General features: G+C 40.4%; 1 protein-coding gene across 3 annotated transcripts; it reads left to right on the top strand.

Moving 5' to 3' along the window:
- Positions 1-60,370: 60,370 nt before the first annotated feature.
- Positions 60,371-120,064, top strand: LOC137274455 (leucine-rich repeat-containing protein 74A-like). Of its 3 annotated transcripts, none has more exons than XM_067807645.1 (14): positions 60,371-60,630; positions 74,913-74,972; positions 81,553-81,826; positions 83,631-83,845; positions 92,036-92,143; positions 92,584-92,677; positions 93,809-93,858; positions 103,537-103,618; positions 108,809-108,894; positions 110,812-111,006; positions 112,886-112,981; positions 113,422-113,685; positions 113,955-114,040; positions 115,670-116,376. In XM_067807645.1, the coding sequence occupies exons 3-14, from the start codon at positions 81,625-81,627 to the stop codon at positions 115,836-115,838; spliced, it is 1,647 nt and encodes a 548-aa protein (XP_067663746.1). In that variant the 5' UTR covers positions 60,371-60,630; positions 74,913-74,972; positions 81,553-81,624; the 3' UTR covers positions 115,839-116,376. The 3 variants fall into 3 exon arrangements, with proteins under 3 accessions (XP_067663746.1, XP_067663744.1, XP_067663745.1); XM_067807644.1 differs by lacking the exon at positions 74,913-74,972 and adding an exon at positions 64,148-64,206 and having other exon boundaries at positions 60,491-60,630; positions 115,670-120,064; XM_067807643.1 differs by lacking the exon at positions 74,913-74,972 and having other exon boundaries at positions 60,402-60,630; positions 115,670-120,064.
- The last annotated feature ends 13,494 nt before the right edge of the window (positions 120,065-133,558 follow it).

Consider the following 133,558-nt stretch of genomic DNA (forward strand, 5'->3'; position numbering starts at 1 on the left):
ACAGACAGAGAGAGAGAGAGAGAGAGAGAGAGAGAGAGAGATAGCTTTGTAAAAAATAATATTAGTTCAATGAAGACAGAGACTGAATTTCTAATCGAAATACATAATATCAACGAGAGCCGCTATTTCTGTTGCTCGTGATTGGGTAGCTCAGAAGGTAAAGCACCAGAAATTGCCTTCACACATTGTACCCATATGGGGACTCGAACGCGGTTCTCGGCGTGACGAGCGAACACTTTAATCACTAGGCTTATCCACTCGTTCGGACTGATTTCTGGGTAATTTGTTAGTTTCAGCTTGTGAATCAACACGTAATACTACCCAAATACTGTTAATTCACACCTGAAATAAGATAAATAACACAAATATTTGTGACCTTAGAGTCACTGACAAGTGAAAAGTGTAATTTCTTTCGCCCCAAATAAGCAGGTTTAAGATATAGAATTCAAAGTGGCATGTTCGTTTCCAACGAAAGATACTCTCCAGGAGGATATTACTCCATTGTAATGTATGATGAAACACATTCAGTGAAAGAATAGACTGGTTTACCTTAGAAGTCTTAATTCAAAGCCTTTTTCGATCTTTATGATTCTATTTATAATGTTATATAAAACCTCACAGTGATATTTTCTACTGACGAGAAACGGGATAACACTGTAGGATAGGCTAAAGATGTTTCGTTTTGTTTTCAGTAAATTACGTTTTCCCTGATGTATTTGTTTTGAACTTGACAAGGGGATTTGAACTTTAACAAATTACATTTCTATTATCGTCGACGTTTCTGTTGGATAGTGGACAGTGCACACACACACACACACACACACACACACACACACACACACACACACACACACACACACACACACACACACACACACACACACACACACACACACACACACACCCTCGCACTCATGTGCATACACACACATACACGCACACACGTGCACACACATACACAGAGCCATGCGTACATATGTATACATGCGTGTCGCCTACAACAGAACTAATCTTGGCGTTAAAACTCATTTGATCGTACATCACCATTGAATTGGTGCTTATAGTGGCGTAAGATCAAATCAGTTTATCACTTAACCTATATACGTATCTATTAGTAAAATATAGTTGCATCCAGGGTGGAGCTACGACGGTCTTAGCTCTACAGACCCTGCAGATTCTATTTTGTAGATGTGTCCAGGACCTAGATTATCGAAGTTGTCTTAGTTGTCGAAGATAGTCGTAAGTGCCATACATTAACATTAAGTTAAGAATTTCGAAAATCTAGACCCTGTACCACACAGCGATTGTAGTTTTAGGACAGCCGTAAGACTATTTTATAGCGTGGGAGTTGCGACCATCATAACACTGCGATCGGTCTGTGGGAATGGGGCCGTGAAGTCAGGTGCGGTTAAGCATTGTTTTCACTGATACTTTGACTTGTCGAATTGGTCACACAACTAAGTTGAAATGAACTCATTCAAGGTATGGAGTAATTGATATTCTGGGTAGATGGTTTTGACATATTTGTTCAGTCGGTATCTGGAACAGAATCCCCAAACTCCTAAGATTCTGGAATGTTCGGCCCATATTGATATTGCGTAGGCAAACTAAACACCGGAAGCGTGGACAACATGTCACGTTTGAAAGCGTCTTCCCAAATATTAACCAAGATCGAACTGTGAAATACGGATATCGATTCATGTGATCAAAGACACTCGTGCTTGACAAACTTTAAAAAAACCTATGTGAACACCGCGACTTCAGACAGTAGGCGTACCACGTGCAGAACAATCCATTTCCAGAATTACACGCGGTGCTCGTGGACTTCATGCTCAACGTGTACGTGTCAATCGTTTCAAGTCCCGAGTAAATCCTGTTCCAAGAGGCCGTACGGATTAGGGAGCTGTTCGACTGACAAATTTCGTATTTAGTAAGTTATTAAACAGGGGTCCGTGGTAAAGGTCAGCTGATCATGGGTGCGAGTCCAACCTTGACCTCAGTTATGATCCTCGATTTACCAGAAGCCTGCATGTGCAAGGTTGTGTATTCTACCTTCCCCAACCCGTAAAGATCCGACTAGAATTGGTCTTCAGCAACCCATTCGTGTTGTAAAAGGCGACTGTCTTGGTTCCCACATGTCATCGTATCCCTGTTGCCCTGCTCGATGCTTATGCTGTAGATCGATGATCACTGGATTGTCTGACCCAGAGTCGAGTATTGACAAACTGAGGTCTTGTAGCTGGATTATTGCCGGGTGATTACAACCATTCAGCCATGCTGCTTTCCTCTGATGTTTTAGGATCTTTGAAGACCTTGGCCTTGATTGTCGAAGCTGTCTTAGCGCCATGACAGTCGCGAGTTAATGTAAATGTATGACATTTACGACTGTCTTAGCCATGACAATCGTAACTTAATGTTAATGTATGACATTTAAGACTGTCTTAGCCATGACAATCGTAAGTTAATGTAAGTGTGTGACATTTACGACTGTCTTGGCCCTGACAATCGTAAGTTAATGTTAATGTATGACATTTACGACTGTCTTAGCCATGACAATCTTAAGTTAACGCTAATGTATGACATTTACGACTGTCTTAGCGCTAGGACAGCTTCGACAATCTAGGCCCTGGGTATTCAGCAACCTAAGCTTCTCTTTAAAGGGTCGTGGCAGTGGCGTCTCCCAATGGTTAGAGTGTTCGCTCATCAAGCCCATGACTCTGGTTGGCTTCAGATTGCTGAATATTGTTGAAATATTATAAAGCAAATACAAAAAGCGTCGTAAAACAATACTTTTTCAATCACACACCCACTTGATAGGGTCGGGATCAGGTGGATAGGCTCGCTGATTTGGTCGATGAACATGATATTCCAATATTCCAGGTGCGTAGTTAAATGCTTATGATGTCAATCACTGAATTGTCTGAACCAGATTTGAATATAAACAGACCTCCGTCAAATAGCTGGAATATTTGCACCATGTGCCATTTAACACATAAAATGCCCCCAAAACCCGCGTGACAATATTGTTATTTAGACCTAAACCGCCTTCGTTCGTGTCATCCTTGCCGTCTTGCCATTCCCGTGGGTCGTATGTGCATGTACAACTAAAACACATCCTGAAGACCGATGTTGTCATATCGATCTATTTGCAAAGTGAAAATACAACAACCAGGATCTATTTTCACGGTGGATCCCATGCTGTTGTTTCATCTACCTGCTGAAAAAGGAACACGTTTATAGTTTTATTAAAAGTAAATAGTTATAACCAAATAACCGCGCATACCGTTCACACGCCCTTCTCAACCATTGTGTTCAAATTCCTGACAAGAGAATGTCACTGTTCCACTCCACTCCGCCGTAGTATGATAGACAACCTGTTCAATTTGGGGTCAATAAAGTCTTTGACAACAAAGAAAACATTTTCATATTTATTTTGTCTAGTATTCGATGAAATATGGAATTAATCACGTTTCGTATTATGTTGTGTCAATATTATGTCAAACATTTATGCCCTACAGCGTAATGATTGTGCGTATATTGAAAAGTCACTACATTTCTTTAGCAAGGATACCGTTATTATTACATTCTTGTCCCGTTTATCTACAATAGAAAGCTTTGAAGCGATCTCTATCAGTTGTCCATATTATCAACATGAAAGAATCACTTAACACTGATGATTTGCAATATATAAAGGTATTTCTCTCCAAAAAAGAATTATTTGTGTTAAGTCGGACTTACATGCAAGTTTCTTGATGGAAATGATTGCGCTTGAATTTTGTTTAAAGCCGCACTGTTGTAGTCTTATCTAGCCCATTCATTTCACAGCCGGGTCGCGGGTTATCAGGATGGCAAGTATTAACCTTATAAAATATTCAATATACAGTTGACATTTCTGTTCATTAAACATGAGTCAGTCAAAAACGTGAACATAAACATCAGTTTTATGAACATGTACTGGGCAGATGATGATAACTATTAATTTATTTCTGTTAAATCACTGTATAGTAGCTCTGTGTGGGAAATAGTTTTCCCCCATAGTTTAGCCAGTCAGGGTTAAATATGTCACAGGTCTAAAATCTGAATGTGGAAACTAAGCGAAAGATTACAAAAATAGGTGAGAATAAGATATTGTCGGTGTGACACGGGTTTCATCATTAGGCTGCTTATATGATGAACATTTTCATCAGCCCATAATCTTGCATAATTTAATAGTGTTTTTTTATAACTGAATAAGTAGAAGATAGTGATATAGTCACAAAATAACCTCATGAGAATCATTAACCAATGACAGTGATTGTGGAGATTTACTTGTCCCACTGGATTTATACTAGCCACGTGCTAGCGCGCCAGAGGCCATTTCGCACCCTGTTGTAGCATCCATTGTTTTAGTTATCCTTGAGACTGTGAAGATACAGAAGTTGTTTTTGCAGCTGCGAGAGAATAATGAGAATTTTTCCTTTAGTGCTGGCCGTGAAAAACGGACTGTCGGGAGTAAGAGGACAGGCATTTTTTATCCTGACGTTACAGACACGTTCACAAAAATAACTTCTACCATGGTGCCGTAAATGGAATCAATCCATGGAGGCATACCAGAGTGGGTGATGCATTGTTTTGTGATTTTATTTATTTTTAAAACATGTATTCGTTTTCATCTTGAAATGTCTCATTATGTAAAGCATGCCAATGGGAAATTAGTTCATTACTTCGCTGATTACAGTTACTCCCCTTACCTGAGGTATGATCCACTGGCCGTGGGTTAGAAAAGAATAATCCTGAATGTTTATTGCCATCATAACAGTACCACCCCGAGGCTCACCAGCGTCGTGAGAGTCACGTCTTCATCTTACCCTTAACGGATGTAGGGGGCATGGCTGTCGTTGTCCACTATGCAATTTGCGAGGCAGAGTTGCTTCCCTTTTGGCACGCCACAAAACAATGACCGTAGGCCATCATAATCGTGCTGTCCCTGCAGTACTGCCATTGCAGTGCGAGTGACGTCTTCTTCATACATTAAACTGACACCCAGTGATGTAGGGGTCTTGGGTGGCTCAGTCCACCCATGTGAAGCAACAAGCTTGGCAGTTGTTTCCCTTAGGCATGTCACAAGACACTGATCGTAGGTTCGAACCCTGAATCTTCATTTTTACGTTTCTGGGTTTTCAGCGTCATACGATCTACAAAGTCACTAGGTATTTCCTCTCTTATTAAGCTGACACCACGCGAAATAACTCGAATAAGATAGTGGTCACTAACCCAACTCACTCACCCATTCACTCACAGTGGTATATATAACTTTATGATAACAGTTAGCTAATATTCAGTAACCAAGATGTTTAGGGTCACCTGACACATGTCACGTCGACCGCCTGTTACAAAAGTGCAGGCATATTTCCAGCCATATGAGGTCGCTTATCAATCTTATAAATTGTTCTATGTAAGTGAGACAAGGAAATTTGCCGAACATCAACAACACTTGCACCAGAGAGGCCGTAGATAATAGATTCTTACATCTGACACCGTCATCGAAATGCCGACAACACGTGAATTGTTTTGTAGACAAGTTAATTTTGTTATGAAATGTCAAAATCATGTTTCCAGTCTGGAATAATATTATCCCACACTGACGGTTTAAATGTTTGGTATCACGTTTCGTGGTGGCGCAGCTATGAAAGTAACGATTGAAGAATACACTTCCGATATGTTAGAAGGTCACATGACACTAGAAGACGATACAATGACATGTGCCATGGACACAGGAACACAAACTGTTATTATATATATATGCAAGTATGCAAGCACGTCCGTAAGCAACTACGCATGCACGCATGTATGTATGTATGTATGTATGTATGTATGTATGTATGTATGTATGTATGTATGTATGTATGTATGTATGTATGTATGTATGTATGTATGTATGTATGTATGTATGTATGTATGTATGTATGTATGTATGCACGCACGCACGTATGTATACAGTACGTTCCTTTGGACGTTGCATTCACGAAGTTAAGTTCGCCATTGCAGGTTTAGTCCATTCACAATGAACAGAATAGTATTTTTTCGTAACTCTGCATAAGAGCACTTAGAGAAATAAGAGGTTTGTCATCTGATCTTTTAGAAAACATGTGAAGCCGTTTCTCCCGCAGTCGATTACCATAGTTGTTTGGTCAAGAAGACATAATTTCACTGGAACTCAGGTGGAGCTTAAATGTAAAAGCTAACTTCTTCGACATGAAAGTGCAAAAAAATAAGAAGCGTCTAATTTGATTTATATGTTATCGTCCAGACAACCTTATGCGCGCCACACAAAAAGCGTTTCACGAAAACGGAAAGGTCTAAACTTTGTTTTCTACCAAGGACCAGGTTGTTGTATAAAAAAACAAGAACAAACAAACAAACAAACAACAACAACAACAACAACAGCAACAACAACACACGCACACACAAAAAATAAATAGAACTAAAAAATAAAAACAACCCCAAAACAAACTAAAACAGGTTAGAGTGCAAGTCAGTTGGGCAGTCCTAAAACGATGAAGTAACTCTGTGTTAACGCTGTGCACGACAGACACATAAGCATTAACCTACAATGTGTAGTGAAATCGGAAATTCTCTGAAACATTTTCAAAATTTTGAAACATATGAAGAACTGCCTTCCGATAAGGAGGGCCAAGAGAGTAATCATAAGCACTCTAAAACACGAGTTTCACCGTTTCTTAAACTACTCAAAATAAATTAGCATACGATTCTTTCACAAAGCAGTAAGTTAACATACGATTCTTTCATAATGCAATAGTCTGAACGCATTCAACACGGGTGGTCAAAGGTGGATAATTATCAAAATGAAACAATAGAAACTAAAAACTAAACTCACCGAAAAGGGTGGTCCTTCCAGTGAAGCCATGTTGTGCTGTGTGAGTTTCAGGAGGCGACCGACAAATCACATAACGGAGTCGAGAAATCTCCGAAGATGGTCGAGCGTGTTTCAAGTATTACCGACATTGCTTCCGATAGGGGCGTTATGTTATTACCGCTAAACCACCGATATCAACTATTTCGCGAATGGACTGCGCTTGTCTACATTTGAGATGCAATTCTTTCAAATTTGCTGTAATTCCTGATATTGAAGTGATATAAATCTTGCTATAGTGAATGAGTGAATGAGTGAATGAGTGTTGTTTAGGCCGCTTTAGCAATATTCAAGCAAGATCAGTGGGGGCACACCAGGAATGGATTTCACACATTGTACCAATGTGGGGAGTCGAACCAGGGCCATCGGCGTGATAACCATGAGGTTACCCACGCCGCCATATCTTGCTATAGATAAGACAGATTCGTACGAACACCTATGAGTATTATCGTCTCGACTTTAAGCTGCAAAATAGATTTGTATAACATAAGCGTTCACTTGTACAGAGAGAGGATTGTATTGCACATTGTCCTTGATTATCAGCTGTTCGAGAGTGTGTTAACAAGGTATTTTGGGTAGTGAGTGTCCCCCTTGGACAACATCTCACTTGTAACCTGAAAATTTAGTAGTACAACAGCCATGTGCAATATTAAATCCCGATGCAAAAGAATCAAGTCCCTGCATTTCAGTCCGTATCAATCACTGATTTGTGTACTCTTTATCTGGTTATAAATCACTGTTGTCTCTTCAAGATCAGTCTATCGATCAGTGGTGTTCACCTCAAACATGCTATCGATATTTGTTTTTCTACTCCAGATCATGATTAAGACCACTTGTATGTCTATTTTGCATCACAAAATTGATCATCTGTATGGCTATTCCTTATAATAATATCGATCACTTGTACGTGACACGCCGCTACATTCAGCATTAGGGTGGTAGGGTAACCCAGTGGTTAAAGGGTTCGCTCAACGTGCTGAACACCAGGGTCCCCACATGGGTACTATGCGTGAAGCCCATTTCTGGTGACCCTGGCCGTGATATCCCTAAAAGCGGCGTAAAATTATACTCACTCTCTTATTCACATTTACGTTTGGAACACCACACTCTGCTTCACATCACAAACACAGCAATTTCTAATGAGACAATTTTTATCTCAACATTCTGATTTGGGCCGGATTAGCATAAAACCATAAGTGCATCTTTTCTTTCTTTTCTACTCTTTGACATGCAATATGATCAGCTGGATAGAACCCCCAGAAACATGCAACTGATTCTGAGATCCATTTTTTGAGATTCTTAATGCCGCATTTCATCATCGTTAAATATGAAGTATTTTCGATAAGTAAGCCGATTGGAGTAAGTGATATATCGTGAGACGACGATCCCATTGGCGTGGAGAGAGGGATACTTATCAGCTCAACAGCTTGGGTTTGACTGCATTCCTGAACTGTGATCCCCACTCTCTCTCTAATCCGGTCGTATTTCCCTATAACGCCCCCTCCTGTCTTTATTAAGAGGGATGTTAGAAAATCTGGTCCTGTTTATTACTATTAGTCACGCATTCAAGGTTCGACCTTGACCTTGCCGCTGTCTCTACCCTGGGCCCCGTTCCAGCCCTAAGATGATCGTAGCTCCCATGCCTTAACATAGACTTACGACTGTCGTCACGCTAAGATCGCTTTGAGCAGCAGGGTCCGGGGCAGTACACAAAGGACACATTTAAATGCGAAAAGGAAACAAAAATATACTGTCACATTGTCGAAAGGTGTGTACCTAATGAAGGTTTCAGTTCAAAGGCACAGATCCTTCTAATAAATCACTCATGGCGCACTCATGGCCAGCAGGATCATCAACATCACTAACCTCCATCAATGTAGTTCCGATTTCTCGACTAAACGGTTTGAAACTCATCCTGTTTAAATTTATCATCAGGTTGTAACAGGAAACCCGACCTCTGAACCCTTTTCGCCTTTCAGAAGCATCGCGCAGACCTAAAATGTTTTAACTTACCTCTTGCTTATACGCTCCGATATTAATCTATACAGTAATACTATTTGTTCCGTTTCCTGGAATGTGTCAAACAGGTGGTGACTCGATTCCCTTGAAACGCTGAGCCGCACATTTCTTCATGAAAAGTCTTACTATTGTACTATGTTCGACAGATACAATTACACATCAGTATCTTTCAGCTTTTTCGCTATATCTATAATCCATTTAAAAAGATTCGGTAATGTTACTTCCATAGCATTGTGAAGGTTCCTCAAAAGGTTAAAACGTTTTACAGCGAGTTATAACTTTTACCAGTCTGACGTCAAAGAAACATACTGATAAAACAGTTACTGTAAAATGCATTTCGAAACATAATTATCCCCACTGCGCTCCTAAACTTCGGTTAACAATACCTCCCTCATAAACTTGTGGTTGCAAGTAAACATTGAAGAGCAAGTCTAGATCCTACCAGAACTGAAAAGCCATAAGAAATCTCGCGTGATTTGTAATGTCTTAAACATATCGCGTGGTGTGGATAACTTGATGTGTGGAATATTGAAAATATTTCCCTTGTCTAGGAATGATTATGTCCAGGCACCATTCACTGAAATATGTAATTATCGTGTAATTGATCTCACTGGGACGACTGCAATAATGGTTTGTACACCTGGTAGCGACCCCGGCTAATCCGCTCATCCGAAGTCTGACAATCATTCTCCCGCACACCGCGACACTGCATGTAGGAACTTCCGGTCAGTCGCTGCAGGCATTTTTCGTGATTCTTACTGGGCGTTCGCAGCTTCCTGGGTGTGATCAACAGCTGCGTTCAGTGCTGTCCTCCAACTGTAATTGTACTAATTACGAAATAATGGACTGTGGTTTATTTCAGTCTGTTCTGTCAAGGGCATGCTCTACAACGAGAAGATGGAGGGTCATTGCGGGCAGATATATTGGTGTTTTCTTTACGGGACCCGTGAAGGTCCGGGGTAGAATAGGCCTTCAGCAACCCATGCTTGCTATAAAAGGCGACTATGCTTGTCGTAAGAGGCGACTAATGGGATCGGGTGGTCAGACTCGCTGACTTGGTTGACTCAAGTCATCGGTTCCCAATTGCGCAGATCGATGCTCACGTTGTTGCTCACTGGATTGTCTGGTGCAGACTCGATTATTTACAGACCGCCACCATATAGCTGGAATATTGCTGAGTGCAGCGTAAAACTAAACTCACTGATTTTCTTTACGGCGCAATTAACTCTTGATTATGTTCGTATACATCACAAATAGAGTTATATCCAGTTTTATTGATTATGTTTTCATTCTTATAATTGTTTGCGTACATAACGCATATATCTGGGTTAGAATTAGTCGTTTAGATTATATGCTTGTCGAGAGAGGCAACTGAAGGGATTGGGCTTGTCTTAGTTGACTCATGACATCGTATCATAGTTGCCTTAAATTGCTCTTTGCGAATCCACCCTTTTTGTCAGATGCAACCGAAGGCATAGTTCACTTGGTATAGATATATTCGGATCAGAGTTACCTTGATCGATGCTTATTGTGGCAATCACTTGATAGTCATGTCCAGACTCGGTAATTTACGAACCATCATCATTTAGCAATAAAATGTTGCTGAGTGCTTAAACCATTATCATGATGTCATGCTTTACGTTGTTGCGCATAATTTCGAGCGAATGTTTCCCTGGCAGATCATTCTTATAAAACCGTATAGGCGATTATGCTCTGTGATACATAAATTCATTATACGTCCGACGTCTACAGGAAAAAACCTAGTGTGTCAATGACTATCTTTAGGAAACCTGTAACAGGAACAGTTTCTTTTTACAAAATGCATGTGTAGCGGAATATGTTTTACTCGCCTCGTTGAGAAACCGTTCTACCGCACCACCACAGTAATGTTAATACATAGTTACGTATTAATGTTCTATTGCCAGTCAGGGTGTTGATGCGGGGAACATAGCAGCTGGAACGTTAAATAAATGTGATATTCTCATCAATGAAATATAAGGTAGACTAAGTCAAGTGAAGACTGAACGTAGGTGATGAGCTGGCCTATAGTCTCACGTATAGTCCCACTGGCCTATGGTCTCACGTATAGTCCCACTGGCCCATGGTCTCACGTATAGTCCCACTGGCCTATGGTCTCACGTAGAGTCCCACTGGCCCATGGTCTCACGTATAGTCCCACTGGCCTATGGTCTCACGTATAGTCCCACTGGCGTATGGTCTCACGTATAGTCCCACTGGCCCACCGGTTTTTACTAAGTCTTAATAATTAATACACTCGATCAATACTTTATTATGTTTTTATAGTACACATCTTAATTCACTTTTGTATATATTATTACATATCATCCACTAAATGCACTTAATCTTTCCACTTTATCTATCACTCAGCCGGATCATGAAATGACAGGCGTTTGGGCAAAACACGTGTGAAACAGTATCGCGACACCTATGATTTTTATTCCATACATAGCCGTTTATATTCATTTCATAATAATGTTTGCATGATACATTGGTTTTAGGTATTCCTCTGACAGCTGCGCAAAGATGGTAAGTAACAGGTATACAGAATGTCACTGACTGCATGTCACTGACTGCTTCTGCAAGAGATGATGGCCAGAAACCCGACAAACTCTTGATTTTAAGGGCCACCGGTGTTCATATTATAAGTGTGAAGAACATGATGCGTCCACATTTGCATAGAACAAAATCGGCCGGTAACAGATCAAGGCTACCTTTCAGATATGTTTATCCCAAGATCACAAACTGCATGACTGGCTTGGAATTTAGCTTCATTGGGAAGGGAGCTCTTGTCCGACGAAAGTCATGACTTTTGGCTGAGGTCATGTTTGGTGTTGCAGAAACACAATTGTCGTTTGGCTGGTGTTCATTGATGGTGTTGAGTGCCTCTCGCATGACTGTAAACGTGCAGCTGACCTTGTGAAGATCGAACAAAACTTGTATGGACAACGGTGCATCATTGACATCCCAGACAGGGTTGTTGTGCCAAATTTTGATGACCTTCCTCTGGACCCAACGACAACGTTATGTCACACCTCGCACATGCCCTTTGTGATTACTTACGTCAAAAGGCGATAGCAGCTCTTCCTTGGCCAGCCAAGAGTCCGGATCCTCAGTCCAGATGAGCATGTCTGGCACATTATAGGTAGGACATTACGCCAGAGTGATCTTTCAGTACAAAATCGTGATGTATTAGAAGGAGCCCTCCTTCTAGAATGAAATGCAATACCGCAACGTCAATTCACTGAGTCAGTGAGGAGGTCATGAATGTTATTGCATTTGGCGGAGATTACACCAGCGATTGACATCGTGCTCTTTCATTTATTATTGTGTGATTCCTTACAGGATTAGTTGCCAGAATGTTGAAAATGACCACATACGTTAACGTCTTACGACCTTAGTTATCGGCACTTCAAAATGACGCAAACATTTTTTCCACTTTCCATGAACATCGTATTTTTTTATATTCGTTAGTTTTAGGAATTGACATTTTTTATTCCTTGATGTATCCCATAAGTTATGTTGGTATGTGGTACGTAATGATAGTAAACGATACTATACAGTTACACAAGTACATTTAATGGAAGAATTTGGTGAGCTTTATGGCGCTTAGAACACCTTTGATCAAGTTCAATATGGTGGTATGCGATTGTATAAGGATCACCCTTGCATGGCAAATTTCATCGCATGTGGGTTGCTGGCATGACATCATTGCATACCCGGGGTTTGGGTCTGTGACTTTGTCTGTGACTTATTCGCACATGTCCCGGGACCTTGGATCGTCTACTGTGTGGGGGTCGGTATACATATAACGCAGGGAGTATCAGCTCAGATTATTCGGTAAAACATAAAAGGCAAGGCGTGAAAGTAACAGACGATGAACATGTGTAAATGGATCACCGTAAATAAGTATTGACACCCGGTACTCGTGACACCCAAAGCCATTTTGAAAGACAGTAATCTAATGTACAGTGTGTGGGTATGACATATTCACAATCATGTACCTATCCACGGTTTTCCATTACCAAGGACGAGATTGCACACGGATACATGAAAATAGTCAATACCGTCAAACCGTATCTTGCGTTAGTGACTGCAAAATGGATATCTAAAGATGTCTCCAAATTCGCATCAAACATGAAGCAGAATGGCAGTATAGTAAGATTAGGAATACAACCATTCCTAGTTGGGAAATAACGACGATTACCAAGGCAATTACGTGAACGAAAACTGTATGCAATGATCGCCACTGGGGGAAGGACTGCTGTCACGAATAAATCTGTTGATTCCAATTATCTGTAATCATATTTGATGTTGTCTTGAATGAGGATAGAGTACAGTAAGTGTATCACGAGGCCGCAATGAAAGAACAGAGTATTCAATTTTATATTTGTAATATGTTTAGTGCTCATAGGTGAAAACCTGGCGAAATGTTTTGTTACATGATGGTTTTTTTTAACCGAAGTTCTTACAACACTTTATTTGGGTTAAGCTGTAACCCCAGGATCTTCATCTGGTTAAAGAGACGATTCATCGGTCGGATGGTAAGGTGGGATGATGACTTGGCCGGTTGTGCTCCAAAGTACTGCAAGCACTTTGGTAATGTTTCATGATATCAATCAATCACTGGTTGGTCTGGTCGAATTGCGTTCAGCAGCAAATAGCAAAAACTACCCATCGTATACACATGGAAAAACATTTTACACAGTATCAATATGTTACAATTTACCAAAACAAAGAAACCTATCAGAAGTCGCCATTTTTGATGTTCAACACCGGAGTGAAAACTGAGGATTAACACGGGTGTCATGAGGAATTGTGATTGATTCTAAAAAGCTCCATTCTCAATTGAAGATAATTGTTTGTGGCATGGGATTTCTCGCCAGTACAGATCCAATGGGGATAGTCGCTGGCTGACATAATGCTGATTCGCGTAATCTCTGAACTCACTAAAGGTGCTTTAGTCCAACATGTGATCCCTGATGTACTAGCAGTTAAATAAGGCGATCATTAAAAAGTGTATATTTCTGACAGGTAATGTCATGTTTTAACAAGTGATTTACATTTGCTGGGATTGGGGATCGGTGAACGTCAAATGTGCCGTCATTTCAGGAAGAAATAAGTACGAAACTATTTGTCGTTCTTCTTGCTTCATACCATGCCTCGCTAATTGCAGGAAGCAATAGGTAGGCTCCGTTTTTGTTAATGATGTTAGATTTGGAAGGAAGTGAGGGTTTTACGACTAATTTGGTGTCAGACGATGTTCTTTAGAGGGGATATAGTCTTGACAGCACACTTGGATCATGGTTGTGAGTCTATTGACCAGCGCTGTCTCAAAACACTGAGATGAAAGAATGTAGCGGGGCAATGTGACAGTTGATGGCGATATACTGCGTTAATGTTTAACAAAGTGTGTGCTATTTAAAACAACAGCCGAGCCAAGAATTAACATTGATGAGAGGGTGTTTGAAGAAACGTTTCCCCTTTGTATCTTAAGAAGCTAATTCAAGTGCGTCCGGCGAAACAAACATCTATCTCTCTGGTAGACAAAATCCAATTTCTTTACGAACACCTCGTAATGTAGTCTCACTGTACACCTTAAAGGATCAATGCCTCTTAGTCTGGCTATGTCGGCGACGAAATCCTGTCAGACACACTTTGTCTGTATATGTCGAGGACAAACACAAAATAGGCATTTGATGCCAAATTAAATATAAAAAATACATGCAAAAAAAAAAAAAAAAAAAAAAAAAAACCGGGTAAAGACAGAGAGTTATGTGAACAGTTATTGAGTAAGTATGGTTTTACACCGTTTCTAGCAATAATCCAGCAATATCACGGCGAGGGACACCAGAAATGGATTTTACACACTGTAACCGTGTGGGAGATCAAACCCGAGTCTTCAGATTATCCCCAGTGCTGACGAAGACCAACCTATCCACCCCTCAAACATAAACTTACTATTTTGTCCTTTATAATTTTACAGTCATGTTGCATATTACAGTACACGTTCTTTCTTTTCTGTAAGTTTTCGACGTAACAAACATTCCGCTGGCACATCCTTCAATTCAGTAATTCATCAATGACGTGACCTTGTTAGAGGGTTTTTCTAACAGTAAACGGAGAGCCTAAAAATACTGCAGCAAATAGGAACCCGCACGCTTGTTAATCAAGGGTCATCAATATTGCAGGTGCTGAATCGTTCAGTGCTTACGTATAAACTCCACTGTAAGCGGCCACGTATAGATGACACAACAGGTTTGGAAAGAGTCGCTGTTATGCCCTTGATTCCAAGGTCAAGGGTAAAGTCTCATGCTACTCTGAGAATTCTAATGATTGAACCACATTTGGCAAGGAACCCGTATCGGGGTTTGGATGATTTGCTTCTTGAAAACCTTTTCCGGACCGTTTGGTCAACAGTTTGGCATTAAAAATACATTACTGATATTTCGGCGTCTAGGGTATAGAAAGTGACAGGTTTCAATGTTTGGAGGATAGTAAATGACAGGCTTCAACGTCTTGATAGTAGGTGGTGGCTTCAGTGTCTGTAGGATAGTAAGGTGTCAGGCTTCGATATCTAGGGAAGAGGAAGTGACGCTTCAAGGTGTGGAGGATAGTAAGTGACAGGCTTCATGGTCTTGACGATTGTAAATGGTGGTTTCTATGTCTGGAGGATAGTGAATAGTGACTTCACTTTCTGGAGGATCGTAAGTGTTAGGCTTTATAATGTCGAGTGAACAGGAAGTGACAGGTTTCGATGTCAATCAATCTTTTTATTTAATACTTAATGGCCACAGGCCTATAGTGCTAATCAAAATTTACATTTACACCAATAATCTGTGGGTAGTAATATACTGTCAATGGAACAGGAAATGACAGGCTTCAATGTGTAGGCAACATGTAGTAACAGGTTTTAGCGTCTAGCGAACAGAAAGTGACAGACTTCAATGTTTAGGGAACAGGAAGTGACAGGCTTCAATGTCTAGGGAACAGGAAGGGACAGGCTTCAATGTCTAGGGAACAGGAAGTAACAGGCTTCAATGTCTAGAGAACAGGAAGGGACAAGCTTCAATGTCTAGGGAACAGGAAGGGACAGGCGTCAATGTTGAGGGAACAGGAAGTGACAGGCTTCAATGTCTAGGGAACAGGAAGTGACAGGCGTCAATGTTTAGGGAACAGGAAGTGACAGGCTTCAATGTCTAGGGAACAGGAAGTGCCAGGCTTCAATGTTTAGGGAATAAGAAGTGACAGGCTTCAATGTTTGAAGGATAGGAAGTGACATGCTTCGGCGTCTAGGGAATAGTCACTTCAGGTGGCAGCAACATATGTCATATTTGGGATTTCACTTTCTTAGTAAAGTACAAATTCTAGTACTTTTTTCGGTTGAGTCCCATCCGGGATTCGAACCCGCACCCTCAGAGTCAGGCACCTAATCGCCAGCACACAAAGTCAGCCGCCTAGCCCGCTCAGCCACCGCGACTTCCACAAAGTCACACAGCCACAGTGGAAGTCGCGGTGGCTGAGCGGGCTAGGCGGCTGACTTTGTGTGCTGGCGATTAGGTGCCTGACTCTGAGGGTGCGGGTTCGAATCCCGGATGGGACTCAACCGAAAAAAGTACTAGAATTTGTACTTTACTAAGAAAGTGAAATCCCAAATATGACATATGTTGCATTTGACCACTTTCTAAATGGCATCGTGTAATTCAGGTGGCAGGTTTTAATGTCTAGTGGCCAGTGTCTGAAGAGCAAACATTTTTGAATGCCAGGAGAAAGAATCCATGGCATGCGTCAGTTTTCAGTCACAGCCCTGTAAGCAATTTATGACACCTTCATTTCAGTCAGACAGTCAGTGTCAGATGACATTTAGGGACAAGGAGTACACTCTGTATGATCGTGAAGCTCCGAGGCGTTCCAGGACATGCTAGTCGTAGGATCGAATATCAATGTCCAGTCACATCAAGCGGACACGCTCCTTGCCTTGCTACTTTTAATCTCTACATACAATGTTTCATGCCTGCCTTGCAAGTTGCCAACATACCATTTTGAACATTTTCGATGTATTTATCATTAGAAATAGGAGCTCATTTTTTCAGTGTTTTACATAAGAGAAAACGATCACTTGCGATTGCTTTGCTTACGATCTGGTGGGCGGTTTAACAGTTCTGATCCTAACCACGAAGGTCGTATTGCACACACAGTTGTCTAAGGTGATGATGCTCTCTCGATAGCCGCCTCGAGCTCCTTCACCAGTTTGATAATAACGTGTGTTGCCGTTACCGTTGATGAAGGTGATACACGTCCCACCTGGTGTCTAATGTCGTTCTTTGTTGATGCAAGACCGCTCATGCGATAGTTGCATTATCTTGGCTCTGCGCTCAGTGACCTTAATATGCTCCTTATTCACCATATTTGATACCATCAGACGCCCAGCTCTTTCCAAACTGTGTGAATGCATTATGCTGTGTGGGGCGGTAGGGTGGTCCAGTGTTTAAAGCGTTCGTTTGTCACCCTGAAGACCCGGGTTCAGTGTATTTAACGTGTTCAACTCACACCATGTGTGAAGTGAAATTCTGGTGTCCCCCGCCGTGATATTGCTAGAATATTATTATTCACCAATTCACTTTCACAATGTTTTCTTCACCAGCTTGATACATGCAACTCCAGCTTTAGGTCGACCTTGGTGGAAAAGTAATATTATCATAATAATCTCAGTTCATCAGAGTTAGGCTTTAAACTTTCACCAACCATTTTGGTAGAGCTGTATCCCGTTCTGTTAAAAGACAAGTACCTAATCAGTCAATCTTGGTGAAAGTGTTGTCTCATATTTAGTTTGTAATATGACTGTGTAATCTCCAGATTAATCAGCAATCTACAAATATTGTGCCTCTAGCTATATGAAGGCGGTATTGAAATACTTATGTCTACACCAAAAAGTCCAGTCAATGTCATGAGCATCGATATATGTAAATGGGACACGATGACATGCATCAACCATGTCTGAACCGCAACTTTCACCAAGAACATCACTGAGCAAATTGTGGATACGATAACATGTGTCATCCAAGTCTTACCATACGATCCACTGATCTGTCACCTGCAAGCACCAGAAATAATTCGAGATCTGTTGTCCGTCTGTTTATCTGATAGACACTTACGTCTAGCTGGAAGCACTGATATCATAATATTTTGAAACATCTTTACTTTTTACATGAGAGGGCATTATGACACCTCAAATATGCGAGACTGTCAAAAGCTGTTACCTTGAACAATTCGTCTGAAGATATTTTCGACCAAAGGGCGTAAAGTAGGCTAATTGTTATACAATCCGTGGGTGGAGCTGTTAACACGAGGTTTGTGTGATGCAGTTTCTTTATCGTGATTGGATTTGGATTCAGTCTTGTCTGCCCAATGTCCAATGTACATGTAAATACATTTTTGCAGCTGATAATAACGTGTGTTGCCGTTACCGCTGATGAAGGTGATACACGTCCCACCTGGGGTCTAATCCAGTTCCATATTTCATTCTACACATTAATCTGTCATGTCAAAATACAGACACTCATGCAATCCAACAGAGGCGTCTGCGCAATGTACAGAAATAACCACCATTCTTACTGCAGTTCCTTCTAGGTCTTCAGTGTGATCATGACTCCATGTTGTATCAACTACAAACGCCTTCTGGACAGGAAACATACATGGAGGTCGAGTAAGGTCACAAATGAAAGCGAGCAGACGACTCTGACATGGTGGGGTTGATTTGTTATTAACTCATGAAAGAATTACCAGTCCAGGTGGCAGACGTATTGTCTCACATGACTGGGCTACAGGCGATACCTGATGCAATTACAACACACCGCCGAAGAAGACGTGTTTCCTGTCATCTGAATTTAGGCCGTGTTAATTATTGAAAACATGCAGTATGTGCTTCTGTGCACACAAGGCCTGAGACATGATGTTCTATAAGTTGGTCCTCTAGCTTTAGGAATACTTGTGTGAGACGCCATGAGGGTCTTATCTTTACAATTTTGGACTAACGCGGGCTGCATGGGTGAACCGATGGTTACATTTGCAACGGCGACACGTCTTTAAGGAGGATTTTGGTCACAATCACGATAGTTAAAGTATGACCACAGTGCGCTATATTTTGTAGCAATTCTCTCGATATCTATCGAAACAGATTCCACTGGGTTTGAAAATCAAACGATATGATAACTGTTTCTGAATGAACCATGGACGGTCAGTGATTAAACAGGTAATGTCCTGTTCTGGCAGGAGTATCCACCACACGTACGATCTGCATGGAAAACATGTGCCACAGAATCATGACCAGACAAATCATCACTGACAGAAAAGTGTCAAGGATGGAGCCGAGACATCGTGTCACTGGAATTACGAAATCAGTATCTGCTGGACTGACAAACACCAAACATTTTAAAATACAAGAAAATGACCATTAAAGTTTTCTTGAAGCAAACATGCTTAGACTGCAAAACCTAGGCCTGTGTCCTCTTGAACAGTGCTCAGATCGATTAGTAAAATGTGTCCAATTTTGTTTCATTTATATGATCCTGAACAATAACATTATGTTCTTGTCGAGGGCAAAAATAACACCCACGAGGTTATTTGTTATTTATTGATGAACTTCCATCATGTCCTTTGTTTTATGAGGGTAGTATCAAATTCCCATGAATATGTGGTATTTTTAACCCACTGTGTGAATTGCACACTGAATGTTGTTTCATGGCTTTGTTACTTATAATAAAGCGGTTCAGCGTAAAAATACCTGAAGTACCACATCACGTCACACTTTCAATCAGACGTCTGCCAGTTACCATTACCGTTGCTTGGAATATCTAAAGCAAAGTTAAAAGTATAGCAGTTTGAAATCCACCATTCCAAATTCAACTAAAGTTCAAGATATTCGAGATGCAAACCAAATACGCTTTTATAAGGTTTCTGTGATTACATTAGCTATGAGAGAGAGCGCGAGCGAGAGAGAGAGGGAGAGAGAGAGTGTATGTGTGTTTGTGTGTGTATGTGCGTGTGTGTGCGCGCGTGTGTTGTTTGTTTGTTCTGGGGTTTTTTTTCACGAAAATAGCATTTCTAAAGTCATTTTTCCCACTCTGTCTCTGCAGGAGATTTGGATGTCAAAGACCACAGGCACTTCAAACACAGTACCCACATCCTCAACAGACTATGTCATCCAAAACATTAACGTCTGATTATCAACTGGAACTCTTCACAACACAGTAAAATATTACCCTGTGGCTAAATGATCATAACAGCATCAGTTCCTCAATCGTAAATAATCGAAAATTAAAGCACTTTCCAATATCATGACCAAATCTTGTTGTAATATTGAGATGGTAGCATGTTTATGGGACAGTTTGAACTTAAAGTTGGACTTTAAAGGAACTGGAAAACTGGGCTCCGTATTTGGACCAATGACTCATTATTCACTGCACAACAGGCAAAGAATATATCGGCTGTGATCCGATTTATCTGAGCGTAATATACAGAGAGGAAACGTGAGATACCGATAACCCAGAACACGATACAGACTTACTTTTTTTTGTAAGATGCAGAGTGGCGATTAATGGGTTTCTGTCAGTCATAATATCTTATGATAATGAAAAAAGCGGTGTTTGATATTGTAAATGAAGCTCTTTGGTCGCCCTGCCATTAGAGTTTAAACTACACCAAACCAGAATCTGTAGGTTCCTGTTGGCAGATGTGACTGGCCGATTTGGTGTAATAGTTCTGTGTGTTTTAGATGCACATCAGTCTCGTGATCATAACTGACGATAGTTTTCAATATCCCGTGCTGTCTTTAATAACGGTATGCATGTGACAGAGATATCTTCAAGCGGGTGACATTTTGTGCGGGACTGGGATTGTTCTGTTTATCTTCCGTTACCGGGAACATTTGGGTCTTGTTTTGTTGTTTCAAAAGCGGTAAGACACAAGAAACTCGTTTGTAATGCCACCTTGCTGACTCTCAGGGATCTTATTTCATTGTCACCAAGACAGCAAGGTATCAGGTCGCGATAAAACAGGAAAATCGGAATGGCTTAGTTAGAAGAATCACTGTTTGTGATAAACATCCATAAGAAAGTTAGCATGATTCATCTGTGACAGGTAGAGTTTGGTGTTTCAAGTCCACTTCAGAATGTTGGAACAGAAAAGAACACAGTCCCAATGGGGCGAGATGTGTCGTAATGAGTCGTTAAGTGTGTTTGAGTGTGTTCTCCAATCATGGACAATCTCCATTAAGCCCCTGAAAGAGCTCTTCTGCTCTGCATGTAAACGTTACGTGTGTCACAACAATGTTTTGCTTCGAAACGATTTTCTTTGGCTATTTGAAACTGTGTCCTCAGGTTAAACGTCGTGTTCGCTTTGAGTTCAATTGTAGAACTGACGATTAAAGTACAAATGTGCTATGAAAATATGTGGGCATTGGAGAGGTGAAATGCAGTTGACGTTTGTTTGTGAGAGACAGGAACGGCCTTAAGATGAATATCGAGTCACATAATAAACTGTGTGTTAATATAAATTTACATGTAGTGCGATTAAAGTCAAACCCAAGCATTCACACAAACGCATTCATTACACCTTTTCTAACATCTTTGTCATAAATGTGTTTAAACCAGAAATTCCATTTTTATATTGCAGATGTGATGTTGTTGTATTATTGGCAGTCGTTGGGGTAGTATTATGATTAGTTGTAGTCGTAGCATTAATGGTAGATGGTAGTCGTAGTTGTAGCAGTAGTTGTGTGCAGTAGTGGTAGTGGTAGTGGTAGTGGTAGTGGTAGTGGTGGTGGTGGTGGTGGTAGTGGTAGTAGCAGCAGCAGTAGTAGCAGTAGTAGTGGTGGTGGTGGTGGTAATAGTAGTGGTAGTAATAGTAACCGTAGTAGTAGGTGTAGTTGTATTAATGGTAGTAGGTGTGGTAATGGTAATTGTAGTAGTAGTAGTAGTAGAAGAAGAAGATGTGGTGGTAGTTGTAGTAGTAGTAGTTGTTATTGTTATAGTTGTATTAATAGTAGTCGTCGTCGTCGTAGTCGTAGTAGTAGTAGCAGTAGTAGTAGTAGCAGCAGCAGCAGCAGCAGCAGCAACAGTAGTAGTAGTAGTAGTAGTAGTAGTAGTAGTAGTAGTAGTAGTAGTAGTAGTAGTAGTAGTAGTAGTAGTAGTAGTAGTAGTAGTAGTAGTAGTAGTAGTAGTAGTAGTAGTAGTAGTAGTAGTCCAGAGGCCCGGGTTCGATTCCCCACACGGGTACAATGTGTGAAGCCCATTTCTGGTGTCCCCGCCATCATATTGCTGGAATATTGCCAAAAGCGGCGAAAAACCATGCTCACTCACTCTTCAATAAGAACATGCCTCTAACAGCTGAAAGCAACCACGACTATAGATAAGTTATGTGATATATGTATGTCATGTTGCGCGGAACATATGTCATCACAAAACAGATATCAAGTCACGATACAACAATAGAATTTAAGCCTCAGTGCAGTTCGTTAGTACTGTTTGCCATAAATATTCCCAAGACTGGTAATATGATTCATTTATGACAGATACATAGAAAGTGCTTTTTCTGTTTTGCATGTGAAACGTGTGTCAAAACACACTTTGCTCTTTAAACCTGTATGTTTTGCTCAGAAACGATTTTTTGGAAGATTTGAAACTGTGTCCTAATGTTCGCTTTGAAAAGAATTTGTAGAATTGACGTTTCAAAGTAAAATGGCAATGGAAAGCTAAATTGCAATTGACGTTTGCGGAGATGGACTTTACCTAAGACGAATATCGAGTGACACTAATTCTATAAAACACACAATCCGATCCAAATGGAATTAATTTTATATACAAACGCCATCATTAAATATTTTCAGAGTAAACAAAAAACATCGAATATATTTGTATGAAATACAGTTTCCTTTATATATTCCGGACGTATTCATGTTGCAACACTTGCAGGAGCTGGGGTAGTGACAATGGTAGTGAGAATGAATTTCTAGTGGAACAGCAGAAATACAATGATAGTAGTCATGGTAGCGGTTCTTGTTGTAGTAGTAGTAGTAGTAGTAGTAGTAGTAGTAGTAGTAGCAGCAGCAGCAGCAGTAGTAGTGGTGGTGGAAGTGGCACTAGCAGTGGCAATGGCAGTACAATCATTGGGCACGGAAGTGTTAAATGGAGAGTATTAAGACTCATCAAGTGGAACATGAGAACGGTGCCTGGCTACAACGCAAAACGGACATCGTTTGCCTTCAGGAACCACCCGATCCATTTAACTGTCACTTACAGGCACCAAAGATAGCTGAGATATACTGTTCTCGGGCCTGACAAGCTAAATTGAAATCTATGGGAACTCTAGGATTAGGTGATTATAAGTAAAGTATTATTTTACCTAAAACCTTTCATGTTGAGACAAATACCAGTTCATCTTACATGGCCAGGCTCTGTGATTTCATTGAACAACTATATATAATTTCATGTGGCACTTGATACACTGTAACAGTCGAACGCCGTTGCCTTGAGCAATTTGTCTAAGGGTGTTGTCCTCTTCAGATTAGAATTAATGCTTCGTTTGTGTGTCTGTCAGACACATGGATTTCTCGTTGATATCATTATAATTTGACACGACTTTGCATTTATTAATGTGTGGATACAGTACTTCAGATATGTGAACCTATCAAAAGCTGTTGCCCTGAGCAACCAACTAACGATTATTTCACTGGATTCCCGTAAGGTAGAGGAACTGTGACACAATCCATGGACGGTGGTGCAAATATGCAAATATGAGATTTGTGTGGTATAGATACTGGATCTGCATTCATTCGTGTCCGCCCAATGAACACAGTACATGCATTGTTTAATACCGTACTAATAATAAAACCGTTTGGTGCACCACCCCTGATGAAGGTGATACGGTTGCCAGGTCCCACCTGGTGTCTAATCCAGTTCCATATTTCACTCTACACATTAATCTGTCATGTCAAAATACAGACACTCATGCAATCCGACAGAGGTGTCTGCGCAACACGCATAAATACTTAGATACTAATCTTACTGCAATTCCTTCCGTGTGATGATGGCTTCATGTTCGTACATCTACAAGCGCCTTGTGGGTCGAAAGCAAGGTCACAAATGAAAACGAGCAGACGACTCTGACATGGAGGGGTTGATTTGTTATTAACTCATGAAAGAATTACCAGTCCAGGTGGCAGACGTATTGTCTCACATGACTGGGCTACAGGCGATACCTGATGCAATTACAACACCCCGCCGAGGAAGACGTGTTTCCTGTCATCTGAATTTAGGCCGTGTTAATTATTGAAAGCATGCAGTATGTGTTTCTGTGCACACACGGAGTGAGACTGCATGAGTCCAGACACTTAAGAAGATGATTGTGCGAGGCGCCATGCGGCTCTTATCTGTATTGACATCAGTACATATTTGGGACTAACACTGGCTACATGTTAGAAGAAAACTTGATGTCTGTGCTTTCAACGACTCGGTTTTAATTTCGACTCACGATAGTTAAAGCAGGATTATACACTGGTTTCCTATATTTACTTTAATTTTAGGTCAACAAATTTATATTGTTCAAATAATTTCGATATCAGGTAGATGGTAGGTTTCCATGTCTAGGGTGCACACTGTGACAAATTAATCATATATTTCAATGTCCCTGGGGCATTTATGACATGCCTTCAAGTTCCAGTGGCGGATTACGATCGGAAGTAATCATCATATGTCAAGAGGACACAATTCTTCATGGTTTAATACCCGAGTGTCTGTTGACCGCAGTTGTTTACTGTCAAGGTATCCCTGAGATCTTGTAATGGTTCACTGAGTGCTTTTTCTATGGTCCCGAAGCTTTTTAGACATACATCTGAATCCCTATTCATAATATCAGAATTGTTATCAGTTTTCACTGACTTCAAATGAATTACCGTTCTTCAACTTAAAAACGAGTATATCATGTATGGCATATGGCGTAAACTCACAACTACTGTCAATAATCTCTGATCTCTTTAGAATTACTGCTCTTCATCTTCACAGAAAATATATCAAGCTTATCTCAACGTATCAAAGTTGCTACAATAAATGTTTGGAAACACGTTCGCAGTCATAGAGTTTCCGTCATCAATGAACAATAATTAGCTACCGGCTCATGCAACACAGTTAAACAGAAGTTGTCTCGAAACATGTCACCAACCTTCTTGTCACGACCGTATCCCTATTAAATGGAACGTAATAGTTGTCATATTGATTCATATACGAATCTTACTGACAGATTCATTTTGGATTTCATGCATTAACGTTGACAACGGTGAACATAAATGCAGTTCCACTGGTACGGGAACCGTCGCAGTGATTGGTTAAGCGTGGTTGAAGTGATCTCCAAACACGGAACATCTCCACTAAGACCCGGAAACAACTTCTTCTGCATTGCATATAAAAGTTACCTGTGTCAAAGTTTTTCAGGTTTTGCTGAGATAAATGTCTTTCAACACAAAACGTGAAATAAACTCAGGTTATGACAAGACGGCTGAACTGAAGTTGATGTGTTGCTACTTTGCCTTGAGATGATAATGAGGTGACCTGCTGATTTGAACTTTGTTATGTTACCGTCATTGCTGATATGAAGGTGATAACCGTTGCCAGGTCCCATCTGGTGTCTAATCCAGTTCCATAGTTTATGCTCCAGATTAATCTGCCATGTCAAAATACAGACACTTGCATAATCTTCACAGAGGTGTCTGGGCAATGTACATAAATAACCACCATTCTTATAGCAATTACTTCCAGGTCTTCAGTGTGATCATGACTCCATGTTGTAACAACTGGACAGAAAACATACACGGAGGTCGAGTAAGGTCACAAATGAAAGTCATGCGGGTCTTATCTTTACTGGCAACAGTACACATTTGGGACTAACGATGGCTGCAACAATGAATGAAACCTTAAAGTTTGATGTCTGTGTTGGCAACAACTTGTGTTTAAGTAAGACGTCTGTTACGATCACGAGAGTTAGATATTTACTATACTTCGATTTTTTGCTTTCATTTGACTGTTAGGTCAACAGATTGTATACTCATAAATGTCAAAGCTCAACACAAATTAGTCTCGATATCTGCTGAAACAGATTTCTTGGAGTGTGAAAGAGTAAAACAAGTAGTAAAATTCTGTGAATGGATCTCCGGAAATCAATCATATTCGCGAAAAGATTAACCAAGTCGTGCTTTGTCGATAGCACCCAACACAAGCATGATCTGAAAACGTCTGTTTTCTGTCTGATGCCGCACAGCAGTGCTCCTGTCAGACAATGACTTAATGATGTTTTGTATGAAAGTGAGTGCCACAGAAATTACACAGGCATTAATTGCTAAGGTTAAGCAGAGGTTTAACATGTCTTGAACAAAGGAATCCCTGCATCAAGCAGTTTGTTCAAAGAATTATTGATAAACGTGTTCCAACAAGGCTGTGAGGCTGGTATCGACCTCCCATGTATATATGGCATTTTTCAACCACTTTGTAAATTGCATAATGGATGTTGTTTCTGTCATTGTTACGTACAATATTGCGGTTCATCAATTCTTAAAGTAGGACTTCAGATCAGACTTTGAATGAGACGTTCGCCAGTTACCATTAACTGCACTGGAATATCAAAAGCAAACTCACAAAGTATAGCGGTTCCAAATCAATCATTATATATCTTCACCTGGCGTGCTACCAAGATGGATGCTCTGATGATGTTTCATTTGTTTCACCTGACTGTCTGAGAGACAGAGCAAGAGGGGTTGATGGAAGGAGATGGAGATGGACAAACGGAGACAGTCAAAGGGAGAGAAGAGGGGAAGGGGGAGACAGCAGACATTAGATAGGCGGCGAATTAGTGGGGAGGGGTGAAAAGGGATAATAGCAATCGGTGGGAAAAACAAGAATAGAGAGGGAAAAATCAATGTGCCCTTTAAAGTTGTTCACAGTTTCTTGAAAATATAATATACTTTTTTCTAAAGTTGGGTATCCGAGCCGTCATTCGGATAATACCAGCCATCAACATTTTTAAGAGAAGACAACAAGTGTCCCCCTCAACATTAGTGTTAGGTTATGAATTGGAACTCCTCACAATACAGTAAAACATTACCCTTAATCAGTCGTATATATTAGGAAGATTAAAGTACGTTCTAAACCATGCTATCATACGGAGATTTTAACGTATTTATAAGGACAGTTTAAAGCGGATCTGTAAAGACGAACGGACAGGAAACAGGGCTCCGCATTTGAAAAAAATAATTCTTTATCCAATGTGCGAAAACGACAGGTAAAGAATATCTTGAGGAGTCACAGACGTTGTAATACATGTGTCTGCGCACTGCATAGAACTGATGTTAGGAAATTATTCTTGTTTTTATATCCAGCACCAGTGATCTAAAACCTACTCCTCTGGGCAACGTTGTATAACATTTGTTATCAACGGAGCATAACTGATTACTTATCTGAGAGACGTACATTTTAACATATCAGCAGATGTTCGACTCTGACCAGTATCAACAACCCTTTATCCTCAGAGAGTTTTAATCTTCCGTTGAAAGTCGCAGTTTCATTTGAAGCGATATTATTTAGGTCTTCACCCATCATAAGTGTGTATCTTGGGGTCTTCTGTAGCCTATGGACTTGTACTTTACAGAAAGCTGTGAACGGCAACGAATGTGACAGCTTAGTTTCGCAAGGCGTGAAGTGTGGCCTAAAGACTTCGAAGAGAGATGAAGTTATTGAGTTTGTGCCATACGTGACGATTTGAATACTATATTTTGTAAATCACTGATAGATGCAGAGTGGTGATTTATATGTTAGTGTTCTATGATCATGACACTGTCACATATCATCCACATCAGTTTCAGTGCATATCAAAATCATCTGGCAGTTGTGGCTGGCTGTGCATTTAAATTCCTATATCCCTGTATTAGAAGAAAGTGTTTGTTATTTATTTATCCAGTGCTGTCTTTCTTACCATTATGACTTATGCTGCATGTGATAGAGATATATTCGAGCGAGTGACATTTTGTGCGGAACTGGGGTTGTTCTGTTTATCTTCCTGGACTAGGAACATTGGGTATTGTTTTTGTTGTTGTTTGAAAAGTGATAATACACATGAAACCACAGTCAAGCCTCGTTAATATGACATCGTCCTATGCACAGTAAACTGTCGGATTAACGAGGATGTCAGACTAAATAAATGAGACGTTTAATAAATGAGTTACATTTACTAGTATTCAATTTGTAACTAACAAGAGCGTCTGATAAAGGCATTTGTTGCATAAACAGAGGTCGGATTAACAAGACCTGAGCCAGCTCGCTGATTGTCGGGGATACTGTTTTTTGTTCCCAAGACAGCATCAAGTCGTGAAATTACAGTCTGTAAAATCGAAATGGCTTATTTAGAGGTATCACTGTTTAGGCTAAACATCCCTAAGAAAGGAAGCATGATTCTTGTATGACACATGCAGTTTGGAGTTCATGTATTAAAGTTACCCTTGTTTCACGTCCACTTCATAACGTTGGAACAAAAAGAACACAGTCCCACTGGGGCGAGATGCGTCGTAATGAGCCGTTAAGTGTGTTTGAATTGCTCTCCAATCATGGACAATCTCCATTAGGACCCGGAAAGAGCTTGTTCTGTTTTGCATGTAAAAGTTTCGTGTGTCAAAACACACTTTGCTGTTTTCAACTGTTTGTTTAGAAACGATTTTCTTTCGCTATTTGAAACTGTGTCCTCTGGTTAAACGTCTTGTTTGCTCTGAGTTGAATTTGTAGAATTGACGGTCGAAGTAAAACGTGCTATGAAAATATATTGGCAAAGCAGTTGACGTTTGTAAGAGGCGGAGACTGCCTTACAAAGAAAATGGAGTGACATAATAAATGTTTTATTCATATACATGTAATGCGAATAAAGTGGAATCCAATAGTGGTGGTAGTAGAGAGTAGTAGTAGCTGTAGTAGTCATTGCATCAATTCACTTGCTGCATTTGTATAACTTGTTGATGTATTTTTGTTGTTAATTTAAACACTCGCTGGTAACAGTTCCAAAAGCAACCTTTAATTGTTGCTGACGTTATGTCACACCACACGAAGCAGAAGGCAATTATTCCAATGAAAACATAACGCTACAGTTGGTTATCCAAGACTCGTCAAGTCGGACGCTGCCTGGCTACAATGCAAAATGTACACTGTTTGCCTTCAGGAACTGCGACTTCCACCTACAAGCATCAAAGGTAGCTAGAGATATACCTGACAAGCAGGCCTGACAGGTTTGCCTGAAATCTGTGGGAGCTCCATGCTTAGGGAAATTATAAATAAAGTATTATTCCAGCTTCAACGTTTCATGTCAGCTTGTTCATTAATGACGACAAATACCAGTTCGTCTCATATGACCAGACACTGGGATCCATCTGAACAACTATAATTTCATGTGAGAGAACATGAAACACTTGATACACCGTAAGCGTTAAATGCCATTGCTTTGAGCAGTTTGTCTGAGGGTGTTGTATTCTTAAGATGGGAATTAATGGTTCCTTTGTTTGTGTGCCGGACACTTAGATCTAACAGGATCTGTCTGTCTGTCTGTCTGTCCCTTGGACAATATTTTTTTTCTGTGCACACGGACTGCGGCATGGCTTTCTGGGTCCAGTCACTTAAGAAGATAGTTACGTGTCGTATCTTTACTGACATCAATAGACACTTGGGATTAATACTGGCTACACGGAAGAATAACTGTTCATGGGTAATCCCTTTGTTTGCAACGACTAGGTTTTAATTTAGACCTTTGTCACTATCACGATAGTTAAAGTACTACACACTGCTTTCCAATGTTCACTTTAAGTCTAGGTCAACAAATTTATATTGTTCAAATGCTTTTGACATCAGACAGAGTGAGTTTGGTTTCACACCGCTTTTAGCAATATTCCAGCGATATCACGGCGGGGGACATCAGAAACTGGGCCTCACACATTGTAGCCATGTGGGACATCAGACAGAGTGAGTTTGGTTTCACGCCGCTTTTAGCAATATTCCAGCGATATCACGGCGGGGGACATCAGAAACTGGGCCTCACACATTGAGGCCATGTGGGACATCAGACAGAGTGAGTTTGGTTTCACGCCGCTTTGAGCAATATTCCAGCGATATCACGGCGGGGGACACCAGAAACTGGGCCTCACACATTGTAGCCATGTGGGACATCAGACAGAGTGAGTTTGGTTTCACGCCGCTTTTAGCAATATTCCAGCGATATCACGGCGGGGGACCTCAGAAACTGGGCCTCACACATTGTAGCCATGTGGGACATCAGAAACTGGGCCTCACACATTGTAGCCACGTGGGACATCAGAAACTGGGCCTCACACATTGTAGCCATGTGGGACATCAGAAACTGGGCCTCACACATTGTAGCCATGTGGGACATCAGAAACTGGGCCTCACACATTGTAGCCATGTGGGACATCAGAAACTGGGCCTCACACATTGTGGCCATGTGGGACATCAGAAACTGGGCCTCACACATTGTGGCCATGTGGGACATCAGAAACTGGGCCTCACACATTGTGGCCATGTGGGACATCAGAAACTGGGCCTCAGACATTGTAGCCATGTGGGACATCAGAAAGTGGGCCTCACACATTGTAGCCATGTGGGACACCAGAAACTGGGCCTCACACATTGTAGCCATGTGGGACACCAGAAACTGGGCCTCACACATTGTAGCCATGTGGGACATCAGAAACTGGGCCTCACACATTGTAGCCATGTGGGACATCAGAAACTGGGCCTCACACATTGTAGCCATGTGGGACATCAGAAACTGGGCCTCACACATTGTAGCCATGTGGGACACCAGAAACTGGGCCTCACACATTGTAGGCATGTGGGACATCAGAAACTGGGCCTCACACATTGTAGCCATGTGGGACATCAGAAACTGGGCCTCACACATTGTAGGCATGTGGGACACCAGAAACTGGGCCTCACACATAGTGGCCATGTGGGACACCAGAAACTGGGCCTCACACATTGTAGCCATGTGGGACATCAGAAACTGGGCCTCACACATTGTAGCCATGTGGGACATCAGAAACTGGGCCTCACACATTGTAGCCATGTGGGACACCATAAACTGGGCCTCACACATTGTAGCCATGTGGGACATCACAAACTGGGCCTCACACATTGTGGCCATGTGGGACACCAGAAACTGGGCCTCACACATTGTACCCATGTGGGACATCAGAAAGTGGGCCTCACACATTGTAGCCATGTGGGACACCAGAAACTGGGCCTCACACATTGTAGCCATGTGGGACATCAGAAACTGGGCCTCACACATTGTAGCCATGTGGGACATCAGAAACTGGGCCTCACACATTGTAGCCATGTGGGACACCAGAAACTGGGCCTCACACATTGTAGGCATGTGGGACATCAGAAACTGGGCCTCACACATTGTAGCCATGTGGGACATCAGAAACTGGGCCTCACACATTGTAGGCATGTGGGACACCAGAAACTGGGCCTCACACATAGTGGCCATGTGGGACACCAGAAACTGGGCCTCACACATTGTAGCCATGTGGGACATCAGAAACTGGGCCTCACACATTGTAGCCATGTGGGACATCAGAAACTGGGCCTCACACATTGTAGCCATGTGGGACACCATAAACTGGGCCTCACACATTGTAGCCATGTGGGACATCACAAACTGGGCCTCACACATTGTGGCCATGTGGGACACCAGAAACTGGGCCTCACACATTGTACCCATGTGGGACATCAGAAACTGGGCCTCAGACATTGTAGCCATGTGGGACATCAGAAACTGGGCCTCACACATTGTAGCCATGTGGGACACCAGAAACTGGGCCTCACACATTGTAGCCATGTGGGACACCAGACAGAGGTTTCCATGTCTAGGTTGTAGATTGTGACAAGTTTCCAGGGAGCGGTTATTTGTACTCTTCAAAAATAGTAGGGGAACCTGAACTTTCAATTTTGATAGGAAGTGTAAACGTTAATAAACGTTTCAACTATAGACATCTTATGAAGGCTCCGCCATTTTAACTGTATTACCACCCCTAAACACAACGCATGCAGTGCAGATGCCCCATACACATGCATGGGGCATCATTCATGGTTTTGACGGTTTTTAAAAAAAGTAGAGATATCACTGAAAATATTCATTTTGACACTCATCTCGCATCACACATTTGTTAGTGGTTTGTTTTGTTTGTTGTTTTTTTTAAAATGAAAATGGAACACATGCAAATTACATGCCATACACCAATCATCTTTCAAAAGCGACTTCATTAATATTCCAAATAGGTATGGTTCTAAGGAAGTGCACATGGTGATGCACTCTCAAAACATTCAATTTTATATTAACACTGATTGACTCCGATAAATGTCCTAAATATTTTTAATCGTAAATGAAAAAATGAAGTTCCCCTACTTTTATAAAGAGTATCTATGTTTCATTGTCGCTGGGGCTAGTTATGACATGTTTCAAGTTCCCGTGGCAGATTACGATCGTAGTTAATGTCATGAGGACATACGTCTTCATGCTTAAATATGCGAGTGTCTGTTGACCGTAGGTGTTATCTGTCAGCATGACAAGTTATTACCCTAATCTTGCAACAGTTCACTGAGTATGGTTTCTGTGCTCAGAGACTTTCTATGACCCGCTAGACATAGGTTCCAATCTCAATTCCCAAACTCATAATGGTTATCGGTTTTCACGGACTTCAAATGAATTACCGTTCTTCAACTTACAGTGTAACATGTATGACACTGGGCGTAAACTCACAAGTACTGTCAATAATCTCTGATGTTCAAATAATTACTGTTTCTTCATCTTCACAGAAAGTACATGTATATCAAGCCATGCGACGTGTCACAGTTGCTACAATAAATACTTTGGGAACACTTTCGCGATCATAGAGTTCCCATCATCAATGGACAACAATTCGCTCTGTCAACACAGTCAGTCAGTCAGAGCGTATCTCGAAACCTTTCGCCAACCTTCTTGTCACAACCGTATCCCGTCCTATTAAATCCAAAGCCTTGACCAAGCAATTAATAAATTATATTATCTTATTAACGGAGTCATTTTGGATTTCATGAAGTTGACAGCGGTGAACAGAAAAGAACACTTCAAATCATGGACAATCCCCATTAAGCCCAAGAAAGAATTTGTTCTGTTTTGCAAATAACTCTTTTTTTAGTTGAATTTGTATAATTGGCGATGAGAGTTATTCGTTCGACTGTTCGTCTGCCAGACACTTAGATCTAACTAGATGCGTTGATATATTTACAATTTGAAACGACTTTTCTTTGTACATAACACTCTAAATATGTAAAACAGTCAAAAGCTGTTGCCTTGAGCAATTCGCCCAAAGATTAGTTTACTTCACTCTCGTAAAGTAGACTTATTCATACTGTCCATAGATGGAAATGTTTAGTGAAGTGGTTTGTTTTTATTGAATTTGGATTCACTCGCTTCTGCTCAGTGAACACTGTACATGTAGACCTACTTTCGGGTTGTCAGCGTGATCATTGTTCCAAAGTACAAGCGCCTTCTGGCCAAGAAACAGGCACAGAGGTTGTGCAAGGTTACAAATGAAAGCGAGCAGACAACTCTGACATGATTTGTTTTAACTCATGAAAGAATTACCAGTCCAGGTGGCAGACGTATTGTCTCACATGACTGGGCTGCAGGCATTATCTGATGTAATTACAACACATCACTGAGTTAGACGTGTTTCATGTTATCTAGTGTATATGTGTTAATTGTTGAAAGCATGCAGCATGTGTTTATATGCATACCGACTAGGTAGGTGTGGGTTCGGCGACTTGGGAAGACTAGCTAGCAAGATACTCCACAGGAGCGACTAGTTGAGCCCTGAGCTACGCTGGACTTAACTTTAATTTATTGACATAAATGCACATTTGGGACTAACACTGGCTGCAAGAATGAATGAAACTTTAACGACTGTGTTTACAGCAGCTTGTCTTTAAGACTTCTAACAGAAATTAGTCTCGATGTCTTCTGAAACAGATTTCATGGAGTGTGAAAGAGGAAATCAAGTAGTAAAATTGTCTGAATGGATCTCCGGAAAATAATAACATTCACGAAAAGATTAATCAAGTCGTGCTTTGTCGGTAGCACCCACCACACGTGTTATCTGTAAACGCTTGTTTTCTGTCTGACGTCGCACAGAAGTGCTCCTGTCAGAAAATCCAATGACTTAATGATGTTTTGTATAAAAGTAAGCGTCACTGGAATTACACAGGCACTAATTGCTAGGGTTAACTAGAGATTTAACATGTCTTGAACCAAATTTGCGTGGACTGCCAAAGCTAAGGCAATGCCCTCTCGAACAATGCGTCATGCGATTAGGAAACCATATTTGATTCGTTTATATGATCCTAAACAACGAATAATTTTATTATTGCCGTGGGCAAAAACAACAGGCACAAAGTAATCCCTGCATCAAGCAGTTTGTTCAAAGAATTATTGACTTCTTCCAACAAATCCTTTGTCGTGTGAGGCTGGTATCGACCTCCCATGTGTATATGGCATTTCTACAACCACTGTGTAAATTGCGTAATGGGTGTTGTTTCGTGGCATTGTTACGTACAATAACGCTGTTCATCAATTCTTAAAGTAGCACTGCAAGTGTTTGAATGAAGCGTCTGTCAGCTACCATTAACTGCACTGGAATATCAAAAGCAAACTGACAAGTTTAGCGGTTCCTAATCAATCGTTACGTATATTCAACTGGCGTGCTACCAAGATGGATGCTCTGATGATGTTTTATTTGTTTCACCTGACTGAGAGACAGAGCAAGAGGGGTTGATGGAAGGAGATGGAGATGGACAAACGGAGATACCGACACCGACAGACAGTCAAAGGGAGATGGGGAGGGAGAGGCAGACAGACAGACAGTCAAAGGGAGATGGGGAGGGAGAGGCAGACAGACAGGCAGTCAAAGGGAGATGGGGAGGGAGAGGCAGACAGACAGACAGTCAAAGGGAGATGGGGAAGGGAGAGGCAGACAGAAATTGGGGACGGGTCAAAAGGGATAATAGTAATCGGTGAGAAAAAGAATAGGGAGGATAGTAAATATAAGTTATTCACAGTTTCATGAAAATATAATAGTTTTGTTTCTAAAATCGGTTATCCTAACCATTTGTCTTTAAAGGCAGGAGTTTGGATTCTTAAAGATAATATGCAGAAAATATGTGTAAGAATATACCAGCCATCAACATCGCCAACAGAAGACATCAAGTGTCCCCTCGACGTTAGCGTTTGATTATGTATTGGAACTGTTCCCGGCACAGTAAAACATTACCCTTAGGCCAAATGATCGGTTTATCAGTCGTTAATTATGGAAGATTAAAGCACGTTCTAATATCGCGGCAAAACCATGCTGTAATTCAGAGATTTTAACATATTTATGAGGACAATTTAAACCGGAAGAGGGACAATAAACGACGAACGGACAAGAAAACTTGGCTCTGTATTTGAACAAATAATTCTCTATCCACTGTGCGATAATGTGGACAGGCAAAGGATATATTGACTGCATGAGGAGTCTTAGACGCTGTAATACATGTGCCTGCATACTTTGGCGTTGGACAGATCTGCCAGAGATCATTTTCCATCAGTCGTGTTCACAAGGGTGTCACAGAACTGCGTGAATTAGTATTGATATTTCGTGATGCTTCTTGTTTTGAAAACTAGCACTAGTGATCTGAAACCTTTACCTCTTCACAACGTTGTATAAAAATTATACTCAACGAAGCATAACTGATTATATATCTATAAGATTATATTTTTGTCAGGTTTCAGATGTTAAACTCTGATCACAGTCAACAACCCTTTACCCTTAGAGGGTATCAGTCCTCTCCCAGAACTCGTAGTTTCAGCTGAAATGATATTAAATTTAATAAGGATTGTCAGAGATGCTTGGAAAATGCATTTGGGCAATTATTGATAATGGTTGATATTTCAGATTCAAAACCCATCTGAAATTATTCATACCGCCTAGACCTAATATGGGATGTGAGTAATCACGGTGTACCATTGCCTAATCATAATGTTTACTCGTAAAATATCAAACACTTCCAAAACGGAAACTCTTCTAAGAAACAAACTATGCTGTGACACACCTGTCAGACAGACAGGGTGACAGCTTTTATAATAAACGGCGCACGGGCAGTGCACGTCAGACATCGTCTCAAAATATCAAGTGTCTGTTTCACAGCTGGTCGAGGACTCTAGTGGAATTACAACAGGTGCATCCCAGGTGCATCGTCGACGTTAACGCCATCCCGAGGATGGTACTCGTCCTCGATTTTTTGCCTTAGCCTTTTGCAACAAGTCTGACGTAATTTTCGCAAAAGAAGTATGAAAAGCTCTTTAACGTCTGAAAGCGCGAATGTGGCATTGCGAGTAATAAAATTCTTACAGTTACCCCAGATCAGCCCAATGGGATTGGGCTCATAGTGCCGTACTGGTGTACACAGAACTATGTGACCTTGTTTTGCCGCTAGTTCGCCAGTGATGTGTGTTACTGGGGTGACATACAAATGATAACACTTGATTCATCCAGCTCCTGTAAAAGCTGCTTATGTTCGAACCAATCCAAAAATAACTGCCTATTCATTTCGCTATGGTAATCACCATCGGATTTCTTGGCTTTAAAAGCAAAGTCACAACCCCCAATCTGTCCCTTGCTGCAGGTACCAGCATTTAAGATGATCAGGCGTCTACCTTTGCTTGACAGTAACACTGGCGCCCTAGAACAATCTGAAGGGATTTTTATCAAACCAGATTTCATCAAGGTATATAAGGTAAATTGCGGTATTCTTCATGTTCTGTGATAACATAGTTCTGCCGTCTCCCCTTGCAGAGTACCTGAACCCCATTTCTACCAGAGCTACAATATGTGAAGTTTTCGAGACATGTATTGTATCTGTGATCTCCTTTTGTATTTTAGCACACGTTGGTGGGATTTGGCGTTCATACAGTTTATAAACTGTAAGATAACCTTATCAAAACGCCATCCCGAGGTAACTGATTTGTTGTAACCTGACTACATGTCAAAATGACGACTTTACGCATTCTATAGTAAGCCTTGTCATAGCTGACGAGAGGTTTTCCCTTTGTGTCTCCAGCTTGAAATACATGAAATTAAATGATCTGCAGAGATATCAAGTCGCATGTTGCCAGTTCAGTGCCCATACACGAAGTGAAAACTCTGTGGGTGGACAAGATCATCTCTGTGGTTTGAATTAAGAAATGCGGTACTGTTGTACTCAGTATCTTTACGAATATTGTTAAAGCCTCACCGACGTCACCCCTCAAGTTCATTTCTTTCATCAGGACTTTAACATCCAGCTATATAGCTTGCACATGTGTCATATATGTACTTTTACCTTGTGTTAAATTCATAATATTGATATTGAAGCCAAAACGTGTTTTTCAAGCATTCCCAGAATTACTCTTTTTAAGCACTTGTCTTCGCCTACCATAAGTATCGGCTTGTAATATTCATGTGTTTTATGGAAAGTTGTGAACGGTAAGGAATTAACTGCTTTACTGTTTTACTAATTCCAAGGCGTGAATTACTACCCTAAGACAGCAAAGCTAGACGAGGTAATAGAGCATTTGCCATAGGTGATTATTCTAATCTTGTCCGAATGGAAATACTCGTGATGCAGAGTGGTGAGTAATGTGTTTGTGTTAGTCATGTTAGTTATAACCATGACTAAAACGCTGTTAGATAACATCAATGAGGTTCACCGGTAGCCCTGTCGCCTGATCCCATCCTACATAAAATCAGAACGGGTGACATTTTGTGCGGAATTGGAGTCGGCCTGTTCATCTTTATGTACTATCAACATTGTTTTTGCTTTTGGTTGTTCCAAAAACAGTAATCCACAAGATAATCGTTTGTAATCCCAGCTCACTCGTCGTCACTGATATTATTTCAAAGTAAAAAAGACCGACTTCTTTAATAAGGAGCTGTAACGGAAGGATGATGATGGCCGTAGAGCTATATTATCTATTTGCCATGTTGCCTGGAACATTTGTCATCACAACACAGATATCACTATGTAAAACATAGTAAAACATAAAACAGTAAAACTGAAATGGCTTGTCTGGAGTTTAAGCCTCAGTTTAACCCGTTAATAATGTCTGTGATAAACATCCCTAAGAAAGGTAGAACGATTCATCTATGACAGATAGAGTTTAGTAGTGATGTATTTACAGAAAATGAAAACGTGCTTTTTTGAAAGCTGGATTGCAGTTCAAGTTTGTGTTGAGCGGATATTGCCTTAAGATAAATATCGATTGACATAATATATTTGTTATTCATAACCCTGTAACCCGAAAAACGTGGAATCCGTTACCATTACACTTTTTCTAAGCTATTTGTCATGAATTTGGTTAAGCCCGAAATTCCGTTTTGGACTGTGTATGTAATCATGCTGTACCATTAGCGGTAGCTGGGGTAGTAGTAGTAGTTGCCATTAGCGGTAGCTGGGGTAGTAGTAGTAGTTGCCATTAGCGGTAGCTGGGGTAGTAGTAGTAGTTGCCATTAGCGGTAGCTGGGGTAGTAGTAGTAATTATTGTAGCAGTAATCGTAGGAGTCGAAGAAGTAATTGGTCTAGTAGTAGTAGTAGTAGTAGTAGTAGTAATAGTAGTGATAGTAGTAGTGATAGTAGTAGTAGTAGTAGTAGTAGTAGTAGTAGTAGTAGTAGTAGTAGTAGTAGTAGTAGTAGTAGTAGTAGTAGTAGTAGTAGTAGTATGCTCTAGCAACACTCCCAAAAGCAACCAGTAGTGGTTGTTGAAGTGATGCCACACCACACGAAACATTCCAAATGAAAACATAACGCCATAGTTGGATATTCAAGACACGTCCAGCAGAACTTGAGAACCCTGTCTGGCTACAGCGCTACTCCGCTTTGCTCATTTTATTGAAATCGTATCCAGTTCTAGCACCAGTCACCCAGATGTACTGTTAAAAGGGTGAAATATTATCAATTAACCTTCAGCATCTTGCAGTGAATATTATTGATTACAAGTTTTAACTAGATGATGATGATGACAGTGATGTAAATATTACTGCTTCATACAGGATCAAAGGGGGTTTGTGGTATTGCCACAATTCTCTTATTGTCCTAGCTACATATAGTCAAGAAATGCGACTTCCCACAGGTAGCGATGCCTGGTCGAACACAACTAGAACTTCCGGGAAAATGTTAAGACTCTCCATCAATGCGGCCTTCTTCAGTCTTTACCAGAATGTCAGAAGGACTGTGTTACTGGCAGAAAACCCAGGTACTCTTCAGTAAGACATTTCGTAAGCGAGTTCCTAATATTACCAGTTTTTTTCAACAATATTATCAATCACACTGGTGTCCAAACGAGACGCAGACTACAGGTTTCACAGATTTCACTTACAGATTTGTTGAATTGGAAACGTTTGAAATCGTATACAGTACTTTTCGTAAAGATTTTAGAATTACATTTACCCATGACGGCCTTTCCATATTCTGGGTGGAATCAAGTACTAATAAGTCAGAACCACAAGCATTTTGAAGACGGTAATGACGGTTAGATGCTTAAGGTGGGCATTACCTTTTTGATTAGTAGTAGTGGTGGTAGCTGGTGGACGTACATATACCTTCTATTAAAGCTATGTATAATGTCTACAATAAATTGTGCTTCAGATGGGGCATCATTATTGGGCTACTACTGCGTCTGGCAGTAGTAGTAGTGGTAGAAGCAACCGCAGCAGCTGTATTATTAGTAGCAGCAGCAGTAGTAGTGGCAGCAGCAGCTGTAGTAGTAGTAGTAGTAGTAGTAGTAGTAGTAGTAGTAGTAGTAGTAGTAGTAGTAGTAGTAGTAGTAGTAGTAGTAGTAGTAGTAGTAGTAGTAGTAGTACCACCACCAGCAGCAGCAGCAGCAGCAACAGCAGTAGTAGTAGTAGTAGCAGTAGCAGTACAGAAGCGACAATAAGGGTGGTGGGTGAGAACGGTAAAGCGCTGACAATATGAAAGTTTCATAAATTGTTATATAACTACGGTTAAGTATGTTGTGCCATCCATTAAAGTCAATGTACCCTAATTACAACGAGAGACTATTACATTCGACATTTAAGCATCATGAACCGATTACAATAGATTGGGGGTGTCCAGTTCTCCTTGCAGAGGAAGGTCACAGAAGAAAACACCTGCCATGACGTTAAAAAAAGCTAGAATAATTACACATCCTTAACGGCATATTAAGGGATATTTGAGCGCTGCAGATGTGTTTCCTCAAAAGAACCGCCGTTGATTTGCCAGTGGGGAATGGTCTTTGGTCATCTTGTAGACTTACGTAAATACCTCTATTCAACTTATTAACAACATGTACTTATTAATCCGAACTAACTATACCCAAATTTGTTGGTTCACGAAGGTGTTACTGAAATATGGCACCCTTTATCAATACGTGGTTGAAATTTACCAACTCCCACCTTCCAAGATGGAGCTATCCAATGATTCTTCCTTTCTGTAACTTGACAAAGGTTTCAGTGTCGGAGCATTGGTGCATGTGTATGCAAAGGTAAGAACCTTGTCTTCAGTAGCCCATGCTTGCTGTAACGGGATCTTGTAGTCAGACTTGTTGATGTCGCCGAATCTCAGTTGTAGGGATTGGTGATCATAATGTCAATCTCTGAACTGCCTGTGCCAAACTCAAACATTCACAGGCCGTCGTCGCGTGGCTATAGTATTGCTGAGTAGTAAGTTCAGCAACAACACAAACATCACCTAGAAAAGTGGGAGCAGATACTCCTTGTGCTTAAAAGCCAGGTAATAATACGTCCCACAATGTACCCTCCAAAATAGTATTTTAGTGACCACTGTAGATTCTTGAAACCGTTGTGTATCATGGTATTGTTTTTTTTCCTGCTGTGGTGACTTCCCTGGACTTATTCTCCACCTTTGGCTGTTTGAGGAAACAGAGTCACAAACTCCATTTCCATCACTGATACTTTGCCATTTAGATTTGTAATACTACTGTGGCGATATAATATTTAATACACCAATAATTCCATATCATATCAACCCCAGATATTGCTTTGAATAGGCTCCTAGTGGAAGTCTTACCCAGGCCGTCAAAGCATAATCCTCTCAAGATCAATAGAGGATATGAGACGATAACATTTTCGACAGAACTAACTTGGTCTCTATCCTTGGAACCAAAGCGGGTGTATCTTTAATTTGATTGTTGATATATTGTTGAAAGGTTAAGTGTTTTCGTCACAATGAGTGATCCTTTTCATGTGAAATGCGTTGCGTGGACTAATTATTTCCAGCTTTACACGTAGAGCATTTTATGGGAATCATTTCTGTATCGATCATCAAACAATAGTCCATTATCTTGCGTGAAAGGTAAATATGTTGGAATTCTTTGTATCTTAAAAACAGAGATAATCATTGATGAATTAGATCGGGACCTGGAAAATCATTTAATTCGCTGAACATTTTAATTGAAATTTACAAAAGGATACAATGGCTGACGCTTTTAATAAAAACGAATCATTTACACAGGGATATCAAATTGAGAGAAAAATTAATTTCATGTGAAGAACTCGAAGAGTGTCCCTGATGAAAGATGGGTTCAAAACCTCCACACACAAATCTCTCGCTAAATCTCTGAAACGAGACCCACTTCTTTCATGTTCTTTAAAGTCTTCTCAGGATTTATTGAGCAGCAACTCTGCTCTAATCTTCCCCTCGTAATAGCTAACCACACAGTCATCGATATCCCATCAATTCATCAACAAATGAGAGTGACGACTCAATCCACAACCCAGCTATGCTATTGTTACTTTTGACAAGCCTGGCGCAATCACGCGATTACGCCGCTTGGCGTAGGCCTACCTGGTTGACAGGGGCGTGAGAAGGCAGAAAAGATGTCAATGCGCAGGTGAAGCTAATGATGGGTGCAATATGTTTGCCTCCCCGTTCTAGTTGTTTGTATTGAGAGGCTTCAGCTGTGCAATATCCCGTCTGTAGGCTTGTACAATTGATTCTGTGTTTCTTTAGAAAGATACGGCCGACATTTTAGATTTCATGGACTGGTTTGATATTGTGTCAGTCTCGGTATGTGATCTACGCAATACTTTTGGACATGCGCAGTATCGTTGTTGAAGTTTGTCACATTAAAACAGTATCATTCACTTGGACCCTTGAAGTCATGACACACACACACACACACACACACACACACACACACACACACACACACACACACACCAAAACAAACAACAAAAACAAAAACAAAAACAAAAACAAAAAACAAAACAAAAAAACAAAAACAAAAAACAAAAAAACCAAAAAAAAACAGCGGAAGTCGCGGTGACTGAGCGGGTTAGGCAGCTGACTGTTTGCATACATTTAGGTGAATGACTCTGGACGTGCGGATTCGAATCCCGAATTAGACTGAATACAACGTTAATAATGTACTAAATTTTGTACTTTATTAAGGAATTGTAATTCCAGATTTAACATGTTACATCAACAGGAGCTTATGACTCTATACCACAGTGGTTACTTGTCTTAATTGCGGTGCACATACGTTGACGGAAACGATCGTTTTGCTATCGATAGTCACAGCAACTATCGATTTATTGACAATAATTCATACTCTAAATCGATTAATTGCTATTGATTCCTAAACAATTGTAATCCATCGATAGTTCGATCTATCGTTACACCCCATTTCTAATTGCTTTCACTGATGTTCTCTGGATTTGAAGACTTATTTGATTCATTCTATATTTTTCATAATTGAGTAACAGATTTTGATGCTGTGTTATAGATCTAAGCATTGAGTAAATAGGACCATCGTTTATGTGCCTGCCACAGAATACAGAGCATAGTTTCAAATCGTTCACTTAGTTCTGGTCAGGAAATAAAATCATCGATAGTATCCCTCCTGTCTTATTATTCTTGGTCCGAGACCACCGTGGCACTGATGGCAGACCATTGTGATGATAAGAATGCTCTGAGACAGAAGCACCCTTAAATCTGACACAAGGGTTAAGCAAGGAATCAGCTTTAAGCACTGGGAAAGTCAGGAAGACAGTGAAGTCCCTCAGCGTCTTTCCCAATTAAATATCCTAGAACCGTATTGTATTCTCTTAAAACAATACACCAGGAAGTTAAATTCCCATTCACCATCGACAACATGTTGTCTTGTACTAATGAATCTATTTCTAACTTTCCTCATTTTTTTCCTAAAGGGAACAACCTGATACCAATTGATTTTCTGTAATACTGGTATCCGATAACACACGCTTGCTTCCTTTTGTAAGTGGCAATTGTGGAACCACATTTTAGCGGGATGTTGTAATTTATGTATATTGGCGATACATCCTGACATGAAAGGAGAATCACATATTACGGTCCTCCGCGAACATCCGGAAACCAGTTTAGTCGTAAGAGTCTACATGAGGCCGTGGATCTATAGGCTCGTTGAACTAGCTGAGGTATATCACGGTATTTCATGTGCAAAGGATGTTCTTTGTGTGAATCATTGGATTGTCTTGTCCCGCCACATGTAATGAGAGACACCTCATCTCGCTACAACACTACCGAGTGCAACAACAAACAACAACAAGCAAAATATAAGCTTGGAATTGTCACAGCTAGAGCCGAAATATAGTGCCTATTATATGTTGTTCAGTTATACATATGCATATGTTGTTCAGTTATAAAGGCATCATTCATGCTAACAAGAGGTGAAGTCTAAATCACGTAACGAGTTCCTTGGTGAGAGATGGTGAATGTGGTAATCGGGAAGAGTTCATTTGTTAAGGGGTGGAGTGGTGACGACCCAGAAATATCAAGCCATATATGGAACACGGTGGTGTGGACCACGGTTGAAGTAGACTTTTCTAATACATGTATCAGTATTCATAGATCAATTGGCAGATTTTCAGGCAGTGTGTATTTGCTAACACATGTTGTCATCACTGAGTTTCAGTAATCTACCCAAAGTTTTCAAATAATTGTTATCGATATATTAGCGTTTACGCCCAACAACATATACTAGTAATCGTTTGTTCTCCCAATTTCTAGTAGCATGGCTGTGAATACACTAAAGTTTCCCGTTTCTTGAAATACTATTGAATGCAGCTGGATTCCATTCTGCGCATATTTCCTCAATATACTCCTGAATGGCGTATGCATGTGTTGTCAACTTAAACGGTGGAATCAGCTCGTATTCAAATGTGATGATTGAAGCGTTTGTTGTATTCCAACTGTCGCCGGTGAGGTGCACAGTATCCAAACCGTTTGGCGACGTCTTGTAAATAATCTTGTCATCACAAGAAAAACCAGTAATGGGTTTTATGATGAACGATTCGCTCCGCTAGGGTACCACGACGCGAAGTAACCTATGTTCCACAAAGTCCCAAGCTGATCCATTTAGTCTCACGCGACTTGTCAGTTTCTAGATTCCACAGACTTAATAATCTTTCACATCACGAAAGCGATGTCACAGGACATACCGGAAGCTGACCGGGAGGGATAGATGACAGGATAACCAGGTATCAGAAGGTGCCCAGGAGAAAATAATAGGATACCGAGGTACCAGAAGGTGGCCGAAAGGAGGATATGTCGGGATACCCAAATACCAGCAGGTGACAGAAAGGGGAAATGACAGGATATCCATGTACCAAAAGGTGACGAAAATGACCACAAAAGAGAAGGTGACCGGAAGGAGGATATGTCGGGATACCCAAATGCCAGAAGGTGACCGGAAGGGGTAAATAACGAGATGCCCAAGTACCAGAAGGTGATCAGAATGGGTAAATGACGAGGTATCCAAGTACCAGAAGGTGACTGAGAGGACAATATGTCATGATACTCAATTACCAGAAGGTGAACGGAAGGGGAAAATAACTAGATACCCTAGATACCGTGTTAGACGGTGACTAGACGAACCCAAAATACCTGAGGGTAATGGGGTCAAGAACATAGTAATCGGAAATACCATAACGTCATCGGAAGCACCTGAGCATAACACAATCTTACAAAGTTGGTTCGGCAGAAGGCCGCTAGTTTGTATATCCCAGTTAAGGTGGTTACATAAGTTACTTTTTTTTCTTATTTGGATACTCAGGGGGCTGTAGACCATTAAAATTGTCTAGAGACTAGCTAACACAGCTGACGAACATCGTTGTATCTGGGATGTTATTAACCTAGAAACTAATCAGAGAACATACTTACGTCATGCTTACGTGTAAGCAGCTTTGCAAATTGGGTCTCAGTGGCGTGTAGGACGGACAGACTATCTCCTTAACAACTGATTTGTTCCCCACAGAGTTACTTCAAGTTTCTCTGTAATCTTAGTACTTACGTACTTCAAATCCAACATCTTACACTGTATTGAATTTAAGTCAAGGTCGAATAAGGTTATCCATTATAAAAGCTGCTGACAGGCAAAACCTATCGACATGACAACTGTTATCCTTGCACCTACTAATATGTCATATTCCTTCATGACAGACCGTGTAGCCGTATGAAAGAAGGATACCTAGGGGCAGGGGATGGATAATTGCTTCTGGTATCCGCTCACATAGTGCAGCATATGACGTCTCCCTTCTCATCTGTTGATTTCAGCCTGTATAAGTAGTGGACAGGAAACCAGTACATTGCAACGTGGCATTTTCTAATGGCGAAAAAAGCTAGCGATTTCACACCGACAACCCGTATATGTTTTCCCCACAAAAGTATTTCTAGTTCATTTCTCAAATTTATTTCAGAAAGGCGCATGACAGCAAAGAGTATGTTGTCAAAATATAGCAAAGCAGGCGGTTTAGTTATGTTCATGTCTGCTTACTTAGGAGGGTTTTGCCCCGGAATACAGGCCGTTGTTAAACATCCATCACGTAACTTGTATTCTGGTAAATATTACAGCATTATTTCTAATGTCAACATTGAATTACTTTCAGTCAGGTTGTTTGTTGGTGTGGTTTATCCCGTGCATTCTGCTTGACTACTTCTTGAAGAAAATCTCCATTAAATTCATTTACATAAACATGAAAATATGTTTTATCACTGTTATGATATTAAAGCCTTAGTGCACTGCAATTACTGCAAACCAATGTTTACACAGATTCAGTATGATAAAATGCGGCAGATGGTCTGTCTGCCTTTTAAGAATTTCGGTGTACAATTCAACGAAAAACTGACATACAAACAAAGCAATCAAGAATCGCTAACATAGCTGCGTTTTAAAGGGAGACAACCGAAGTGAATACAATACCGCCTGTCACTAAGAAAGACTATTTAACTGCTGGATGATCGTTATTGGAAGGTAAGATTGTCACATCTCCGGAACATCCTGATTTTATGTCAATCTTCCGTGAGCGATTATGGTGGAGTTGCTTCATTAGATCTTCGACGTTTCCTTAGTATTAGCGACCTGTAGCGGTAGATGGCACCATTAAAGCGTCTATAAGGACGAACTGGAACGACGTGACTGTCGGGGACGCTTCAGCTGTAGACAGGATACAGTCTTACAAATATAACGACACATTTGCTTTAACATACACATTGACATTTCTGTAGTTGTTGTACAACTGACAGAGTTAGTGGGGAATCGACTCCAAAGAACTGGAGGCGGCGGGGTAGCCCATAGGTTAAAGCGTTCGCTCGTCACTTCCCAATATGAGTAAAATTTGTGAAGCCCATATCTGGTGTCCCCCGACGGAATACTGCTAAAAGCGGCGTAAAACTAAACTCATTCACTCACTCAAATAACTGACGGGGATATATCTAGCGGTTTATATGTTACACGTAATATATATAATTAAGACATGAGTATAATCGGGGAACACGTATAATCTGGATTGAACATAATAAGTGAAAATGTGTATTGTACCTGCAGGATATGCTGATGTAACAATACCGGGCTACCAAACTAGTTGTTATGGCTCAGAATGAATAATATTTTATTAAATATCGGTTTCGGAACCCTCGTGCTCCAAGTCATCAAAGACACCAGAAACCAACCTTGTTTGATCCACAACTACACCACCTGTATTTGTTTCAGACTTGAGTCATCCACTAAAACAACCGTCAAGCGTTGTCACTCTTTCTTGGTACATGTACATTCAGATCCTATAATCTGCACTCAATGTCCGTTCCTTGATTCTAATTACAAACCAGTTGAAAAGCCACGTCCCAGTCCCAATATATTACATACATTATATTCTTCCTTCCGAGGAAGATTACTGTATTGCCGATACTCGCGCCTTGATGAGAATGTTCGCGGTGTTAGCTCTCCGCAGTTAAATGTTCAAATGTCAACAGCAAGAATCAGGCAGCGTCTGGACCAGCTCGGAGGTTTCCACCGCGTGTGCTACAACGAATTTGCTCAGATTACATTCAAACTGCACGCTGCTATTTCTTCGGGCATAATGTCGGGGAGGTAACTCACGTCTATCATTTAATAAAATCACCGAATTGCGAGATACAAGGCCAGTTAATATCATCGTGTTTCCACTAGTTCGTCGCTAGAGGCGATCACACTGAGAACTTGCCGGTACATATCAGATGGCATCAGACATAGCCCCTGATGACTTATATTTGAATTCTATTTAACCCGAACGAAGCAAAAACACGATGCAATCAGAAGGATGGCAATCTATTCCTCTCTGTGGGCGATTCAACAAGACAGTATCCACACGGCTAATAGTCATGATCAGCGACGTGAAAACCAATCACTATCTCGCCTAATGCAGGAAATATTACTCTTTTCAAGGAAAGAAATGTTTGATAAGCAAGTAGTTGTGCCCTGTTTTAGTAAAATCAACGCAGTGTGTACGTAACGCTTTAATGCCTTTAACAACAGTCGACACTGGATTCCAATGGGTTGAATGCCAATGCTAAATCATCCAGTGAGGAACATGTTTGACGAAGATGCTCTCGGTGTTGAGTAGTAGATAAAGTGAAACTAGTCACGTATTTGACTGGAAGCAGTGGCGGAACAGTATTTACAGAGACCTGAGATATTTAAAGAGAAGGTCCTAAGGTATTCCTGGTCGTGTCTGTATACATGATGCGACGGAAGGGGGTCACAGCAGATAATCTAGTAGGAAATCGGATAAATACTAGATATTCGTCAGCCTGAATCACTTGGGGTTCCTATCATGGGAAGATGACACAGTCTGAAATAACCGAGGAGCGGTTGAATCAATAGTTAACCTGAACACACATTTACCCACCAACTCAACACAACTTGTATTTACGTCTCGGGAAGAAAGCATGTAGGACAATGGTGTTCGCCATTAGGGAAATACTAGTTTGCTGCATGGTGACTTACAACGATGTAAACCGAAAACCTGGATTCTTCACCGGAGAACATCTTTTTCCATCAAGTCCCGTGTCCCTTGCTGGTATTGAAACCACCTTGAAACGCCTTGTGTACATGAGCAGACAGGTTGCCAGGTCAGCAAGCTGGCATGGTAAAGATGGCATCTATGTGATAACTAAACTCCCTGCGTCATGTAGTTTATTGCACATTCCACTGACATTAGCTTCACGAACGCGGACCAATTCAAAGACGCAGAGAATGCGTGATTGTAGACGTTAGGGTTCGACATTGCCGGCCATGTACTAATGGTTCCGTTATCAAGCTGTTTGTTCATGGATGTTAATGTGTGGCAAAGGAAAGGGCGTCTGGTTACACCCATTCTGAAAAGGTTTTATTCTGATTGTTATAAATAGTATGTATCGTGTAATACTTTTCTTGTGTTTATGTTTCATTCTACAACAATCTGGAGCGTGTGATGCAGCGACTGTTTTACGGGTCATTTCGGGTAGATTTACATATAATTCATTCATATATCACCCAGTATCCATCTGACTAGTTGCTCACTGAACGCTGTTACAAGAATCTGAATATTATTACCCCGGATAACCCAAGCTTCCTTTAAGTCTCTAGTAGGTTATCGTCACATAACATTGACTCACCGGGTACCCATTTTCTGCTGGGTCAACAGAAGTAATTTTGGACAAATTAGTTAGTGGTATAGTGCTAGTCCTCAGAAATACCATGTCATTGGTTTGTCCCCTTTCCTTTTCCAGGGAAGCAATACATGCCATATCTTAACGTCCTTAGGCCAGGGACCGAACCGCTAACCTTCTCTCTACGGAAGACCATCCCACAAGAACATAGAGAACTTTGACACTTGATCGTGAAAGCTTGCCAGTGTCGCCCATCGTTATTTAATCTATAGCAAGAATAACAACAACTATACAATGACAATAACTTAAATGTTTACACTCTGCGTATCCTAACCCCCCCACCCGATCCAGCTAGTCGCCTCTTACAACCGCTCACTGATGAAGATCGGTTCTAACCCGGATGATTCCAAAACATACATCTTCGTGGCCATATTCATTTACATTCGGAAGTTCATACTTTGGTTTGTTTTCAAGATTCAGAAATGACACATACTTCTCTGAATGCTTCACTAAATCCGAGAATCAAAACGTCCAAACACTGAATGTGTGATTGATGATACACAGAAAACTAAATTATCTGATTTTGATGAGTCTAACACGTGCTCTGTATTGCTGACCTCCGATCTAAAATGCAGTCTGAATTCTGCGACTGTTTTCACCGCCAAAACCAAACAAAGATTTCCATTCAGAAAATAACATCCGTTTTGCTTCACTTATTTTTCTGTTTGAGAGTTGGCGTGAGTGTGAAAGCATTCTGATATATCAAAAGATGCAGTTATGCAGAACGAAACGAAGTAAACAGTCCATGACCGACTACTTGACCTTAATGAATCGTCACAAGTTGTTTGATCCATTGAAACGCATTATCTGAATGTATCATAGATGATCACTGAAATACACAGAAACCACACGCTCTGGTCTGATCGCCAAGTCAACGCATGGGTTAAAGCAAGGTTACTTTCTCCATGCGTTTAGATTTGACCTCAGTTTACTTGTAGTCCGACTGTCGCCAGAGCATTCATGTTGAGCTGAGATATCGTCATCTCCATTGTGTGTGTCCGCATATTGGACACGCTTTAGACTGTTAACTGTTGAACGTGATATCAAACCATTATGTTTTATTAGAAACAATGCTAAAACATAAAACAAGACAATAAACAGCATCCTTATCGGGAATATTGTTTTGTATACGATTTCTCAACCATTTCGAAACATCCGGTGAAAACAAAACATCAAACACACTTTCGTTATCGTTTCCCGAAATGTCCATTTACATTGTCTATTTACAAAATTAACATACTGTTTTACTTGCAACAAAATCAGTAAATTCGCTATGATCACTGGATGTTGTGACAAACAGACATATTTAACATTATTGAAACGTTATTTATAAACATTTTCAAGCAAACTGTATAAGTGCCGCTTGTTACCTGTAAGACAGGACACCGTTACCTAATATAGCTTTCACCGCTATATAACCTTTGGCTCCAAGTGGAATCTGTTCGGGGGACAATCGAGACTGGTTATTCCCTGGCATTGACGTTTGGTCATTATGCATACTCAAGGTTGTGCTAGGCCCTCTTCAGCGATTATGTTAGAGTCTTACGACTACCGACTTGGTTGCGGAAACAATTTAACGAAGATGCGGTATGGTTCAGTCAACAAACATTTGTATTAAAGGGTTTGCTCTATGGACAGCTGCACTATATTTGCATTCAATGGTTGCTGAATTGAAACTTCACTGTGTTTGCATTCAATGTTAACGGTTGCTGAATTTGTAAGCTGCTCTATGTTTGCATTCAATGGTTGATGAATGAACGTTGCACTATGCTTGCGTTACTCTGCTTGCTGAATTTAAGGATGTACTATGTTTGCGTTCATTGCTTGCTGAATTGAAGGCTGCACTATGTTTGCGTTCATTGCTTGCTGAATTGAAGGCTGTGCTATGTTTGCATTCATTGGTTGCTGAATTGAAGGCTGTGCTATGTTTGTATTCATTGGTTGCTGAATTGAAGGCTGTGCTATGTTTGTATTCATTGGTTGCTGAATTGAAGGCTGCACTATGTTTGCATTCATTGGTTGCTGAATTGGAAGATGCTCAGCTTACAAAGGCTGCTCGGACAAAACTAACTTAACACAACGGAGGTTACATGATTGAAAGATACACTACATCACCTAAGTGAGATTACTGAAGTATAAGATCCGCGTTATTTCGGTTATTACCTGGGCCAGCGGATTGATGCATAATAGTCTCCTGTCTACCTTGTAATTAGTGTCTAAAACCGAGTCATTGTCTATATGTGATTAATACAATCGCTGTACTCCAGACGGATATACATATGTAAGCTCAGAGCAATCAGTCAGGTAAATTGAAGTTTCAGGAATAACTTGTATTATGGCGGTGTGTGGTACTGTGCGTAGAGCTCAGGTCACAATAATTATATAAACTGAAGGTAAGCAACGTTGCGCGCGGAAAGTCCTTGGATGGGGAACCATGTTTGGCAGATTTTCTAGGACTTCAGTCTTGCCCCACAACGAAGCACATGTGACACACGTGGTCTCACCTTAGGCAAGTGAGTTTGTTCCAAACTGTTTGTCCACCCAGCAGTACATTGGGTGCCAAGTATGATACGATGGTAGTCGGAATTTAAACCTTGAGCGCCTGACAGGCGACCGGTTGTCTTCTCAAATTGGAGTGTTCTTTACTCGTTGACTCAAACTCAGTCTCTTTTATTGTCACAAAAACATTCTTGGTGGTACAAGAGAAACATTATATACTTTGGCAGATGGCAGAAAGTACAATAATAGTTTTAAGTACAATATAAATACAACATAGTCACAGTTTACATTATAATGACTTAGTCTTTTCACACTTTCATGAACTAGGTTTAGCTATTTTGCTAAATGTAACTATTTAATGGGAACTGGTTAATATACATAAGCAGGCAGGAGGAGATAACTTTCTGAAATCTGGAGATTTTTAATGCATTTGTAATAAAAACCATTAGGGCTATTTTCTATCTCAATTTAATACTATTGTTTACGGTAATGGGAACCTGAGCAGGAACGGGGTGTTGATTTTCGAAGCTTTCTTTCATGCTAAGATAAGTGCCATACATTAACACATCTTACGACTATCTTAGCACAGAGAGAGCTTCCAAAATCTAGGCCAAGGGCCCTGTTGTGGTTTATGCGTGCAAGAATTCGAAATGAATAATCTTGAAATTAATGCACCACAAATGAAATGAAAGCAAACGGTCAACACCAGAAATCTATCAACTGAACCAGTAGATAGTCTGCAATGTAGTTATTCTTTAGGCTTTTCTAATCTAGCCCTTTGCATCTTACGGAAGTGGGGATAATTCGGTTACTTTCATTCCCTTTCACTTCGCAACAGTTTCAGTTGTGATTTCATCTCTACGAGGAATACAAATGTCAGCTTGGGGTTGTTTCCCCACCTCCCTATTGTCATCAACAATGGCTTTCTGAGGATAAAACTATGCAGAACTCCCAACAGCGCCTTACAACGCACAGCTGATGTTGACAGAGTGAAACATAGGTAAATGAATAGCCAGACAGCCGTTTGTGGAGCTGACATGTCACATCCCGCAGTTTCTCGCAACGTCTCGTGGTAACTGACAAATAATATCCTGAAGGTACGACGTTCTGGATTGAAATAAACGTCTGAAGCAGGCAAGACGTTCTTGAATTTTACAAGTTGTTTTGTTCAACAGTGATTGCGTAGGATTTCTGTCCGAACGCAGGGTCAATCAAACGTTGATGCTGTTGACTGAAATAAATAACTTTTCAAAGCAGTTTGAAACAGTACCGGGGGATATAAACGTCCTACAGATTACCTCTGGTCAGGTGATCAAACAAATGCAGAATATTCATCCACTACAAACCTACTACTACTGCTGCTACTTCTGTGACCACTATTGCTGCAGCTGCTGCTGCTACTACTACTACTACTACTACTACTACTACTACTACTACTGGCGACGTCTGATAATGACTTTCATTAATCTACTTCCATTACCACTAACACTATTACGAACAAGGGTGGGGGTGAAAGGGCTCGATTGTCACGCCGAAGACCCTGGTTCGATTCACTCGAAGCCCATTTCTGGTGTCCCCCGCCATGATACTGATGGAATAAACTCACTCACTACTACCACCTACACCTTCTACTGCCGCTGCTGCTACTATTTTTGTTCCCATTGTTGTTCATTGGCTCTGATAGATGTTACTATTTTTCTTCTTTAAAGAGCTTCTGCAATTATCATAAAATGATACCTTAGTGATTGGCATACCATTGATCAAGTCTGCCACAGGAGTATTAATAATGAACCTCTATTTCCAAATACGCCAGAAACATACACAAATACACCAACCCGCCGAGAATAGTGCGCCAAAACACCAAAGTTAGGATTGTGAGCAAGCTGTAGTTAGTGCTCTGGTAATCAATCAATTCCGACCAACTGTTTTAGTTTTAATTAATTAATAAGGTTCTTCATGGCAAGAGGATTTAGAATAAAACCTTGCACTGGTTCACCGATGTAACGGTAACACCGTAACCATCTGTCGATGTCGAACATTATCTGATTTCAGTCGGTTCGAATTGATTGTTCAGCTGTCTGGTAGCCTTCAAAGCATCCAGCAACACTTCATTTTAGTTTGGGTTGATTGTTGGATTTCTGCAATACGTTTTCAGTTTCTGTCAGATAACAATTTTTACTCAGTGCTAGGTCAGGGTTTATCTAAAAGTGCACAAGAGTCAAGCAAAAGTCGCGTTACCCACGTGTTCTGGTAGAGCCTTCAATGAAAAGTTAACCTGTCTTATAGTTCGCGAACGAAGCATCATATGAGTGAGTGAAAGAGAGTGAGTGAGGGGAACAAATTCCAGCAACATCATGGCTTGGGACACCAGAAATGAGATTCACGCATTGCAGCCACGTGCCAAATCGAACTCGGGTCTTCGGCATGAAGAACGAACGCTTCAACTACGAGGCCACCCCACCGCCCGGGCGCACCATATACAGCAAATGTTGGTTCTACCGGCATGGGTGTTCTGGATTTCTACTAAAGTGAGGTCGCCACACCAGTTCAGATGCATTTGATTGTACCTAGCTATATAGTATACAAATTCTACTTAATAGAGACGAGGTGTTAGAATTGTGACCTTGACCATTTATTTATTTATTTATTTATTTATTTATTTGTTTGTTTGTTTGTTTGTTTGTTTGTTTGTTTGTTTGTTTATTTATCTTCTATCTATCTATATATCTATTTATTTATTATTTTTTATTTTGGGGGGAGGGGGGGTAGTGTTTTTGTAACGACATAAACAGATTATTTGCAATAGTAAACCTTTCAGTCTATCTGATGCATGTGTTCGACATACAAGTGTATAGAGAAAACGCTAATGCCTAGGATGAAAGATTGGCATCATTAATGGAACAGTGGTGTCAGTAATTCATATGCCAGATAATTCAACGTGTCACAGTGGATTGCTTGAGTGAGGTTACGGATATTCAGTATTGATATTACTGCTAGCAACGATGACAACATACAAAATGCGCACCCTGGAGCATGTTCGTGGCAATACAATATTACACGATCTTTATACATGTGTGCATCCGATTTTCTGGAAGGCATACAACTCAAGTTGCATTTAGCAGTGTTAGTGTCAGTTAAGGCATCACCTTAGTTTAGTAACGTTGGTGAAATCTTGGAACTGAGCATCATGACCGGAACGAACCTTACTGACATCCAGTGCTGACATACCCTGTCGTGGCAAAGATATGGCACCCAACAAGCTATGGCAATCAAGGATCCTAAGCCAAGACTAACAGATCCCGTCGAACCTTGGATCCAAACTCGAGACTAACAGATCCTCTCGTGGCTAAGATATGTTACCCAACAAGCAAGGCAACCATGGTCCCCAAAACAAGACCAGCATATACTCTCATGGCTGAGAAATGTAACCCAAACGGCAGTAGCAACCTTGGATGAAACCCAAGACCAACAGATCCTCTTGTGGCTAAGATATGTAACCCGACAACGGACAAATGGGTCACTTCTCACAAAATCCCACTCCGTAAATGAAACAACGACCTTCAAGGAAACGAGCTGATGCTACAAGGCTATTCTATGGAATCCTAGAAGGGGCATTGTCGCGTTGGAGTCCACTCAAAAGCAAGCTAAAAGAGACAACATTAACTAAACCGCGACAATGCGACAACTCGACATTTCGGCCATGCTATTCTGACCGAATGATATAATACTGTGCAAAACGGCGTTTATCCTAACTGCCTCACTCATAAACAATGAACATACAACAGTGATGGGAAAAACGGCATTGAATAAAGTCAATCAATTCAACAAATACTCCATGCTCAGGGGTAACTGCTTGCCACGTCAGGCTTGGTGGCGATGCGTGCATGTCCCAATCCTGACTTGAGGTCACGCAAACAAGGGAGATAATTAAGTGAGGTAAAGGTGCAAAATATCACATGACGTACTGAGGTGTGATACGAACAATGACAATCGTAGAGTGGAACACATCTTTTATACTGACTAAAATAAATGCGTGAAAATAATTTCCATAATCATAACGAATCAAATGAGAGTTAATAACTCATTGTACGGTTCCTTTTATATCATGAATGAGTGATTAACATAGTTATCATAATGTGATTAAAGCAGTATTCTCGAAACAGGTGAGCCTATCCTGTCCCACTGGCGTCACCTGTCAGAAATGCAAATATACCACGTGTTCACGTAACCAAACGCGGTAACAATATAGTTCAATGCAAAATGAGGATTCTCATCGAACATGACTTTATTGGATGAGGTTTCAAATTTTGAAATATTCACCACGTCAAGCATAAAACCATTTGGGAACTTGAATTTAGCTCCTGAACACGGTAACCTTGAACAAATAGCCTTTAGGCATGTTACCTTAATATCTTAGTATGAAGCTCTTAAAATATTCGTAGAAAGAAAACTACACTAGTATACACTTAATGATATGTAAGCGATTCGTTGTATAATTTATATAAAATCGTGTATGGTGTAAGGGGTGCAAATAAATTAAACGTTCATTCACACTTACTTAAACTGTTTGATATTTGAAATAAATATTCTTTTCCTGGCAGTTTATCTGGGCTATTTTCTTTCCAAGTAATTTACAAAATATTGTTAATCGCTAGCTCATCTACATGCGGGGAGTTATCGTGGAATCAGCTCCGATTTATGACCCTCCGTATACCAATGCCACAATAAGCTGTGAATATTTAACAGTGGGTTTGTGATGTACTGTGTATACATTTCAAAAGGGTGAGAAAAAAACTAACACACGTTCCATAGGCAATGTAGGTAAGCTTATTATTTAACAAACTAACATGTTCATATCGCATTATTTGTGACAGCATCCATAAACCAAGACCTAACGGCGATACAGTTCACAACATGTCATGGCTTAAACACGTTGATCAAATTAACACGTTCTGTATTATTATCAATAAAGTCTCACTATTAAACGACTTTTACGCTACAAATATTAAATCTTTCGATTATTAAATCTACTTATCTGAGATCATGAAAGGTTATGCAGTCATGCTAGAATGTGATACTGTTTAACCCTGGCCTCAAAACGTTTGGAATTTAATCCCTGATTTCCCCTGTCACTCTAGTGCGCTGCATTAAATTGATATTTCGCGATCTGATACTGTCACTACACATCCCCCACTCTTATTGAATTCATTCATATTAATACAATTTATATAATTCAATTTCTGGCCCTGTAGTCGAATAGTGTATGTCATTCGTCTACTAAGTTCAACCAGTTCCACTCCTGTTCCTCAAGACATACACGAGGACTGCCATATACTTAAAATTATAGACTGCAATGAGTGAGTTTAATCTTACGGTGCTTTTAGCAATATTTCAGCAATATCACGACTGGGGACACCAGAAATGGTTTCACACACTGCAGACAAACTGTATAACATTACAAGATTATAGATTTATACACATGACTAGTGTCGATTATTCAATCAATATCTTTGGAGGGGATGGATGTGTATTTTGTTGTTGTTGTTTTTGTTTCTGTGTGTTTTTTAGCTTTTACTTAAACGTACTGCCCATGGAAGAGGGTTTGTACTTCTTAAATGTACAATCCATACATCAGATAGTAAGATTCTAAGAACGTAACATTGCAGGTGCGATACGTTCCTAGTACATACTGGGGAGGTGGCTAGCCTATATATTAAAGCTCTTTGGTCGTCTTGCCGAGGAAGTGGGTTTGATTCCCCACATGAGTAGAATGTGTGAAGCCCATTTTTGGTGTTTCCTGTCGTGATATTGCTGGAATATTGCTAAAAGCCGGGGAAAAACTATACTTATCCCGGGTCTTCAGCGTTACAAGCGAAATCTTTACAATGAAGGCACGTACTGCCCCGGGTCTGTTATGAACATACGTGAATTTAAAATTAAGACGAATCCGATCTCAAACCAAATTCCTTCGTTGTACTTAATCTATACTTTAACAGTTGCAATCTGTTGTTTTCATGAATACTTGTTTAAGAATCACAACTGAATAGTAATTAAAATTGGCCCGTGCCCTGTCATGCTGAAGATAGAGACTCTGTGAGAAAGAAAATATTACCAGAGCTTAGAAATAAAGATGTGTAACCCCTTCCCTCAAGGTATACAATTTCACGTCCTTGTGCACGCTCTGGGCCATGGTGCTCTAAATAAGAACCCAAATCGAGCTCAAAGACGTTCTGCCAGTAGAACAAGAACCTTTAACGTCCACTTCTGGAATCAGTGTCATCAGGCCGGAGACAAACTCACATGGTAATGGAGAAATACACTCAGAAGAAAACCTTGAAGACTAGTGATATCATACAAATCGTATAGCTTTGACATGTGCTCCCATTAGAAAGGATAAGCAATGACGCAATGACGATGGTAGTAAATGTGAAGGCATGTATACATCAGAATTACAATGTTTTGGTGTACAGATAGATCTGGACACAGTGCAAGATCTGGCTAATGTCGAATACCGAGGGAAATCTTTGATGCGTTATAGCATTTATATATCCTCATATCATATGGGTGAGTGAGTATGGTTTAACGCCGCTTTCAGCAATTTTCCAGCAATATCACGGTAGGGGACACAAAGAATGGGTTTCACAGATCCTGTATTCGAGTGAGTAATTGAGTGAATATTTTTAAAGCCTCTTTCAGCAATTTTCCAGCAATATCACGGTAGGGGACACAAAGATTGGGTTTCAGACATCCTGTATTCGAGTGAGTAATTGAGTGAATATTTTTAAAGCCTCTTTCAGCAATTTCCCAGCAATATCACGGCAGGGGACACCAAAAATGGGCTTCACACATTCTACTCATGTGGGGAATCAAACCCACTTCCTCGGCAAGACGACCAAAGAGCTTTAATATATAGGCTAGCCACCTCCCCACACATCCTGTATTCAAGGTTTGTAGAGTAGCAGTCAGCTCTAGTCGCCACCGTTGTGAGGAATCATCAAGCTAAACGAAGTAATATATTTAGTTAGTTACATTTATTCTGTGGTTTATTGTTTGTGTTGGCAGAAACCTGATTATCACTTACAAGAGCAAGTCCTGAACCAGCATCAGCATATAGTGAGTGAGTGAATTTAGTTTTACGTCGCGTTTAGCAATATTCCCGCAGCATCACGTTTGGGACACCGGAAATGGGCTCCACACATTCTACACGTGGGGAATGAAACCCTGGTTTTGTAGTGACGAGCTAGAAGACATGTTTGTGAACTGAACCTCTTGACCTTTCCGAATTTTTTTCGCGTTGGAACACGTCGAATGTACCTAATAAGGTACCGCAGATATTATGTGTTGATATTGTTTATCATCAAAGTGTGAATCTGTCCCGAATCGGTTCATAGTGGGCATCATTTGCAGGTCTGTTGTAAGTAAAGAATTGATGTTCGCGTGGTAAATCATGTTCCGTATTGGCGAAAATGAGCAAAATATCAAATCGTGACGTAACGTACCACACTGCACCGTGTTGTATATTGTGCCGTGCCGTGCCGTGCCGTGCCGTGCCGTGCCGTGCCGTGCCGTGCCGTGCCGTGCCGTGCCGTGCCGTGCCGTGCCGCCCCGAAACGCACCGAGCATACATACGCTGCCACATGATGCTAAACATATCCATCATACCATGCTGCACCACACCACATCCTCCCATCCCACACCACCCTATATCACTCCGCACCGTTCCGTCCCGTACCCAAAACAACACGATACAACACATTATACTTCACCATCCTACACAAGACTACACTTTTACACACCGAACCACACCACACCACACCACACCACACCACACCACACCACACCACACCACACCACACCACACCACACCACACCACACCGCACCACACCGCACCACACCACATACGCCGCCGCCGATATAACACCACAACAAACTCGTCCACTCACCACACACCACATGTAATATATATAACACCACACACCACACACCACACCTAATATATAAAAACACTACATTGCCCCAACACGTACACCCATCACGTTTTCACCTTCACACTCCAGCTCCTAGTCCAACACTATTGCATATGTCCACAGTAATATGACGGATCATTTAGGAAAACCGCTTTAAAACGCATCAAATTCCTCCTGTAAAATTCCTCATTCCTCACCACTGATTGTCTGTGACATTACTTCCACAGCTATGCTCATTCCAAACCAACGTAAATGCCAAACGCTTGTCTAAATACCCATCATAAATGCCTATAGATATGAAAATATTACATTACACTCGTATCAAACCCGTAAAAACGGGCGTTCTACAACTGCCACAGATGTGGTTGAAACGCGAGCCGATTTCCAAGGCTACTTGTAGTTGTAAGCCTTGTTCAGTGTTAGTGCAATATAAACTCAACTGGCACACTCAGACTGGCAATGTCACAATGACATGGAATAATATTCTATTGGAACTGTTTCGTGTTGATAATATTAACAATAAACATTAGAGTTAATGTGCATAAATATTTACATGAAGAATTTTTATACTTTGTATCCCCATTTAAGGTTTTATTTCAATGCATTTCATATTTCTGTTTGCACATAATCCTAAATTAGGTATTATCAATACACCACCTGAAGCTAAGTGTTGAGTATTATTAGTAAGCGGAGACTGGAACTCAGTAATACTGATCGTAACTTACAAAGTTTCATCCAATGGCGGGCCCTGGCCCTCCACGATCCTTCACTGACCAATGGAAAGCCAGATTTGACACATGCGCGTGCAGGCTGTGTGAGATCGCACGATCACTTAAAGAGAAACGTCGAGAGCCGACTGGTGATATGATCAATACTTTACAAGCTCAGTCAGAAGCCCCGTGCCATCAGCTGAATCGGTATACCTCATAGCGGCCTGGACAGGACAGGTTATAGTGCATGCCTCGCGCTGTTCAGTGTTGACACATAGAGTAGTGACACGGCCGTGGGGGTGAAGGATGTACCCATGCGGGTGGGGACGACATGCTGTCTGACTCCCAGGTAAGATCTGCTATAATGACTAGATCTACTGTTATGCCTAGAATGCACTTGTGATGAACGTTGAAGGTTAGGTGTGCCTGCAGGTGATAAAGCGTCCAGCGTTACAGGTGTTTGTTAACAGGTGTAACTTTACCTACACGGTTGGTGTTCATGTTCCAAATGGAGCACGAATTAAACGTTGTTGGGGTTTTCTTTGTTGTATATTTCAATTATTTACCTATAAATATAGGTATTGTTGTTTTAAGTGTTTTCTTTATGTGTTCGCGTTAAATATTATATGATACTGAGTTTTAACATCTTACTTATGGCATTGCCTATGTAATGGTGTTCGTTATCATCGTCCCTGTCGTTGTTTGAGGTATTATGGCAGTGACTATGGTTGTAACATTTAAAGCAGCAGCCGCCTTTATATAAGTAGCAGCAGTATTAGTGGAAATAGAAGTAGGTTAATGATAGTCATTAAAAGACGTCGCCAGCAGTAGTAGCAGTAGTAGCAGTAGTAGCAGTAGTAGCAGTAGTAGCAGTAGTAGTAGTAGTAGTAGTAGTAGTAGTAGTAGTAGTAGTAGTAGTAGTAGTAGTAGTAGTAGTAGTAGTAGTAGTAGTAGTAGTAGTAGTGATGGTGGTGGTGGTGGTAGTAGAAAATGACTTGCAGACTTACAGTTCGTAGCAGTGACTGAGTTATTTAAGTATCGGTATTGTAGCACTAGTTGTAGTGAACTGTATTAGCAGTAGCAGATCAGTAAGTTAACAAGAACAATGTGTTGTGGCGTCAGCAGCAGCAGCAGCAGCAGTAGTAGTAGTAGTAGTAGTAGTAATAGTAGCAGCAGCAGCAGTAGTAGTAGTAATAGTAGCAGCAGCAGTAGTGGTGTTAGTGACGGTGTTGGTGATGAAGTTGGTGGTGGTGGTGATGGTGAAGTTTTTGGTGGTGTTGCTAGTAGTAGTCGCAGTAGTGATAGCAGTAGGAACAGTCGTTGGCGTAGAGGCATCAGTAACACGTTTTGTAACGTCGCTGTAGGTGAAGCAGTAGCTGCAGCCACAGCAGTTTCGATAGCTGTCTGGACATAAGCCAGAGCAGTTGTTTTCTAGTGTGATGACCTACTGTACAGACACCACGCTCGTCAACACGTCACCATAAATATAAGTTATCAACATAAACGCATGATTATTCTGCCACAGTGTTGCATGGAATAACGGACCTGAAAGTGATTATTGGCTTTATCATTACAAAGATCGATTAGGTGTTGCACGAAGTCTGTAGCGCCAGTCGACACATCGATCTACAGGGGTCACATGCACTGATTAACACGTGTGTGCGAATCTACACATGCGTGTAATTTGATCTTCTCTGTGTTTTCACATCCAACGTTTACGACATAGTCAGACATACTACGAAAATGAATACTGATAATGTTTTTGCAAACAGGCAGGATGTTTTATACCCATCTCAGAGCACACGAAATGAGATTTAAACCCGTACGACGATACCGTACTGATCAGGACCTGTCTGAACACACACTCAGTAAATATTTTAATATTGTTATCATTTTGACAAATGAGACGAAAATCTGAATATGCTTTTTGAAGATGTTATCATATTTTGTGTACTTATTACAATATTTTTAACGTACGTCATATTTTTATAAATACTAAACTGGCGTGATATATGTCACACATGTGACGTTAAAGTGAGTCAAGCAAGAGAGACCTACATAAACCGGATTTGTGCAGAGACTCGTTGGTCGGGATATTATTCCATAATTTATCCTTGATAAGCAAGTTATTATGAATTATATTCAGCCTATTGCTGGAATATTGCTAAACGCCTCGTAAAACTAAACTCACTCATTCACTCACTCACTCAGGCTCTATTCTTGAGGTCGGTTGTCTGAGGCCCTATAACTCACTACTTACGGCTTCGGATCAAATTCACCACATAATAAACACTATACAGGGCTTCACATACCACCCCTTCCTCACCCTCATTATCTCACATACTCATGTTAAATAAAAAATACGTCCCGTGAAGATCAAGGTTAGAATTGGTCTTCGCTTGTCACAAAAGGCGACAAACTGGATTGGGTGGTCTCGCTTGCTGACATGCGGATTTCAGTCCCATTTTTTATAATTACCTATCAATTCAGTCCCAAACTCTCCGACTCACTACTCTGGAGGTTCCAAAGACCGCGTTATGCCCTTAACCTCATAGCGTATTGCTGCAACGTTCTTGGTCCTGTCTTACCCAATATTCATCCACTCACTAGTACCATAAATCATTCACTAGTTCAGAAACCAATAAATATGTCTATACGTTAAACCATGTATTCCCTCGTCAAAACATCTCTATCGTCTGTATCGTTTCGTACCCATTAGCAAGGTGACACTGTGTCGATGAGTGTGAATAGGTAAAGTGTATTCTAATTATGAAACGGGGCTTCCAAAGTACTCTGTCAATTGTTTATCGATAATCCATTACCTTGTTATAGATGCGTAACTATTTACTCATGTATGGCGACTTAAAATTAAATTTGCAAGAGTAAAAGAAGATTACACTGTTCCGGTGTCGTATTTGACGTAAGCAAGTTAAAAGGTGGATCGTTAAAATCTGATCTTGTTCAGGTGTGCAGAATAAGGCTATCTATTACACATCCATTTTGTAGAAAAACTGGAAATGTCTCGTTGCTGAGCTGAACCATTAAAAAAGGTGTCCATCAGCATATCGTTTTAGAGTGAGTGAGTGAGTGAGTGAGTGAGTGAGTGAGTATGGTTTTACTTCGCTTTCAGCAATATTTGCACAATATTACGCCGGGGACACAGGTAATGGGTTTCACACATAGCACCAATGTAGGGAATTGAACCCGGGTTTTCAGCGTGACGAGCGAAAGTTTTAACCATTTGCCACCCGTCCGCACCTGGTTTCAAAAGCATTCATTTGTCATCAATGAATCCTATACCCGTTTTGTAGCAGGTACGGTGAACATACTATAATTGCCTTTTTGCAAACACCCTTGTCAGCAGTGGATGTCATGGATCTGTTCACAAAATGTTCACAGCTGTTTTGCTGTTTACACCCAATGGAAGATGTTTCGACAAAGTCGATACATGTTATTTTCTGGCTGTGACAATCTATGTATTGGATTTTTACCCACAAAATGGTCAAACAACGATCTTTTGTCCGTGTACAGTACACGCGTAATATGATCTTTTGAAGATTAAAAACTGTTACACCATACAGCTAGAAGATGTACCCCCAAGGGTTTAATCTTAAAGATCTTTCTTGTTATTCCTGGAATTAAAACCCGATAATATGACCGAAATGGACAGAACTATGTACGTCATAGTGGGAAGGATATAGAATAACACTCCCTGTTGTTGTTGGGCGAACTATTTCAAGCCCGTTACTTCTAGCTTATGAAATAAAATAATCCCTTTTATTCTATTTTATTCATTTACAAAATCCTTTTCCTCGACCGAACCCTTCAGCTCTTTGTTCCTATAGGGAAAGATGCTTTTGTCTCAGGTGATGACGTCATGAGAGAAACGTTTCCCCCGAGACTTGAAACGCGTGACGTCACCAAGGTAATTTCCAATATATATCCTCTACTGTATACGCCTCGGCTAGCGATCTTTGTGAATACCTATTCCTGATTCAATATAAGAAGCAATTCAAACATGTTATGTTCACGAGGGCGGTGTGCACGGAAATAATGCATCTAAATACAGGTTCTCTGTTATTCAGAGAAATATTTATAGACTTTACGTTCAGTCTTCATCGGAATGATGACACAGCGAGATGAGGTTTTTATTCAAGTTTAGTGGTGTGTGTGTGCATGCATGTGCGTCTGCGTATATGCGTACGTGAGCGAGTTAAAGGACCCGGGTAGGTGAGGGTAGGGTTGGGGCACGGGGTCATGATTTCTTTGTTCTTATACTTAGCTAATTTCATTTTTATTTTGTTTTTTTTGCGGGATGGTGTGAGTGTGTGTATGTATGGGAGAGAGCCAGTGTGTGTGCGTGCGTGCGTACGCGTGTGTTTGTATCCCATCACTAATCTATAGTTGCCTCTGTCAGTTTACATTTGAGTTAAAGACAGTATATTGATATCAAATATATGAAAACTTACCAACTGAATCTGTGACAACAGGAAGGGTACGTCGGCTCATCTTAAAGGTCACATGCAACAAAAAAATCAAACATAATTAAAACACATTTATCACTTATTCATGACATATAATATACATTGCTGCTTTTGAAAAAACAAATAAACACAATTATAAGCGTACAATCGCGGTTCAAAAGTGCAATATTTTGTGCTTGGGCTTACCTCCCCCGAAACGAAGCCCTGAGGAGACCGAACCCAGTCATAGCGGGTGGATATGCACTCAAGTGTAACGACGGCTTCCGATTGGCTGTTTCATTTGCTGATATGCTGAGGGTTCGTTGTGTGTACAGAAAGATGATCTGTTTGATGAGCATTTTAGAAGTATAGCCAGTCACAAGAAAGTAAGATTGTTTATGGATAACAATTTCTCTTTGTGTACTTGATGTGTCGTTTTCAGTATGGATTCATATACTGTTGTGAAACAAAATCATATACACAAAAAGAAGTTGTTATCCATGAAGAATGTATATAGAGATGTTGGTTTTGGAAAATACACGTTCTCTGAATTTGCGCTCGATCCAATAAAAAATCATGTCAGTAGAGATGGTAAACTACTGCGTGGCTGGAATCTGTCATTCGTCCAAGTAAAAAGCAGTACTTGAAACTGACAAGAGTTGGCACCAGTTTCCATCAGATCCAGTCATCAGAAAAAATGAATGTAGTTTGTTTGCAACCCACAGACATAAAAACATGTCATGTGTATCACACGTGCCTAATTACGTAATATGGCAGACACGGGACTCAGGTGCACGAGTCATAAATCAGCTTATTTTCTTTATGTCGTATAGTCTGATTGGTGTTAAAGGTCACATGCAACGTAAAACACAACTTTGCAGATTCTGGTACCTATCGGTATGCACTAACCGAAACAAATCATAAAAAATGCCAATTCAACCTATAAAGTTGAAAAAAACGCGATGAAAAAAAAGCCCGCGAAATCGGAGTTCAAACGTTTCACTAAATTCCCCCCAGCGCTGGGGGGAAAACTGGTTTCAACAGCTGTGCTGCGCTGCGTCCATAACGCATGCGCAGTGAATAGGTTCACGGAGCTTGAAACAGTATGTATGCCCAGCGTCTGAGATCGTGAGCAGTAGTCTAATCTTGGTTGTGTACACAAACAAGTAAATAATCTACTCGTTACGTAAAACAACTTGTTGATTGTGGTAAACAGTCTCTGTCACAGAGAAAGCTCAGTGTCTGGTTTATTCACACCTATATGTCTGTCTGCCTGTCTCCTAAAGACAACATGCAATACACAGCTTCAATCATTGACCACGTGCAATTTGAACTTAACACCTATCAGACTATACGACATAAAGAAAATAAGTTGATTTATGACTCGTGCACCTGAGTCCCGTGTCTGCCACATTATGTAATTAGGCACGTGTGATACACATGACATGTTTTTATGTCTGTGGGTTGCAAACAAACTACATTCATTTTTTTCTGATGACTGGATCTGACGGAAACTGGTGCCAACTCTTGTCAGTTTCAAGTCCTGCTTTGTACTTGGACGAATGACAGATTCCAGCCATGTAGTAGTTTATCATCTCTACTGAAATGATTTTTTATTGGATCGAGCGCAAATTCAGAGAACATGTATTTTCCAAAACCAACATCTCTATATACATTCTTCATGGATAACTACTTCTTTTAGTGTATATGATTTTGTTTCACAACAGTATATGAATCCATACTGAAACGACGCATCAAGTACACAAAAAGAAGTTGTTATCCATAAAGAATCTTACTTTCTTGTGACTGGCTATACTTCTAAAATGCCCATCAAACAGATCATCTTTCTGTACACACAATGAACCCTCAGCATATCAGCAAATGAAACAGCCAATCGGAAGCCGTCGTTACACTTGAGAGCATATCCACCCGCTATGACTGGGTTCGGTCTCCCGAGGGCTTCGTTTCGGGGGAAGTAAGCCCAAATACAAATTATTGCACTTTTGAACCGCGATTGTACGCTTATAATTGTGTTTATTTGTTTTTTCAAAAGCAGCAATGTATATTATATGTCATGAATAAGTGATAAATGTGTTTTAATTATGTTTGATTTTTTGGTTGCATGTGACCTTTAAGTTCAAATTGCACGTGGTCAATGATAAAAGCTGTGTATTGCATGTTGTCTTTAGCAGACAGGCAGACAGACATATAGGTGTGAATAAACCAGACACTGAACTTTCTCTGTAACAGAGACTGCTTACCACAATCAACAAGTTGTTTTACGTAATTAGTAGATTATTTACTTGTTTGTGTACACAACCAAGCTCCGCGAACCTATTCACTGCACTGCACATGCGTTATGGACGCAGCGCAGCACAGCTGTTGAAACCAGTTTTCCCCCAGCGCTGGGGGGAATTTAGTGAAACGTTTGAACTCCGATTTCGCGGGCTTTTTTTTCGTCGCGTTTTTTTTTCAACTTTATAGGTTGAATTGGCATTTTTTATGATTTGTTTCGGTTAGTGCATACCGAAAGGTACCACAATCCACAAAGTTGTGTTTCACGTTGCATGTGACCTTTAATGATTCCACAATTTGCCAACATGTGCTGTTAACATCAGCCATTCGACAATGCCAACCATTCACCAACAGCTCCTCTGATACATGTACATAGTTTAAAATCGGAATGTTTCGTATCTTTTACGGAAAAAGACAATTGTTGATCTAGTATAAATCCTAAGTTTTTCCAGGCAACCCCTGATGTTGTTTACAACGTCATTTAGGAATTCTAACCAAACATACTCGAAACAGAAAATATTCTAAATAGTTAAATGACCATATGTTGCCACAATGTGGTTGATGATTTTGCATAATGAGAACACTGGATACACATTAACGTCTCAAATAACCATGCACATGTAGGGACATATCCGTCATGAATCTCGTTTGTACAGTTGTATGAAATTCGTGCGTTTAAGTTTTGTAAACCGTTTATGGTAGACACGTGGTGAACATCCATGCAGTTAGACGCATTCTAAATTGTGTCCGAAGCACTCTAACTTGTACATATGTAATATATTTGTAAATAGAGAATTGCTTTGGCTTTGCATGAATTTTAATTACTGTAATGGTGTCTTGTTTTGTGTCAGTTGGTAATATTGGCTTAGCAAGGTAAGTGTTTTCTTATTTCAAATACGTCAGTCTTAATGTGACCTATCCCATCCACCAAATACATTAATACAATTGAGACCCTTGATTATTCGGATAGAGTTGGTCTTCAGTAACCCGTTCATGTCGCAAGGAAATCTAATGGGATGGTCAGACTCGCTGACTTGGTTGGCACATGTCATCGCATCCCAATAACGTAAATCGATGCTCATGCTTTTGATTTCTGGATTGTATGGTCAAGACACGATTGCTTACAGACCGTCGCCATGTAACTGGAATATTGCTGAATGCGGCGTTAAACAACAACCTATACACAGTAGGCCAATCACGAGTAAAATAACGGAGCAAGTTGTGTTCCGTGTCGTGTTTCCGTCATATCAAGTATCTATATCATAACGTGCAAGATTGTTATTGGACAATGCGGGGTATGGATCTTTCGCAGATGAACACGTTTACTGACTCACAAAAGCTGATAACAATAAATCCTGACTCTTGACCAGCTGATCCGAGCACGCCTAAGGGGCGCAACTAGGCGTGTTCTCACACAAATAGGCCACACTTGCCAATTTTGATCGGCAGATTATCTCAGTAATTAACTTAATGGACTGTCATACTTGTGAGTGAGTTAGTGGATATGGTTTTTGACATATTGTATCAACATGAGCACACATTGTACGAATACCGGGAATCAAACCAGGGTCATCGGCATGACTCTTTAAACCCCTCCGCCCTCGCCTACAATCCCGGTGTAAACTAACAGTATAAATCTGGTATCTCTCCGCCGTGCATGACATATGTTGTTTAATGCTCGCTCACTCAACCAGACTTAAACGCTGTGACGGTTCCGAGTGATGCAAAAGTTCTAGCTATCAATTTTTGGGGGCCAACAATACCACAGACAACCACGGATATTGTCGTACACCTGTGAATAATACATTACCTGTTGTGTGTCTTCTCGAGTTAGTAGTGCAGGTAAAGTGAAAATTGATCATATTACAGAATATTATCGATCCTTTTGATTTAAAATGCGTGGCAGATTCTTTGATCAACAATGCAAACGTAGAGCTTTGTCTATATGATAAAGGGATGCTATTGTCGTTCAGTCTCAAAGGTCCATGTTTCAAGGTAATAAATGTCAAAACGTTGAAGTGTAATAGATGTTACCACAACAAAATGTTGGTGATTAAATGTGTTTATCCACTGACTGTGCACGGGGGACACCACACGTTGGGTACTCCATGAACTCTACAGTGTTAATCTGTTGCACGTATCACCGCAGGAATTACACAGGGATTTTATATCCTTGAATCATTTAAATCTGGGACTGATTGTGATTTGGCATCACTTCAGGGAAGGTTAGACTATTAACGCGTAGGTGGTTAAGTATTTTAATGGTCGCGGCCATTGCTGACGACAAACCACCATTGCCTGAAAGGTATAGCAATATTTCAGCCACATCATGGTGGCCGCCATTTAATTTCACAGTAAGGTCCACACTATATCAAACTAAACGTTTACAATAAAGTGCACATTGTATCAAAGCAAACGTGTACAGTAAAGTGCGCACTATATCAAACTGAAAAAAGGACAGTAAACGTGTACAGCACAATATATCAAACTAAATGTAATTAAAGGTTTACAATAAAGTGCACACTATATCAAACTAAACATTTACAGTAAAGTGCACACTATATCAAACTAAACGTTCACAGTAAAGTGCACACTATATCAAACTAAACGTGTACAGTAAAGTGCACACTATATCAAACTAAACGTGTACAGTAAAGTGCACACCATATCAGACTATACGCGGTGAAAAACACCGTACAACGGTCTGGCGCTGACACACCACATGCCAAGATTTGAACCTCAGACCTAGCAGATCATAGAAACAAAGGGACATGACTTTGAATTGCAAAGCGATTGGTGCCTCATTTCCTATCCAACTTCCTAGGTATGATAAATTCCGGGTTTATTTGACAAAGGTGAATGGGATACCGGTTACCATATCGTCAACAACTGATATCTTATATATTTTATAGTAATTTCTGAGCAATGAAATACTGTTAACTTATCTCTCGCTATGTTACTTCCAAATGCCAACGTTAATATGTGTCTCTCTCACTACTCTTTATGTACTGCTTCAGCGGAACTGAGACTGGGAAATACTGGACGTATCTGTTCACACTGAGGTTGTCCAAAGAAATAGGATTGAACTGACCTGCCTCTGAATATTGATTTTCATGAGTTTTGAAACAGATGTTGATAATGAATTGTTAAATACATGTATATAATATTATTCATTTTGACACTCATTGGTGATCTTAGATAAACGATCGCTTCAGAATGTTCACGTTAAATGTTTTGAAATTTTCAACACTTTTTTAGTCTAAACAAGTTTATACGTGTTCAAAACATGTTTGAGCACTAAATTGTTTCAGATTTATGTGCATGCTAAATATTCTAAAATGTTTAGTTCGTAGAGATGCGTGTTTAGTTTGTGTTTAAATAGAACACGTAGTTAATGACTGAATCACATCCCATAATATGTTTAGTTTTAAACAAATCTTGTATATCTTCATGTCCTGAAGGACCCGTGAATATCCGGGTTAGAATTGTGTACAGCAACTCATGCTTGTTGTAAGAGGCGAGTAACGGGGTGACTGGTGCATGTTATCGTATGCTACTTACGCTGACCGATGCTCATTGCTGTTGATCACTGACTTGTTCAGAGTTACTGATTATCTGCGGATAGGCGTCGTGTAGCTGGAATATTGCTATGCGCGGCATTCAACAACAAACAAACAGAATCACTTTCATATAGTGACGAAACCAGGCGTGTCTGCCTCGCCGATGGGTGCGACGTTAAACAAACAAACAAAAAATTGCAAAAACAATGTTGCATATACCGTCATCACTACAACAAGAAGGCTTATGTAAGTCAATACCGTTACAACTCTTCATCCTGATAACTGAATAGGTCTGTTGCAGTGTCGTGCTCCCTGAAACAGGTGTCCTCATACCAAACTCATTAAGGCTGGTCTGTGACCAAGAGATATTCAATCATCGTTGACCAACAATAGCCCAGCGTAGTCACATCATCATGTGTTATGTTATGTTAAAAAAAGAAGTACTTTGTTATTGACATGCAAATTATTTGAGAAATCTGCTATACGCACTGCAAGAGTATGCACAAGATTAACGTTATATTGCCACATATTTTTGATAATTTCACACGACAGATGGAGATATTTGATATGGAATGCCTGCATTTAAACACCTGTTGTCGAAATAAATTATCTCGTGATATACCACACCTTGTAATGTATACATATATCCATTGTGTCTCTCACCGTATCTAAATACCGTAATGAACATTTTAAGATGTTCTCTCTTCACCTCGGAGACTATAACGTAGTGACTTATGAAGATCCGGGTTAGACTTGATCTTCAGTAATCCCTGCTTGTCGTAGGAGGCGACTAACGGGATCGGGTGGTCAGACTATCTGACTTGGCTGACACATGTCATCGTATCCCAGTTGCGTGGACTGATACTCATGCTGTTGATCACTGTATTGTGTGGTCCAGACTCAATTATTTACAGACCACCGCCATATTGTTGGATTGTTCCTGAATGCGACTTGAAACATTCGAACTAACAAGAATGTAGTACCCGTATATGGACAAAGAACATTTTCCACCGTGAACCGCCTCAGTTTTTTTTTTTTTTGCCATCGTTGTACGCTTACGTTTGATGTATCACTGGAACTAGTGTTGTTAATCACAACTCATTCAACTAATGTCATATGTCTCCTAATGATCTCCGTTGTGTAAACTTCAACCATCAAACGTAATTTTAAGGTTAAGTCTTCATGCTTTTGGTAATAGGGTCCTGTACTATGGTTCAAAAAAACGTTTTTAACTTAAAGTAATTTTCCTGAGATTTGGCTTAACGTTATATGATGCAAATAGAAACTAGGGGTGATTGAAAAGAACTTTACGCGCAGACCACAGATGTAGATCTTTATTGGTAAATGTCCTCGACCATGACATCATTATGATGACGCGTGTTTGCGTGTGTGCGTGTGTGCGTGTGTGCGTGTGTGCGTGTATGCGCGCTTGTATGTGTTTGTGAGTTCCTGTGTGTCTATACACAATCAAAAAGTGTACCTGCCTGAGATCTCACAGATTCACGCCCCACGCGAGACGATTCATCAGTACTTTCAACAGATATTAATGACTATCCCTTTGCTGTTAACGAAAGGATTTGGCAGTTCTGTATTATCACGGGGATCTCGTCGATATTAAAGAGCCCCTGACTGCAAAATAGATGATCAACAATGTAACATACACATTTCTTTCCCACATTCTGGTCCCGTGAAGAATGGCTCTACTATCGGGCGCCACCAACTGCCGATCTGCATTAGTATCATAATCAGTCCTTTGATTGGTTATCGATCTATTCACACCTCACATATTTATTAGTCCTGGTCATATAACGATTTTTCACACGACGCAAACCCAAGGGACTTGGTACCTTACGATCTCGTGTAATGCGATATTTGTCGTCAAAATGGCTGATTTAGTGCATCGTGTACTGTACAGCGAACCGCTTCCTATCCTTAATGAACGTGGAGTGCTGAACGTATCGGAATAATCACTGGATAAACATAATGAACGCGGCTGCATGAAAGCGTAGGACATGTCTCCAAAGAATTACGTTTCATGAGCAAAGGGCCATGAACCTTGCGTTAGACAAATGTACTTATTAGAGCGCCATGCATGCATAAGAGTGTGCGGTTGTTTGTATCAGTACAAACTTGCACTGAAAAGTCATACTTTAGTGGATGATTCAGCAAGTGTATTTTCCCCCTTTTTTAGCAACAGCAGGGTGGGAGGACACCGAAGTTGTACCAATGTGGGAACGCGAACCCGGGTCTTTGGAGTGAGAAGCGAACGCTTTAAGTACTGGGCTAGCCCACCGCTCCTTAACATGGGTGGTCTGCCATACACAGTATACTGAAGTTGTAAACTCGGATCCCTGTTGTAATCCATAAATGCCAAGCACGACGAAGGGCCACATGAAAAGTTATGTTTTAACGTATTTTGGTGTAACGAAACCACGGGATCAAACCACTGACCTTCCCATTCGGAGGAAACGCTCCATCTACCGCACCACGGCGGTGTTTCTCAAGCGATCCAGTCGAAATCAGTCCTACCAGAATAATGTTTCATAAGTCATTCCGCCGTGTTACGCCTCAACGTTACTTGCAAACTGTTCCATTTACTCGTAGGGGAGAACATGTGAGTTCTTCTTAAGACTGGTTTACTTGTTTGTTTCAAAGAGTGACGACGTGACGTCAGCCGGGAGAGTGTCGCATATTTTTCACTGGTTTATCGTGCTGAGCATCCAAATGTCATTTACATAATACAGCATTGCAACAATCTGGCTTGTTCATTAGCCCGACATCACATGATGTCTCTCAGATTTCAATATTTTTTAAATGCGAAACAGAGATGTGACGAACTGTTTCCTCGCACTGAAGTTAAATGGAAACTGTTACAAAAGGAATCGGTTATCTGTCAGTGAAAATGCTGTTTGAAAAATTTGAATCAAACTAACAGAACTGTCAAATTGCCAGGCATTTAATGATATGTAATATCCAAAAGTCCCCGACAGTTTCCTTTACCAGACACACATATAACGTTATTATGTTATTTTTGTTTCGCGAACTATTGTTCCTGAAACTGGTTAACACAATTAAGATATTTTTAACTGTCGTAGGTGATGAACTTGCATCAAAATCAAATTGATAAGACGGACTGGGTAATTTGGCATTCAACGTAAATCACTTACATTCTACAAATAACAGATCCCGTGTTTGCGAGTTCATGTTCTGTAATGTACACCAACTGATGACTTCATGATAACGGTAATTTCACAGGCAATGTCTATGTATCACATATGGTACGTGTTACAACGTCTAGACCAAAGAAGAAAATCGACACCAGACAGCGGAACTGTCTATTCAAGTCTTTCGTCATTGGTGTTTGGATTTGGAGCGGTGATATGTCTCGTCGCGGTGTTTGTTTCTCTGACCAGATGTGTGACTGTAATGAGCAGAAGGGCGTTGTTATTACCACGAGTTTTACGACTACAGTCTCAGATCTACTGTATTATTCATTCACTCAAAGTAAAAGCATGGGTGCAGATGACGCTCATATACATAATTTAATTATATTGGGAGAAACTGAGAGTCGAAAGCTGGTTTATGGTTCCCGTGGGCTATTTTTTACTGTACACTCTGGAATGAGTATTGTGACTGTGGCTTTCAACATTATTCTAATCCTACCAAAAGTAGGACAAACCAGCTTCGTGTATTCTGCCCATGTTTAGAATCGAACCCTGAGTCCGCCGTGAAGAGGAACCGCTTGAACCACTTGGCTGCCCATGCGTTTGGTATATATTATAACTGGTAATTTCAGCTTCAGCTTGGCCTAATTGCTAGCCATCTGTTGTTTGCAATATGGAACGCAGTTTGGCGGAAGCCTGTTATCATTCAATAACATTGCCAAACCTTTATTGAAGGAAAATTGTTGTACAAAATAAAGAACAATATCACGTAACGGTTTGTTGGTTCGAATGAGTGAAAATCCATGGTTATTGAGTATTAATGAGTGTTTTGTGAATTCAACATATTATCTAATGAAAAACACAAACCCGACAATTATTAATTATATTTTTAACATTTCATAATTTATAATGTTGTATTCCATGAACGCTTCTGGAAACAGGTTTCGTATTGTTAGTCTTATTGATTGCGTTTGACTGTTTCTCATTCGATAAATCGGACCAGAAGCACGGGTGTATGGTGCATCCTTTGATGCGCAGTTTCAAGACATACACAGAAATATCATATTTTTTCATGCATTGCTAAACAATATCACAGTAATCTGTGTTTGTTTTAAGGGACGGTTACGTCGAACCGTTTTTATGTTTCAGTCGAACTGCGTCTGCGTATAACGAACTACGGTTGCTGCGAAGTTGAAGGTCACATGCAACGTAAGACACAACTTTGCAGATTCTGGTACCTTTCGGTATGCACGTACCGAAACAAATCATAAAAAAATGCCAATTCAACCTATAAAGTTGAAAAAAACGCGATGAATAAAAAGCCGGCGAAACCTGTTGATTGTGGTAAGCAGTTTCTGTCACAGAGCAAGCTCAGTGTCTGGTTTATTCACACCTATATGTCTGTCTGCCTGTCTGCTAAAGACAACATGCAATACACAGCTTCTATCATTGACCACGTGCAATTTGAACTTAACACCTATCAGACTATATGACATAAGTTGATATATGACTCGTGCACCCAAGTCCCGTGTCTGCCACATTATGTAATTAGGCACGTGTGATACACATGACATATTTTATGTCTGTGGGTTGCAAACAAACTACGTTCATTTTTTTTCGGATGTCTGGATCTGACGGAAACTGGTGCAAATTCTTGTCAGTTTCAAGTACTGCTTTGTACGTGGACGAATGACAGATTCCAGCCACGCAGTTTACCATCTCTACAGAGAACATGTATTTTCAAAACCCAACATCTCTATATACATTCCTCATGGATAACGACTTCTTTTAGTGTATATGATTTTGTTTCACAACAGTATATGAATCCATACTGAAACGACGCATCAAGTACACAAAAAGAAGTTGTTATCCTTAAAGAATCTTACTTTCTTGTGACTGGCTATACTTCTAAAATGCCCATCAAACAGATCATTTCTGTACACACAATGAACCCTCAGCATATCAGCAAATGAACCAGCCAATCGGAAGCCGTTGTTACACTTGAGTGCATATCCACCCGCTATGACAGATCAGTTCGGTCTCCCGAGGGCTTCGTTTCGGGGGAAGTAAGCCCAAATACAAAATATTGCACTTTTCTTATAATTTTGTTTATTTGGGTTTTTTTATTATAGGTCATGAATAAGTGATAAATGTGTTTTAATTATGTTTGATTTTTTTGTTGCATGTGACCTTTAACTTAAACAACTATTGAAGTGTATGCTCTAACCATCATATGGTGTATGGAGAACTCACAACTTAGGATTTTCAAAAATATATACCCGTCTAAATATAACAGATTTAATCCATTTCTAATTCATTTCATATCTATTATTCAGTACAATGTTATCAGAGACCTGGGTTGTCCGGTTGTCTGAGGTGCCGGCTGATGGGTTGTGTCCTTAGGTGGAATAGAAAGAAGTAATCATGGGTCTGAATACTGGTTCCACCTTTTTACTTGTCTTGGTTTGTCAAAAGCATTCCCATGTTCCTGGGATTCATCGAAATGGTAAACATCTGACAGCGACTTCACTTTGCGCTTTCCTCTGGCCTACAGCTACAATGTCTGGATATAACTGAAATACTGTATAATGCGTTATTATCCCCATCTGACTGAGTGAATGAGTAAGTATGGTTTTACTCCGCTTTTAGCAATGTTCCAAAAAGATCATTGCGGGGGACACCAGAAATGGGCTTCACACATCGGATCCATATGGGGAATTTGAACCCGAGTCGTCGGCGCGAAGAATGGTTGCTTTAACCAGGGAGCCTGTTATAGAGTATCCCTGCTTTAACCATCAGGCGACCCCTCCGTCCCCGCTGAAATGAAACCGTGCGTACGAAAAAGACTAGTGGCTAACGCCGTGGCCGTGGCTCGCAACGTCCAGAGATCGGGTTCGATTTAGATCATGAATTCTGTGTATGAAACCTTGTCTTTGTGTTGAGCTAGATGATGGAATATCGATAAAAATAAACGTAAAGAAACCCGCTGGCCATTTAACAAGCATATCAACACTCGGATTATTGCAGACGTTTGAATCTTCGCACTGTGGAAAATAGCATTTTTTCAATATCTAATATTAGACTTATACTCTAGTTTTCACTGATTCATTGATGTGTTTATAACGTCATTATGTTGCCTTGAACATAACGACGTTAACATTGCTTTCTGACGGCATTTTGTTTTTCAAGGAAGAGGCATGTGGTCGCTAATTGAAAATTGATTTCCTCAAAACGAACTGATGAAAATGAGAAAATAATGACTTTACCATTGCACGTTATTGATGTTTATCCTTTGTAGAGGACATATATTATACGTGTCAAGAAATGAGTGAGGTTGAACGCCCCTTTGTTAGTATATCATTTGTGTATAGGCGTGTCTGCTTAACGTGGGAGAAAATCCCAAAGTACACTAGATTAGGCTAGGAGGTGACAAAACTAGCGGCCGAGAACCTAAGCATATTCGGGATAAATTGGGATTCGAAACCACGAGTTTCTGGCGTTCACAACGGACACAACTCTGCACAGCGAAATGTACGCCCCATACCGCTAGACCACTCAGTTCAAGTAATCACTCAAAGTAATAAATCTTTCAAAATAGTAAGGGCACCAGGTATTCCTTAAAAAGTGACACAGCGTCTCAAACACGTGTGAAAAGCAAGGCAAATGTTCACCTAAACAAACACGAGAACACATGGTATGAACTGAAATAGGGAATCGCGTCAGGCGTCAGATTGTTAAGTGACACGTCAATGTTGGAAATGTACCATGAATGGAGTTTGGAAGCTTGGAATTCTAACCATCATATGTATATGCTCAAGCCATCATACAACGACTGTTGAAGTATATGCTCTAACCATCATACAACACCTGTTGAAGGATATGCTCTAACCATTATACACCTGTTGAAGTATATGCTCTAACCACCATACAACACCTGTTGAAGTATATGCTCTAACCACCACACAACACCTGTTGAAGTATATGCTCTAACCATCATACAACACCTGTTGAAGTATATGCTCTAACCATCATACAACACCTGTTGAAGTATATGCTCTAGCCATTATACAACACCTGTTGAAGTATATGCTCTAACCATCATACAACACCTGTTGAAGTATATGCTCTAACCATCATACAACACCTGTTGAAGTATATGCTCTAGCCATTATACAACGACTGTTGAAGTATATGCTCTAACCATCATACAACGACTGTTGAAGTATATGCTCTAACCATCATACAACACCTGTTGAAGTATATGCTCTAACCATTATACAACGACTGTTGAAGTATATGCTCTACCCATTATACAACTGTTGAAGTATATGCTCCAGCTATTATACAACAACTATTGAAGTATAATTCTCAAGTCTCATATTGATTCATAAACACATGGTCTGTCATTGCATGGTGACAATCACTGCATTGTCTGATTCAGGCCCGTTTTTTTAAACAACATCATACAGCTGTAATACTGCTGAAATAAATATCTGCTCATTATATAGTTTTAATGTTACAATCGACTCTGCTTATGACAGACATATTTAATGAATGTGGAAAGGGTTTTGTTGCTTCTGTCTGGATGACATCTGCCTCAGTCTGTTGAGAAATTGCCCAACACATCTGAAGCCAGAGGGGATGAAAAATACCTTAGTGTTGACGGAAGGACGTTCACCTTAAGTATATCCTATGGATCAGTGGTATGTAGTGTGGAAATGTATTTTACATAAACGTGGTTCTTTTCGTAGACTACATAAAGGCAAACAAATCATGTTAGGTCTAAGAATCCGTTTGGCATTAATTTTGCCTGTCTCGAGTACGCTCGTGAATATAAAGGACATCCTCATTTAGCTGTATTAAGGATTGTGGTTAATCTATAAGACAGGCGCTTCAATCAACTGCAATGTCGTTCATTATATTTGTTTCACGCAGCTATTTCAGTGAATCATTTGTCTAAATTCCATCCGTTCCCGGAAGTGGAGAGAAATACTTGTCCGCATTAAATAGATCAATAGTGTTATTAGGGATGTGAAGAGTGACATCCCTTTTGTGGTGATATAGAGAGTCACCTACTGGCATTTGAACAACCGGAAACACGAACAAATTTATTAGGTGTCATATTTCCCCTTGTTGTGTGGTAATTCGTTAGTCCTTTGGCCTTATAGCCGATATTGCGTATGCAACCGTATCACTATACGAACCTGTGGTTTGTAGAAATGAGTCACTTCAATTCATTTGAGATCCATGTTTACGACATTTTAGAAGATACAATGCTGTTTTGTCATTTCAAGAGGGTGTGTGATTTTGTTTTACGCTACGCTTAGCAATATTCCAGCAATTCCACGTGTACCCCAGAAATAGAAATCATACATTGTGCCAGGGGAATCGAGCCAGGATCTTCAGCGTGAAGAGTAAAAGACAGGCTATCCCAACGCCCCTCCGCTATTTCCTCAGTGACACAGCACATCATAATTGAAGTCATATGTTTAGGTATTAGGATATATCACCTAACTATAGAGTATTGTTCAAGTTAAATTTTTAAAGTATTCCACTTACATACCGCCCTGTCAGTATGATGTGACTTGAAAGTTGGAAGTGAAACAAATCTCCGGGTTTTGGTGAGGTTTTACACTTCTGGTCCGGTGTTCACGAACCTGCGAATGTACATCAGAACGAACCTGGATTCGAACCAACGATTAGAGGTTTATGTCATTCCATGGGAGCTAAATCTGCACATTGAACGCGGTACAATGGACGATTTGGACACAGGTGCGTCGGTTGTAATGCTATGAAAGCAGGTACATCCCATATTTTGTATGTATTGGGGATGTGTGTGAGATACAATTTGAAAAGGCCTATGTCATTATCATGGTAAAAACGTGGACTTGCAGCACAGAGGTGACCAGAATGTGTTCCGTGTTATCTAACACCTGTCTTCTAATGGAATTGTCTTCTACATTCCCTGTAGACTTTACTGAGCCTATACTCCATCCAATCTATGTGACTAAAGCCATAATTGTTTTTACGTCTCAAGCTAATATTGACTCGACCTTACCTGATAAACAACAACGTATATCTGTGCAGTGTAATATCACGCCGATCTGAAACAACCGAGAATAGATCATTCTTATGGTAAGTCATAAAGGATCTGCGCAGTCTTGTACAGACAATACCTCTCCAACGGTGTATGCAGGTGCTTTCAAGTACACTTGTAGTGCTTCTTTTCTAATCAGGCTCGGTGAGATGGGATTAAAAATGGTTATAATATATAATCAAGGTGTAGTCACAATTATACAGTGGAATCTGCTTTTAGCAGAGATTTCTTATGGATGTGGAAAGGGTTTTGTAACTTCTATTAACATCGCGTGTGCCTTCCTCTGTGTGTGTGTGTGTGAGTGAGTGAGTGTGTGTGTGAGTGAGTGTGTGTGAGTGAGTGAGAGTGAGTGAGTGAGTGAGAGAGAGCGAGAGAGAGAGAGAGAGAGAGAGAGAGAGAGTGTGTGTGTGTGTGTGTGTGTGCGTGTGTGTGCTTACAACTGATGGTCCAGTCTGTAGACGGTTTTGTGGGACTATCCCTCTGTGATATATCAACATGCCTATTCCAGGAATATGTAGTTACCTGACTCAAGTCAACCAGTACTTTAATTCCACTGTACTAGGGGCGTCAGAGTGTAGAGATACGTACCATCTGTATTGTGTCTCGGTATCGAGAAGTTTGGACAACGTATCCATTCGTTTACGCCTTAAAGACATGTGTTTTTCTTAGCCTGTCCTCAAGCGAATGCTTGATATCCATCTCATAATTTCAGAATGACAATGTTCAGTACATGTAAAAACATAACGCATATACCGGTACATATTTGGTTATAGGATTATAACGGTAAGCATAGAACAAATTTTGTTGTTTGTTGAAAAATGACTTCAACACAAATGCCACATCGCCTTGTCGCGATCACCATATGTTTTTGAGACGTCAGCAAATATAATGGCGACATATTTCCAACGTCAACATGTTGACAGGTAGAAGAAATGTGTTTACAAATACGGTCAAACGCACCATGGTAACGCTGAAATAAACAATTTATGATTAATGCTGCCTTCATATATCTCATAATAAATTGTCCCTTCTCTTTCATAAACTGTCAGAAAAATACGGAGAAGTCTTGTTTACTGGTCACAGCGACAATATCGGTATAACCCAACAAGATGGCCAACAGTCCAGAGACAATTACTAAGCCAATATCGCAATAAGCAAGGCTGAAAGCAATAACCTTTATGAAGAGAAATGCCTATACGGCCCTTTTGAGAGTCGAATGTTCTCGGTAAAGGGTGGTATCTTCTAATACAACGACACCTTTTCATTCATAGTAGTAATACAGCTGGTGTAGTGTTAATAATGTGTTCCCACGTCCTCTATACATAACCACACAATAGGCCTTCAAAGACGATAAGCGAAGAGCAGGTAATTTTCTCAATAGTCCATTGGGGCGCTATCAAACAGTCACTTAACGCTAAGCAGTTCCAGAGTGCTATTACAACCTGTTATGCCGTAGTATGCCTTTGTAGTAGGCTGTACTAATCGATAAAGGAGGGGTACTCCATCATCTGGTCCGACTTCTCGAAACAATTGTAATCTGATCACTTTGCCATTTATCGTTGCTCATATTCTCACCGGATATAAGCTGCCGGCATTGATTTTGGTGCAATGTTGATCCTCCGGATTGATCCCAAGTGCCTGTAATTACCACAAACGATTCTGTTTCTAAAATATACGCAATTTTCGTTTCAGCCTCTGAAAGAAGGATGTGCCTAAATACGGAAGCGCAGTTAAGGATGATGGATGATTTGATTGGATAAAATTATGCACGCGCTTGCCAAACTTCCACAGCGACTGAGGCCTAAGCGACAAGCAAGCAGAAGGCTCGTTGCCCCGGAAACTTCAAAACGAGGGTTCTCGTCCAAATATGGCGCTACCTCAAGTTCCATTCCACTGCGCATGTTCACTTGTACCGGAAGTGCGGATAGGGATGGACAAGAAGGGGAAGAATATTTTAAAGCGGACGGTAAGACTTGTGTGACAAATAATAATTGTTAGCAAGAATACATTCCTTCATGCCGTTTGAGACACATTTTAACACATAACCATTAAATCGACATCAGAAAAATAAATCAGAAGAAATCGGAAGCCAGTCAATGAAGTGTAGACGGGAACAGTTCTTCAGCACAGTTATACGAAATAATTTGAACCTCGGCTTACCGACAGACAGGACATGCTGAACCCTTTTGCGAAACCTGGTGTCAATTTTGTTATTTCACACACAATTCACCGCTGTTTTGCCCTTTATCTGGTTTGGCTGGATATTCGACTCTCGAAATTAACTGACGTTAACGTTTGAGTGTACTGTTGCGTGTAAAAGTAACTGCTTGTAGTGGTCCTGACTTCTGTTAGTTTTATAAAGCTAGCTTTATAAAGTTAGCCCACTAAGACACCATACCGCAGTTTGACGAAGATACAGCATTCACACACAATATAGACTCAGCGGAAGCCTGTCCTTGTCCATCGCCAGTCAAGGTAACAACAAGTACCATCATTTAATGTTTTTTTAAATAACACCGCGAGGTGTCCTCAATATCATGTATGAGGCCTCTGCTGTCTAGCGTTGGATGAAGGGATGAACCTGACGTATGCACAAAAAAGCCTCCCACATTCGAAGTAGTGCAGAGGAACTCGTTTAACCAGAATGGTCGATGTCCATTAAACTAAACAAGGATAATTATTTCTAATTAAACTGTAATCCGAGTGCCGTGACTTCAAACGGGTTTCATGGTAAAGGTTGTCCCTATTTTCCATTTTCCATCAGCAACCATTGGCGAATTAGGATAAAACTTCGTACAAGTGTTTTATTTATTTTGGACAGCCCCATTTCAAAATGGCCAATTCCCATCCATCCTTAGTTTAATATTCTGGGGTTATTTTAAAGAATAAACTCAAACATCCTTTGGCTGGGTCGGTATTGTTGAATATGGCAATTTATATTATTGCATATAAATAGCAGCTGGTGTCTATATTGGCAAAATCACATCTCTGCATACTCTAGAGACGAGAATATTGTTAAAACCACTTTTAACCATATTCCATAGAAATTGGTCACTCCCCACTCATTACATTTGATCAGTATCAACAGTTTTATTATGCTATGTATTCATCTTTAGCACTGCTCAATCGTCTGAATAATTCGTATTAATGGAAAATAGTTGACGCCTGAATTTCAACTGCCACTAAATTCTATAACCATAACGTACACTAAATGAAATATGTCATACAGATGTTGTTGGTAGGTTGTCAGTTCATTGTCAGTTTGTAATTCATATTAATGAAGTTAGTTGTACTTTGTAGACTGACTTCAAAGGTCTGTAATATTATGGGAATGATGTTAGTATCAAACTGCTGCCTCAAGTAGCATGCAGAAGCTGCTGTTATGAAGACGAACGCTTTTTGTTCACGGATGTTGACATTTCCTATAACATTTAGATCGTAACTGATCAGATTGTGTTCAAATAATATTTTACTGTCATATCCAGATCGTATACTATCAAGCTTGACATTGTCATATGCAGGTCGTTGCAACATTCAGATTGTGTTCTATCAAGGTGGACATTGCCATAAAATTATGGAGATTGTGTACTGTCATGATTAATATTGTCACTTCCAAATCGTGTTCTGTCAAAATGAGCATCAGGATTACTATTTCATATACAGACCGTGTATAGTCAGAATGAATGTTTTCATATACAGACCGTGTATAGTCAGAATGAATGTTTTCATATACAGATCGTGTATTATCTTCATTAATGTTATATTTCCAGATTCAGATGTTGTGTCGACGTCATTTGACGAGGTTGTGGACTTTGTTCCTGATACATCCGGGTCAGTCAGTCAAAAAGTGTACCAACGTGCATGCGCACGGCTGCAGCTCATTCCGTCCAAACACGTGTACAGTCGCCTGGAACAGACGGAAATCCTCCTTCCAAACTGTTTTCTAGGTCATACAGAGGTCAAGGCTCTCGCTATTGCCCTTGTGGTAAGAGAAATTACTGTTGATAATAGTTGATGTTGCAACACCTGTAGTGTTTGTAGTGGTAGTTAGAGACTGAGTTCTCGGTGTGAAATCATAAGGCACAGTTTCACGATCCAAAACTGTGTTCCACGGGAGATATCGCTTATGTGAGATCAGACGATATCTCCTAGGAGACATCGCTTTCACAGTAGATTTTGCACAATGCCCTGACAATGCTATGACGTCATGATTACGTCACAATACTATGACATCGTTGCACTGCAACTCTAATGCCAGTGCTGTGTTCAGAGATGTTACATTTTTCATTGAAAACTAACTTAAAGGAAGAATGATTTTGGATGATAAATAGAATCTCACTCTCGTGTCTACTAATATCACTTATATCAACGCTTGTTGATGAAGATATAAATATCCTCGGCAAGCCTCGGATATTTGTTACTTTATCAACTCGTGTTGATATGCTTGATATCAGTAGACACTTGGGTGAGATTCTCTATTTTTATAACGAAACCAGGGGAACGTTAATCTTAGTTCGTTAAAACAGTAGTTCGTTATATTTCTTTCGACTCACATATACATCAGGAGGTCGGGACCAGTAGAACAGCTTATAACATCTGTCAGTTCTTTATAAGATTGGTTTCGTGTTGGTATTATTACAACTTGTATATTCGTTTTTGTAATGTTTTTTTTTGTTAGTAATAGCTGGTAACGAGCTAAATGGGACGACTACTTTTAGCTCGTTAAAACCATTATTCGTTTCACGCATGTCGGCAAAAATAACAACTGGTTGGGATGAAAAAGCGATTTCTTTATATCTGCCATTTCGGTATAATCGTGTTTGTTACAAAGGTAGTTTTGCTTTGTATTATTACGGTCGAGGTCTTCTCCGACAGGTACTATGACATTCTATCAACCATATTCACTGAGCTTGACCTCTGAGTCTTAAAATGTGCTTTTACGACAAGCTTGTGCTGTTTTGGACATAATTCAAGCAGGACTTCGAATTCTTAAGGGATTGTAACAGTTTCAATTTATCAACACAGTGTTTGTTTTGTTTGGTCTCATAAACAATTTCAAAGACACAGTGATAATGCATGGACAAGGCATATTGTTTACATGGTGTAAATCTCTGAAAGTGACGTCATTGATCCTGAGTGGTCCATTAATGGGACATGTACAGCTGTTACTAACTTTGTTGTATCGTATCCCAACTGTGCAGACCGATGCTCGTGCTGTTGATCACTGGATTGTCTGGTGTTGATTATTACAGACCGCTTCCAAACAAACCATACCAGTCGGGGTTTCCTTTCGCCAAGCAATCTGAATGTAACAGCGTGTCTTCAGCATGACCAGTGAATGCATTAACCAGTGGGCTACCCTACCGCCCCTAAGATATGTACATAGTATGAATACGACAACAGACACGACCTTGATCTAAGGCTTCTGCAGAGGTCGAGTCTTGCATGCTTGCGTCCAGGTGACTGGAGCTGGCTGCTGTATCATCCGATGAAATTGTATTAAACACTTTAAGTACTGAGCACAGATTAATCTGATAAAAATACTCTCGGCAACAAAACATATGCATTTGGGAAAAGGTCGATCGTGAATAAACGATGAAGGCATTTACAGTCTGATCGTGGTAATAGAGAATCTGAGATCTTGTTTAATGCATCGGGAAGTCTGTTTCTTTTTCCAGTCTGTTTCACATAAAATGATAACATACAAATGCGAAAGTATGTATTTGTAATGAGCGATGGGATGTGCTGGAGATTTCAATTCAGCCAAGCACGGGATCTTGTTCATTAAGCGCCATTATTTATAGCCTGCGTGATCGGATCAGTCAATTTAGTGCAGTGTTATCAACGGAGGGAACCCTAAAGCAAATGCCATGCATAATTTACCGGCAGTCCCATAACAGCTATAAAATGGACATTGTGTATGCCATTTTCAGGAACTGAAGGGGAAATGTTTATTTAATGTTAACTTTACACGATCTATCGTTTTTGCTGTGGATGGGAGGCCTGACGTTAGTAAGCGTAAGGACGTCACACTGTGACGTTTTACACGAGGCCTTGTCCTTGAAATGACGTTGAAATCACTTGGGAAAACCCCAGGGAATTCCCAAGCATGAATAAGTAAAGAAACCTTCCTTATGAAACAGTTTGATCCTGGAGGCTGTATTTTAGCATACATCAATATGTTGTGAGAGTTACAGAGTTAACTCTATTGCCGTGCACGAACAACCACCAATCAACAACCAGTCAAATACAAAAATTAAATAATCGCACAGCCAAACTATCGATTTTATCTGTGTAGAGACCGACAGTGATGGTTTGACAACATGGTTGTGATTTATGCGGCTAATTTACCTTTCACTCAAACATGATGATGATGATGATGATGATGATGATGATGATGATGGTGATGATGATGGAGGCTTGGAGCGGATGAAAATCTAAAATACCCAGGATATCACTTACTGAAGCACTCTCGCTTTACACACTCAAACCCGATTAGCTGTAATCATGTAAGTCACGATTTCAATACAATCAACACAGTTTAATGCAGTGCGTAACTCAATTCGTTTTAGAAACGCTTACACATATTAATTTAGTGACTTGAAACAAATGCAAATTGATTCCTATTGAAATGCTGCTGAACTCTGGTTCATTAATCAGAATGAACTGCACGCCTCAAACTGCTGATAGATTAAACACATTCTGTCTCCAGCAATGTGCAGGATGGTTCTTCAGGCCATTAAATCATGCCGCGCGTCTGCTTACACAATGTAAGACACGACATTTCATTGCGAGTAAGCGCATCAATATGTCATAGCGGAGACAACATCGATTTGTCTGCATCCTCAGACGAAGGTAATCAAGTGTGTCATATGCAGTATCAAAGAACACGTCGCCTTTGGCTTATAAAGTTCATGTCCTGTTGACCTTTAAGGCATGTTTCTGACATATTGTCTTCTGGTACTATGCCAATGCCAGTTAGTGCAGACGACTGTTACTGCATGACCGACCACGTCCACATCTACAGTGTTGTCTATAATCGCCTCGGTGCACTCATAGACACCATTCGTGCATACCGACAGTTTCACTGTAGGCGATCAAGTACGCCGGTCATTAGCGTTTCATTCACAACTTTTCGGGTTGATTCGTCGATCGGCTTACGTGATTCCGAAGTAACGGTCTTATGATGGACAATGGTCATTTCTGTGACGTAAGCGACTTGCTCTTCAACTCGACTGATTACGAGGCACTGTATTATTGATGGGTAATTTTCCGAGATCGCAGATGTGAGTAGTGTGCACCTAATGTTTTCTTTTTATTATTCTCAGCTCCCTTAGAGGGATACGTTTCTTTTTTCTTCCTTCAAAACAACTAACCAACCTATAACTTGTCAACAGCACTGACTTTAAATCAGAGGGGTTTCTACGTTTCCCTAGGCACAGAGGAAAATTATTTTGACCTGTTAATGTGGTTATAGATATAGAAACTTGAATGCAATTTGAAGCTTAACATGTGAACATATTGTGATGTGCATATTCCATATGGACGTGTTATGGAATGTCATTGTTCCGTGGGAATACCTGGACCTGGTTCGTTCCAAAGGTTAGCGCCATGTATCATTGTTTGAACCGGTCGGGATGAAACGTTTTAGTGTGTGTATGAGCAAAATATCGCAAGGACAAGTCATTTGCGGCCGGACTTGTTGCATTTGTACCATTTGTATCTGTGTTGTTACCAACTTCCGCAATATACAGCTTCCTTGGTTTTACCCACGCATCCGTTTACTGTTTGTGAAGCATTTCACTTGGTTGGTATGTTATTCAACAAATATGGCGGCAGTTTGTAAGTAATTGAGTTTGGACCAGACAACCCAGTGATCAGCATCTTGAGCATCGTTCGACTCAGTTGGGATACGATGACATGTGTGAGCCAAGTTAGTTTGTATGGCCACCCGATCCTGTTAGTCGCCTCTTACGACATGCATGGGTCGCTGAAGACCAAGGCCCCAGGGTACTAGCGCTGCCCCACACGAAATGTGGAGTTGCCCTATAGAAACTCCATTTCCTCGATGGGCAGTGAAAGAAGAACACGTGACACGAGAGTAACGTGAAGTTTTCCCTCACATTTTCATTATTTTGCAAGTATATCAGGTTTTGCCATTTGGCATAGGGATCTAAAAATCTACAGATCTTTCTGTAATAGCTTGAAACCCTCTACAATGATTGCAGTTGTACGTTAAGCGAGGGCACCCTCCTGGGTGTCGAAACAAGATCGCGGAAGATGATCGTTTCAACACGAAATATGACATCCTCATCAGGAGACATGCGTTTTTTTAGCTGTCAGAACTAATATATAGTTATTTTAGGTCTTCATTCGCAGTGCAGGCTTTATAGCGTCATTAATTATTCAGTTATCATCGAAAAATCAAACTGTACGTGTATTTTACGTTATTACATCAAAGTTGAATATCTGCTACGTTGAATACGCCGTAATATGAAGAGTGTACGTTGTAAAACCACAACTATTAGGTGTTTTGGGAAACGAAGATTTGGTTAAGAGGGGAGAGCAAAGGCGGATCCAATAGACGGGTGGTAGCGGGTTGTGGAGTGAAGGGGTACGCACACACCCCTTTGTCTTACTTAAAGACCATTTGGCATAGGGATCTAAAAATCTACAGATCTTTCTGTAATAGCTTGAAACCCTCTACAATGATTGCAGTTGTACGTTAAGCGAGGGCACCCTCCTGGGTGTCGAAACAAGATCGCGGAAGATGATCGTTTCAACACGAAATATGACATCCTCATCAGGAGACATGTGTTTTTTTAGCTGTCAGAACTAATATATAGTTATTTTAGGTCTTCATTCGCAGTGCAGGCTTTATAGCGTCATTAATTATTCAGTTATCATCGAAAAATCAAACTGTACGTGTATTTTACGTTATTACATCAAAGTTGAATATCTGCTACGTTGAATACGCCGTAATATGAAGAGTGTACGTTGTAAAACCACAACTATTAGGTGTTTTGGGAAACGAAGATTTGGTTAAGAGGGGAGAGCAAAGGCGGATCCAATAGACGGGTGGTAGCGGGTTGTGGAGTGAAGGGGTACGCACACACCCCTTTGTCTTACTTAAAGACCATTTGGCATAGGGATCTAAAAATCTACAGATCTTTCTGTAATAGCTTGAAACCCTCTACAATGATTGCAGTTGTACGTTAAGCGAGGGCACCCTCCTGGGTGTCGAAACAAGATCGCGGAAGATGATCGTTTCAACACGAAATATGACATCCTCATCAGGAGACATGTGTTTTTTTAGCTGTCAGAACTAATATATAGTTATTTTAGGTCTTCATTCGCAGTGCAGGCTTTATAGCGTCATTAATTATTCAGTTATCATCGAAAAATCAAACTGTACGTGTATTTTACGTTATTACATCAAAGTTGAATATCTGCTACGTTGAATACGCCGTAATATGAAGAGTGTACGTTGTAAAACCACAACTATTAGGTGTTTTGGGAAACGAAGATTTGGTTAAGAGGGGAGAGCAAAGGCGGATCCAATAGACGGGTGGTAGCGGGTTGTGGAGTGAAGGGGTACGCACACACCCCTTTGTCTTACTTAAAGACCATAGAAACCTTGGTGAAAATGAAGTGCGCTCACCGTCTTTTTCATAAGTGGGCAACACCAACAAAACAAAATAGTGACGAGGTCAAGCCTTCATTCATGAGCATTTTAAGTACAAAGTTCATGTCATTCTCTTCCAACAGAGGTTGCTCCTGTCATATTTCCTAATGAGTCCATTTTTTTAAAAAAATCTCCATATATATTCATTATATTATGATTTAAAAACAGAATATATCATAGCACCAAATTGAGGAGCAAGCAGTTCGCTATTCACCCAGCATGGTAATAATTAATGATACAGGCCTACTTCCCTCAGATTTCTCGCGTCATATGTGAATCCTTTGCAGTCGAAAAAGTCCACACGTTCAAGCAGCTTTCAGCTATAGAACTAGAATTATATTTGCGTATTTTTATTATTGCATGTGCTGTCATGCTCATGTGTGATGTCTTTGCCATTGTGTCTGTGCCGTCATGCATTTGTCGTTCCGTCAACTTTTTGTCGCTGTATCTGTGTCGTCATGTCATTGTCTTTGTGCCTGTGTCGTCATGTAATTGTGAATGTGTCTTCATGTCACTGTCCTTGTGTGTGGTGTCATGTGTCTTCCGTTGTCGTTATGCCCGTGTCGCCATGTTATTGTCTTTGTGGCTGCGTCTTGTGTTTGTCTTTGTCATTGTGTATGTGTCATAAGTGTTGACTAAACTATGATGTTTCCACTTGTTTGATTTCTGCACGTGGTTTGTCTGTCCATACTCCGGTCTTGACCTGTGGGTGGTATTGCCCAGCGACACATTTAGATAACAGTATAAGTTGCTTATGCGTAGATCAATTCTCAACGTATGCAAATAACAACGAAGGACATATTTAATTTCAAATTATACAGCTGTTCCTCGACCTTCAACAGCATATCGATTGTGGATAATGAACTCATAATGAGTCATGGCGAACTGAGGATGAAACAAGCATTCATGTCGCACATGAGGACTACTCGTCGAGTTAATACTTGAACAGCCCATCCACGATGGCCGACAAACCATGATGGATTTTACACGATCCCTACACTGGACATTCCATTAGATATTTCATCGGCAATGCCGGCTGCTTTCTGTTGTTCAGTTATATCTTTTACAACATGGAGCCAGTTTCGTTTCACCTACATGTTTTAACATACAAAATAGGTTTGGTTCGTCGGTTTCAGTGGTGTGGTCACGTGGTTAAAAGGACCTAAATTTGGGAACAATATTTAAACATTGAGATTCCCTTATTCTAAACATTAACGATAAACGCGATACGTAATTCCGCGATTCCGACTTCATCATGAGCGGAATCAACAAATCGTAATGGTAGCACGATTGGGACATTCGACATCAACAGAACATGGTTCAACATGGTAGCTCCAGTGCTTGTAAGGGAACGCGAAAACAATACCATCCCGAGGCCAATGACAAACAACAGTTGCCGTCAATGCTGTGAAATACATGTACGTTTATGGATCAGAAAGCTTACAAGGAGCCTGTCATTTGTGGAAAAGTCGCCCATATATATGAAAGCCGATGTCGTCATCGTGGTCGTAAGCTGGAGGCGCATGCCTCTTCTTTTAATGGCGACGTATTGTATCTAAATCTGCAGAATTTTGTGTCTCGGCCTCTATGCAGAAAGTTTATGGAGTATCAGAGATGTTATAGCTACTTATCATTTGTAACAACGCAGTACAGATAGAGGTGAGCTACTGTACCCTGCCACTACAACTGGAAGGCCGTATATATCTGAAGCATCCCTGGTGCTTCCCTCAAAAGGCGTGGGCCCGTTCCACAAATCGATCTTAACGCTAATGTGATCGTAACTCCTTAAATTACTTTCATGTTGGCTAACGGTCGTCGTAGGGCTAAGTTTGTTTGATGGAACTGGACCCAGGATTCTTGCGTGGAATAATCGTGTTTGGGCCGGCCTAGACACTCTTATACCCAACAACCTAATACCGACAATGCGATTTACGGACTTCGCTCAGTGATGAGCTTGATGTCTTGCCATAGTACCCATAAAACGTTGATCATAATATCAATCACTGTGTTTTTCTCATCCAGACGTTATAAGCTCATATCACAGGAAACAACATATAGATTAAGCAGCACGACATCCATGATGTGTATCACTGGTTTATCTGGCGATTGCAGTGATCATATCGTTGTAAATTATCATTCCAGCTCATGTTAACTGATGTGTATAAATAGTGTGAAGATACTGTTTTTGCGATATTTACTAAATTTCATGTTTTCGTCCTTGCATTAAGGTTGAAGCGATCTTGGCATTGGTGGCTGGTTGTTAGATGAGCGAAACACGATCTGTTATAATTGATTCAGACCAGTAAAACCAAAACACATCAGTAGAATCTTGAATACAACCCCTGTTGTCCAAACTTATCATCCAGCGTCATTTCCATCATGTATCTGAAATCTGTGTATGTACACGTTTCAGGTTATGTTTAAAAAGGCACTGAACTTCGAAAAGCCATAATCAAATTTCATTAACAATACATTTTATCGTATTTTTAGCAAAATAACACCGTCCATACGCTTGATCTCCATGGCAACGAGATTGGAATCGCTGGGCTGAAGTATGTTGTTGAAATGTTGCAAGAGAACAGATCTATTATAGACCTGGTAGGTATGTCTATGTATATATTAAGCCACATGGGTTAGGGGTTGTGGTAGGGATGGGTGTATATTTTTTTGCGTAATTTGAAATAGTGGTACCAAGAAATTTTTATTATCTCTTCAACAATATGAAGACTTAAGCTGGTAAATGTGTTTGGTATAATTGTTCATTCACCGCGCACCGTTGATATTGGCAATGCTCTGATCCAAAGTATCTGGTTTTGTCCACCATATAGTGCGTACAATGATGATTGTCGGTTTGAAACCGGTTTTCAGTAAACTGTTTCATTTTTCTGCATCTCGTTGCTACAGTTTATTTCTATCTACTATTTTAGTAGGGTACGTCTGCTCTAGTTGCATTCCAATTTCATAATAGACAGGCATATATTTTTCTCTTAGGTAATTGATTTCATAGTAACAAAAGATATTGTTTTTCATTTTTTCAGAATCTATCGTTCACTGCCTTAAGAGACGGTGGCGCAGAAATTATCGCCAACTCTCTTGTCCGAAACACGTCCATTGTTAAGCTCAATATATCGGGTAAGTGGACTTGAAGACGTGCAAATGATACACCGACGTTGGTAGACGGTAGGTACGGTCCGGGGCAAATCGTGCACTTTGCAATGACGCACTCTGCAGTGACGCACTCTGCAATGACGCACTCTGCAGTGACGCACTCTGGAATGACGCACTCTGGAATGACGCACTGTGCAATATCAAATACAGCAGAACCCGCCCGTAATCAGCTCAACATACACTCGTCTCAACGTCCAAGTGCATGGTCGTGCTTGATAGACAATGATTATTAACATCCACAGACACATCACATAAGGAAAATGTCTGGCTCCCATAGACTAAACCTAACGTCTGTCGAAGGACAATAAGTTGCGTTCACACCTACACGTGTCACAGAGCGACATATGTGCATAGAATCTTGACCAGATAGTCCAGTGATTGACATCATGAGCATCTATCAACACAACTTGGAAACAAGATACTACTATACTAGAGAAGCAAGCAGAAACAAAGTGAAAGACCACATAAAGAAATTTGTGAAAAATTAGCAATGATACATGTATATTCAAAGGTAATGTATTTGATGCGATTGCCACATGCATATTTAGGCGTACTTTATTTCGGAATTGTTCTTGATAACACTCTTTTGGTCACAATTTTCAAGTGTACACTTCTCTTGTCCAACAGTTCAGCATGTATTCCAATACGGTTTCACTCGTCCACATCCGGGTCAGAACTGACCATCACCGACCCATGCTTGTCGCCTATCGGGATCGTAATGGCTTAAAATCGGTGCTTATGATGTTGATCACCGGATTGTCTGGTATAGGCTCCATTGTTTTCAGACCACCGCCATGCCGCTTGAATATTCCTAGGCGTGGCCTTAAACAACAGAAAATCAAACCATAGCAACATGAATTTGTATGTCCTCACAACAACACCATATGCTGGCGAAGTCAGTCATTAACATAAAACGCACGGAAATAGTTAGCGTGTAACGTACTGTCAGTGCCACCAAGCACAGGTCGATCGGATAAACAAAATGCTTGTGTTATCACATAAATCCTAAAATATGATTTGCCCTCCAGTCATCAAACTTTTGTCATGTAGTACAAATGCCTACAGGTTCTAACAAATAGCATGTTGTCTTTGCAGGGAACGATTTCCAAGAGAATGATGCGTACTTCATCAGTGAGATGGTTCAGGTGAGACAGGATGTTTCCTCCACATATCTTATTGATCAAACGCTGATTGTCTATACACAGCTAACTTGATTATCTATATTACACATGGCTGCACATGATACGAGATCAAAGAAATGTTCGGACATCAGCTATGATAATAATTGACTATAAGGCAGGTAACGTGTTTTGTTTGTTTCTCCCCATTTCCGGAAATCGATGTGACCGCAATGGATTTTTGTGTATCTACATTAGATTTTTTGTTCGTAAGTATTGAACACATCACTCAAGTTGTATGTGAGTGCGTTCAGTGTTTCCTGCCCTTGGTTAGTTCTAAATGCTACCTTAGGTCAACATCTGAAACGCACCAGTGAACAACGTATTTATCTCACCGAACACGTCAATGTTAATTTGAAACTGTTTGAAGCATGGGTATCCGATCGCAAGCATAGGCCAACGTGTGTGAATCAAACGATTCGAAATGTATATCTTGCTGCCTTTGTGAAGTCGCCGCGGTGTAATTCCCCTTCGTGATATTCACGGAGACTAAATTGGAACGTTTTGACAAAATTTACTTATTGGAATTCGAGGCAAATCTTCTCGTAGCCATAGCTAGATTTTGCAGAGGACACATGGAAGAACAGATTTAGTGTTATCTCCCTTGCATCGATTTGCATTCGCTAAACATCTGTAATATCCGTGCTTCATGCGTAATTCCGAATGAGTTGCTTTTCGCAGCGGGGTACATTGAAAATAACAGAAGAGCTTTCAGACAGTCAGAAAACGACATTTATGTGTGAGGTAAGATGATAATACTTATATCCTCCGCCACGTGTAATTTTATTGCATTTGAGCTCCGCAGAATTTAGAATCCGCGCGCATTACTGTGTGGTATTGTGTAGCTTTAAGTCGACTCCTTTGATTGTGTCGCTTACTCGTGCATGTTAGAAAGCTGCGAAGGTCGGTTCGAATCACAGGTTTCCCCCAACTTGGCCTGACCACCCAATCACGTTAATCAGCTGTTCTAACTACTGTATTCACTTGTCTATATTAAGAGTGTTTAAATATAAAATATGCAAATATAAAATCAAATTTATCTCAAGTAGACAACGTACCATTTACTATCGTAACTCTGCCAGCACAACGCAATAGGGTAAGGTTAACCCAAGACAAGCTAACGTTCGGTTCCTCAGTAATTTTTCTTCCACCTCGAAGAGTGTCCTAAGTTATATAGAGTATACAAATGCGCTTCTACACTTATAAATAAAATTATTCCTTCATCATACTTTGATAAAAATATATTTTTCACTTGCAATGGAACAAAATCTGATTCTGTCAAGGTAGACAAAAGCGACACGCGGTTCAACTGAATGCAATCCTCTACTCGGGTAATATATATGAACTTAGCGTTCCAATTCAACAACTGCTATCCAATATATTTGTATGTTACCGTGTGGAGATAAGGCTTTGTTGAACGTTGGAAGTAAGTGGCATTATGTCAGCGCTGCTTTGAATAGGATATCTGTAATATCTTGACGTTACGTGGAGATGACAGTAGTCGAGTTCGTCTTCGCTTATCTATATTATGTTCAAATTTCCAATACAGGAATGCAACACCATAACAACCGATACACCCTGTGGGTATATTGGGTTTCTAATTGGCTTTGATACTTAGCATTAACCGTTAATGATCCCGTTACGAGAAGTTTATTATATCACTTCTCCTTGGTTACAGCGTTGTGGGACATGAAAGGGAACCTCTTTCGTATCCATGGGAACTAATGATATTTTCACTGTTTATGGATTAAGTGTGTAATAACATAGGCTTGCTTACCCTTGGTGCGAACATCACAAAAGGAAAAAAATAAAATAAAATTACTCCTTACAATCTCATTTTCATTTTGTATTGTTGTAATTTTTCTGCGTTTGATCTTGTAAAAGGTGAAGTGAAAAGATGATGAAATCTAGGAGTTTGAAAAAGGTGCCGTTTTATACTTGGTGATGAAGGTGCGTTTTTTTGTCTGTGCACGACAATATATCCCGTACTTAAGACACTTGGGCAAAGAAAGCTCATTTCAGCGACATAGTGGCTACATGAGAGCATGTTAGTTTGACGTGAGAAATTATCCGAGTGATGATAGCCTTCCTTTTACCTGGCGATGGTTACTGAAAACATAATACGGGCGAATGGAGGATATGTGCCTACGATGATACGTCTAAAAATCAAAGGGGCGCAGATCTCAACGGCGACATTCTCCCTCCCCATTTCAGTAGAGCTAATGGGGCAAACCAGGTCTGACCGTTGCTCTTTTATGGTGACAATATACATTATTGCGGAGCATTTTCTAAATCAGTCAGTTAATCCATAAGTTATTCATATACGACTGATCGCGAATGGCCGTATGGACAAAGGTATTTGTGAGGATCCGCATGTTCGAATCCACGATATAATGAGCACTGTACTGGGTATAGGTTCATCAAGTAGCCTCCTCTTCCACAGCAGCGCCACTGAGATCGCAACTCCCTTACTTCAACACAAACTTACGATCGCATCTTGGAATGGACCGCTGGGCATCTGAATGGAAAGTTGGGGAAATAATACAACTATCATATCATTCAATGAAAGAAATAATACCATCCTCATTCCGCCGGATGCCATTTTACCGAAACAAAAGGAATCTCATGACATGACGGAGCGAAGATTCACGTTTCTAGTGTGTAGTATTTAATTTATTACCAATATGAATCACGAAAACATATTGTCTGTAATGCACATCAAACCAAAACCATGCATATAAAACAAAGGTCAAATCTTGAGTTAAGTATTTCTTGAGCTCGTCATAATTAGGCCAACGGCAACATGGCAACGGAAGGGATTCTCACCTTCAGTCGGCCACTGATAACGCCCAAATAATAGACTACAGATGTCAGTTCCTATATGCTACAACATGAGGATATCTGCATGCTTGATATATAATGCCCGGGAATGAAAGTTTACAATTAAATGTCGAATTTACTGAAATAGAACACAACCATTATCGAAACTTCATCACGGTGGATCAGTGGCGGGATACTAAGAACGTGGTTCCAAAACTCAACTATGTATTATGTCGATTTTCACCCTAATCGTATCCAGCGTCACCGTAAACGACGTGGACTACAAACTATTTACAGTTAATGGATTAAATAGCACTTTCTTTTAAGCGATAGTGTACCATCCCTGGTCACCGATGACGTCAACGTTGTTTCAACGCAACCATCCCCTTGTGTAAGTAATGTCTATGAGTGTCGTCAGCGTTACGCGAGAGTTTTACCGATTTGACACGAGCTTCCCCTCAGCCCGACGTCTATCGACCTAGAGAGTCTACCTGTCATAGTGTATGTCAACACGACTTGCAAAATGTCACTTAGTAAATCAAGACTTGTGCAATTATTGTGTGAAGAATCTCAACTCTGAAAGATAATTGTCCTGATGCTGTTTGGTTCCCTCCCTTCCACAGACAGTTAGAATTTACTTTTCCCGGAAATACGTGACCCCGTCCCTGGTTGCCTTCTTGTGTGATCCCCAATAACGCGCACGGCATACGTATTGGAAATATAATATCTTGGTAGTTACAAAATGTGACAAAGGTTGTTATTTTCCTGTTTTCCGGAATATTATAATATCTTTTCTTCCTGTGAATGTTACGTCGCCTATGTAGAATATGATGTCAGCGATTTCCTATCTCCCTATATGACGCAGCATCAGTAATTACAGAATGTGTTGTTGTGATAATAGTATTTCAGACCCTGGTTTAGGTATGTTACAGCTGATGTTACCAGATATGGAACTAGTCTTCCTGTTAATTAAAATACATGAAAACACACGAGAAGCGCATAATGTTGTATAACTGGATATCGGATATCACTGCCTCAGTAATATCAAACGGTCAGATATATTACAGAACCTTTTGTCGTGATGATAGTATTTCAGTCCTTTACAGAAATATGTTATAATATATTCCACTGATAATGGAAGTTATCTTCCTAAGAAAAACATGATATGGTGTAATTTAACTAAATCGAATTTGACCTCTACATTAAATATTTATAATAAGTCACCCGTGAAGATCCGGGTTAGAATTGGTCTTCACCAGCCCTTGCTTGTAAAAGACGACTTACGGGAAAGTGTGGTAACAGGGATCGCTGAATTGGCTGACACATGTCATCGCATCCCAAATGCGTAGATCGATGCTCATACTGCTGATCACTGGGTTGTCCAGACTTGATTATTTAACGCCGCCATAGAGCCAGAATGTTGACTAGTGAAGCGTTAAACAACAAACAAACAAAGCAAAAACAAAAACCTACACCACCACCGGGTTTATTTCTGGAGTACAATACCCATGAACGCGTGTAGACCAGGGCCGGAACAGGACTTTAGAAGCCCAAGCTTGACGTAACTAATCGGATCGGGTGGTCAAGCTCTCTGGTTGATGGTTCATCCATGTCATCGAATCCAAATATACTGTAAATCGATGCCACGGTGTCAGAAGTCGGTCCTGGTCCTGCTATGTTTTACAGACAGCAGTCATATCGCTGGTATATTACTATATGCTACATTAGACAGCAAACAAATGAACAAACGACGGTTACACTTGACACAAAACATTTAGTCATTAATGTGCATTTGAGGCAATAAAATTGTCCCGTATTGATGGAGATGTATCTAATATTAATGGTTAATTAAATATAGTGATGTGACCATTCCCTTGCTAATATTGAAATATCCCCAATGTCCCAAAATTGACATTAAAATTTTAATGACAATAGTTCATTTTAACTACTCCTGTTCTATCTCCTGAGCATTCATCTTAACTACCGCCATAACCAAGCCACTGGGACCACTATTTTTGTAATTCTAGTTTTTTATAACCACTGAACTCCATAGGCAATTAAATATACAGTAAGTAGACGTTATTAAAGTAATTTAGCAGTATTTCAAATACTTCCATTCATGTGGATCAAGTATGTGTCAAAGTATAGTTTACTTTATCTGAATCACACATTGCACCCATGTGGGTTGTCGAACTGGAGTGCAAGCTTCAACCACAAGGCTAGCCCGTGTTGGGCGGTTTGACTCCTGTGAGTTTCTAAGACGTCGGTCCTGCCCCACAACGAAGCACATGTGAAACACATGGTCTCACCTTAGGCAAGTGAGTTTGTTCAAACATTGGCTGTGTTCACCCAGCTGAAAACGGGTACCCGGTGAGAAAAAACCACGTGAGTATAACCTTAGAGCGTCTAACAGGCAAGTTGGGTGATCCGGGGTAATAATGATTACCAGTGGGTTAGCGCTTTGAGCATGCTTTGTTGCATGGAGATAAGCGCATTATAAGACTTATTTATTATTGTTTACCCCATCGCAAGAGTCAGTGGGAACATGATGCAGTATGACATTTCCTTGATTATCACACGACTGGTCCTAGCATGTAAACTAAGCGACATGCTCTGGGGTTATGGCCATCATGAGAAGCGATGTGTTCCGGAATTAAGACCGGCTACGTCTTTAGAAATGTCCTCTAGCTCTACATCATGCAGCTCGTCGATCTTGTTGAGTGAAGTCCGACGGCGAGGATACATACACACGCATTTTCGTACATAAACACGCATTTACATATACACACGCGTACATGCATCCATCCATCCATACATACATCCATACATCCATCCATCCATCCATACATACACACACACACACACACACACACACACACACACACACACACACATACATACATACATACATACATACATAATTACATACATACATACATACATACATACATACATACATACATACATACATACATACATACATACATACTCTATATAAGACTCGCCTTTATCTATATTTGCACGGTAGTTTTTGTACAGGTTATTCCCTAACTATGGCTTTCTTCGCACGTCAAGCGAGGCCGCCGTGAAATAACTGCAACACAAATCAGCTTTAAACACAGCTCACTCACCCACTCACTTACTCACTCAAACTTGATTGTTAAACAGTACGGAATTGAAACACTATATCAAAGCGTCACGACAACAGAATCACCAGTTCATCCTCTGTATTTGTTAAGCTGAAGTCACGCACATCGTGTTCTCCTTGAAGACTGTTCACAATCAATAAGGGTCAGCTATACTTAGGGAACCAGAACAATGCGGCAGTGGCACTATGTGCCTTTGGTACTTAATACTTCCAATCCATCCTCTAGAGTCCCGAGTAATTGCCCTGTAGTTGACGTTGTAACAAGAAACCATACCGGCATGACTCTTAGGAGATAGGTTACAAGATGAAGAACGTCCTTTTATGGGTCCTTTGGCAAACCTAGCCTCGGGTCTTGACGTTAATTTAGTCAGTCATGAGACGAATCCGTTTGAACACTTGTTGTTAGACACACCTCAACACAATATCCTTTCGTATTTGTTCGATGAAGGTTTTTGCTGTAACAGTTCTGTGATAGTCAATATTGTTAATACTGTCAATTTGGCCAAATTCAGTTAGCAGCATTTCCAAATATTTCTAAATGGCAATAGAAAATATTGCTCTATGGTAGATCACGTGACATGTGTTTTATGGATCTACTATTGGACTCTTCATAATGAAGATCAATTACAGAACATATATATGTCAATGAATACAAATTAACCGTCAAAGTTTCGGTGAAAATTCTCCCGGGGTCATGAAGCTTCATCTCCTCCCTTGACATATGTAATCCTTCAATAATCCGGAATAACAATGATTAACTATACATGTGAATAATTTATACTTACAGAGTATGTACTCTAACTGATTCAGCAGGATTAGGGACTGTAGTGGAGTTTGGTGGGTAAAGTGTTCGTTCGTTTCGACGGAGGCCTGGGGAACAATGAAGGTGTTTTCTTGTGTCCTGCATCGTGACATTACTGGATTATTGTTGGGTTACATTGTTCTGTTGCCCTAGGTGACATTACTGGGTTATTTTTTTGCCGGGTTACATTGTTCTGTTGCCCAAGTGACATTACTGGGTTATTGCCGGGTTACATTGTTCTGTTGTCCCAGGTGACATTACTGGGTTATTGCTGGGTTACATTGTTCTGTTGTCCCAGGTGACATTACTGGGTTATTGCTGGGTTACATTGTTCTGTTGTCCCAGGTGACATTACTGGGTTATTGCTGGGTTACACTGTTCTGTTGCTTCAAGTGACATTACTGGGTTATTGCTGGGTTACACTGTTCTGTTGCTTCAAGTGACATTACCGGGTTATCCCCATTCGTAACTCATTCCATCTCTCACTTGATGGCTGTGAATGGCAGCACTAGGGTCAATGTCGCTTTTATTTTTCATTTGCATCACAATGACTGAGCCTTAAAATATTAGATGTATAGTCGTTCGACTCCCGTTTCGCCCCGAGCTTGTTGCTGGAATCGTCGGCGCCATTCACGCGCTGCTAAGTTTCACCCAAGTGGCTAATGTCTCAGGCATAGATCACTTCCGGCTTTCTTTCCTCAATGAACTTTCATGCTGAGGTATTAAATCTGTTAAACGGGCATTTAGTTAAACTCACTCACTCACCCACTCACACACTCACTCACTCGCTAACTCGCTCGCTATAGCCGCGAGTGTTCTTTGACGCCGCACTTCACAATATTCCAGGTACATGGTGGTACTCACCATGAGAATACCAGACAGACCGTGTGTGATAAAAACACGTGTCGGCATTTCCATGTGACAGGTCAACCACAAAGCTATCACTAAATGTAATCAATTGCCCAAGGGGAACTTCTATCCACGAACAATATTCCTTTACACGTTACCATACCCTGTGCTTGTCGGCGTCTATTTGTACTCATTGTTAACGATCAAGAACCTTCACTACTGGGAATCACGACAAATGCTAGTGGCTCCCACAAGACCAGGCAGTCCAACACCTACACTAGTGCCAATATCCAACTCCGTAGCATGAACCTCACACCAGGTCCCAAGAGACAAGTCTCGAAGGAACAGCAGTTTTTATCATTACGCTGCTGAGTTATAGTACTGTGCCAGTTCTTCCTTTGAGAAGCAATCTAACGTTCACGGCCAGTGCCGTCACGCTTTGTTTAGTACTGAACATTGTATGACCTACCACATGAGAAGTATCAATGGCTTTACAACCCTGAAGCGATCAAAAACAGTTGATCATGTTTGGCCAGACTGGACATTGCATGATGACATGTGTGCGTGACTGTAGCCCATCCGAACTCTAGACCAACGGGATGAAGGCTAAATTATCACAGATGATATATAGGGATGGTATCCTCCCCTGAGCCCGGCACACCATCTCGTACACTGTCTGCTAACATTACAATATTTGATAAGGTTAGCTGATCCCGTGCCCTAGCGTCGCTTTTCTAGAAGATGAAAAAGCACCAAAAGACACTCGATAGTGTTTCACATAATATGTTCAAGGATATTATTGAGTCCGGTATTACGCTCTTGTCATTTCTGGTCATGCTCTGCAACGGTATTTGGACCATAACGACTGTATTCTAACATGCACGGTGGACAGTGACGCTTATTGTCGTGAGATATGGCATTATGATTATCTTGGAGCGTGACCTTCGACCATGATGAATTCTGACAGGTTCGATCAGTTTGGAAGAGTTGTCTGGTATGTCATTCCTCATTGAAACACGAGTGAACGAGAGCATTGTTATGGCGATTACAACAAAGTACACATAAGATTTTTGGTTCCATGTCATTCTCAACAGAGCAACTCTTCCTCCCAAGATATACTGGACAAAGAAGTTAGGGATATATCCCTAACTAATTTTGTCCAGTATATATACAGTCCTGGTTACAACATTCAGGGCCTCGGATAAGTTTATGAACAGGTGTAGGATATTTCCAGATGTGTTGCATCTGCGTCAAGCATGAGGCAGGTCCCTGTTTTGTACGAATACCTCTGATGGGCCTTGTGCATGTTATCACATAGCATAGTCTCTATTTATTTCATAGTGATTCATGGCCACATGGTCATAATAAAGGTGACATTTATAAGCACTCTGCTTTCAGCAGCGATTTCAGGTAAATAAGGAAAGGGGCCTCTCACATTGATTCCATCTGGACATAAGCCTAGAGGACCCAGTACATATGGCCAACGTTTACTAAGCTGTCAAATACTTAACTAAAGTTCTGTGATAAAACAAACGACCACGGGAAATATTGCGGCTATGTCAAGCAAAGTGCTATAATATTTGCACTATGCCATACTCTATGATGTCGACAGGATAGCCCTGTGGTGACAGCGTTCACACGTCCCGCCTCAGGCCAGGGTTCGATTTTTTTACATGGGTAGGTGTACCCCGCCGCGATATAACTGGACTATTCCTAAACATAACATAAAATCCAGCTCACTCACTGCACTCTGATATCAAATGAAGTCTGTCATATACGTTAACGTGAGAGTTTTCGTTTCTGTTGACCATCAGCAATGGAAATCGCCGGTGGCAATTAAGGAGATTTGCATTCTTTGTCGTAAGGTTCTTTATGTAGGTTTTAAAGCTGAGGTCTGACTCGAAAAAGTAAGGCCAAATGTCGACGTGTTAGGGACCATGTGTAAGAATCGGAGTTGGCAGTATTCCAATTTAGATATTACAAAAATATATTTTACAGTATATTCATTGAATCCATTCTTCTTCAGAAATCCAAGACACTTCGGGAACTTAACCTCAGCCACAACTGTTTCCGGGAAAATGGAGGAGTGTTCATTGGCAAAGCCATCGGTAAGTATATACCTGAAATAAAGTCTCAGATATAAATTACAATCAGTTGTAGAGGTATTGAGTGTTTTGTATCTGGAACATCCTATTCCAGTAACAGATTCCAATTTGAAACGTGTCTAATTCAGTTACAATTGTAACGTCGTTGTAAATACCGAATCAGGGCCAAGATTTCCGAAGCTCCCATTGCGCTAAGATAGTCATAAGTGCCATGTATTAGCATTAAGTTCTGAAAATCTTGGCGGTAAAAGAGCTTCGAAAATCTAGGTCCGGGGTGTCGTAGTACAAAGAGATCTCAGCTCCAAGGAGACCGTAATTCCCATACTTCAACATTGACTTAAGGTAGCCTTAGCGCTAATGTTGTTTTGTACAACAGCACCCTGGTGTCTGTCGGAAGAGAAGCACCTCAAAAGGAAAGACGTCATCTTGAAAAATAATGACGTCATCATCAAGGGTGAATGGCAGCTTCTAAACTGGTTAGATGTGTTGAATGCTGTTGTATTTTGGCGACTGTTTGCAACCTAGGTTTGATAACGTTAGTAACGTTTCGGTCCAATCATTTTTCTTAAAAAAATTGCATTTTAATCCGGACGACCCCCCCCCCCCATCCCCAACACACACACACACACACACACACACACACACACACACACACACACACACACACACACACACACACACACACACACACACACACACACACACACACACACACACACACACACACACACACACACACACACACACACACACACACACACACACACACACCTTTTTTGAAAATGACTTATGATCACACTGAAGATATTTTTTTTGCTTTGGCGTATAGCAACTTACGCTTTTAACAATTTTGTGGTAACCATTTTGTTTTAATGACAGTTTGATGACACCCACAGAGCTTCATTAAGATACTGACGCGCTAATGACAATACATTCTCTTAACACAGAGGCTATACTTGTCATTTCCCCCTACGTAGGAGGATATGACAGGAGTAAGCTGTGTGGGAAGAGATGAGAAGGTGTCAGTAGAACGTTAGTACAAGTGTACGTTAGTACAGTATATATATACTGACATGGGGTCGAACCTTCGGTAGCAAGCACACAACCAAATTATCGTTTTGAATGTTTGTCAAGAAAATATCACACGTGCTCCCAATAATGTGATTTCACAATGATCATGTGAAAAACCGCGATGTGCCGAGAAGCCCCAGGTTACAAATTAATAGCTTTATTCAGAGACCCATGACTTTATTTCATGGAAGTTATTCAATTTCACAGCAAGCATGGTCCATCCGTAAAGAAGCGGTCTCTTATAAAATTCTGTTCGCAAATACACTTTCCTTAAATTAGTCGCTATTAATCAACTATCTGGAGGCAAAACGGATCCAATTAGATGACATGTATTGAAATCTTAATTATGATCAACGAATCGTGGTGTAATTCACATATCGTGTTGATTATTTATAAACATCACGGAAAATCACTGATTAGTCTTAATGTGACTGAGGACATTTTTATGATTATTGAAAAGGTTGCTTCGGTGAAAATAATGGATTCTAAAGTTTCAATTTCTTTTTTATTTCATTGTGTGCGCTTTGTAGTTTACATGTGATATTGTCCTAACTTTTTATTCAGTTTGATTATGTTTTTTTACGATTAATTATGTTTGTCCCTTCTGTTTCTGTTGGCACATGTTAGAGATTCTATTTAATATCGGCATAAAACTCCTTAATAAAGTTATTTAAAGAAGAACAAATTTGTAAAATTGGAAAACCGGACATCTCATTATTCGAATGTTTGAAAACATTCTCTACAGTTAATGAGCTTTGTTTTTATATGAATGTTGCCAAATCAAAGCAAAATATCGCTAATTATGACAATTAAATTTTAATCTGTTTCTTGTGTGGATAATATGACATGATTTATGTTAAGACAGATCTTACAGGGCGCCCTTAAACACATGCCCAAGTCTCACCATGTACATGATTGGGTCTTAATGAGACCTTGTATAAAACCTACTCGCAAGTTATGCGTGTATTTATAGGAGTTCGCAAATGTGGACGTAATTGGAAGGCCTAGTTACATTCAATCTGGGAATAAAACAGTTTCCCGTGCAGTCCCGAAATACCTGCTATTAATCATACGATTTTTCCTATGCAATCTTAGATTTTTCTCAGGTTAATCTCAAGGTTTTTTACCTAGTTTGTAAATGTCTGCAGAGGAGGAGAGTAGACGATCATTGTACAAGGCCAGATTGTAATCTGAATTAATTTATAGTTTCTTATATTAGTCTAGATTATCTGCTAAATCAGATTTCTTTAGTGAGTGATTGAGTGCGTGAGTTAGGTGGAAACTTCCAGCTTCGTCTCAGACATTTACCGTGGTACAATGTGGAGACTGACAGGCGCGCATTCAATATTTTCTTAAAGTCTTAAGTGGAATCATGTAACGCCTGTATTTGCTTATCGACCGGTGATGTTGAAATTTAATCCTTTATGACTTCAAGACTCAGTTTGACTACATGTACTACAGTTCGGAATAACATTTATGGAAATTTGCCACCCTTACATTGGGGACCAAGGCGGTAAATGTAATTCAACTCAAGCGGCACCTATTTGTTTATTAATAAAATATTTGAAGGGGGGCACTCATAGGTGACAGTTATATAACTTTATCATGAATAGGGCAGGACATTTAAATATACGACGCTCTTTCAATCTTTAGTGCTGCTTGTTTCATCGACAGCGTGTTTGTATGTTGTCATGACAATATATGGTCTACTTATGATTGTTTGCGTCATGGCCCGCTGTTCAAAGTGTCCAAAGCCGTAAGACGTCAGGTATTTAATGTGTCCAAGGTGCAGCGCCATAACAGTTATTATTACCCACGTGGTACTTCCTAAAGGTGTTTCATAACAAAGTGTTATGACACATATGTGTCACAACACCTTCGAGTGATTTGATTGGCTAATACGTGAACTTTGACATTACTGGTACTACTTTCATCACTCATTCCATTCATGATTTTCATCCAAGTTTTCACACCTGAGAGCATGTAAAACGAAAACACTTCTATGGAATTAGATAACATTTATTTCATTTAGTGTGGTTACTAGCATTATTTTCAATTCTATGACAACTCAAGTTTCTGTAATAAAAACGAAAATAAAACAATCTATAAAAATACGTAAACAAATACGTCTAGTAGGGCTCTCTTGAGTGTAAACAAATATGGCGTCGCCCGTAAAAGTTAATGATTTCGTCAAAATTGACGGACAGCTGGTTGGAAGAGTTGTGAATGTTATCAAGAGATTGAATACCTTCTGCGTGTATGTTGTCAGGACTGCACAGTAACGAACAACATCAAAAGACGAGTGGCGCTCTTGTATCTCTATCACTGCCACTGTCAGCCGCATCCATTCGCGTCCTCCCGCACAAACATATTGTCACTGCCATGCCTCCCGTGGTTTCTTATGTAGGGGTCAAAAGCACTTCCCAGAAACTAAACACAATAGGCTTGAAATCGTCTTCGTTAGAGGTTGTAGGCTGTGTTTTCAGATGCAATTTTCGGTGGAGTCTTCAACATAAACATCGAATCTCGACAAGTGGGAATTCCAAGCTGAGATGAGAAGGCGTCACTGGCATCCTGCGCAAAACGTCGCCGAATTATTTACAGTAACTCGTCCTCCGATGAAGAACATTAAGCTCAACTATTTGAGACATACAATTCCCTGTTATTCACATTCATCTTTGCTGTTGAGTTTGCCACGCCTAATTAAATGCTCCCAAGAATCTTCTTCTTTGTGAACACGTCTCAGCATGACGACTAGCCCGACAGTGATAGGCGACTGACATTCAGGCAAGATTTAGGTAACGTAGTCAATTTCAAAACATTTACACTTCGCAAGTGTTTTGATGAATATTTTATTGCTTTTGAAAAAAATCCTGAACTGAAAAGAATTAAATTTTGATTACGACTTGATGCTGTCCTAATTTGTTCATTTTCTTGTGATTAGGCGCCGTATAAGAAAAACATTGCCTCTACGCAGCGTACGTTTTCTAGGAGTGAAGCGGTTGACATTCCAATCACCAATATGATGTACTAATCCGCGTTACATGGTTCTATATATATAGGAAAGCAAAATATTGCTTTATTTTAACGATATTTTCACTTTTTAGAAGGTGGGTAATAAATAGGATACAAAACTCTTTCCTCTTTCATATCAAGTTTATGTCCCGAGTGAAATAATTTTGGTTTGTCACGAGCTTTTAGCTAAAGCTCGTGACAAACCAAAATTATTTCACTCGTGACATAAACTTGATATGAAAGAGGAAGCTCATTTAATATCCTATAATTATTTACCGAAATGTGATCAAGTCATATAACTGAATTATGGGTGACAGCTCGTCCTAAAGACGAATGTTTTACAAGATGTCACTGGGGACATTATTGGTTGTAGGAGCTGTAACCGGACGGGGAAGGAAACTGGAACACCTCATCATGTCAAAGATTGTTTTGCTTAACAGTGTCTATTTCTCAACGATAAAGAAAACCTTGATGGCATGTATTGTATAAACTTTACTGCTATTTTGATAGACCCTTGTTCGACTCCCACATGGGTACAGTGTGTGACGTCCGTTCTGATGTCCGCCGCAGTGATATTGCTGGAATATTGGTAAAGGCAGTGATATTGCTGGAATATTGGTAAAGGCAGTGATATTGCTGGAATATTGGTAAAGGCAGTGATATTGCTGGAATATTGGTAAAGGCAGTGATATTGCTGGAATATTGGTAAAGGCAGTGATATTGCTGGAATATTGGTAAAGGCCACGTAAACGTACACTCACTCAACCAAGCAGTACCATGGTACCGCATGGATAACAGTATTAGGTTTTAGCAGCTGTGTAACCCAGGTTACAACTGGCCTCCGACGACCAATGCTAATAAAGACCAACTGATTTGCAAAAACAGTTATATGACTTGGCCGGATATGTTTTACTTCCGTGTGCGAAATACGCATGTTGTCGGAAAGTGCACGCTAAACATCATCATCATCATCATCATCATATGTTAGGAAATATGAAATGATTGGGAATTCTTGGCGTTTTTTGTGTGGTATCGCTAGCAGAGAGTGTGTGCATTTATCGGAACTTGAAATTGATGTGGAATCATCTCTCAATGATTTTCTTTCAGCTGTGAACGGTTCTTTGAAGAGTCTTGATCTCAGCTGGAACCATCTCCGTTTGAAGGGAGCGGTGGCAATATGTCAGGGACTACAGGTTAGCAGTCTTCTTTTAATCCACTTTTGGTTCGCTCAGGTTCGCATTGGTTTAATAACCAACAAGCAGGAGCCAAACCAGAGGACACGAATATGTACAACTTCCGGTTATACGAACGCATGAGCATCGTCTGAAATAACGATTATTGATAGACATCTTCATCCCGACTTTATAGGCAATAGCCACCTTTATCAAACACCCATATGTCTTATAAACTCATCTCGCATTAGGATGACTCACAGAAAGCTTTCCAGAACATATAACGATTTGAAGTAAGCTCTTTTCATAACCTGCGCGAGAAGAAACTTTAACAACCCATCGATGTAATCTCGCATTGTCCGCTGTATCGATCTCCCGATAAAACTTGAAGACATCATAATAGCCTGTTATATATTTCCACGGCTTATTGAGTAAGGTTTTATTTATGTTCGTGTGAAACGTAACGATACCTTGGTACAAGTTTGTTTGACAAAACATTGTACGAGGTCGCCAGAGAACAGAGAAAAATGAAATCTTTACGCATTTGTTGGCATTAATGGTGCATATAGTTTGAAAAAAGCCTATAGCTTCCGTTCTTAATTTATGTAGTTTTTTAGTGAATCGAGATCTGCAGTGTTCCTGAGCCAGTCATGGCGCACTTAACAGTCACGATTCAACAGAACATACATGTTTTGGTGATTAGGGGCCCTATCAAATATTTCCTTTTTCGTTAATGTATTTTCCTGCAATAAAGGGATTTTATATTTCATACCGACCGATAGGTAGGTAATTGTATTTTCAATGATATGATGAGGGTAAAAATTAATAATCACATTTTTCCACGCGTTATGATTCAAACCGTATGTTTTGTAAAGGCAAAGTAACTCTGGATTGCGAGAATATTTGACGTTAGGAACATTTGGTGTCGATAGAGAGTAGCCATCAGGAAATGTTATAATGCATTTTGCGAATAATAGATTAATTTAGTTTCAGTACAAAGTTGTAAAATTCATGTCAGATGTTTTGATATTGTCCCTTAGTGTCCATTAATCAATAATATTTAGAGGCTGTTATGTTGGCATGTGTTATTGCTGTTGTCAGGCAGTTGTATGAAGCCAGCATATGAATAAACACTTACACAGTGCAGTTGTATGGAATCGATATGAAGACAAGCATATCGCAGACTTCATACCGACATCACAATACCGATCTGAAAACATCTTCAATGGCATTAGGGAGCTGTAAATAGAAAGTCTTAAAATCAACGTCGATATATCTTTGCCAAAGAAACAAGAATTTCGATGTTTACTATCTATTGAATGTTTAATATTTTCCTCAGAAGTACGTATATCGATGTTGATTTCTTGTTGTTTTATAACGTATGTTTAAGTTAGAAGCGTCTACATCGATGCACTCGAAGGCGCAAATACATCAATACTGCCGTTTTAGGTATTTCTTTTTATTCTGCGACCATCTCTATATCTACAACTGTATTTATCTACGTTGACTTTTTGCGTCCATGTTCATATTTGATGTAATCTCATTTTTCAGTGTATTTTTCGAAATGGACCATTGTTCAGCAAGATCAGGCTTTGAACTGCCATTCCTTATCTAAAGATATACTTTACAACTTCGAAATAACTCCAGTGACTTAAAAGGTGTACAATTTTCAGACACATTTATTATCTTTAGATGAATATAGGTCCCAATATTTTAATTGATGCACGTAAATTTGTCCCAGAAAATTCCTCAACTAATCTGTTCACTTTTCGGCGGCGGGGTAGCCTAGTGGTTCAAGGCTCGTTACGCCGGGTTAGTCCCGGGTTCGATGTCCGGCATGGGTACAATGTGTGAAGCCAATGTCTGGTGTCCGTCGTCGAGATATTGCTGGAATATTGCTAAAAACCATACTGACGCACTCACTCTGTTCCATTTTAGGTCAATACAGGTCTAACCCGGCTCTTTCTGTCCTGGAATGGGTTTGGGATGGAGGGCAGTCAGGAGATGTCTAAAGCCCTGGTCAAGAACAAGACCCTGGTGGAACTGGACCTCGAAGCCAACAGGATCAACATCTGTGCCTTCCGCCTTCTGCTCAACGGACTGCTAAAGAACAACACTCTCAAAGTCCTCAAGGTACGTCTCATGACACTGGTGCAGAACTCACACAGTCCTCATAGGTCATCACTTCTCACCTACTGATGCAGCTCTCTCAAAATCCTTAAGGTACGTCTCATGACGCTGGTGCAGAACTCTCACAGTCCTCATAGGTCATCACTTCTCACCTACTGATGCAGCTCTCTTAAGGTTTGTCTCACTGACTAGTGCAGCTATCTTAAAGCCCTCATATGTCATTACTTTTCACTGATCGATGACAGTCCCTAAGGTACGAGTACGTCTCAACGGCTGGTGCAGAACTCTCAAAGTTCCATCCATCTTTACTTCTTACCGGTTTGTGCAACGCTCAGGACGTCCTCAAGGTACGTCTTCATGGGTCAGTGGAGCTTCAGCGTCTTTAGAGCTTGGACCAGAGTCTTTGAAGATACCTTTCATGGTTTGTTTACTTCATACTTTTCTGGGCAGCTCTCTCCAGGTACTCAAAATTAATATCATGGGTCGGTACTATGCAGCTTTCTCAAAGTTATTAATGTACGCCCATAGGTCGGTGCAGCTCTAACATAGTCCATAAATCACTTCTCTCTGGTCTCAAAGGCCGGTACAGTACTTCTTTCTGGTCGGCGGAGCACACCGAGTCGTTAAGGTAAGTTATACTGGTCAGTGCAACTCATTATTCAAGGATCTTACGGTACATCTCACTAGTTGTTGCAGCTCTCTCAGAAGGGTTTAAGGTACATCCTGTTGGTCGATGCAGCTGGAGAGAGGTCTGATACGAACATCCGTTGATGAAGGAGCAATAATGAGCTCTGAAATGTCATGATAAAGAATAATAAGAAGTTCCTATCCATAAAATTGTTCATGTATTCATCCTCAATGTATTTTTCCGAGAGGCAATATAGATTTGACATAGACGTATCCTCTGACTGACAGGCCTCAGGCAGGGTAACAACAAGTGCTGACGTGTAACCTCTATATATAACGTATAACTACTGGCTTTCCGCTATCCTGACTAGGGACACTGAAAGGGATAGGAATCCTGTTTATTATCTACGAGGGCGACCATTTCGGAGTTCATATTTTCCATACGATGAAATAGGGCACTTTATCACTTTGTCATGGTGACGTGACGTCATGAACGATGCCATAACGTCACGGTTCTTTTGTGACGTTGCGTTCTACATGTGGAGACGACGGGTAGCCAGCCCATGTTTGAAAGTAGATTTGGGTGTGTTTTCCTCAATTTAATGACTTCGGTAATAAACAGCATATTATGTTCGTGCCCATAATACACTTTGTTTACAACACTTGTGCCTAAATATCAGTGTATCCCACGCAACATTTAGGCACGCGTGTCATGTACATGGTATGACATGGGCGCTCATATACTATCCCTTATTTAAGACAGATTGTGTGATGTGGGAAGATAACGTAACGCTGGCGGCAGAGAGCAAGTGAATGAGTACCTGTCTTCCAGTGATCAACAGCATGTACATCGATCTGCGCAAATGGGAACCGATGACATGTGTCAACCAAGTCAGCGAGCCTGACCACCCGATCTCGTTAGTCGCGTCTTTTTACGACAAGCATAGCCGACCTTTTTTGGCAAGCATGGGTTTCTGAAGGCCTATTCTACCCCGGACCCTCACGGCTCACTTGCAACCTCGACACATGAGAGTTTCAAAGGAGTTACATCTCACTATTCAAGGGACGTTGTACGCTCGAACAGCAATGATCAGCAATTACTTGGCGAATCGACGTCGTTTATTAAATTCTTAACAGACTGATTATAACAGGATCAGTTCTACGATTACTTCACAATATTTATTAAATGTTTGTTACAGCTAACACTGTTAATTCCTTCATGAGAATATTTCTGGAAATGCTGTATTTTCTCCAGATTGGAATCAACCCGTTGACAACAGAGGGCGCTATGAGTATTCTCAAAGCAATATCTGAAGATGACGCCACAGCTCTCATTGACCTTGACCTTTCCGTAAGTCTATTGTCTAAACGTTATTTTGTACACTTCATAACGCAGAACTGGGCTCCATACCTTTTCTCAATGAGGAGAATAGAAGCCGGGTGCTCGGCGTTTCGGGCGAACCCTGTATCCATAAGTCTACCCCATCGAGCACTGGGCTCATTGGACGTCCCTGAGTTATACACGGCGTCGTGGTAATAGCACCATCACACCCTCGGACTGGTTTATTAACAAGGTATTGATAAACGCATAGAAGAATACTCTAGAAGTATTAACGATGTTTGAGAATGTGTCCGATGTAGTGTCCCAAATAGGATCACATACTCTTCTACACATACATCGACAAGCTTCAAATGCGTACAATGTCCATTATTTATTCCCCTTTCCGTGGAATTCCTACAAAAATCCTCTACCCACTCACTTAATCATTCACAGACTCACTCGTGTTACAGGAAGTTGCTGTAGGAGAAGACTTTACAGATCTCCTCGATGAGGTCCAGACCAAGCGGCCACTCCGGGTCAAATATGGCGTTGCCATGCGTCACGAGGACTTCAAGCGCAATGGGAAAACTGTCGTCCTTGACACTGATGATCCGTCCAGCATCCTCTTCGACTATATGCGCAGAAAGAACCTCCGTCTCATAGACTTGCTGCATAGTCTGGACAAGGACAAGAGTTACTCACTGGATAGAGAGGAACTGAGAAACGGACTGCTGGTGAGAGTTATCCGCCCTTTATCCCTTAAGGATTTCATACGGACGCAAAGGCGAATTCCAGGATGTCTCTCCATGTTCATTTACTTGAAACGTAATTTAACATTGAATGACGTAACTTACTTGTTATCGTGTGTGTACAGAACAGAAACCAGATCGTTCACCACAGGTTAACATTCGTCCAAGTAAAACTATATCATATTTCCCCTCTTCACAATAGAGACCATGTTTACACGATAGATCAAATATCGTTCGTTCGTTCGTTTTGCCAGAACGACGGCATCCCCCTCAGCTCTCGCTCCATGGACATCATGATGGAGAAACTGGACAGGAACACGGACGGCTTCGTCGACTACGAGTATGTATCGTTTACAGGGAGCATGTCACAGACTGCTGTATTAATATTAAATACAGGGAAACACTTTTTTGACTCTGGTGACTATAACTAAACATTTCATTAGGCAACTGAGCAGTTCAGCATTGTCCCATTTTTAAAGAAAGCTCATTCTAGATGATTTTGATAGGGGTGAGGCTGATGCTAAAGTGTTAGCTGGTAGACATGGTATTCCTCTGTCTACAGTATACAGAACTTTGAAGAATATTCAAACAGGAACCGGGATAGAGCACAAAACAGGGGCAGGTCGGCCTAGGAAATTCAGTGTTGTGGATCGCCGAAGACTTGGGCAGATTGTGAGTAGGGGCAAGTTGAAAAGTGTTGAGAACATCAGAAATGAAATGATTAGCAGAGGAAGTCCTCAGGTATGCAATGAAACAGTTAGACAGGAATTAGAGAGACTTAATTGGGTGAAAAAACATGGAATTCCCTCGCCGTTGATGAAAGATGCACAAAAGGAAAAACGTTTAAACTGGTGTCGGGCTCATGAAAATCAAGATTGGGATAATGTTTTCTTTTCGGATGAAAGTTCTGTTTGGCTTTTCCCTAATTGTGTGAAAATTTGGACCAAAGATACTGTCAAACCTATCTACCAGCGACCAAAACATAGCCCGAAGTTTCACATGTGGGGTGGCATATCGGCTCACGGAGTGCCGCCATTGTGTGTTTTCACGGGAAACTTGACAAAAGAAAGATACGTTGACATTCTAAATGGTCACCTTCTTCCGACAGCAAAAACATTGTATGAAGATGATTGGATTTTCCAGCATGATAATGACCCAAAACACACTGCGTGCTACACAAAACAGTGGTTGTCGGGCGAAAATGTTCAAGTTTTAGACTGGCCCAGTTACAGCCCAGACCTAAACCCAATTGAGAATGTGTGGGGAGTCATGAAGGACAGAATAAACCAAAGGGACTGAGAAATATTGAAGGCCGAGGTGGTCCAATATTGGGATACCCTGTCACACGATTACCTACAAACTTTGATGGGTAGTGTGCCTAGGCGTATTCAGACATGCATTGCTGAGCGAGGAGGTCTAACAAAGTACTAAAACAAGACTGAGACTGTAAAAGGATGATGTTTTAACATGTTTATGTAAGTAAAACGCCAGAAGTTAATAAACGTAATGAGTTACATGACGCAACATGATTCTCAATAATTTCTGGGAATACTATACACTCAACACTGTCTTTCGCTAACACCGGATGCACTGAAGAACATTCTATTTATACTCGAGAATATCAGTTACACTCATCACTGTCCTTATTTTATTGACACTTGCAGTCCACGCACTTTTGTATTCGAATCCCTTATTGGTAATCGTCTAGTATCAGTATTGCCTTAGGCTTTCGTCTGACATTAAATTGTGACACAGTGGTGTCGGCAAACTACTGTTTAAAAGGTTGTGAAACGCACTCAGTAACTCTCACTCGCCCACTATACAAAGCATAGAAATATGTCTGAAGAGTCTTATTATTATCATTATGACAACTCTTCTCCTAAAATGAACAAAATATGTAAATACGTATTGTTTGTCAGCCTATTTATTGAAGGTTGCCTTTATGAATACATGACCTTTTTCCTACCAGGGAGCTTGCTCTTGGTTTGAGGGACTACATGCGGAAGATTACAAAGCGGAAGAAGAAAGAAAGTCAATCTGCGCCAATCAAAAGCCAGATCGAGCATCTCAAGGAAGCAATTCGCATGCGCATTGAGACTAGTAGGCAGCAAGAATCATCAAGAGAATGGAGGATATAACTGGTATCCCAATCCGGATCTGACCTGTGACCTTTGTTCTACGGTTGTGAATGTGACGTTTACCAAAAAGCGGAATATGAAATTGCGACAACATCCTTTACACTTGAACTAACAATGGCTTCATACTGTACAAATATATTTGTGGAATATTCAATATATGTATATATGCTGATCGATGCTAAAGGATATGTTTGTCGCAACACATTTTACTGTGATATATTCTATATATTCCAATACAAGCTTCAAGTACACAATAGGTATTGTATATGTAAAATATGTATTTTTCGCATTATTTCTATATGCAACCAAATATGTCGACTGCGGTTTGTCAGTTTCTTGACACACCAATATGCACAATTTAATATATCGGAGTGTCAAGCATCTAGCCTATCTACTGTGTATATGTACGCCAGAACACTCGGAGATATATCAGCAAGTCTGGATAAAATGTCATCAAAACATATACTTTTCATCATGGTTGTGGTCATGTCCATTGATTCATGTAATAACAAATAATTACCAAATTACTCCATAATGGTAACTGAAGTATTTTCGTCATTTGGTTTAAAGAGTGGTCAATACTGAAGCCCTGGACAGGACAATGCACTCGGACAGCCCTTGGTCGTTTTGACTCGTTTTGACTGATCGTTTATATAATGGACATCATTCTCCTATATGTATGTTATTAACCTATATATCCTTTCCCACGGAGTAGAAACGGTGCAGTGCCCTCTTTCGTAGTTTGTGTTAATTACCCTCGTGTTTATTGCCCGTGGGTAATTCTGGTTAAATGTGAAGTGTATTCCGACGTGGATTGTTTGCTTTCTTTCATTGAACAGGTGCGTATGACTTTATGCCGCTGACACAAATATATCTATGGTATACTATACCATATCGAACGCACACCAAAAATGGGTTTCGCGTTACACCAATGCTGGAATCGAACTGGTATTTGTGCTGGGACGACCAAACGTTTGTACCATTAGATTACTGTACCGACGTTCGTTTAGTCACAAAAAAATTTGCCTATCGACTGAAGTAAACCCGGGGTAAAGGGGATATACGTAAATCGCTGTTGAAAAACGGACCAGTATATATTTATGTGTACTCATTGAAAAACGCCAAGCATCAAATTTTTACGCTTATTTACGGAATCAAACCCGCGAAGATCCGGGTTAGAACTGACCTTCAGCAACCCATGCTTGTCGTAAGGAACGACTAACGGGATCGGATGGTCAGGCTCACTGAAATGGTTGACTCATATCATTGAATCACAGTTGCGAAGATCGATGCTCATGCCGATCACTGGATTGCTTGTCCAGATTCAATTATGTACAACAAAGCTGGAATATTGCCGAGTGAGAAGTAATGCTTAACCCACTCTCTGTGTACATAACTGTGTCACAAAACATCCAAGCACGTCATTGTATGTGAATACACGACTGTCAGACACACTCTAAGAACAGCTCCGGTTTAGCTCAGCGAATGAAATTCAAACTTTGACGCCTATCGGCAATTATGTCTCAATTAGTTGTATTAAAAGTAATGTCACATTGGAATTAGGGATGACTCCAGGTGTTCGCACGAGGGTTGGAAGATTAGCCTATTCTGCTCTATCAGTAGCCATACACATAATTTGCATTGAACCGTAAGACCCTGTGCTTCTTTATTGAAGACTACTTTTGTAGTTGCAACGTTTTAGAGAAGAACAACCTGATTAACAGACTGTCAAGGAAACAGGAAACCAACGTTGTTGTACATTAGAAGCCACGTGTTTCATGAAATTCTACTCCACTCCCACAAATTAGGAAATACTATCGCATTAGAGAAACCGGTTAATTTGATTAGACGTCAGTTGGCAGTCTTCATCAAACCCATCCTCTTTATCTGCAGTGATTAACATTTGGGTTCACAATAATAATCATAGATCAATATTATCACAATGGAATCACTAGCTATATCAGAAAGGGATAGTGTTGCATCGGTAACAGGAAAAGTGTATCTGTGACATTCAAGCAGAGGATGTAGGCGGTCATGGAATTGTACGTCAGCGAGTTAGATTCCGATGTGTTCAGATTGTTTTATTAATGCTTAATTCTTATGTTTCATATAAGCGAGACGGGGAATATTAAACAGTTACATACATGGAATCTTACTAGAAGGGTATTAGTGAATACGGACGTAATGATTTTGCATGTTGTAAAAATATGATAATAACTGATAATTATGCGATACACAGAATTGCCTTTTCATTGTGTTTGTGATGAGTGTCACTGGTGAGGCAGGATTCGTTTCCCTTTCTTGTTTACCATCAGCATTTGTTAGTGAGAAATTAACACTTGCTCATGAAATAGACGACACGATACACCTATACTGTGTATAAATGTGCACTGAAATGGCATTGTTATACCAGTCTGACATCAGTCCAATCGCACAATATAGAATAATATGGCTCATAAAAAATCACATTCGGGCACATTTACAATTCGCAGTACATGTATTTGCTAAATTTAGCCCATGCCCTCTTAAAGAAGCTGTATAGTCCTAGGTTAATTAGACCAACAATTAAACCACTTAATCTTAATCTCTCCTGGTGTGGTGTGTGTGTCCGTGTGTGTGTGTGTCCGTGTGTGTGTGTGTGTCCGTGTGTGTGTGTGTGTGTGTGTGTCCGTGTGTGTGTGTGTGTGTGTGTGTGTGTGTGTGTGTGTGTGTGTGTGTGTGTGTGTGTGTGTGTGTGTGTGTGATATATTCCTATCGAGGCTATTTTCATTATACTGAACAGTGCACAAACACGTGGATATACCCGTGTGGATTCATCCATTTTATAGGAACGAGGCATTATGAAAATAGGTCTGCACGTTGGTAGTTATTATACATATGTATTTTTTGAGTGTCCCAAATGAACATTTATGCTAGGATGTGTCAAACACGATCTTTGTTGAAAATGTGGACATGAGCATGTCTTTGACCCATGTATTTTAAAGTATTCCATTTTTTGCCACTATTTTGTGTATCTTCATCACATTATACGCCCTGAACGTGTGTGAAAATGATACCTACTTTTTAACAGTTACTTTCTTGTGTGACCGAAAAGGGCCTTCATCAACCATCGTCCTCTATGAAGAACGTCGAAGTCACCATGACTACATGTATGCATGTCTCTCGTGAATCGATTACCCCTGTCATAATTCAATGCACAACCGACTGAATACATGCGGCATTGTGCGGAATTAGTTGTTGAAATCACCCCAAACTGTTGGTTCCGGAAGTCGACCCCAGGAGCACATCCGACTTGTTAATTCTACTTCCGGAATCAACAACGCGGGCTTTACAACATCAACCGTATCACTGCCGATGTTTCTACTCTATTTCTAGCAACACACATTCCTGGTTTGTACTCGGTGTTTGAACTGGAATTGCTCCGGGTTTAGAATGAGCCGGCATATCTACACATGGTGTATATTTCATCCACAAAGTAATGATGACCCACTCCCACAAATGCTGTATAATTATTGACAAACTGGACACCCGTGAATGTAGATTGTTGTCATGGAAACCTACAGCCTCATGTATCTCGATTATATTAAGCGGTAAGGGCCCCCTAGCTCATAGGCTTTATGATATGATCGATTTAGATAATGTGGACATTTGTTGTGACTATTGTTTACCAAAACGAAAGAAAATTACACGTCTTGCATAACACAGACCTAGGTTCATTTGCGTACAAAAATATAGAGAGAAATGTAATTCCTACATATCCTGTTTTCAATCGCCGTATGATGAAAACCCACATTCTTCGAAAACACGCCATCAAAACTGGTTCTCGTATCTCTTTGCGCTGCGGCATGTCAATACAGACGTCCGGAGTATTAGACCTGACCGTCTGGATGAATTCGGATACGCTTATATCGAATGTTAAATTAATGATTGCATGACAAACATTTAGCAAAACAAGGAGTTTCACACAATCGCTATACACAGAATAAATAAAAATGCCATGTACACAACATAACCAACATGTTATGGAATCCTCGATGGGGGCTGGTAAGTAGGACAGCATGGCCCTCATCGAGTGTTTTCGTATTTCTTGGTATGATTGTGAAAATGTGTTGTTTGATGAAATATTTCAAGGTGTTGTACAAATGTTAATTCTACAGTGATTCAAATGGTTAATGAATATTTGTAACTGAAAATGTCTCGAATAAATATTATTTGTATCAGATGAACTCAGATCAGTTGTTGGTCTTTTCAACTAGGTTGCACTACTGAAGGGCATCATGGTGACGCCCGTCTGTTTCGAACCAGTGATAACTCGATGTATTGTCGATGATTTCCTCCTAGATTTGTTGATCGATGTAACAACGTAAAACTTGTTAACGATACATTCGTGATTGTCTTGTGCCTTATCTTGGAGATATTACCGGTGGTGCGGCAACCTCCTGGTTAAAGCGAGTGAGTGAGAGAGTGAGTTTATTTTTACGTCGCTTTTTAGCAATATTCCAGCAATATCACTGCGGGGGTCACCAGAAAATGGGCTTCACACATTGTGCTCATGTGGGGAATCGACCCCGGGTCTTCGGCGTGACGGGCGAACGCTTTAACCACTAGGCTGCCCCACCGCCCCCGGTTAAAGCGACTTGGGTTGGATACTGCACATGGCTACAATGTGTGAAGCCCATTTCACTCACTCACTCACTCACTGATATTAACTTTCAACACTGGGATCTTCCGCAAAAGCGAACCGGGAGTCGTTTAACAGGCTCTTTCAGATTTTCTGGATCCACACATACAACAATACAGTACGACGTTAGTTGACATTTGGTTTTTGAAGCTGCTTCTCCAGTTATTGGTTCCAAGATGGCGACATCGCATCACGCAGTCTCATTGTCGCAGGTGGGCTTAATTGCATTATAATTGTTGCTATACAGGCGTTCAAAATAGCATTTTATCTACGTTGCCTGGAAACACACTTGTTATGTTAACAGTTCGAACTCTGTCCCTGTTTAAGTTGTGACTGGTAACTCTACAGCCAATAGACCTCAAGACGTATTACTGTCTCCGCCGTTAGCACACGGTTATTACTTTAGGGGTGTCATAGAGTATGCACTATGCATCAAAGATTTAGACTCACTAGTGTAAATGTAGTCACTTACGGTTCTAAACTACATTTTGCAAAATATTTCATACTGTTTGAAGGTGTTGTTTACGTATGAACTGGTGTACTTTAAAACAAATCCGCAATTTGGCAAAGGTCAACAAATGATACAATACAATCACTCAGATACAACGAATTGGCGAATTCTTAACAAAAGGTGACACCAAAAAGCAGCTGTTCACATGCACGATATTTACATATGCGTTTTAGCAATTTGATGTATGATCCTCGTGCAATTCATCTGTATAAGGTGTGCGGTTGGTTCCCACAAGTTAGAGGAGAAATTCATCTCCGAAGTAACTTTATATATAGATGACATATTGTGAGTGGTTTAAGGGCATCTAAACATTTGATGGGCAGTATAGTTCAGACACCAAAATTTGCCGTGGAAAGTTATGTCCATTAGTGGTGCCAGGATTCCCTGAGTACGGAATGGAAACTCTGGACTGGAAATCTCCAATGTTTATTGTTTATTGTCAATGGGCCGCGGGTACCATGTCCAAGTCACCAACTCCAGCATGCTGACACACTACTTCGAACCGTATTCCAGACTGAATAACCTGTGGTGTCAACTTATCTGGAAGGAATACCCATAGTGATAAATGACTTGGACATTATCAAACACGTTTATACTACCTTTGGATAGTATATGATAGTATAAACTTGTTTGATAATTTTCTTGATGTTGTGTCTGAAAACATTGCAGAAGCTGTAGATTCATTTGTACATTTGACTGAGTTAATATTTAACGTCACATCGGCAATATTGCAGCCATAACGTGACGATTGTACATTTGATTTGCAAAGCTGCTAACTGTATGAAACGAAGTAAATCTGTCGTCTGCCACTACTCAAGATCAACCGTGGTTTGATATGGCATGCCGTCATTACCGTGCTGAGAGGGAAAGGCTATTGAAGGTTAAAGAAAGAGTAGACTTGAGGTGGATTTAAAAAGATTTTTGACCCCTAGAAACAAATTTTCGTCTGTCGTCAGAGAGAAAAAACCCGTTTGTATCAGGACAAGATAGTCAGATTGTTAACAGACAATGTGTTTAGTAGTAAGGCATTTTGGAATATATTGACAAGATTTTCGGGGTCAGCTGTACTTCATCCCAATATATCTTAGCAAGAGTGGTTTGACTATTACTGTACTACGTATCACGACACCCCGGGTCCGCAAGATCCAAATACAACTTACATGGGTTATTATCAACCTACAGATAGTAATGTTACAACAATTCTGGACTCGCCTATGACATTAGAGGACGTTACCAACGCAATATATACCCTCAAGTGCTTCAAATGTGCTGCTGCTGATAACTTAAATGCTGAAGTTTTCAGATACTCTTCTGATATTTCTGATCCGTATCTAACAGTTATAATTGTTCAACATGATCTTTGAGAATGATATGTTCCCTGCTCAGTACTAGTGGTCGGTCGGTCTTATTGTCGCTATTCGTAAAAACGGGGGTCGAGATTTAGCTTCAAATTATAGATGAATCCTCAGTGTAATCAGTAAACTTTGCATAGGTCTTATTAACGACAGACTGAAATGTTGGATTGAAGCATGTGTTAAAATATCCGAAGCACGGGTAGGAACAGGATATTCAACTGTCGACAGTTGTATTCTCCATGCTATTACACTCAGAATACTATCGAAAAAAGGTAAATTGTATCTTTTCGGCGTCGACTTCTCGAAAGCATTTGATTTGGTAAATAGGTCGAAATTATGGTTAGTTTTGCAACAGAAGGGGTTAACACCCATGATGCTAGGCTGCATTTAATCCATCTACAGTTGTGTTAAATCTGGTGTTAAAGACAATAATTCCTTTCACAGCTGTTTGACTGTAATATTAGAGCTCGCCAAGGCTGTGTCTTGAGACCCTTCTTGTTTTCCATTTTTATAAATTGACTAAGCAGATAGTATTGAATCGTTGTGTTACATAGGCATTCAGTTACATCCAGTATTAACTCAGTTGTTTCTTGTTCTATTTGCGGATGATGTTATTCTGTTCTCTCACATCATCTATCATCATCATCATCTACAAAACCAATATCCTTAAACAGCAATGCAACATAGATAAATAAAGAATGCTGTGTTTAGAAATGGTAGCATCCTTGCCAAGCACGAAAAATGGTATATTACCTCATATTGACATTTGGGAAATAGTTTTTTCAGGAACATTGTCATGGCATAAACATTTTGAGAGCTCTATTTTACAATCCAAAATGGCTTTGTTTGGAATTGTGAAAAGTTCATCAAAGTTTGAAAACGTAAATGTGATGTCTTCTTCAGAATTTTTGACACTAAAGTAATGCCTATTTTGCTTCATGGTGCAGAAGTATGGGGTCTTGACTGTGATTATAATTCACATATTGAAACCGTTCATACCTTAGCCTGTAAATATTTACTCGGTGTGAAACTGTGTACCCCCAACCACGTTGTACGTAGTGAAATCGGGAGATACCGTATGTATGTCCTTGAGTACAAACGTTATATTATGTATTGGTAAAAATTCTCAATATGCATTCTACACGTTTTCCTAAGAAATTTTACAATCTATTATTGTCAGATGTTTCAAGTGGTAAAATGAACTACCTGTATATGGAAAATGAGCATCACTTGTATATTGCTTGATACGTAATGGTTTTATCCCTGTTGATGTTTTCACCCATCCAACCGAGTGTAAATTCAACCGACTGATGTGTACTGCTGCTCCTCCGTTTTTAAGAAACCTTGTCATGTTTATCTCCTACGTTAACAATCGGTGTGGCTGCAGCTTGAGGACTGCTAATGTATAATATTGCATCATGGGCCGATGGCCTACATTCACCTGAATAAAGAAAGCTGAAAGTTGACGTAGATATTTGACTTATTTGTGGTTGTTTTTCACACGAACTTTGGTGTCTGCTTTCTAAAATTCGAAACTGGCCACCATTTCTCATTCGCCATCGGTGACATTTCAAAATACAATTGCCTTTGATACTGTTGCAGAGAGACATGGTAAAATCAGATGGAAGTTGTTCCCACTGACGTGTTGTATTCTTTTATATCTCAGTTATGAAAGTAACAATGAAAACCCATCTGTACACTGTTAATATCATAATGCCACTTAAATATGAGTGAAAGTTTTACTCCATTTGCCTAATACATAATCAGTGCATAGTCGAATTGCGCATTTTCCTTAGCACGTGTCACGAATGAGTTGTACAGGAAGACGCATGGTCCTTGTTCCAGGAGTCTGTATACCTACCTTTGAGCTGTTGTCAACACTGAACCCTTGCCCCTCGCCCCTTCAAAACATTACCGGATATACATTCCTTGTCAGCGTCACCCGTGAAGACCCTAGTTATAATTGGCCTTCAGCAATCCATGCTAGTCGTATACGGTCACTAACGGGATCAGGTGGTCAGGTTCGTTGACATGGTTGATGCATGTCCTGGTATTCCTATTGCGTAGATCGATGCTCGTGCTGTTGCTCACTGGATTGCCTGGTCAAGCACGATATTTACTGATCACCCCCATATAGCCGCGTAAAACATAAACCCAACCAACTTAATCAGCATCAACAAGTAGAATGAAAGTAACAATCCCGAATCTGAATTTTTTGTTCGGATTCGAGATTTAAATCCTGAAGTTATCATGTATGTATCATGTATGTATGTATCATGTATGTATGTATCATGTATCATGTGTGTATCATGTAGCATGTGTGTATCATGTAGCATGTATGTATGTATCATGTATCATGTGTGTATCATGTATGTATCATGTATCATGAATGTATGTATCATGTATGTATCAGGTATGTATGTATCATGTATGTATCATGTAGCATGTGTGTATCATGTATGTATGTATCATGTATCATGTGTGTATCATGTAGCATGTATGTATCATGTATGTATGTATCATGTATCATGTGTGTATCATGTAGCATGTGTGTATCATGTAGCATGTATGTATGTATCATGTATCATGTGTGTATCATGTATGTATCATGTATCATGAATGTATGTATCATGTATGTATCAGGTATGTATGTATCATGTATGTATCATGTAGCATGTGTGTATCATGTATGTATGTATCATGTATGTATGTATCATGTATGTATCATGTAGCATGTATGTATCATGTATGTATGTATCATGTATCTACGTATGCATCTCGTATCTACGTATCTATGCATCTCGTAGCTATGTATGCATCTCTGTATCTACGTATCTGTCTATGTATGCATCTCTGTATCTACATATCTGTCTATGTATGCATCTCTGTATCTACGTATCTGTCTATGTATCTATCTATGTAGGTATCTATGAATGTATCTATGTAGGTATCTTTGAATGTATCTGTGTAGGTATCTATGTAGGTATCTATGAACGTATCTATGTAGGTATCTTTGAATGTATCTGTGTAGGTATCTATGAATGTATCTATGTAAGTATCTATGTATCATAAATGTATCTGTGTATCTGTGTATGTCTCTTTGTATCTATGTATCTGTGTATCTATCTATGCATCTGTCTGTCTATCTATGTATCAATGTATCTGTCTATTTATCTATGTATCTATCTATTTATCTGTGTATCTATGTATCTATGTATCTGTGTATCTATCTATGTATCTATCAATATTTTCAGATTCGGGATTATACTCTTACAAACATGAACACCCAAACCTACATTTTTCCATATTTCAGCCTCAACTTTGGTTTTTCTTCTTATTCGGGTTTCGGCATTTGAATCCCGAATCTGAATATTTTGTTCAAATGCCGAAACCCGAATATGAAGAAAAACCAAAGTTGAGGCTGAAATATGGTAAAATGTAGGTCTGGGTGTTCATGTTTTTACCCAGGTTTACTAGCGGTCCCTAGTACCTTAGAAAGGGTGAGATAATGTATATTGACACTGTTGTTCATAACTCCGAATTCGAACAAAATATTCAGATTCGGGATTTGAATCCCGAATCCGAACAAAATATTCAGATTCGGGATTCGAATCCCGAATCCGAACAAAATATTCAGATTCGGGATTCAAATGCCGAAGCCCGAATATGAAGAAAAGTCAAAGTTGAGGCTGAAATATGGGAAAATGTTAGTTTGGGTGTTCATGTTTTTACGATACCCAGGTCTACTAACGGCCCCTAGTACCTTAGAAGGGGTGAGATAATGTATATTGACACTGATGTTCATAACTCCGAATTCGAATAAAATATTCAGATCCGGGATTCGAATCCCGAATCCCGAATCCCGAATCCCGAATCCGTTTCTAACTTCATGTTCCTTACATTTGTTTGGTTGAGGATTATCCAGGATTCGAGCTCACGCTACAAGAGTCAGGTACCTAGTCAAACACCAACACACAAAGCCACCGATCAAACGCTCAGAATACCCCATAGAGGATCATAAGGACACGACTGCTAGAGCATCAATATAGTCAGACATTGTAATCTCACCATCTAACGTGAACAATATGTGTTTCATCGACGATATTCATAGTGTAAAACTGGATACAAATTTCAACAACATTGCAGCCCTTCATACATATAACCTCAACATCCCAGTACAAATGTATATTAAATTAAATGAGAAGACTTACTTGCAAATTATGTACACATTTTTAATATTAAAACAGTTATAATGCATAAAATTCTCTAAAACTATGCGTTTGCACCAAACCGCTATTTGATGTAATAGACGGTTGAAAAATATTTTAATTAGTTAACACTGACAATGTGGTTCAATGAAAGGCAGCAGGTGGAATCGCTCAACTTTGTATAAAGAGAGTGCAATAACTGGAATGAGCGTTGGGCTAATCAGGGCTGTAGACAATATCAATACACTGTCGACATGATGAGCTATAACTCGGGAAACGCCTTGGTGGGGGGCAGGGGTGATTTATATAAGTTGCTAAGCAATGGCGCAGTCTGTGTTGCCAGTAAATGGAGACATGATATATAGCCATAGGTAATAAACCCGATGTTATTAAAATGTAGGGTTAATTGTTGTTGTTGTGATTATTGAAGTGGTAGAGACAGCAGCAACAGCGGTAGTAGTGGTTGTGGTGATGGTAGTGATGGTTGTGACTCTGATAGTGATGGTTGTGTCTGTGGTAGTGACGGTAGTGATGGTTGTGACTCTGGTAGTGATGGTTGTGACTCTGATAGTGATAGGAGTGATGGTTGTGTCTCTGGTAGTGATGGTTGTGTCTGTGGTAGTGATGGTAGTGTCTCAGGTAGTGATGGTTGTATCTGTGGTAGTGATGGTTGTGTCTCTGGTAGTGATGGTTGTGTCTCTGGTAGTGATGGTTGTGTCTCTGGTGGCGATGTTTGTTGCTGTTGTTGTGGCTGTAGTGCTGGTGGTGGCGATATTGTTGTTTCACGCCGCAATATCCCTTCTACTTGTAACAGGTTTTCTGTTCCAAACTATTTTCGGAATAGCATTTTCATCTTACCTCGTGCCCTAACTAGTGGTGGAACCCGTCAAGAAAAGCTGCATCATCACCAAAACATCGATTAGAGGTTATTCAATAAAAAGAAAAAACACCAACTAAATATTAAGCAAACTACCTCTGCGTAGAGAATACATTGTAGTTTAATGAATGGGGCTTTGGGGTAACCTAGTGGTTAAAGCGTTGGCACGTTATGCCGAAGACCGGGGTTCAATTCCTCGTATGGGTACAATGTGTGAAGCCCATTCTGGTGTCCCACGCTGTCATATGGCTAGAGTGCTGCGGAAAAAATGGCGTAAAACCGCACTCACTCACTCAATCAATCACTCACTCAATCACTCACTCACTCACTCAGTCAGTAGGAGAGTTTATTTAATTTCTACTCCAAATTTTAATAAGCTCTGTATAATCAGCCATGTTTTACACGACACACCAACAAAACTCGGTTACACGTAGACACCTCGTCCGAACTGCAACCCATCCTTGCAGATGTTGCTTTTAACATCGGAAGACTTAAAGAATGTACGGTTTTTGAACTCAAACAATATTTCTTCTTTCATACCTAATGGTTTTACAGTCTCACCATCTAACGTGAACAATATGTGTTTCATCGACGATATTCATAGTGTAAAACTGGATACAAATTTCAACAACATTGCAGCCCTTCATACATATAACCTCAACATCCCAGTACAAATGTATATTAAATTAAATGAGAAGACTTACTTGCAAATTATGTACACATTTTTAATATTAAAACAGTTATAATGCATAAAATTCTCTAAAACTATGCGTTTGCACCAAACCGCTATTTGATGTAATAGACGGTTGAAAAATATTTTAATTAGTTAACACTGACAATGTGGTTCAATGAAAGGCAGCAGGTGGAATCGCTCAACTTTGTATAAAGAGAGTGCAATAACTGGAATGAGCGTTGGGCTAATCAGGGCTGTAGACAATATCAATACACTGTCGACATGATGAGCTATAACTCGGGAAACGCCTTGGTGGGGGGCAGGGGTGATTTATATAAGTTGCTAAGCAATGGCGCAGTCTGTGTTGCCAGTAAATGGAGACATGATATATAGCCATAGGTAATAAACCCGATGTTATTAAAATGTAGGGTTAATTGTTGTTGTTGTGATTATTGAAGTGGTAGAGACAGCAGCAACAGCGGTAGTAGTGGTTGTGGTGATGGTAGTGATGGTTGTGACTCTGATAGTGATGGTTGTGTCTGTGGTAGTGACGGTAGTGATGGTTGTGACTCTGGTAGTGATGGTTGTGACTCTGATAGTGATAGGAGTGATGGTTGTGTCTCTGGTAGTGATGGTTGTGTCTGTGGTAGTGATGGTAGTGTCTCAGGTAGTGATGGTTGTATCTGTGGTAGTGATGGTTGTGTCTCTGGTAGTGATGGTTGTGTCTCTGGTAGTGATGGTTGTGTCTCTGGTGGCGATGTTTGTTGCTGTTGTTGTGGCTGTAGTGCTGGTGGTGGCGATATTGTTGTTTCACGCCGCAATATCCCTTCTACTTGTAACAGGTTTTCTGTTCCAAACTATTTTCGGAATAGCATTTTCATCTTACCTCGTGCCCTAACTAGTGGTGGAACCCGTCAAGAAAAGCTGCATCATCACCAAAACATCGATTAGAGGTTATTCAATAAAAAGAAAAAACACCAACTAAATATTAAGCAAACTACCTCTGCGTAGAGAATACATTGTAGTTTAATGAATGGGGCTTTGGGGTAACCTAGTGGTTAAAGCGTTGGCACGTTATGCCGAAGACCGGGGTTCAATTCCTCGTATGGGTACAATGTGTGAAGCCCATTCTGGTGTCCCACGCTGTCATATGGCTAGAGTGCTGCGGAAAAAATGGCGTAAAACCGCACTCACTCACTCAATCAATCACTCACTCAATCACTCACTCACTCACTCAGTCAGTAGGAGAGTTTATTTAATTTCTACTCCAAATTTTAATAAGCTCTGTATAATCAGCCATGTTTTACACGACACACCAACAAAACTCGGTTACACGTAGACACCTCGTCCGAACTGCAACCCATCCTTGCAGATGTTGCTTTTAACATCGGAAGACTTAAAGAATGTACGGTTTTTGAACTCAAACAATATTTCTTCTTTCATACCTAATGGTTTTACAGTTTCGAAAACAGCTTTTGTGGAGTGTTGCTACGTTCCAGACTGGTCGACGACATTGATTTCCCATCGATCAATGTACTAATTATACACCGTGTTAAGAAAACGATTGATTTTTACCGATTGGAGCGAGATTTTTGTTGGGTAATTATAGAGTGATCTTTACTTTGTGTTGGTGACGTAGTGCATTGCACAGAATGTTCGACATATTGCGGCTGGATGTCGGTATTGCCGAATCGAATCTAGAAAACAAATCTAAACCGGGACTAGAACTTTTCATCAAAGTTGAAGACGGTCGTAAACCTCATTGTAGCACGCATGTGATTCATCACATCTGCGCTTTGTGTGACGTCGTCGCGAACGAGGAAGTTGTTTTAAGCAACTAATTACAGTAAACTATAGATGCCTTATTTTAAGGTGATACAATTATAGGGCAATGGGGGCGGGGTTGGGGAGACAGATGCATGTAATTACAGAGGGGCGTGTAGGAATCATTCACTAGAGTAATATAGGAGGAAAGAAACACAAAAGATGAGTGTGCAAGGGGATTTTAGCAATATTCCAGCAATATCACGGCGGGGGACCCTAGTAATGGGCTTCACACATTGTACCCATATGGGGAATCGAACCCGGACCTTCGACGTGACCTGCGAACTCTTCAACCACGAGGTTGCCCCACTGTCCCTGCCCAAACGATACAGGGTACATATTGGCCCAGTGCTACATGTACTACATGTCACCACACTTCAGTGAACAGTATTTAAATAACACTCACCATAATTATATTCAGTCAACTTTAAGAAAGGTGAACCAAATACTGCGGTTCATTGGTGAGTATACTCAAGAGCAAAAGAAAATAAAAAGATTGAAAAATAGGTTTGGCTAAATGATTATAAAAGTAATCAAAATAATACTATGCATCACGCTGAAGGGCCGCTTTCGATTCCCCACGTGGGTACAATGTGTGAAGTCCATTTCAGGTGTCCCCCGCCGTGATATTGCTGGAATATTGCTAAAAGGGGCATGAAACTCAGTCACGCACTACTGTGTAAAACATGAACACAGCACGCTGTGGTCAACGCTTTTTATTCTGCCACCATCAAAGATACGTGTGCTTTCAGTTAACCTCTATATCAGTGCCGATTTTAAATGACTGAGGTTATACCGGACAAATCAGTGACTGAAAGCATGAACAGACATTAGGATAAGCAGTCACGACAGATATACCGATTTCACGAATCTTGTCGTACCCATGTCTTCGGCATGACAAGCGAACGCTTTACCCACTAGGCTTCCACGGTGCCCTTATTTGTCTAGGGCTGATGTACAATCTTAAGCTTTGTGATTGCAAAATGAAAGGTGCCACTTGAGAGTATGTTCTGTTTGATGTCACTTTGCATCGTGTGAAGATGTCGGGGGCTGTAAGTCCCAACACGCAGTCATCTGTTCGAATCCCATCCACGTCATGAATGCTGTTTTTTGCATTGTTCTCAAGTTTAATTACGTGACCAGTTTTTCTTCGGTTACCTTCGGTTACGTTTGACGTGATTCAACCTTCATATCAGAAGGGCTCACCCTACCATCAGGTGCACAGGACTATGTAAGTAGAATTGTTCAATGTTTTGTTTAGCACTATTCCGGTGATTGTACGACAGCCAGATCACTAGTGGGCTGTATACGTATGCGTTGTGCCCGTGTTGGAGTCGAACCCGGGCCTTCGGAGGTTTCACTACACTAAATCAGAATCACATGCTCCCCGAGCGAGGACCGTCGGGGAAACAACTCAAACGGACAGAGGCTTGTGACAGCTGTGATTGGATGAAATTGTGCAAGATGTTTGTGAGTTTTAAAAGCACATCAGTCCAGTAATTAAAACTAACCACTATTTTAAGCATTTGGTGTTGTCATTTTTACCATGATGACTTATGCTATTGTGTGCACAGATATTTTCAAGTTGGTGGCATTTGGTGCGGAATGGAGGGTGGGGTGTGTTCCGCTTCCTGTGTTCGGAACAATCGCCCTGACAAGTTGGACAGAATTTGTGGTTTATTGTTGATTAAAGGCCAGACTGTACCCCTATGTATATGGAATGGCTGTTGATAGGCTGGATATTTTTTTGGAAAAAATATAGGGTTACTATAGAAGTCTCTGGGAACCTTGTGTCGTGTAACCTTGGAGAGGCGAGTTACGCGTTCATCACTTGGTTACCCCATCGCCAACAAACAAGAATAAGAAAACACAAGTCTTTCCATTGTGTAGACTATGTCAGACATGACCTTCGTGGAGGAAGTTTTCATGATTTCAATGAGATATTAATGTAGAGAATAGAGATATTCAGACAAAAGATATTTGATAAAACCAGAGTGAATACATTCTTAATACCTTATAACAAATAACCTTAACAAGTCCGTATACGCAAGCGTGCGTATGTGCGAACGCGCCGCACACACATGACTATACAATGTATTTCAATAACTGCTATTTACATATTTATAGTATTTTCTGAGATCATGACGAGGCGAACCAGCTCCAACCTGGCTTCCACCTCACAGTCTACACGATCCAAGGGAGGCCACTCTACTTTTCCTACGCGTATAGAAACGTTTCCTGCCTTACAGTCATCCTTCAACAGAACAAAGATCATTGACACTATTGGATCACAGTTTCCAGTATTGCGGTTCCTTATTGATCCACGAACTTTTACCAACTATGACAGAAATCTGGAGACATGAGACATAAACAGATGTAAATATCAAGTTTTTGAATATTTCGGCCTCCGCTCTTGTGTATTGGTATAGCTTATGACATGAGACCCAGGGTCCCAGAGCCGCTGGTCCAGGGAGGAAGCCAAGAGGAAAGCTCAATAGCTCCTGGGCGAAACGACAGAAATCACAATTTTAGAGCAGCGCATGTGCAAGTTTCGGCATTTCAGAAGGGGCGTGGTGTAGCATTGGTGTCGGTTTCAACCATGGTCTATGGAAATCTCATTAACTGTCTCTCATCCTACCATCGCTCAGCAGATCAAGAAAATTACAGTCGGAACGTTTTCTCTCACAATGCAACCCCGAAACGTCTTAAAAGGAGGTTTTCCAAACGGTAGTTACGGGCTGCACGACTCGGTCAAAAGGAACGTTATATTCACGTTATTCAAAGACTCTGCGTATTAGAGCGTGCGATGTCCTACAGAGTGTCCCAACCCCATGAGGTAAGAAGTGTGAGATCCGAAGTTCAAGGGTGGTTGGTCCAAACGCATAATTGTAAATCTCCTTCTCAGTAAGTTACTGAAAATAGTGTACAGCTTGTTCAGCTTTATCTGAGCTACTCTACAAGCGCGAGACCATGAGGCACAAACGGCAGGTGGAGTTAAGTTCATTACATATGGGAGCAGAGAATGTTATTAATGGTGTTGCTCCCTGACTGAAAGCGTGGGTCTAGATTTTCGAGGCTCCCTTGGCGCTAAGATAGTCGTGTAAGTGCCATACATTAACACAGACTTACGACTAGTGCCAAGAGAGCTTCGAAAATCTAGGCCCTGTGTCGGAACATTAAATAATTTTTAGAGAAAGTAAGGACATTTCGGACGACTTCTTGACACTGAGGTGTCAAACGGCGACCTTGTTATCAATCAGCTGACAAAGGTGCACCCCTTCACAATAACTTGAGCAGGTCAAGATGAACGAGCTGTAGATGGTTTCGAGAAGCGGATGTTTATTTATATTTTTACCATTTATATATATATTTTTATAAGAACCGAGTCTGTCTTGAGGGTCAAAACCGTGAGAGTTAGCAGATTTGGTCTCCCAGCATCGTCTCTGCCAGTTCGCCATATGTCGACCTCCGGTATACGGTCGGTAACACCTTCTTTGCGACGGGACATCATGGCACTCCAGTAAGTTGGATGCATCCTTAATCTTCACTGCTGTGAAGCTCATTTCCAGTGTCCACCTTGTGATATTGCCG

The sequence above is a fragment of the Haliotis asinina genome, chromosome 2 (assembly GCF_037392515.1).
Source record: "Haliotis asinina isolate JCU_RB_2024 chromosome 2, JCU_Hal_asi_v2, whole genome shotgun sequence".
Classification (NCBI taxonomy): domain Eukaryota; kingdom Metazoa; phylum Mollusca; class Gastropoda; order Lepetellida; family Haliotidae; genus Haliotis; species Haliotis asinina.

Coding starts and splice junctions, on each gene's coding strand:
- LOC137274455 (XM_067807645.1), top strand. CDS start 81,625: ATGCACGCGCTTGCCAAACTTCCACAGCGACTGAGGCCTAAGCGACAA. Junction 81,827..83,630: donor AGAATATTTTAAAGCGGACG/GTAAGACTTGTG, acceptor TTATATTTCCAG/ATTCAGATGTTGTGTCGACG. Junction 103,619..108,808: donor GTTCATTGGCAAAGCCATCG/GTAAGTATATAC, acceptor ATTTTCTTTCAG/CTGTGAACGGTTCTTTGAAG.